A 127,215-nucleotide genomic window follows, 5' to 3' on the forward strand; every position below is an offset into this window, starting at 1 on the left:
GTCTAAGCCTGCGCTTGCGGCCCTCCATGGTTATGAACTTGCTCTGCCTTCTCCCTGCCCTGGAGCAAAGAAACCGCCGGTACCGTATCATTCCTGAAGCACCTCGTTTCACCTTCTGTTTCCTGATGCTAAACCCGTGCTCTTTGGCGTGATTGTTGTAGAATATGTATGCATCCCCTTGCGACCGAAAGGTCATAGCCATGACCTTCCAATGTGTCTCAAGCATCTTCTGCTGCCTTTGAGCCTCCTCAATATCGATCTCTCCCTCATCGTGATCACCGCTAGGACCATCTGACTCCTCCTACAACATTCATTTGAAAATATATATGTCAATTACTATTATTTAATTCATACTATTGATCGATGTACAACATCTATCAACTAACCTGGCTCAAGTTATCTGCAAATGATTCTTGCCAACTATGTTGCACATTGTCAACATCCACATCTTCCTGCAAATTTGTACACAAAGATATATAGTTAGCCATGCCATACTTTGCAAATTCAAAAATAAAATCAAAATATACGCCACTTACGTTTTCACTATTTGCGCCATGGTCATTATTATGAAAATCATCCGGAGGTAAGATATCATATGACGAGACGGAATAATTGTCGCTGTTGTCATCATCTTCGTTCAAATTATCGTGATCAGTCTTAGTCACCTTATCAGTATCATTCTCATCCCTCCCGAATGCGGATTCTTCGTCCATGTCAACACGCCTAACTCACAGAACTGCAAAACATTGTGTGTTAGGTTTAGTACACTGCATCATGCCCAAAGCAACACTAGTTCTGTAAATCATGCGGTAGTCCGTACAGGCGGCGCTGCGGCAAGAGGTTTTGATGAACCCTAAACAACGAAAAAAATATCGCGCTACAAAATATAGCGAGGCCCTTCTCCAAATGCTATGCAAGTTATTGCGCGCTAATAGCATGCTATATTTCAAAATAGCGTTTACAAAAAATAAAAAATACATTCCGAAATAAACAATTTCAGCAACTAAATTTCCCCAGGAGCGATACATGCACAACAGCCAAATCCAAGGCAGCTTGTCCCTGTACTACTATTGATGTTGTGCTTGACACACCAATGCCCACATTCAGAAAACAATAAACATAAGTAATTCTATACAGTTAGGGGCAACATTAGTATTCAAATTCAGAAAAATCTCTATATGTTCTCAGCCATAAGCAAGTAAAATTCATATTCAGAGAAGACTATATTTTAAACATGAGCCATAACCAACAGCTAGAATTTTACTTACATCCACTCTAAATTCATATTCAGAAAAGTACTCTATATTTTAGTGGAACTACAAACTTTAGACTGATCAAGCACAGTGCCACATCCCAACATCAACATCAAAGAAAGCAGCAGATGCACGAACTATCCCTGACTTTATCCATCATGCCCGCCCCATGCCCGCTAGGTTTGGATGACAAAACTTGGCCCGCGGTGTAGACGTTGCCGGCGTTCCACGACGGCCTTCAGGCGGCGACGTGCACGACGATCAACCGGTCGGATGCTTGGCAGGATCCGCGGCGGGGGGCGACAGTGCTGCGGAGGCGGCGTTGGACGTCGCCGGTGAGAGGCGGCCACGGACGACGTTGGGACGGCGAGGGCGGCGACGGAGGACGACGGTGAGAGGCGGCGACGGACGACGACGGTGAGAGGCGGCGACGGACGACGACGGTGAGAGGCGGCGACGGACGACGTTGGGATGGACGGTGAGAGGCGGCGACGGACGACGACGGTGAGAGGCGGCGACAGACGACGTTGGGACGGACGGTGAGAGGCGGCGACGGACGACGACGGTGAGAGGCGGCGACAGACGACGTTGGGACGGACGGTGAGAGGCGGCGACGGACGACGACGGTGAGAGGCGGCGACGGACGACGTTGGGATGGACGGTGAGAGGCGGCGACGGATGACGACGGTGAGAGGCGGCGACGGACGACGTTGGGACGGACGGTGAGAGGCGGCGACGGACGACGATGGTGCGAGGCGGCGACAGACGAAGTTGGGATGGCGAGGGCGGCGTCGGACGGGGTTCTGACGGCGGCGATCTGCGGCGGCGGCGATAGGCCAGTTGGAACTACCGTGATCGGGTGACCAGATGGGGCGGGCGAGAAGATTGGACCGGCGTGTAGATCGTGACATTTTTTTTTTTTGCCATGCGCGTGGTATACGTATCCTTCTACGTTTTGTTTGGGGGGTGTGTGTGTGTGTCTACCGAAGCAAGGCTCTTGAAGCTAGTACCTTCTTGAGGCAGTATTCGTCGGTGGCGCCTCCTCCGGCCAGGAGCCGCCTGGCCCCATCCATGACGCCGGTGAACACAGCATCGGCGAAGTGCTCGGTCTTGCGCGGCCGGCGCGGCGGCGGCTTGCAGGGAAGCATGTGGCGCATGGCGCTCCGGCGGACGCATACCTTCCCCAGGGGGGCCTGGAACACGTTGAGCAGCAGCGATATGAACCCCAGCAGCATCAGCTCCTCCTTCACCTTCAGGAGGGCCTCATACAGCGGCTTCTTTCGGCTCTTCTTCAGCCTCTGCGTGGAAATGAAATAATAGTCAGCTAGCTGGTGATGCATTGTACTTGCACATGGTGGACGCACGCACTCAGGCATCCACGTACCTTGCCTAGGCGGTGCAGCAAGCGTTCGAAGAGCAGGGAGATGATGACGATGATGGAGCAGACGGACGCGACGATCCATGTCGGCGTGAACTCGAGCGGCTTGGCTTTGCCTCGTCCGCCGGCCATGGCGCCCAATCGGCCCCAAAGGATAAGGTACTATCCCTGCAGCAACGTCAAGAACGGCTGGTGTTCATCCGAATGGTGTGGCAAACAAGCTTTTTCTTGGTCAATTTATATAGAGATGAATAAACTAACATACATGGAACATGGTCGTCAAACATTCAGAATGGTCTTACAAATTGACTTGGCATGTTTTTTAGGGTATATTATCCAAACTAATTCGCCTTCTCAAAAATCATAAAACAGGAGAAAGAAATATCCCGTCAACTTCCTTCCGCTTCCACTTGCTATATTTGTCCCATATATGATCACTCTATTTTTATTTATTTTTCAAGAACGTCCCATATGATCATTAATGAAGAGGCCGCCGGTTTTGAATTTCAGTTTCAAACAATATTTCAGCCATAGCAAGGCTAACTTCAATAGTTCAGTCAGTGATTTTGGTTTTCATTTCACACTTCAATTCGGTTTAAATACAATCAAGTGTTTGAAATTTCAAAACATTATTAAAAAAAAAGTTGTGTACTACTGTAATGAGTGAACTATTGTGTGCTGAACGTAGTATACCTACCGAGATGGCAGAATTTTCGTTGAAAGTGAACCAACACTGCTATCCATGAATGGGAAACTTGGAACTCAAATAATAGTCTGCTTTTGTGCCAAAAGAAGAAGAAAAAATGTCTACTTTGGGCTGTTTTATTACCTGAAAACAGTAGAACACGGTCAAAGTTTGGTAGGGGAACACGGTCAAGGGTCGTACGTTGAAAACATTTGCTGTCAAATTTTGGCAGGCTTCCATCTTCACAGTCTAATAGTACAATTATTATTTTAGCTGCTGCTTTTGTAGAAGTGCAGGTAGTATTATGTCAGCTTAATTTACTATTAGAATATGACCGAGATAAACACTACATTCACGAATGAATTACAAAATGCTTGCTTCAAATTGGATCTACATGCATGAACTAAACATGACTGAGATGGTTAGCTTCTTTGTGCTGAACCCGATCAACCGGCGCTCAAGTCATAAACTTGGCCTCGATGGTTGTGTATATTTTGAATTTATTTCAGATTTTCTGACAGCTTAAGATTCGTCGTTTTTGTGCATCGAAGAACGAATATGCTTCTAGAGAGTAGAGGTAAGATGTAAATGTGTGCATTCACATGACGGGGCACGTACGAGCCGGATCTGCCTCGTGGGTGTGGCTCCATTTGAGCACAGTGCGAACGTTTTCGAGTGAGTGCGCGTGTATGAAATGAAATCGAAGTGGCTGCATAGTGCCACGGTCAGCGTTGGAGAGCGTGGAAAGTCTGAGACATTTCGGTTGCATGCATCTCCTCGTCACGCGCCGGAGTGCCGCACCCGCGGTCGTTTCAAAATAGAAGGTGCATGCAGCTAAAATGATTGACGTGGTTGACCCATGAATGCAGCTAGAAATGACTGTGACGTGCCATAGGGGATAGGGCACACAGTGCAAGTGGTTGACTGATGGCAATACAAGTGACTCCGGACTTGGTATTTATCTACGACACCGCCGTGTGGAGAGCACTTTCGTTTATCTACGAGGTAAATACACTAGAAGTCATAGAACTTGCACGCAACGTTCAGTTTAGTGCATAAACTTGTAAAATACGTATTTCTGGTCATCTAACTTGTCATCTCATTCATATATAGTGCTTCCTACCGTATCCCTACGCATGCCAACGTGGCAGGGCCACCGTTAGTGGCTGAGGCTGGGTTTTTTTTGTAAGAAAGGACCCATACATTCTATTTATTTTTACACAAAAAATCCTCAAATAAAATGAAAGAAGCTGTAGCGCATGATGGGATTCAAACCGAGGAGCTAGCACGATCCGCCTAGCATAGAGAGCCACTAGACCAACTAACAGTTGACGCTAAAATGCACAGTAAAAGCTATTTAACACGTACTGCATCAATAAAAATAGAAATTAAAACAACAAAAGGGTTTGCTGAAAAGGGAAAGCCCCAGTTTGATACTATGGCATCGTGTACAAGTGCCAACCATCAGGCCACAACTACACTTAATAACATAAACAAATTTTATCTTGTGTGTTGTTTTTTTTTTGTAAGATAGATTTGATTTTAGTTTATCAGTGATAAATAGAGATAAAAAACGATAAAACTGCTATGTATGTATAGTATAAAATTTATGTATTCCAATGGCAGCAAGCTATGTTTAATTTTTTTACGCAAAGATAGATTTTTTTTGCACATAGTACCTAACTTTAAATGTATATTCCTGCAAAAAATAGTGCAGAATGAATGAACGCAAATTATTTTGGACAAACCAACAAAATTTTTGGTTGAATTTGATTTTGTAAAATTCTAAAGTCTGGATAAAGGAAATAAAATGTAGAATGAATATACGTAAATTATTTTGGACAAATCAACGGAATTTTTGTTTGAATTCGACTAATTCTAAATTTAAATATTTATATAAAAGGAAATATAGTGCACAGTGAATGTACATATGTTTTTTGGATAAATAAACTCAATTTATGCTTGAATTCGAATAAATGTAAATTTAAAAATCTAGATAAAAGAACATACAGTGCAGAATGGATGTACATAAATTCTTCAGGGCAAATCAAATATATTTTTGTTTGAATTTGAAAAAATTAAAAATTAAAATCTAGATAAAAGGAAATATAGTGTAGAATGAACGTACGTTAATTTTTTGGACAAATCAACTTTCTTTTTTGAAATGGAACAATTTTTATTTTAAAATCTTGATCAAAGAAAATATAGTGCATAATGAATGTACCTAAATTATTTTGGATAAATCAACGACATTGTGTTTTGAATTTGAATAATTTGAAAATTTAAAATCTAGATAAAGAAAAATATAGGTCAAAATGAATGCACATAATTTTTTGTGACAAATCATAAAAAAAATTCTTTGAATGTGAATATCTAGATAAAAGAAAATATTGTTCAGAATGAATGTTTACAAATTTCTTTCGGACTACGTCCTCGAGGCCGAGGTCTGAACTTTTTCATAATAGTAGTCCAAGTAACTTCGGTTTTAGTAATGGAAAAATTCGGAAAAATCAACGGGAATTTTGTCTGAATTGAATTCAAATAATTTTAAATTAATAATCTAGATAAGAGAAAATGTAGTTCGGAACGTGTACTTTTACACTTGGATATATATCTTAGTAGTCTCAAATAAACATGAAGTAACATTAGGTGGTTGGTTAGGACGCCCGCTTTAGTGCAACAGGTCGCCGGTTTGAAGTGGGGTTTCCGTTTTTTCCCGGTTTGATTTTTACTTTAATTCGTATGGTGTATGTTATATAAAGCAAATTGTATACATTTAATGTAAAACTTCAGCTGGTCGAGTGGCTGTCTGTCCTGGGCGAATCACAGCAGGTCGTGGGTTCAAATCCCACAAACGTTCCAATGTTTTCCATTTATTTTAGAATTTTTTACGTCAATAAATAAAATACAAGGGTGCTATCTAAAAAAGTGCATGCGGATTACCACCATCTCAGCCACTGACAGTGGGCCCTCCATGTGGCACTCATAGGGATACGACAGGATACCGTAGAAAGCACCGTATATGAACAAGAGGACAAGTTAGATGACCAGAAACACGTATTTTACAAGTTTATGCACTAAACTGAACGTTGCGTACAAGTTCTGGGATTTCTAGTGTATTTACCTCTTTATCTACTATACTTACTGAAGTGAATAACTTGAAGGCACATTTCCAACATAAAAAAGCAACGTGGTAACTAACTCGGTGTGACTGGGGTTGGTTGGTTGTGTAGTCCTTTTTTATTTTTTGCCGGCAGGTTGGTTGTGTAGTCAAGTTGACCACTAGTGCAAGCGTGCATTACCGGTCGAAAAAGGATTAAATCAGCACCGACTCTAGTCAACCATGCTATACCCTGTGTGGACATGAGGAAGCTTCAAGGAAGACACTTCAAACATATCAACCAACCAAGCGAGCCCTCCCTAAAGGTGGATGATGCGGCTGGTTTCTTCAGGGAATAGATTCAGTCTTGCCGTCGCCGGGGACAAACGGCTTGCCGCAACAAGACCTTCAGAGTTCAGATAGAAGCTGAAACTGTCTATGCTTGGAGGAAAGGGCTAGGATGAATGGACATGTAACTGATAGTCCAATTTAACACATGACAAAAAATAAATATAAAAATTTAAGATTAAATATGGGCCCAGATAAGGGGACTTGGTCAGATCGAAAAACTCTTTCGATCTACCAGCGGGGAATGAGCGAACCGTTTAGTTCGCTACAACACACTCCACTGCGCGAACACATCCTCTACTAGCCCACCAACGGCCAAACCTCTTCTACTGGGACGCCAGCAGTCAAAGCTCAAAAAAAAATCCATTGCAAAACGAAGGCAAATATATCGGTAAAACACCACACAATGATTTTTTTGTTTTCCTATATGTACTGTGGGAAAAATAAATAAAAATGACATGTGAATACGCATGAGAGAAGTTCCAGGTTCTTGATAAAAAACACCTACGTGTTAAAAAAATGTTTGACCGTGTTCAAGATTATGTATTTAAAAAGAAAATTCATCTTGAAACACACAAACAAATAAGTTGGCATGATAAAAATTCCTAAACTAACAATGCTATGTATGCCATTATTGTTAAGATAAAATTGCCGTGCTATAAACAAAATAATTTACAGTGGTATTAAGACTAAATTCACCATGGGTTGTTAAAACAATTCAATGATGTGAACATAAATAAATTGCCATCATTCAAAAATGGTAATTCACTAAAGGAATTTAAAATTGTATAGTAACAAATAATAAATTGTGAGGTATGACAAAAAAAACTAAAAAAGGCCATGGTACTAACAATTAAAAAATTTCATCATGCAAAACTAAAACTAAAAGTAAAATAATTTTCATGGTCAAATGTTATAATTTTCCATGGTACCTATAATAAATTACCATCATACAAAAAAAAATTGCCATAGTGATAGTTTTTTTTAAGGAATTTGCCATGGTAAAAAAAAATCCATGGTACAACAAATAAATTTTCTATCATGAAAAGTAAGGTAAAAAGGAATTTTACGTAGTACCAAACAAAAGATTGCTATGGGTACAATAAAAAAAAGTTCCATCATGAAAAAGTAAGTTTTTTTTGCCATGGGACAACAAACATAGTTTTGACATTTTTTTTATTTTACTTTTCATAAATTTCTAAAAATTTGTGGCTTTGCCAAAGATTTTGTGAAAATGTTTTCTCGCTATTTTGCCATGTTCAAGTAATAAGAAAAAGATAAGAAATTGCCATGTTTCTAGAATAATATCTCCATCTAAAATTGGAATTTGCAATCCACGGATGGCCAACACTTTTATGAATTTTGAGGAATTTGCCATGGTCCAAATATATTTTCCATGGTACCAAGCAAAAAATTACTTATGGGTACAACAAATATAGTTTTGACATTTATTTTTACTTTTTAACAAATTTCTAAAATTTTGACATGTGGTTTTGCCGAAGATTTTCCATGTCATCTTAAAAAAAATTGCCATGTTTTGTGTGAAATACGTTTCCTCGTTATTTTGCCATGTTCAAGTAATAAAAAAAGATAAGAAAATTGCCATGTTTTCAAGAATAACACCTCTGTCTAAAATTGCCATGGAAAATATAGGGATTTTGCAATCCACACATCACAAAAAGTTTTATGAATTTTGTTCTCTCAAAGACATGACAAGATTTGGAAAAGTTGTTTAACAGGATGTCCGTATAATTTAGGAAGTTGTCTGATGACTACCTTTCTCAGCTCTAATAAACTTGTTCCCCTAAAATCAATTTCTTTTTTGCCTATTTTACATTAAATAAACCTAGCTAATGGTCCAGGGCCGCAAGTCAGTGACACATGCATGCGACAGTGGATGAAGAGGTGCGGCCAGGGGTGGTGGCCTGGCGTGGTGGTAATGGCGACACAACAGCACGGGCCGCCGGCGGCGATACAACAATGATCCGGCGATCCGGTGGCGATGCCGTGGCATTCCGGTGGCGTTGGGGCGTTGGCGGCCTAGTGTTCAAACGACGGCGCAACAATGGCCTGACCTTCTGTCGATATATTTTTAGGCGTTTTCTTGCCTGCCATAATTATACGGGAAGACCATTTTCAGTAAGCGTGAGGTGGGTTGGGGGCAAGTGTACTAGATCCTGTAATTTTTGCCTTAATTTCTTGTAAAATACTGTTTTAAGGATAAAGAAGTATGTAAAATGGTGACAGCTTCCCCTCCCTTCTCCTCTGGAAAAATGGCAGCCCAGCACAAGAAAACACATGGCGGAAAACAATCCCGAACGCCTGCCAAGGCTACTGCACATACCCTTGTTCCGACAAAGAAAAAACAAATTGAAAAGAACCCAACCAAACAAAGGAATAGAAGAATAAAACGGAAAAAGGTTGCTTGGCCGGTCTAGTAACGACGTGGATGTGTCATGCTGACATCAGTCTAACATCATCATGTCTTTACGTATTTACTTCATATTTATGTTTTCTCTTTTTCATTGTTTATCTTTATAAATATTCTAAATATACATCTTACAAAAAAAATACACATTTTGTTCAAAATGTTAATCATGCATTTAAATTTTTAATTATGAGTAAAAAAATTGTAAGATTATTTTGCGGGATATGTAAAAAATGCCACATATAAAAAAAGTACTTGACATTTAAAATAAGTGTTTACGTCACGTAAAAATGTTCGTGTAATTCAGGAAAAATGATTTTGTGTTCAAGAATATGTACGTTACATTTACAAAAATGTTCACAAGTTCAGAAATGTGTTTGTTACATTTTAAAAATAACTGTGTGTGATATTAAATCATTTTTTCGTAATGTAAAAAACATTTGGAATCATTATAAAATGTACATGACATTTTAGAGAAAGATTACCATGATTCGAAAAAATGATCATAATATTTTCAAAAGTGTTTATTCAAAAATATTCACGTGCTTCCAAGAAATTTGCATCAAAAATTTAAATATTTTTGCACCATGTAATTAAAATATTTGCGCCATTTCAAAACAAATTATTACCATTACAAAAAATGTACAGCATGCCTTTGGAAAATGTTACCGTGTATAAAAAATGTTCGAAACATGTATTTCTAAAATAAATGTAGATCATGTATTTAAAAAATGTCCAAAGTGTATGAACAAATTCACAAATGCGTGAAAAATGTACATTGAGTACTGAGAAAAGTAGATGTGTTGAAAAGGATAAAAACCAATTAAAATCGACAAAAAAAATAAAGGAAAAATTACCAAAAGTATATGAAGAAAACTAAGAAAGAAACAAAAAAAAGTATAATGAAGAAAGAAAAAAACGAAGAAAAACAGTGAAAAAAGAAAAAAAGGAACTAATACAAATTAAAAAGAAAAATCAAAGAAAACCAGTAAAAACAAAGAAATAACAAAATAAAAATGAAGCGGAGTGAGCGAACCTATAACGACATACGAGCGGCAGCGAGCGACTACGCTAATGTGCAAGCCTGATTCGCTCGGCTCTAGGCGATTCACGACAGGCTGGAACAAGCGAAGTGTGGTGTTGTGACCGAGGCGAGGTGCTGTGACCGGCAGGGCGATATGCTACAACCAATGACAGAATGATGTTGCTGCAGCTACGGTGGTGCTGCGATGGGTTGCATCCGGCAAAAAAAAAGCTACAATCGGCAAACATTTCTCCTTGATGGCGAGGAGGAAGTAGTGACCATGGGCGAGACGACGATGCTGTGTGTGGCGAGCATCGACGGAGAGGCAGTAGGAGTGAGTGCTCGTGCGGGACGGCGAGTAGAGATGCACGACGCTAGTTGCACCCACCTTGAGCGAGAGCTGGTCTAGGCGCCTCGTTGATTTTCGTGTGCGTGTGCGGGTTGGTCCGATTAAGTTTCGGACTCGCTCTCGCCATGGCCGACCCTCGATGCTGCCGCTCCTCACGTTGTCGCCGCTCCTCACGTAAAGAAAAGTGGCTAACGCCACAAGTATGGAAGATATAAAAAAATGCTCGGGTGGTCTTTCCGGACAAACAATATTCTTTTATCCTTTTACATTGAAATAACAAAACGAAATCAAAATAATATAATTCAACCTCAGACCCTTTAAAATATAGTAGAGAGTTTGAAAATCAGCGATATGCTCGTATTGGTGATGTTATTATTGTTGCTGTAATCAGAAACACATTGCCCCAGATGCCTTTAGAAAGATTCAAAGTAAAAAAAAATTCACACACATGAGATTTAGCAAATCATCAAAAGTTAAAATTACGATTGGTCATTCCAATACGGTCCACGAAGACCCCTCACTATTGCTACCCTTTCCCCAGTTTGACCAGTGTTGACCTAGATTTTGTGCTAGGCCAGGGCATGGGCCCACCTGTCATTTGCTTCCCTCCCCTTTGGATGCACTCGCCGGATTGGTCGCAGCAGCGGCGCCGCCCACCCGCGGCCAACCACCACCGCAGCAAGTTGCCGGAGACCACCGCGCTACTCCGTGACCCATCGAGGATTTCGAGGAGACCCTCGCCCCTCGCCAGAACCGGCGATGGCGCCTCCGGCCTCCTCCGCCGCCGGCGGCGCTCCCTGGCTGACCACGACCTCTCTCCATGGACGCATTTCAATTCGCACACGCCAAGGACACAAGAACTACCGCCGCGTCCGCAGGGACGCGCTCGATGTCTCCCCGTTGGGCTGCTTCTTCGACGCCGATGATGATTTAGGTACTCCTATCTATTTCGTGCTGTACCAATTCCACTACTTTTATTCGGCGATTAACCCTACCCTGGAATTTCCAGCAGGCTAGAGATTCAGCCAGAGGCCGTGCTGGACCGCTCCCCCTGCGCGCGTACCAGTCTCAGATTGTCGCCAAGGGACTCAAGTCTGCACAGTGTGTTGCAGGTACGGTTCAGATTCATTAGTGCAGGAATTTCAACATGGTTTCTTGCTTGTCATGATCAGAGCTCCTCATTTGCATACAAGAAAGATCTGAGCGACGTGTCAGCAAGGTGGGAGAAGCCGGTGTGCGCGCCGCCGAAACTCTGATGGAAACCTTAACCGGTGTGCTCAGTGCAGCTCCTGTCCCGTGGTTGTAGCCCACTTCCTGCCAGGAACGCCATCCATCTCCGGTGACCAGCACATAGCTTCTGTCTGAGTTGTGACAGGTCAGCACAAACTAGAGTGAACAAAGCCGTTTTCTCTTGAACTGTTTCTTTCTTTGGCCTTAGTTTCATGCAAACTATAGCATACCAGCATGACCATGAAGTTATTAATAAGGAGGAAACCATGGCAACGATCGCATACCAGCATGGGAATAAAAAGAAAGTAAAAAAGAAAAAAAGCTCTCCACAAAATGCAGGAACATATATTATTGCCAGCAAAATAAACAACATATATGTGGTCTTGTAACTGGATGAAGGATGGTTACTAAGTTTTGTGGAACAGATGTCAATCAAAAGTTAACTGGCACCAAATACATATCCAACAACATACATGGTGAACTCTGTCACAGCAGAAAGCCACCAAATCAGACATGCATGAAAGTAAACTTATGTTGCAGTACAGGTAGAAACTTAAAATGAGAAGCTTATTGGAAGCACTTCACCGTCTTCACCATAGCCGTATCAGTCTGGTATGGCGTTGTCGCGAGCGGCAGCACATGGGGATTCACCAGTAGCATGTAAACATGCCAGAGAATGAAAAGACAGACCAGTTTCCGAAGCAACAGAAATGACGGCTATGTAAAACGCCAGATGCCAACCTGATACTCAGAGCAAAGTTAAGTCCTGTCCTCACCCCTGAGAAAGATTTACCCAAGCTTTCTAACATCTCCATATAGTCCAAATTAAAGCAACGTCTCCAACAGCCACCAGATTTCTAACATCTCCAGTAAACTTCAGAGCCCAACTGCACAAAAAGTTAAAAGAAACAGGAATAGCCTGAATATTCAGTTTCCACTAACCACACTCCGCAGATATTTAGAAACAGGGCATAGACAGAATCAAAATTCAGAGACACACTTTTCGGACTTCTCCTTGCCAGCTATAGAACACTTATCTAGCAGCTTCTAAATCTCTAATCACTTGAATAGATTTATTTACCTCCAGAATATTACTTCCAAACGTGACCCCAATTTTACTAGCCATGTCACCAAGAGAAACATCAGAAAATTTAGGATAGTTGGAATGTGTAAATTACCTGGGATGTCCTCCGGGTTCTTGCGCTTCACCCTATCAAAAACCTTGTCCATTGAGTTGCCTTCACCAACAGTCCTAGCCCTCTTTCTTCTATTCTCACCCACCACCATTCCTTCCATCCCCTGTTCAAAACTTTCCTTGTTCATCATAGTGCCCAGACAAGTTTTGCTAACAAAATCCACTAGCATATCAATTTTATCTGTATCTTCTTTCTCATCATCATCCTGTTGCAGATCATCACCATCAACTTGTACTGCACAATAGAAAATGTCACATAGATGCGTGAAGAGGGAGTATATATAACTCAACACCAATAATTAACCAAAGTACCAACAATTAAGTAAAATGAGATGCACAATACTTGGTTACCAGACTGTCCAGTAGAAATGGCATCGTGGGGCGCTGTCACTGGTAATGTCGTATCATTGGTTGGCACCGTAGGGCTCTCAGAATTGTCTGCAGGTTCACTTCCCATATCAACATCTTCTGCTGTCTTAACAAACAAGAGCTTCGGGCGTCTGGGGTGGTTTTTTGCTGCTTCCTTCCACTTCTGTCTTGTTTCATCATTGACTCCATCATGGAGGGTGACCTCCTTAATACGTCCCAGGGACTGGATCATGATGCTGCAAAAGCCATTTAGATCCTTACATAGCAGCTGGAGCGACTCGAGGAGCGGCAGAGCTCCCTCTTGGACTTCCAGTTCAGTCATGACTTCAACCACGATGCATAGTCGCCGCAGGCTTCCAAGTGCACCTCTTACAATGACAAGTTTGCCCAGTTGGGATGCAATCAGCCTTAGGTACGCCAAGCAGCGCACTCTGCTCAGGGCAGCAAGAATATCCCCACTCAGCTGATGATGAGGGGATGAAAGGCACAGGCTAGTGAGACCACCTAGCATGGTAACAAATGGAGGCAGGCTGCATATGTTGCCCCCTTGTACCTTGAGCGAGCTAAGATAGCAGGAGGAGGCTTGTTCTTTTTCTAGGGATAAGTTCACGAGCAAGTCTTGGCACCATCTGTCATTGAAACTCAGTGACAGTGAATGAGCTTTTTTATCGGTGCTTCTTTTGATGAACCCCTTGATGGCTTCTGAGAGATGAGTGTACTTGCTGCTGCTGCTGCTGCCGCTGGAAATGGGATCCATACTATTATTAGTGGACTGCTGGCACCATATTTTCACCTTTGTCAAGTGCTTCATATGCTCCATGAGCTGTGCAAATCCTTGGCTCTTGTTGTTGTCCACAACAAATCCTGCCACTGTTTCCAATTTGCTATTCTCTGAGCACCAAGTTTGTAGCTTAAGCATTTTCCGGCCACCTACACCTTGTTGGAGTTTGAACTTTCCAAATAGGTGAATCAGGCATGGCAGCTCCATGACTTGTGTGGGCAGAATCTCTATCCTGGTTCTTCTCACATCCAGCGTCTCCAAAAGTTGAAGCTTTTTTATCTCTTTGGGGAGCACTGTAACTGTAAGAGCGGCCCCGAGGCTTAGGTACCTAAGCAGCAACAGGTTGTTGCATATCTCCCTAAGGTGCTTGTCCTCCAAGTGGTTACCACATTCTTCCAGATCCAATACCCGCAGCAGTTCATATTTGGAAAAATACAAGACGGATTCATGTGCCTTGCCGAAGACTGTCAGAGACCGGACAAGAGATAGATCATTGGCTACTCTGGCACTTGCGTCATGGAGGGAGAGCCAACGGACTTTACTGGGTGGGGGTGGGGGAGCCAGCTGATCATATAACAAGGTAATGAAGTTGTCACACTTGGACATGTGCAGGATGAACTCCAGCATCATGCCGTGAGTACGGTATGTCTTCACCTGATCTTTGATGTTTTTGCTGCTGGCATCTGTACGCTGGATGATACTCCGGTTGACCAGCTCTCTGAAATTGGCGACAGCGGCATCCAGAGCATTACACATATAATCTCCTTGGATAAACCCTTCGGCGCACCATTTCCTTATTAAGTTTCCTCTCCTGACAGTACGACCAGTATGGTAGATACCTAGGTAGAGCAAGCATGTCTTGACATCATGTTTAACAAGGCTGGTGTAGCTATGGACAAGCGCACACTTCATTCTTGCCAACATCTCTTTTGTTTCCAGATGTACTCCAAGGTTGTGGCATAATGTTGCCCAGTTTTCACGTGTCGGATTACCTGTGCTTTGCAAGTACCGAGCTGTGGTGACAAGAGCAAGGGGTAAGCCATCACACTTCTTCAGTGCTTCTGAGCCAAGCTGATCCTCCTTATTGACTGGCGGATTGTCGTCTTGGAAAGCTTCCTTGAAAAACAGTAGTCTTGAATGTTCATCAGCAAGAGTTTTCATTGCATACACATGATCATGAGCTGCTGAGCTGCTGCAGGCATTTGCTACTGACTGAATGGCCGTCGTCACCAGAACTCTACCGCTCAGCCCCACAAAGATATCTTTTATATCATGCCAAAATTCCGTCTGCATGTCATCGATGACGATGAAGAACCTACCAGGAGGAGTACATGATCAGACAGAATTGACATGGAGAGATATCAAGTGGAAATTATAATTCAGAGTAAATTCCATTTTGTACCCGCGAAGATGACACTAGTGAGTTTAGCTAGGAAAATTGCTGAACTGTGCAAAAATATGAAAGATGTAGGCTGCTGTAGGTCGAGATCAAATCGTCAAACACAGATGGAGTTGAAAAAAATTACCAATATGGTTTGGAAACAAGTAGCTTAAATTATTTACCTCTTGCTTCCAAGGTATAGTCTGAGGACTGCACAGAGCTTGTTGAAGTTGCCTCCACCATTGGTGGGGATACCAAGTTGCTGGAGTATCTGCTTGAGAACATTTGTTGGGACCCCTTGCTTTGCTGCAGAGACCCAAGCCCGAGCTTCGTATTGGTTCTCCATTCTGTGGTACACACGCCTGGCAAGGAGAGTCTTGCCTATGCCATGGAAACCAACAATGGAGATCACCTTGAGCTGCTGTTGCTGCTGCTGGATCAGCTCAAGAAGCTCATCCTGGGGCGCATCCATGCCAACAGATCTGCCAGCTGAGAGAGTGTCATCTATCGCCATCTGTGTCGTCGTCTCACTTGCCACTGACGACGACGCTGCTGAACAAGAGGAGGTGCCAGCAGCTATGCTGGCGCTGTAATAAGTTTCTCTCAGCTTGGATGACTCCTGTGATATCTTCTTGATCTCACGGATTGCCTTGGCAAACTCCTTACGGACTGTCACCGTCTGCACCCGGTGAACAGCTTGGCGAAGCCATGTCGATGTCCCGGAGATGGTCACCCGGTGCATGAAGCGGTCGATGCAGTCCTCGACGGCATGCGCCAGGTCACGTATGATTTTGACCCAGGCCCTCTGCATGTGGTCTCTGCTGGGTCGGCTCCTCCAGCGGTGGTCGTCATCTTGCTGAATGGCGGCAGAGATCAACGCAAACTCATTTCTGATGTAGGTGATGTCGTGCTCCAGGTTCTGCCGAAGCTTGTGATTTGTAGCTAAGAATGCCAACAGCTTTGGCGCAATCCTACAGGCAAAAGCAGTGGCTGCCGCAGCCTCCATCTCCCTGGCCGGCCCCTTTCTCTCACTCTGGTTGGGAGATCAGATCATTGAGTTTCCTGGATATAGAAGAGGTCACAACAGCAGCCATGGCCGGTTCATGGGTAGCTAGAAGTGCCTGCCTCCATTCCACTCTTCCTTCATGGAGGAGTTAACTATTTGCACTACATATGATGCTACCAATATTTTTTTTTTCACATTGGTCCCCTTTGCACATGGCCATGGTTCAAAACATAACTTGGACCACTAGATTCTAGTATAATTTATTTATGAAATATACAGTAGTTAAATTTAGATGGTATGAATGTATTTCTACTGACAAATCTGTACACATATGATTTACAAGTACCAGATTAAAAAAAAGTTAAAGTTCAAGAAAACACATGGAAAAAGGTTCATTTTACAACCAAATACTACTCTCCGGGCTCACATTTCCCAAATGGGCCATCTCTGGTGGATGGAAAACGCCTTGTTTGTTAGTTACTTGTTTCTATTTTAATATGGATGACCTTATAGTAACATGGTAAAAATTTCCTACGACGATGAAAGCTAGTTGTGCTTCAAGATGTCTGATATATATACACAAACACACACAGCCCTACAATTAGGTGTTAGTAGCCACCAGTCTGCTCAAACCAAGGTGATAGCCGGTAGATGTTTCTATTTTAATGTGGATGAACTTGTAGTAACATGGGTGGAAATTTCCTACCATGATGAAAGCCAACTGTGCCTCAAGACGTGTGCTATATATATACACAGCGCTAGTATTTCAATTAGGCCGGTGTCAGTAGCCACCAGCCGGATGCTCAAACCAAGATGGTAGCAGGTAGATGTTTCTATTTTAATGTGGATGAACTTGTGGTAACATGGGTGGAAATTTCCTACCATGATGAAAGCTAGCTGTGCCTCAAGATGTGTGCTATATATTTATACACAGCGGTAGTATTTCGATTAGGCCGGTGTCAGTAGCCACCAGGCAGATGCTCAAACCAAGGTGATAGCAGGTAAGTATATGTTTCTATTTTAGTGTGGATGAACTTGCAGTAACATGGGTGAAAATTTCCTACTATGAGGAAGGACAGCTGTGGCTTGTAGATGCGTGCTGTATTAATGTATACACACAACCCTAGTATTTCAATTAGGTGCTCTAACCAAGGTGGTAACAGGTACATGTTTCTATTTCAATATGGGTGAACTTTGTAGGAACATGAGTGGAATTGGCGTTAGTAGCCACTTGCTGAGATGCTCAACTATATATTTTTTTCAAAAATAATTTTGTGTAGCACGTACAAATCAACCTCAGTGCCTCATCTAGAGCCTCTAAATCAACAACTACTGTTACTAACAAAAATCTGGAGATTTGCAACCATTCTTTGCGCCCCCTGTTGTCACAGCCATTCAATTGCCTTGAAATTGCGTCATTCAATGTATATGGTGTTCTTTAAATGTTGTATTTGTCCTTTTGGAGGTTTCAGAAACTCTGAGCTGACGCAACCCACTATCATAAATGTGTTTTTAGATTTTGAAACGTTCTGCTATCATAGTAGGCACTATCAACTTTTTAAACATCAGGTTCCTGTAAAAAAAAAATTTAAACAGCAGGCTTCCCATATATAATTAGTTGAACAATTAGCATGACTTAAGGCACAGGTGGACAGATGCACTTTTGGTTGATAAAAAAAATTTGAGCTCGTGAAGAAAGCAAAGCTCGTGAAGAAAGCATAATAGGCAGCTCCCCCCTGCAGTCCAGCTAGCTCAACGTCGTCTCCAGGACAGAGAGCTCCTCTAGCCAAATCAGGGACGCAAAGTGCTGGCTCAGTTTTTAGACACCAAACATCGATCAGAATAGCACGCCGGTGCCGTCGGACATGCAGAGAGAGCCAGCAGAATACACATAATCAATGGGGAGGTCGCCGTCCTGCAGCAGTGAGCCCCCCTTGAAGAAGGGCCCATGGACGGAGGAGGAGGACAGGCTGCTCGTGGACTACATCAAGTTGCATGGCACCGGCGGCAACTGGCGAACCATCCCCAAGCGCGCCGGCCTCAACCGCTGCGGCAAGAGCTGCCGCCTCCGTTGGACCAACTACCTCCACCCCGACATCAAGCGCGGACCCTTCACCGATGAGGAGGAGAAAACCACCATCCACCTCCACTCCATGCTCGGCAACAAGTACGTATATTGTTCTCTGTTGCTTCTGTTGTACTATGTATCTGTTGCTGCTGATGATTTGAGCTTTAAACAGGTGGTCGGCGATTGCAACCCATCTGCCAGGAAGGACAGGCAATTTTATCAAGAATTACTGGAACACAAACCTGCGCAAGAAGCTGCTCCACATGGGCATCGACCCCATCACGCACAACCCGCGCACCGACCTCAGCCAGCTTACAGGGCTCCCCAGTCTCCCCGCCACCGCCGCCGCCCCCAGTAATAGCCTCTCCAGCGTCAGCATGCCCCCCAGCACCTGGGACATGAATGCTGCCCAGGCCCACGCTGACGTGGCCAGCTTCGCCGGGGGCGGTCTCAGGATCAAGGACGAAGCTACCAGCTTCACCGGCAGTTACTCAGACATGAAACCTCCTATGATCAAGGATGAAGCCAGCAGCTTTACCGGCAGTCACTCGGAACTGAAACCTCCCAGGATCAAGTACGAAGCCACTAGTTTCACCGGTAGCCACTCGGACATGAAACCTCACAGGATCAAGGACGAAGCCGCCAGCTTCACTGGCAGACACTCGGACATGAAACCTCTCAGGATCAAGGACGAAGCCGCCAGCTTCACCGGCAGTTGCTCGGACAGGAAACCTCCCAGGATCCAGAACGAAGGCAGCTACTCGGGCGCTGGTGCTGGTTGGGACATGAACACTCTCTCCATGCGCCAGTCCAACGCCGCCAAGTTCCATCTCCTCCAGGGCCATTGTTGGGTGATCAGTGCTTCCTTGGGCGCCATGAGAGCTCTTGTTGGGAAGCTGGACATGCTGCTGCTAGATGATTCATCTTCTCAGAAATTCTTCTCCAAGAGGGTGATGGATGGGATGCGTCTCCTCAAAGATGATGTTGAAGAGATAAGCTCCTACCTTGATGAACTGTCAGAGGTGGATGACCATCCCCCAATAGCCATGTGCTGGATGAATGAGGTGCGTGACCTGTCTTACGACATGGAGGATTACATTGACAGCCTTTTATCTGTGCCACCTGACCATTTCAACAAAAACAAGAAGAAGAAAAACAAGAAGATGATGACCATAAAGAAGAGGCTCAAATGGTACAAACAGATCACATACGTCATGCAAGTGTCAGAACATGGTGTCAAGACCAGCAAACGCGTTCATGTTAGTGTTGTCCCTCGTCTTCCCAAGAAGCCCAAGATTGCGGAAACAATTTCAGATTTCAGGATCTATGTCCAGGAGGCTATTGAACGGTATGACAGATATAATCTCCATTGTTGCAGCAACTTGAGGAGACGTACATTCTTGTCCACTGGCCATATGCTTCCAATGCACTATGAAGAAACCAATGATCACGTTGTAATTGATGGCCGGATGAATGAGTTTATCGACTCACTGGTGGCAGATCAGCAGCAGCTCAAGGTGGTATCTGTCCTTGGATTTGGATGTCTGGGTAAAACTACACTTGCCAAAGTGTTGTACAACAGAATTGGGATGCAATTTGATTGCAGAGCTTTCATTCGAGTGTCCAAAAAGCCGGATATGCAGATACTTTTCTGCGACTTGTTCTCGCAACTCCACCAGAAGAAGCGGCCAATACATGCCAATTCTAATGAGCTTGGCATCAGCGACATTAATATCAGCAAACATCTGCAAGATAAAAGGCACTGCTAACCCAGTTCCCTTATGCTATTTATTCTAGTTTACTGTAAACACATCAAACTTCATTTCTACTATTAGCCTGACACAATATATCTGATATGCGTGAATTCCTGGCATGCAGGTACCTAATTATTATTGATGATTTGTGGGACGCATCAGCATGGGATATTATCAAATATGCTTTTCCAAATGGAAACCGTGGCAGCAGAATAATAATAACTACACAGATTGAAGATGTTGCATTAACATGTTGCTGTGATCACTCAGAACATGTTTTCATGATGAAACCTCTTGATGACGATCACTCAAGAAAGCTGTTCTTTAACAGACTTTTTGGTTCTGGAAGTGACTGCCCTGAAGAATTTAAACAAGTTTCAAATGAAATTGTTGATGTATGTGGTGGTTTGCCGCTAGCTATGATCAACATAGCTAGTCATTTGGCAAATCAACAGACAGCAGTATCACTGGATTTTCTGACATACATACGTGATTCGTTGAGGTCACAATCGTGGTCAAGTTCTACTTCGGAAAGAACAAGACAAGTACTGAACCTCAGCTACAATAATCTTCCTCATCATCTGAAGACATGTTTGTTGTATCTTCATATGTATCCAGAGGGCTCCATAGTCTGGAAGGATGATCTGGTGAAGCAATGGGTGGCTGAAGCCTTCATCAATACACGAAAAGGGAAAGAAAAAGATCAAAACTGGATGGAGAAAGCTGCAGGAATCTATTTCGATGAACTTATTGATAGAAGATTCATCCAACCTCTAAATATCAACTACAACAATAAGGTGTTGTCCTGTACTGTTCATGAAGTGGTACGTGATCTTCTTGCACACAAGTCTGCAGAAGAGAATTTCATTGTGGTAGTAGATTATAATCGAAAGAATATATCACTTTCTCATAAGGCCCGTCGGCTATCTCTCCTCTTTGCCACTGCAAGGTATGCCAAGACACCAGTAAACATCACAAAGCCGCAAGTTCGGTCACTTAATTTTGTTGGATTGTTCGAGTGCATGCCTTGTATTGGAGAGTTCAAGGTTCTCCGTGTTCTGAACCTTCAACTATCCGGTCATTGTGGCGACCATGACCCCATAGACCTCACTGGGATTTCAGAACTGTTTCAGTTGAGATATTTGAAGATTACAAGTGATGTGTGCATAAAACTACCAAACCAAATGCGAAAGCTGCAATGTTTGGAAACGCTGGATATTATAGATGCACCAAGAGTCACTGCTATCCCATGGGATATTATATATCTCCCACACTTGTTGCACCTAACCCTTCCTGTTGACACAAATCTGCTGGATTGGATTGGCAGCATGACTGACTCCATCATCAGTCTGTGGAGCCTTGGCAACCTGAACTACCTGCAAGATCTTTATCTTACCATTTCTTCTACACATCCTTCTGGCCATCCAGAGAAAAACATGGAAGCTCTGGGTTCTTTACTAGGAGGACATGGCAACCTGAAAATTATAGTAGTGTCTCATGGCCCATCGGTTAAAGATATTGTGGTTCCTGGTGCCTCAAAAGTAATCATTTCCTGGGATGAGTTGGAACCTCTCCCACTTCTCCAGAGATTTGAATGCTCACCGCACAGCTGCGTCATATTTTCCCGAATTCCTAAGTGGGTTAAAAAACTTGGTAACTTGTGCATTCTGAAGATTGCAGTGGTGGAACTGCAGATGAGTTGTGTTGATATTCTCAGAGGATTGCCTGCCCTTACTGCTCTGTCGCTGTATGTGCGGTGCGCGCCTGCTCAAAGGATCCTCTTTGACAAGATGGCCGGGTTCTCAGTTCTCAAGTACTTCAAGTTGAGGTTCACGAGTGGTATCCCATGGCTGAAATTTGAGGCGGATGCAATGCCTAATCTCTGGAAGCTGAAGCTGGGTTTCAATGCAATCCCCCGAATGGACCAACATCAACTAATCCGCATCGAGCATATGCCAGACCTTAAAGAGATCTCTGTAAAATTTGGGGGTATAGCTGCTCTTATAGAGTATGCCGTGAAGACGGTCATTAGTAATCATCTGAGAAATCCTAGAGTCCATGTGTGTTTGGTGACTTCTACTTCCTATGGTGATGAAAGCACAAAAGAGAAACCTCCCACCAACTCGGCGGTCGAGTCGCACATGGCCGCCGCAACGTCAACGGAGACTCCGACCAGCCAGGTCACCACCGCCTTCGCCCACTGCGACAGTGTCTCGACAGAGGGTGCTGCTGCTTCCGGGGACGCAGATGTGGAGACGCTCTGCCACCTCTCCAACAATCTCGCCACCGCCTTTCGCCCTCCAGAAGACTTCACCTTCCTCGTCGACATGCGTGCGTACCGCTCCGTGCTCTCCGTCCGGAGTCCCTTCCTTGATGCCATCTTCGCGCGTCGTGCCGCTGAAGGGGAGGGCAACCCGCTGGACCTCCGGGAGCTTCTGGGTGAGGAGGTGGAGGTCGGGTATGAGGCACTGCAGTTGGTGCTCGAGTACCTGTACACCGGCTGCATCCGCGACCTTCCCAAGTCGGCATGCGTTTGCGCAGACGTGGACGGCTGCGCCCATGTCGGCTGCCTCCCTGCCATCTCGTTCATGGCGCAGGTCATCTTTGCCGCATCCATCTTCCAGGTTGCCGTGCTCACCAACCACTTCCAGGTCCGCCTCTTCCTCCTCTTCTCTGTTGCAATGATTTCTTCATATCACTTGTTTATTATGCCTGCTGGCATGCATATTGGTCAGACATTTCAATGCTATATTTGAGAGGAATGGGAAAGAAACCTATCATATTATTTCAGCAAAAAATATTAATTTCAATGCTTTCACAAAATAGCGACAAGCATTACATTTGTGGTGAATATATGGTACTCGTTAAACTGGTGAAGTTTTGGATGGGTGCTAGGATATGTTGAGTTATTTGGAGATACCTACTACGGTGCAACAGCCACTTAGGTTCAAGAATCAACACTCATTCCTAACTCAGTTTGACATAGGTGTGGAAATTAATCGATTTATCTTTTTATGACTAGTTTTTTTTACTATAATTAATCGAGTTATCGGTGAGTGCTGGTATAAATGTGGTGTCTCTTTCAGTTTCAAAACTGTCCGCTTAAATGTCTTCAATATGCAAATGATGCAGTTGGCACTGCAAAGTGCTGTGTCATTTTTAATGATATATTTCAGGGATTCTTGTTTTGACTTTTCATGGTACATGCATCAACGATAGGCAGTTCATGACAAACATGATTTGATAATACTTTCCAAATCTAGGCTCCATGAATGACGACAGTCGATACATGTACAGCAAAAACCAAAGATATAAATACAGTGCTTTTCCCCTGTTACAATAGTATTGATCTAGTGTTTTCAATTAATAAAGTTTTGGATGTGCGTGTGAAGTGAAATATCAAAACTGACAATGATCCTACTAATAGGGCCTAACATTCCTAATTTTTATACACATATTAGCTCCATAACCTCTCATTTTCCAGTAAGATCAATGAACGTTCTCTTAAGGGGCTGTACTTAGATAGGAGACCCCTTGTTTTAGGTAAACAGTCATCAACCAATGCATCTGCACAAGCTAGAAATTTTGAGACGGGGCCTTAATGAAATTGTTGCCTTTTCAGATTCTTATCTGGGATTTGTATTTTGATAGTTTTGACTTTGCTGCAGATGACTTGTGTGTCTACCATTTGAGGATAATTCTTGTCGAGTCGCTACTTGTAACATTACAGTCGTATTGTTTCGTGTTTTAAGGAGACGGTACTAAGCTACCTTATGCCTTTCTTTTCCATGCAGCGGCTTCTCCTTGATGTCCTTGATGATGTTGAAGTGGATAACCTTCCATTGATCTTATCTGTTGCGAACTTATGCAATAAATCTTGCATGCATCTGCTCGAGAGATGCCTTGAGATGGTAGTCCGGTCAAATCTTGACATGATTACTCTTGAGAAAGCATTGCCTTCAGATATCATCGAGCAGATTACTGATTCACGGCTAAGTCTTGGACTAGTTTCACCCGAAGATAAGGGATTTCCTAACAAACATGTAAGAAGGATACTCAGAGCTCTTGATTCTGATGATGTGTGTTTAGTGAGGATGCTGCTCAAAGAAGGGCGGACTAATCTTGATGGTGCATTTGCATTGCACCATGCTGTAGAACATTGTGACTCGAAGGTCACAATGGAACTTCTGGATATCGGACTTGCAGATGTTAATCATAGAAATCCAAGAGGTTATACTGTTCTTCACGTTGCTGCCAGGCGAAGAGATCCTAAAATTCTTGTCTCTGTTTTAACCAAAGGTGCTCGGCATTCTGATCTTACATTTGATGGAAGAAAAGCAGTTCAAATCTCAAAGAGACTCACAAAACATGGGGATTACTTTGGGATTACAGAAGAAGGAAAACCGTCTCGTGAAGATAGGTTATGCATTAAGATACTGGAGCAAGCTGAAAGAAGGGATCCACAACTTGGAGAAGCATCGGTTTCTCTTGCAATAGCTGGTGACCGTCAACGTGGAAAGCTGTTGTACCTCGAAAATCGAGGTAACATTTATTTACAAATCGTCAAGTGTTCAAATTAGTGGTTGGTATGGTTTGCAGATGATGGTGTTTTGCATGTGGAGTGAAGTTCTCCATGTGCAATTACCCAATGTGTGCTACCTTTTTCTTCTCTTGGAAGTGGTGTTTTCACTCAATTATTTTCTTGCTATGTAGTTGCTTTGATGAGGATAATGTTTCCAACTGAGGCAAGAATAGCAATGGACATCGCTCAAGTGGATTGTACTTTGAAGTTAACCCTTGATTCTGGGGCAAAACCTCCTCCGGAGAAAGAACTGGCAACCATTGATCTAAATGAAACTCCTTTCCATATGAATGAAGAACACTTAGCTCGGATGAGTACCCTCTCCAAAACAGGTGAGACACAGATTGCCTTTGTATAACCACCGCGCTTCTACATTATTTATATTTTCAACCAAATAATAGTATTCACTTATTTAGACTATCTGCTGTAACATTCTGAATAAGAAAGCTTGCGTAGCTGAAGTGTGAAACCCAATAGTCTATGGATCTGGACTAACTGCAAGCTCAATGTTTTTTTTACCAGTTGAACTCTGTAAACGCTTCTTTCCGCGTTGTTCAAATGTGATAGACAAGATTATGGATGATGAACCTGAGCTGGCTCCTCTTCAAAGAGACGCATCCACCGAGAGGACTCGGAGGTTCGGTTACCTGCAGGACGCGGTTCAGAAGGCATTAAGCGAGGACAAGGCTAGTTTTGACAAATCTGGGTCATAGTTCCAAAACGGATGACTCGGAGGTTCGGTGACATGCAGGACGCGCTTCAGAAGGCATTAAGCGAGGACAAGGGTTCGTCTAGTTTTGACAAATCTGGGTCATAGTTCCAAAACGGATGACATGACAAAGCAGCCAGAAATGCATGCTACTAGAGTGTGACGTGCGCCTTGCCGCGCCGTTTTTCATTCATGAATTAACTCTACAGTTTTTTATTTTGGGTGCGGTCTATTAATTATGCATAATTGTCCACTGCCGGCCATGTTTAAACATCTCCACAAGAATATATGTGAAGGAAATCCAAAACAACTATTGAATGTAAACTTTATCTCAATATAATAGAGCTAAACTCTTGCACATTGCTTACCGGATGGAAAATTGAAAATGGAAGTAAATCAACAGTAACAAAAGGACTATGTTAGCTATATGCATGATTCATACAAGTTATCACGTAATGAAATCCCTAGACAAATCAAGCTGGCCGAGCCATCTGCCATTGGCCTTTTCATGCAATACAAAAGCCGGAGCATTTAAATTTCACACAGTACGCATTACACCTCTAGCAATTTGTTGGGTCTCCGTTGCTAGTCTCTCTTTGTTCAGTTCTCTTGTTTATTGACTACTTTTTCTTTACAGACTCTTTTTGTTTTGACAGTTTGCTATTATAATTACATTGTTTGCTTATGCTTAATTATTTAATGTTTCCATTAGTGAATACCAATATTAAATATGTGGAGACATTTAGTGTGCAATGTTTAAGTATAATTTTAGTAATTTGCTACAATAGAGAATGTTAAAGTTTTGAATTAATTTATACTAACTCATCTCATGAGTTCTTGTCAAGTTTTATGTGAATAAAGTTTTTAAGACACCAATTTTTTCCTCGTAAAAAGAAGCTTTTAAGGCCCAGGGAAGACTAGGATAGTACAAGCGGGCTATAATAGAGCAAGAATAATAGTCTTACTAAGCGGGCTATAAGGAATTCCACATCAGCAATATTCTGAGCTGGAGGAAAGTTAAGACAGGAGAGAGAAGGTAGCGAGCGCTTCGTCAAGCGCCCGGCTACACACAAGACGCGAGAAAGTTCCGCCTGCTTGCAGCCCGAAGCAAGCGCTAGCGCTGCCGTTTTCTGTTTCCAGCGTCCCACTGTCCAATGAACAGCGTTTTGCATGCATGCAAACATTGATTACTTTAACTATCCAGCAGTTCGTATAGAGCCAGTCTTATTGCACGAGATTTCTTTTATGAAGGCTACTGCTCACATGGAGCTCGTGTACAACCGGTAGGCGCTTCTATTAACCATGCTCTTAAGGATGCGGCCTACCGTGGGGGGCTCTCCGTGCCGTCTGATCTGCTCTGCTCGGGCAGCGCGCACCTAGCCGACCTACCCCGACGGTTCATTATGGGTGGACCGCAGGGTCGCATAGGGCCACAATCATCTGGCAGTTTCGGTCGCACCTGTGAATGTGATGACCCTATTGCGCGTTGCCGCGCGCGCTATGGGGAGGCTAGAAGCCTGTTGACGACTTCGGCCCCATGCGGGATGGTTCTGTCGCGTTGGGTGGGCGGGCGTGGCAAGTAAGTCGCGCGCAGGGCTGGCCTATCAGGACTGTGCGCCCCATGCCGGGCTGGTTCGCTCGCGCTGGTCGGGGCCTGTGTCACGCTCGCACCATCATCGTCGATCGGCTCACGCATCGGCAAGCCTGATGCCTATGTGCACCGGCTCGCACGGGATTGTTCGATCGCATTTATATGGTCCTGCGTCGCGCCCATGGAGTCGGCTCACGCATGGGATGAACCTGTAAGGCTGGCACATTGACTCTTTTTTTTTTTATTGTGAAGACAGTAGGAAAGGTTCCTACTGCATATATATTACCCAAAACAGGGAAGGCACAATTACATGGTGTATTACATACAGTGGGTGGTTGGGTCACCACCCAAGGCTATCGGGAGGCAGCAGGGCTCTATTGTATATTCTCTAGTAGTGTGGTAATAATATGCTCTTTGGAGGGTTTCACTCTATATCTAAGGTTGGAAAATTCCAACTTGAATCTCTGCTTCCAGGATGCCACAGAAGGCTTGATCTTCCTGAAGTGGTGGTTATTGCACTCCTTCCATAAACTCCAGGTCGACGTCAGGAAAATGTCCATCCACATCTTTCGGGGCTGCATGGTTTTTTGGTTTTTGATCATAGTAAGTCTGTCATTCTGCGTGGGCCAAGTGAAACCTAGAGATCTCCAGCACTCCTGACTGAAAGTGCAATGAAAAAAGAGGTGTTCCACCGATTCTTCAACATGTTGGCCACACAGGAGGCAATCAAAGTTGTTCCCAATGTTGTAGTGCCTCCTTTTGAGCATATTTCTGGTGTTGAGACGATCAACAAGCAGGAGCCATCCAAAGGTCTTGATCTTGGGAATGCACTTTGCCTTCCACAGCCAACCGAAAGCTTCATGGGCAATCACTTTCCTGAAGTAGAATTTGTAGTATGAGAATGTTCTGAAGTTGGTGTCTCCCCACACGCATTGCCAAGTGTCGTGCTCATCCACATGAGTGACCCCGACCACCTCAGTTTGAATGGAGCGTAGCTCATCGCGGGCTTGTATTGAGAGAGGCAGGTGAAAGGTTTCATGCAGGTCCGTGGATGTCAGAAGATCTTTGACCGAAATATCTTCAAAGGTGGCATAAGAGAAGGCTCTTGGATATGTTTCAGCATAGATGGTATGATTCCAATTATCTTTCCAGAACAATGCCGAAGAACCACGACCAATATTGATGCGTGTCACACCACGATATGTGGGCATTAGGTGGATTAAGTCTTTCCACCAGAAGGAACCACAAGAGTCATGTGCATGTGGAATGGTGTCATCATAGTAAGAATCCCAGATAAGTTGGACCCAGGGGATATCGTGCCTGTTGTAGAACTTGTGGAGAAACTTCAGGAGCAAGGCGTCGTTCTGCATCTTAAGGTCGATGACGCCCAGACCCCCATTCTTCTTGGGCCTGCATACCATATTCCAAGCAGCGAGGGAGTTGCTCTTAACACCATCGTCGGTTCTTTTTTGCCAGAGGCAGTGGCGTCTAATCTTGTCAAGTTGGGCGACAATTTTCGGTGGTAGACGAATGGTCCCCATAGCGAACATGATAAGAGAAGTGATCATCGAGTTCATGAGAGAGAGTTTCCCTGCATACGACATTAAAGACATAGCAGCCGTGATGTTTCTTTCCGCTTTGCAGACAAGTGGAGCCAAATCTTGAACCGAAGGTCGAGTGGTGCCTAAGGGGAGGCCAAGATACGTGAACGGCATGGAACCCACAGTACACCCTAGGAGGTCAGCCAACTCTTTGCATTTATCCGGCGGTGTGTTGATCGGTACTATAGTAGATTTATGAAAATTGATCTTGAGTCCGATGGACGTGGCAAAGTCTTGAAGGATCTCCTTAATCTTTGCAGCTTGACGGACGCATGCGGGCATGACGATGATCGTGTCGTCAGCGTACTGGATAACAGGATAGTCTCCATTGGTGTTGCGTGGGATGGGAAGTTCCAGGAGATTATTTCGAAGGGCATCATTAATTGCAGACTGGAGAAGATCAGCGGCAATGACAAAGATCAGGGGTGACAGAGGGTCACCTTGTCTAACACCACATTTGCACTGAAAGGATTTCCCCGGAGTACCATTGAGCAGAACAGAAGATTTACCAGAAGTGAAGATGCACTGGATCCACTGAAGCCATTTGTTATTGAAACCCACCTTTTTCATAATGTGCAGCATTGCAGAGTGCTGTATGGTGTCAAAGGCTTTGGCAAAATCTAATTTCAGCAGAATTATCTCCTTTTGTGATGATTGGCATTGGTGTATGTATTCGAAAGCCCACGCAAGACAGTCATGTATGGATCGACCCCATAAGAATCCGTACTGGTTGCGGTGTACAATTTGCAAAATGATTTTTTGGAGTCGATTGGCCAGCAGTTTGGTGATCAACTTGAGGCAGCAGTTTAACAAAGTGATCGGGCGAAAGTCATTGACCGACTCTTGTGAGGAATTCTTTGGGATCAGGGTAATATAACCATAGTTTAAGCATTCTAGGTTCAAATTTCCCCTATGAAACTCGTTGCACAAGTTGTAAAAATCGTGTTTGATGATTGGCCAACATGCTTTCAGGAAGGCGCCATTGAAGCCATCCGGGCCCGGTGCTCTGTCCGGGGGCATATCTTTGATCACAACATCAATCTCATCGTGTGTGAAAGGGGTAGTAAGGCTATGAAAATCAACTTGCTGTCTTAATAGAGATGAGAGATTGAACTTCATGTTTGGTTTGGAGCACGTACCCAGTCTTTGTTTAAAGGCATTAAACAGAATAGCTTCCTTGCCAGCTTTTAAGGTGGCAATGCAGTTCCTTCTGAATCGTTTAGTGGCTATCGACTGGAAGAACTTTGAGTTTTCGTCTCCGAACTTGATCCAACGGATTGTGCATCTCTTCTTCCAGTATTCTCGTTGATAGTTAAGTAGCCTGAGGAGGTGGTTTTTGAGGATGTTTCTGAAATTACGTTTAGGGACCGAGAGGGTGCGACGCTCTTCAATTCCATCAAGCTCGAGCAGGACCTTGTTAGAATTGTCAATGGCAATCTTGAGGCGAGTAATCTTTTTACTCTAGTGAGTTAAGGCATATCTAACAGCTTTCAGTTTTTGACAGAGGATAGATGCCGCATTGTTGTCCTTGCCAAATTTCATAGGCTTATTCCAAGCTTGTTCAACAACAGACAAAAAACCTGGGTGCGCAATCCAATAGGATTCAAATCTGAAAATTCTGCTCTTGGGGATATTGGATTGAATGACCACAGAACAGGGTATATGGTCAGATACAGGGTGGCCCAAGGGGTTTACCATAGTGTTTGGAAATGATGTAGTCCAATTGAGAGAGGTGAAGAACCAATCTAATTGTTCAAGCAGTGGATTAAGCTGCATGTTAGACCACGTGAATGCACGACCTTTAATAGGCAGTTCAACTAATTCTTGCTCGCGGATGAAATCGTTGAAGGTAAACATATCCTGTGTATTCCCCCCCCCCCCCCCCCCCGCGCGTAAATTTCAGTTGTCAGGTGATCGAATGTAATTGAAGTCGCCCAGAAGAAGCCAATCTTCAGACGAAGGGATGGAGAGGTCGAATAACCATTGAGTATATGCGTTACGTTGGTCCCCTTGGCACGGCCCGTAAATATTGATCAAAGTCCAGCTATGAGCATTTTGGGTGGACATGAAGTTGATGCCTAGCGCAAATTGTTTCTCAATAGTGACCGTACCAACAAAAAGAGCACTATTCTAGATCGTGACAAGACCCCCCGAAGCGCCAACAGATGGGATATACGCATAGCTATCAAAGCGTTTAGGGCAAAACGATTTGAGAGTACTAGCATCAAACGTCTCCATTTTAGTTTCTTGTAGACAGATAACCGCACATCCACTCGACTGGATAGCATTAGATAGCGCTAAATGTTTTTTGTCCGAATTAAGACCACGAATATTCCAACATAGAACATTCCACGATTGCAAAAGTACCATTTAAACGAGGAAATAAAGAAAGAAACCGAGCTTAGGCCGAGGAAGATGTCCCCGCCGGATCTTCAGTGAGTGCAGCAACAGTGAGCTCCTCCTCCGGAATGGCGCACAGATGAGTGCCAATAGCTTGCATAGTGGCGATTGCAGTAGGTGGGGGGATTTCCTCATTCAGCATCTGCATGGAGGGATTGACTGTCGAGTCCATGGTAGCAACAGAAGGTACAGCACGCGGTTTCACCTTGGATTTGGTGGCTTTAACTTCTGAGAGAGAGTTTGTACGGAAGCCATCATATTTATTGGAACGGTTGCTGCGACGAAGAGTAGAGGTGTCGACTGGCGTTGGCACTTTCCCTTTGCGTTTGCGAGCTGAAGATCCAACAGCTGTGAGAGGGGGTTCAGAGATTGCACCAGACGCAATCTGAAGCAAACCGGTCTGAGTTTCAGAATGATAAGCAGCCAACCCAGTCAAAGAGGAGCCATTGTCAATATCTGTCCCAATATTAAGAGTTTCAGAATTATCAGGAGGACAATCAGAAGCATCAGCAATTTCAGTGATCACAGCCCCAGAATTGTACCTCGGCCCACGAGGCTCCTGCATGTTGTGACCACTGCTGGACAGGGTATCTGCTTCAGGGTTATTCATGTTGTCAGAAATCTCCTCAATGATGACCGTAGAGCTTGTGACAGGAGCAGGCAAACTGTGCTGTGTGAATTGCAGTCCCGCGGGGCTAGCAGCCACCTGAACCTCAAGCTGTAGGACATCCTGCCTGAACCCAAATCCAGTAGCCCAAGGTCCCCTCGTAGCAAGCAGAGGGCGAATAGCATTGAAAAGGGCAGTGTTGAGCTGCTGTCGGGGTATGGGATTGGATAGAAGAACTTGTAGGAGAGAATCTCCTTGAGCAGATAAACCAAAACGCATACCTTGGTCATGGATTTCCACAGAAATAGTGATCATCTCAGCAACATTAGGAACCTCCTGATTGAGCAGAGCAGCAACAGTGTTCTCATGAGAAGCAGCAGGAAGAATGAACAAGTCTGACTCAGTGGAAGAGGTATCTTCAGAAGAAGTAACAACATCATGCCAGGCCTGCATAGGATTGTCAGTGACATTATTCTCAGGAACAACACCATGCATAACAGTCAGTCCCTGGGAAGCGAGCCAAGCTTGGTAGTTCATGAGATGAGGTGACATCGGAGGAGCAGGAGGTTCTGACCAAGCATCCCACCCATGGTTTGGAGCATCACCATTGGCATGAGCAGGTTGGTTAGGTGGAGCAGCATTTTGCACTAGCCAATTGTGAACTTGCTGCTGATAAAGCTGTTCAGCAGTAAGTTCAGGCCCGAACTGAGGATGAGGATTGCCATCAGGGGGCGGCGGCTCCTCATTAGCTGGCAACACTTCAGGGAGCAGGCCATTCTAGTCATTGCTTCTTAAGATTGTGACCTGCACCGTCCAACAGTCCCTAGCACCACCAAGCTGCCAAACAATGAAACTTTTGGGCACTAAGTTCAGACGAATCACACGTGCTTTGATCAGCATATACCTCCTATCTTGGTGTGGGTTGTACCACGAAACCAGAGAACCATAACCCCCTAGAGCCTTAGTGATGTAATAATCTGTTTGGTAATCGTATGGGAAACCAAAGAACATGAGCCAAATCTCTGGACCAAAGGAGGTCGTGCGTCTGTTGAGGACCTCATTATGAGGCACAAAGGTAATAAGCAGGTTGTCATCCTCTAGCTCTAGAGGAGTGTTAACAGTCGTGTCCCTCAAGAACGAGTTTGCAAATCCGAAAATCCCAATCCCAAGAGGATGATCACTAGATTCAGTTGTAAAGAGATGGGCTTCATGCAACAAACCTTCAATCTCAGTCCGAATGGCAGCTCGTCGCTGCAGAGGAACGTAGGCGCTCGCCTCCGCAATCACCAAGTAATCATGGTTCAGAGGCACAATCGGTCCAACCACCATCCCAGACCTTACTAAGCGGTCAGCAGGGCCAGGCTCCACAGCAAAACCAGGCGGCAGGAAGGGGACGGGGTTGAGGGGGTAGTTTGCCATGGCGGAGAACGGAGTGGGTGGAGGTGTCAATGGCGAGCGAGGCAGAGTGATGGCATTGGTGGCAGGGGAGGTGGGCTGCAGACTGGAGCGAGGCGTTTGGGCAATCGAGGTGGAAGGTGGAGCGTGAGGGGTAGAATCGGCAGGTCGAGTAGATTTGGGAATCCACTTCCATTTTGCTTTCAATCGTTGGAAACACTGCCGAGCCAGATGACCGTAAAAGCCACACGATTGGCATCTAACGGTGCGTCTCTTACACTGTTTGTTGGGAAGGGAGGCCAGAGCTGCGGAATTGATGTGGGGGTGATTTGATTTCTCTAGCTATCGCCAACATGGTCAAAAGATTGCGTCGATGAGATGGGGCAGTTAATTGCCTTGTGATCCGGCGTAGAGCATTTAAAACATATTAGGCGTGCATGACAGCTAGCTTTTTTGTGCCCCCATTGCAGACATTTAGAGCAAAGCGAGGCCCAATTAGTGTCTATCTCCAAAATGTCCTCCAAAGAGTAGTGGGCTTGGGCCAAATCGGCCTTGTGCTGATTGCTTAGCGTAGGAGGCCAGCAATTATGCGGGGGTGCATATTTGAACGCAGATGACAAAAAACACTGGGGCAACGTTGGATATTGAGCATGAAGAGAGCATTTGAAGCTACCCAGGTGAATAAAATCCGCATTATGATTGTCCACCAATTGCTCCTGATTGAGAAAATGCTGCATTAATTGAATATGGGAACCCAATTCCTGTGATGTAGCCGAATCTTTACTAGGCTGAATCACAGGATCCTCAACAGAATTCAAATGATGAACCATCGAATGGGAAGATGAAGCTTCGTTAGAATTCTTGTTCGAAAAATCCATCTTGTCAATTGGAGCAATATTGAACTTGCCAAGCACCTGAGCGGACCTGGAACCCGAGGCAGTGATCGGAGTGGTGGAGCGTAGACCGGTCTTGATCGCTACAGGGGACCGAGAAGAAATGCCCAAGATTTCCTGATCTGCATGCCAAGAAGAGGCAGAGGCAGGAGCTCTAGCATACCGGCCATTAAAGAGATGGAAGTGACAGACAAAATCTGGCCAAACTCGATCTTACAAACCATAGATGAAATGTCCAACCTTGTTGCTTGCAACAGAGAATCGGAAGGAACGATCCATGATCTTAGTAACGCTGAAACCCGAGTTTAAACCTCCTAGGCAACATTGCAAAGCAATACCAACAGACTCCACCGAGAGAGGAAAGGATGCTGAGGAGAACGTGACCACCAAAAAGAATTCCTTGGAGCCTTGAGAAGGAGAGAAATGAACCGTCGAACCAAACCTGTGCCTCACCTGATTTGCAAGGGCAAGGCCCGGGGCAAAGTCCCAATGCAGAAGACCATCCATGATTCCTAGAGCTAGAGATCTCCATTGTTGGTGGAGGTGAGGTGGGCTGGTGAGAGGTGGGAGGGGGAGGAGAGGAGCCATCCGTTCGATCCTTCCTGACACATTGACTCTTATACTAATAAAAGGGCTATTGCTTTTGTCCGTTTACGTTTTCCGTACCTAAAAATCGTTCGTAACACGTTTCCCGTACCTAAAAATTGTTTCATTCAGTGTTTCCGCCGATGCGGAAAAAACGACTCACTTGGTGTTACGTTACTAAGACCAGGGGCGGATCCACAATGGGGCATGGGTGTACAGATGTACACCCAAATTTTTTGGCAAAAAAAATGTAAGTAGGCATAGGCCCAGTTCACGTAATCAGGAGCAGCCCACTACTTCTCCACGCAGCCCACTACCTGGCCAGCCCACTACTTCTCCATGCAACCCACTACTTCTCAAAGATTCTATTAGGATGGAAATTTGTTTTTGAACACCCAATGTTGAATTCCTGGATCTGCCACTGACTAAGACCGACCTCTTATGGGCCGAACAGCTCAACGGCTGAACAGCCCGACCGCAACTAAGGAAAAATGTCTGAGCCAGGACCTTCTTCACCTTCCTCTAAAAAAGGACTCTTCTTCAACCCGTCCTCTGGACTCGAGGAATCCTCCTCCATGATGGCAACTCCTCCGCCCTCCTCCTCGCGCGAACCACCCGATTTGCCGAGACCATGCTAACACCTATGGCGATTGTGGACGGGCGCAACAGTGTCCTATGGGCGGGCACCGACGATGTTCTTCGCCTCGTGGACATGCTCCGCATCGATCCCGACGAGGACGTCTACATCTCCCTCCCCAGGGCTTCTATCGACGCTGTGAGGTCGCCGACATCACCGCTGGATGCGCCACATCTAGCTTTCTCCTACTGCTAGCCAATGGGCTGCTGCTCTCCTAGACAAACTACGGTGGCTGCCCATAGGGTGTTTGACGAAATTCCCATCAAGGATGGCATCACTTTTTCGACAGGCGGAATATATTAATATCGTGGATATATCAATTACACCCGGCCTATGCAACAACGCAATATCGTAAAGACAATACGGATGCACTCAATCAAAGACAAAAAAAAAAGATCCCGCTATGGTGATCAATTCCTTATAGCTACAGCACGAACCACCACCTAGACCACACCCGCAATCCAAATTCCTCAAAAGCTAGATGGCTCTGATTGAGGTTTCCATGACGAAGCAGTAAGGCTTTTAACCTGCATGTGTCACGAATGACAGGGACTCGCTGGTGGTCTGCTCGGCCATGCCATTGTGGCTGTACTTGGGTGAGCAAACCAAGGAACATCAGTGAGCTGTTGCACACGCATAAAGAGAGTCTGCAATGATATAGGTAGTTCGGGCCGCTACACCAGACGCGAGGTCGCCATCAAGATGTCAGCAAGCCTGACGGGGGCACCGCCCTCGCCGCCGAGCTCGAGCACTAGTTTGCCTCCGAGATCACCTTACTCCTCCGCCTCCGCTAGCACAACATCAGTCTCCCTATGTAAAATTGTTTTTAACTTTTCCTATCGTTCTCTTACCCTTTTTTTCACTTTCACTTCCACTTTCACCACTCCAGGGATTGTTCTCACAGATTAACTAGATAGATAGATAGATCAGCGCTGCTGACAATATTTAAAAAATGCATAAGGGAAATTGATGATATATGTAGGTATGCACGATCTTTATCTGTACTAATACTGAAAAAACAGATTAGTGCTATTGACAATTCACCCAGAACAAGTAGATGATATCCATCCAACTATCAGCTATTCAGAGAAAAGTAAAAGGTACTATTTGAGAAGAAGCACGGAAAATGGCATGCTCTACCCTCGTACTGCTTTGGGCTGCAAGTTGCAACTCTCTTTGTTTCTTCCCATTAGTATGTACTTGAAAAGTTAGTGATGTTAATAAGATATTATGCTGATCCTATCTTATTTTTTTTCTCAAATGATAAATGTCACATGTGTGTTACGCAGCACTCCAGCCTTGACGATTTTTACAACTAAAGTTGCGAGCCGAAGAGAAAAAACAACCCCCCCCCCCCTCTAAAAAAAAATTAAAACTTGCCATCCGAAAAGAAGTTGCCATTCTCGCGTCACTAAACTTGCCATAAAAAATGTTCGGAGTTGCCATGTGGTTGTACCACACTGTGACACTTATCATGGTCCTTTTTTTATGTAACTTTATGGTTACTACCGGACTATGGTACATAAAAAAAATTGCCAAAAAACTTTTGATCTATTCATCTTCAGTCATGGCGGTACAACGAACACCAGCAATAATAGAAATTATATTCAGATCCGTAGACCACCTAGCATCGACTACAAGAACTGATGTGAGCCGAAGGCGCGCCGCCGTCATCGCCCCTCCCTCGCCGGAGCCAGGCGAAACTTGTTGTAGTAGACAGTCGGAAAGTCGTCATGCCAAGGCCCCATAGGACCAGCGCAGCAGAACAGCAACCGCCGCCGATAAAGAGTAGCGTAGACCGGAAGGATTCAACCTGAAGACACATGAACGTAGACGTACTACGACCAGATCCGAGCAAATCCACCAAGACAGATCCGCCAGAGACATACCCCCACACGCGCACCGACGATGCTAGACACACCACCGGGACGGGGGCTAGGCGGGGAGAACTTTATTCCATCTTCAGAAAGCCGCCGCCGTCTTATCTTCTCGAGCAGAACACAAACCCTAACAAAACTTGAAGGAACATCTAAAAACAGATCCTCCCGCTGGCAGGGTCAGGAGACGAGTCGGACCGGCGACAGCGTTGATGGTAGGCAGAGGAATCCTAAACTTTTGTTAGGGAAGGAGGCGGCTGCGTGCCACACAGTACATAAAGTTGACCACGAGGATATCTATATTCCTACTGAATATAGTTACTTTTTTCCAAAGTATAAGTAATGGGGAAACTACCAAATTTATGTAATTTTGACCATATGATTGCTCTTTGAATCATACTATTCAACACAATTTACTCCAAATATATATTTTACACATAGTATGGTCAAATCTTAGCCGAAGTACAGTATATAGCACCAATATTAAGCACTCATAATTTTTGATGTCACACTCACAAGAATACATCCCGGTAGATTATGGAGTCACTAATTCACAAACTTTATTCTAGCACACAACATGCATAATAATGCTGGGACACAGCATTGCACCGATCGAGTTGCTACTACTGATGGAGCATCTCGTTGGCTATCATCTTGTATTTGTCCTTGTTCGCGCTGAAAACAGCGACGAGCTGCTCCCTCGTCGGCAGGCACTCCTTCACGGTTTCATTCTCGGTATACTCCTTTGCCCAGCGGCGCAGAGCAGGGAACTCGTCGTTCTCGCCCATCAAGCTCACCCCTGTCACCTCCTCGAACGCATAGATCCAGTGAGCCGGCCCGCAGGCGGCGACGTCGAGGTAGCCAATGGAGTCGCCGCCGAAGAACCTCTTCCCTTGGAGCTGCCCTTCCAGCAGCGCCAGGTTTTCCTTCATCTCCTTCACGTAGGCCTTCTGCTCCTCGCCAGCGTCCAGCCACATGGCTAGCCAGAACGGCCTCGCGCACTGCTTGCATGGCCATCAAGTGTATGTTGGATTGTTGGGTAAGTGCATGCTCACGCAAAGTTTTTTTAGAAAAGATGCTCACAAAAAGATGGCGGCTATAATTATGATGGCTATGTCCATCGTTTGATGTAGAGGCCGGGGGTTATCCTTAAAAAAAAAAGATTGCAGCTAGCTTGTATGGACAATAGGGGGATATAGGAGATCACCTTCTGTTCTAGGAACTGAGCCCAGAAACGGGCCATGGCACGGGCGTAGGGATCAGTCGGCAGGAGGGGCGGCCCGTCGAAGGCCTCGTCGACGTACTCCATGATGAGGAGGGACTCGCAGATGGCCCGGCCGCCGTGAAGAAGCACCGGCACCTTCTGGTGGATGGGGTTGTGCTTCAGCAGCAGCTCGCTCTTGCTTTGGAGATCTTCCAGGACCAGCTCGTAGGGCACCGAATGGGCTCCCCAATGTGCCGATGAGCTTAACCGGTTCAGCCATCTTTCCTTTGCTAGCTTACTGCAGGTTCTTGCTTGCTGATATCTTGGCTGGTTAAGCTACTATATAAGATGTGAGTACTTATAGGGATATGATGGAGAGGTCCTCTTGATCTGCACTGGAATTGCAATTCAGATGGTGGGTGCTACTGCTTCTTCTCCAAGAAAGATTGAATTGTCAATGGCCTTTAGTTTCTTTGTCAATGGTCGTATGAGACATGCTACTCCGTTGCTCCAATGGAAACAAATGGATTGATATGATATGATAGTGCAAAGATAATATGAGATGATAGTGACTTTGTTTGACATCTGTATCATTATATGTTTCTCAGCTAGTAATGCAATACTAGTCAAAGTTTCTTGATGGGCAAGCTGGATAAGTCCGATCATGGACTTGCCTATTGTTTTAATCTGGGCCATTTATTTATTTATTTAGGACAGTATAACCGAGCCTAAACCGAGCTCTCTCACGCACCCGATGATTTCGGCTGTCAGATTTCGCGTCTGAATCGGTTCTGACCGTCAGATCTCTGTTTCAGCGTCAGTTTACCGCGACGTGGGCTGCTATTCTGGGGACTTTTTTGGAGCCCTGGCGTTGATTGGGCTTTATTGGCCCATTTATTTGTCTAACCGATGACCTTTCAAAGAAAAAGCGGTATCAGCCGAGGCGACGCGAGCTACGAGATCCAAACCGAGGCGACGCGAGCGAGGGGATCCGGCGTGGGAGGGGCTGAAGCCGACACGACACACGCGAGGGATCCAGCTGACGCGAGCTTCGTTCGAGGGGATCCACTTCTCTGCATCCATTGATCCCCTCCTCTACCTCGGAAACAAGCCTCCCCCCTCTCGCCCCGGATTCCAATGGGCTGCGCTGGCATCGCCACCGACATCCCTGCAGGTTCTTTCTTCCCTCCCAACCTCCGGGCATATCGCCATCGCCTTATCGTCCTTGCGCTGCCGCAGATCTTCTTCCCTTGGTTCACTTGATTCCAAGGCGGCGAACCCTAGACGGCATGAGACAACAGTGAATCAGTGATGAAACCCTCCTCTTGTGGTGGTGTGAAGTGACGACATAAAGCAAGTCCCTATCCCTCTCAATTCCTCTCCTCTCGCGGGGTGAATATTTGTGTTCTGCCACCATGGTATTGTCTGTACGTCCCCTTGCCTGAAGATATCTTTTTACATAGCCACCTCAAGATTTAGTGTTGATTCCAGACAGATTGGTGTGCTGCATACTTAATCACCACGCTGTAGATGAATTATTATTTGTTTTTGTCATATATGTAGTTCATCTTGTCCAACTGCCAGGCCACCGTCGTGGTAGTGCCCATGTCTCTTCTCCAGTCAGTCACATCGTGCTATGATGCACACATCCTCAAGTCTGGGAAGCAACCCTGGTAAGCCAATTATTAGAAGCGCATTTTTTTAGTCCTATCACATGCGCAATCTGATCAATGGTTAATTTTCCATTATCACGTTTAAGAGTTTCTTGGTCAGCTCTGATAATTGGGATCTCTTGGATGCCACCAATGCACACAATAAATAAACATATTTGATGGTGCCTTCTTGAACAAATCAGCCTCCCCCCAGCAAAAGAAAAACGATCAGCCTCCCTAGATTTTTTTTTGAATTTTCAAAGGGGGGGGGGGGGGGGGGAAGTAATCCTCCCCACCTGAATTGTATTCATTTGTTGCCTATAGACTTTGCAGCCTAATACAAGATAGGGTTCAAGTGAACCAGAAGTACAAGGGGGCACAAGAGGAAGAAATAAAGTAAAAACAACACATGGCGAGGGGGGACACAACCCAACAAGGGGCACTACAGGTGCTCGAACTGCAGCGGCGAGCCGAGACTAAACCATGACACTGCACCGTCGACGCAATCGAAAACACCGGGCAACCAAGATTGCACGACGCCGCGACACCACCTGTGTCATGGGGTACATTCGAACGGTCATGCCGGGCCAAGACGACACCATGGCACCTATGTGGCACTGACGTAGTCAAAGGGCATCACCAAGCATAGAACACCACAGAGCACGCCCAAAACATCACAACAAGGGGCACCACAGTTGCTCGAGCTGCAGCGACGAGCCGAGACTAAACCACGACCCTGCACCGTCGACGCAATCGAAAAGCACCGGGCAACCAAGACTGCACAACGCCGCGACACCACCTGTGTCATGGGGTACATTCAAACGGTCACACCGGGTTGAGACGACGCCACGGCACCTGTGTGCCACCGGTGTAGTCGAAAGGCATCACCAAGCATAGAACTCCACAAAGCACACCCAAAACATCACAAGACCGGGGGATGAAGACAACGCCATCAAGATGGGAAGGACGGGGAGCGTCGCCGCTGTCTCGGCTAGCAGCAGCTGGCCGACCATGGATTTCTCCCAAACCCCGGTCACATCCTCCTCACGACGCGACGCAGGGCAACCACCAATAGCGCCGGGCAGCGCTGGGATGGACGGCCCCAGATCCAGGCGAATCCCACCTGCAGCGACGCTGGTAGGCACCCTTGACGCCGAGGGCACCAGTGAGGACCACTGGTGCGATGCCCCCTGCAGGTGAAGCCACGAGACAGCGACAACCCACCGGGGGATCTGGGAGGTGGAGGGCTCCCAAGATTCAGGAGCCACGACGCCACCTTCGTTTGGCGAGCGCACGGAGGAGCACAACGACAACAGAACGGGCGGCAGTGGAGGACGAAGGAGGAAGCCCGTGGCAGAGAACGGGACGGGGCGCAGGGGCAAAGACATCCAGATCGGACCCTGCCATGGTAGCCAACACGGCAGGGCACGAACGTGGAGGGGAAAACCACCGGTCTTGGGCGCTGCCGGAGCCAGCTCGCACTGCAGCATGGGGAGGCGGAGGTGGTCGATGCCAACGGTGGAGAGGGACGAGAGCCAGCCAGGGAGCCAGCCGGAGCCGATGCAGCCAAGCGGGAGGGCGTCGGGTCCGAATCCGGCCACGGACAGCCCCCCCGAGCAGGAGGAGGGCGGATGCCAGATCCGGCACGGGAGAGGGAGGGAGAGACCGGCTCGGGGCGCCCCCGCCATGGCCATGTCGGCGGAGCTTTCGGGTTGGATCTTGAAGGAGCAGGTGGGGGTGGTCGAGGCGGGAGGTACCTCGCCGTCACCGTCCGCCGCTAGGCTTCGCCCCGCGGCCTCCTCCGGCGACGGCGAGGGGAGGGAGTGGTGGAGAGGGCGGAGGGTAGGTGGCGGCGGCGGCCTCCAGAGTCGCCCGAGGAGAGCGACCCGGGAGGCAGAGCGAGTGGACCCCCAGCCTCCCTAGATGAAATCAATAAACTGGAGCACTCCAATCTATCTACTACTTAGCCCTCGAAACCAGCATGACTACTAGCCAACTACACTCAAATCATAGAGCTCTAAAATCTACTGTAACTATCTCACATGGTATTGTACTAAAAAAACAGAGTTTTTCAATTTTTCACTAAACTACTACTCAAATCATCCTATTGTTGCGAAGTATATATGATAGCTTACGATTGTTTGAAAAACTAAGACCATGGTCTAACGTAAATGTGAGATTTCATTTTGAATTAGTTGGTAGGCTTAATTCTTTTGTTCTGCTTCAGCTCACTCTTACATAATGCAATTCGTGTCAATTGGACGCAGCCGCTGAGCCCTAAATTGTTATTTTTTGTGACGATTATCGGTATGTATTTACACCAGCCAGAACATCTTATATGGGTGTCTTATCGTAATATTACTACCTGGCAAAGATTTCGTGTATCATATTTACATCAGCCAGAACATCTTGAATTTTACCAGGTCCTTTCCTACCTTTACCATTCAATTATTACAATTGTTGTGTGTATCATATTTGTTGTCAGGTGAGCCTTGAAACATACTCCCTTTGTATCAAAATATAAGCTGTTTTTTGGCACTGGAGTATATGTCTTACCAATCCCATCATGATTACGAATATATATGTTGTTTGCTGCTGGAGAAAAATAAATTTGCTGTCCATTGATTGACTGCATTACAGTAATAATTTCCAGCCGTCACATGAAACAAGGAAATATTTTCACGTGACTTCTTGTTTTGACAGACATAACAAGGAAACATCCACATCAACTTTGTTCTTGATATATTTTATATTGGTTTATAGCTCACTGATCATACCATTTTTTTATTTGTGATATAAGAATATTTGCCTTCTCAAACTTCCATTTTATTGGGATTGTATTATGCTCAATTAATTTGATAGAAGTATACCCAGAGTACGATAAACAAGGAAACAAAGCACACTCGCATAAATGAATTAGCTTTGCCAAGGATATAGGGCAAAACTTCCTCGTGTAGATCTTCTGCTTGTATTGCACTAAGGTCTTGGTTACCATTTGGAATTTTATTCCAGGATCCATGTTAATCCCATACATATTTCCAAGCTTGTAGGATGATTGGAATATTACCTCTGCAGGAGCCATACATGTTTAATTTTCTGCTGTTTATGTTTTGGTACCGATTAGTTGTAATTACTACAAACATTGTTGTGTATCAGTGAATAATATATGTTAGTGAACATTGTTGAGCCATACATGTTTATTTTTTATACCAAGCCATTTGTATCAGTGAACCTTAAGATTTCCCTGAATAATATATGTTTGTGTTTATGCAAATTTATTGTGTTTTATGTGACATTTATTTTATAAATTTTTGATAATTTTATCGTATAAATACATGGGCGCGACAACGCGCGCCGTCAATGATCTAGTAGTTATTAAAACTAGACCCAATCGGCTTTTTGTTGCCTCCTCCTCCTATTGTGATCTGATCTTACCAACCCAAAAGAACATGAACAACAGACTCAATCGATTTGGTTCACGTTGAAGACCGGCCAAGCATTGAACTGCTGAAATCCGTATCGAGCCAGACGGTATTGATGTAAACTGGTAATCAACACTCACACCAAAGACAAGATATTTCACTCGTACAAAATAAAGAAAGAAAGAAAAAAATTCCACTAGGAATGGAACTGGGGATGTGTGAACAGGTGACATACTGGGGCATATTACAATAGTGACTTTGTTTGACATCTCTATATATCGTCTTATGTTTATTATCAGCTAGCAATGTAAACGTAAGTTGAAGTTTGTTGAGGAATAAACACCAGGAACTCTAGTAAAACGCTAGACATGCTGGTGCGACCAAAAATGTCAGATCAGGTTTTTTTTTTGTTCAAAACATGGTCGTATCATGCTTAAATTTTCCATTAAAATTGATTGATTAAAAAATGGTGCACTGTACTAGACTTGTGATGTTGTGCAGTGCAGTCCAACGTGAGACAGGCATACAGCTCATTTGACGCCTGTTTCGAGTGAAGCGCGCTTACCCGTGACAAACACACATGCGATCCACTGCCACTCCCTCCCACACAAGAAAACAAAGGCCATAGTGGATTGAGCGTTCCCGTGTTTATATATCCACTCCCAACGATGCGTTCCAGGCATCCAGTACTGCGAGTCTGCGAATCAGTGGCAGACAGTGAGCAGCTAGCTAGGGGCCGGCCGGTAGCAGCCAGCTCGTCGAGCGAGCCACCGCCACCTTGAACCTTGCCGGGACATGGAGCCAGCGGCCGCGACGATGCTCCCTCGAGCACTACCCATTCTACTGCTGCTTGCGGCGGCCGTGACGGTGAGCGCGGAGAGGGCGCCGACGCTGGTGTTCATCCTGGCGGGACAGTCCAACATGGGGGGCCGGGGCGGCGCCACGGTGGGCAACCATTGGGACGGCGTGGTGCCGCCGGAGTGCGCGCCGTCCCCGCGCACGCTCCGCCTCTCGCCGACCCTCCGCTGGGAGGAGGCCCGCGAGCCGCTGCACGCCGGCGTGGACGTCGGCAACGTGGTGGGCGTGGGCCCCGGGATGCCGTTCGCGCACGCGCTGCTCCGCTCCCCGGCCTGCCCGCGCGGCGCCGTCGTGGGGCTCATCCCCTGCGCGCAGGGCGGCACGCCCATCGCCAACTGGTCCCGCGGCTCGGAAATGTACGACCGGATGGTGACCCGCGCCCGCGTCGCCGGCGCAGGGACCGGCAGGATCGCGGCCTTGCTGTGGTTCCAGGGGGAGGCCGACGCCATGCGGCGCGAGGACGCGCTGGCCTATGCCGGGAGGATGGAGGCGTTTGTCCGGGACGTTCGCCGGGACCTCGCCATGCCCAACCTCCTCGTCATCCAGGTCCGTCGCTACACCACATCCGTGCATGGGTTCCCTGCTCCGACTCCATTATTCTCCACCGTGAACCCTGTGAGTAAAAACATCCATGATCTTGTTGTAGATTGGGATCGCGACGGCGCAGAATCAGGGGAAGTGGCTGGACCTGGTGAGGAAGGAGCAGAGGGCGGTGCGGCTGCCGAACCTCAAGTACGTGGACGCCATGGGGCTCCCCATCGCCAGCGACATCACACACCTCACCACGCAGGCGCAGGTCCGGCTCGGCAAGATGCTCGCCGACGCCTACATCGCCACGCTCTGATGACTAGTAGTGTTCGTGGGAATACTATCGTTGATTACATGGAAGAGTTAATTTGGTGATGATTAGCTGTGGAGAACACCTGAATAAATCAGCTATACTACTCCTGAGTATGTAGGATACTTCATGCGCATTATGACCGCCTTGTTACGTGCATTGTAGGAAATGAAACAATCTCGTCGCCAGCACGATATTGCCGTTATGGGGAAGAAAACTCTTCACTTTGTTAAGTTTATAACTGCTTGGAAAGAAGACTTGTTGTTAGAGAAACACTTCCCGTCAACCGGAAGCGCTCGGCAAAAAAGAAGTAGGCTTTGCCTGAAGGGTTTGGGCCCAGTACCCTTAGCTGAGAACTACACTCGGCAAAATATCTGCCGAGTGGGAAATGGCTTTCACCAAGTTTTTCTGGTACTCAGGAAACTCCGAAATTCCAGTAGAACGTGTTGCAAATTACTGAACGCAACATAAGGCTTGTTTTTTTAGAGAGAGAGAGAGAAGCAACATGAGGCTTTTTGCAAAGGCCTAGCGAGCAGATCGGACACACAAAACAAAAACAGTTCAGGCATTGCGACAAGGCTCATGTTGCAAAGTGTTGAGCGCAACATGAGACTTGTTGCCAGGGCTCATAATGCAGATTGGGCAGGTGTCACGTAGAAAAAATTAAAAAATAATAATATTCAGGGATTGCAACAAGACTCATGTTGCAAAACACTGAGCACAATGCGAGACTTGTTGCGAATACTTGGCGAGCAAATCGGATGGCTGTAGGGAAGGAAAAAAAAGGAAAAAAAAATTGTCCAGAGATTGCAACAAGACTTGTCTTTCAAAGCGCTGAATGCAATACGATCCTTGCTGCAAAGGCTCAGAGGCTCACGTGGTTGTGCACAACTCCATCAAACGGCAGCCCAGGCGGTCGATCTTTTCATAGCATGGACATATTATCTAAAATAAGAGCATCTCCAATAGACGGTTCATACGTAAAAATAACCAATTTTTGGAGCTTCGAGAGCAAAAAACGCTGCTCCAACGGATGGTCCATCCGTGCTTTCAGGTCTAATTGTCTTTTCCCAGCACTGGCATTATTTTATTCATGGGTTATCCAGGCAATCCATGTTCCTCTTCATCGGAAGCATCAAGTTGTCCCGCATGAATCTCGGAGCAAGAAGGTTTTTTTTTCTTTTAGAAAGTCGGAGCAGGAGGTTGGGCAAGCAACATTTTGTAGCAATGTGTTTCAGAACGCCAACAGTATTATATAGCTATGCTACAATGGCTTTCAGAACGATTGGATCTCTGACATTAGACACACGATGGGATGAGTCATGAGTGTATTTAGTAAGTCACATGCCCAAAATTGACGGACGAAATTCCGCATGAAAACATGTGGCCGGTCAAAATGACCCAAGCACAATTATACTTAAATTGCAGAAAAAATGTGTCTTGTCTTTGTCACATGAAAAACAGGGCACTTCCGTTGCCTTGGCTGCTACTCGGCGAAGATGGCGTTGTTGAGCTGGAACGCCTTCGTGAAGAAGGACGGCCAACAGAGGTAGGTAGGGAGAATGCTGCTGACGGTGAAGGCCCCCATGAAGGCCCCCATGACGACACCCTGCTGCTGCAAGCACCTCTCTTCCCCGCGCGCCTCAAACCGCTGCTGTTCGGTTGCCATGGCCATGGCAACTAGTCCGCTACGACGATCATGTTGTCTACGTCGACGACCATCAGAGATGCAACGACGGGTGACGGCCGTTGCTGCAACCGCAGCCTTTGCGTGCTTCAACGGCCATGACCACGTGCACGGTGATCATGAGGTGCGACGGTGGAATGCGGGGCCACTGCGTGTGCTACCGTTGCTAGAATCGACCACCGCGGGGATGCTAGAACGGGCCACCATGGGTGCTGGAATCGGCTGCCGCAAATGTTGGGACCAGGCCCTGCAACTGTGGGCGCCGTATCCCGACGAAAGTTTGTGAGGCGCCGTATCCCGGCGAAAGTTTGCGAGGCAGCGACGTGCTGCATGGGATGCTACAACCGAGCACAACAAAGTGGGACCAGCACGCAAGAGTTGCAACCAGTGAGGCAAGTACTGTGGCCGTTGCCATTTATTACTGGAATCAGATAAAGTAGGGTTACAACCCCCACACAGTGGAGCTGCAACCAGCAGCGTCAAATACTACGACTGACGCCTATTTTTGCTGGAATTAGAGAAATCAGGGGTTGCGACCAGCGCGTGGACAAGCTGCAACCATCACCGCAAAATGTTTCAATCAGCAGCGGACAAAGCTATAGCTGGCTTCTGAAAAAAATTCAACCAAAGACGGGAATGTTAGAGGCGGGAAACAGCAAAAAGCTGCAACCAACGGCCTAGAAAGCTACAACCGGCTTATGAAAAGGCTTCAACAGAAGATGGCAAGCTGAAGATAGTGAGCGGCAACAACGGACCTGCATGGTGGTGCACGGGGTGCTGCGATGGGCACGTGGCGCGCTACGGCAGTGGCTGCTGTCTATACTGGAACCCAGCAGTGATGTTGCAACCAAGGTGTGGATGTAAGTCGAGCTGCAGGACCATCTGATGGGTGTGGCGAGTGCCGATCCAGGCCTGTGCTACGAGCGATGTGCAGACGGACGATGGGGATTTCTCTCTGTGCTCGTTGACCAACCTAGAGAAAAAAGACGATTCCGAAAAGGCATCCAATGGTGCGGCTTGGTTCAATCTGACGGCTGAGACTGGACAGGAGCTCACGCACTACCAAGTACATGTGTTTTCCTAGTTTAATGTGTGCCGCTTAGATGACTACTTCTATAATGCTTGCTGATCGCTAGCTGAACTTGTTCGAAAAAAATCAAGTTTGTCAGCTGAAGCATCTCTCAATTGGTCCCCGTTATGTACTTGTATTTCAATTAGGTGTCAGGAACCACCAGCCGGAAGCTCAAACCAAGATGGTATAGCAGGCAGTACATGTTTATATTTTAATGTGCATGACCTTGTAGGGATATGGCTGGAAATTTCCTAGTACTCCCTCCATCCCATAATATAAAAATGATTGTCAAGCTAACATAGTTTGAAAAACGTTTTTATATTATGATTATATTATGAGACTTGTTAGCTTGAAAAACGTTCTGATATTAAGGGATGGAGAGAGTACTAATGAACAAGTGTGGTAGTTCAGTTATCACTCTCAACTGTTATCATAAATTTGATGAATTGGGCGTTAGTATCCACTTGCGAGATGCTCAACTGTATTATTGCAGTGTGTTATTCTGAAAGGGAACTGTATTATCCACTTGCGTTTCTGTCGTGAGTGATAAGGTTGGCACCCCATGTGGTCAAGCTCTAGGTCCCCCACTGCCCAAGCATACATGGAAGCATGACCTAGTCTTTGCTCAAGCACATAAACAACTTTAGGGCCTAGAGGTTCTCAACTATTGTTATTGCTAACAAAGAAACATTTTACAGTCCGGGGTCGAGAAATAGCAAGCAATCGGTATCTACAAAGGTCCATACAAAACGCTGTGGCATTACCTGTGACGTTCCAAACTATCCCATCACCTTTGGTACTTAAGAAAAGCTGCTAACTGTTTTTTTTACCGGATAGTAACACATCATTGATGAGTGAATCAAGATTATTCGACGACGTCTCCTTGGACCGAATAGCCACCTCCCTCCACTCGGCCGCTCTCTTCTTCATCTCCCTACCCTTCTCCCCGCCCACTGCCTCCTTGATCCTCTTCATGACCACCTCCCGCCGCACGTCGTCACCGATCTCCATGCCCACCCCCCACTCGAGGCACTTGTACCGGCAGTTGGTTTGCTGCTCGGCGAAGAACGGCCAACACAGCATCGGCACACCACCGCAGAGGCCCTCGACCGTCGAGTTCCACCCGCTGTGCGTCAAGAACACACAAACGGCATCATGCCTCAGCACCGCCTCTTGGTCGCACCAGCTCGCCACGAGGCCTCTGTCTTTGGTGGCCTCCAAGAACTCAGGGGGCAGCACGGCGGCCTCACTCTTCACGATGTCCGGCCTGATGATCCAAAGGAAGTCCTGGCCGCTGTTGGCCAGCCCCCACGCGAACTCTACCAGCTCATGATTGCTCATGACGGTTACACTCCCAAAGTTCATGTACACCACAGAACGGGACTTCCTGCCATTGAGCCACGCAAGGCAGCTGTGGTCTTCATTCCAGAGGCTGGAGCTTACCTTGTGCAGGGGGTCCATGCAGGGGACGATTTGGTCGGTGAGGGAGTTGAGCGGACCGATGGTGTAGATGGCCGGTATGATGGCACGCATCGCGTCGAGTGCCGGCTGCTCGAGCTCATCCATGGTGTTGATGATGACCGCATCCGCGGCCTCGGCATGCTCCACATGGTGTAGCTTGAAGTTTAGCGCGATGTCATTGCGGTCTGTCGTGCGAAGGATGGTTGGGAAGTCTTTCAGCCGCATGTGCTTGCTCATCCCAGGCGCCCAGTCCACCGGCATGTCCATGAACCCGTTTGTCAGTTGCTCTTCATCTGCAAAAAAAAAGGTTATTGAGACTCAAGATTAAGACAATCAAATTTGCGGTGCAGGGATAGCTAGGAGGATACCTTTGAGGGGAATGATGCCATGGTCGATGAGAAGACGGATGTTGCGGTAGCCCATGTAGCCGCAGGCGCTGGCCGTCCAGAACAGCGCGGCCGGCAGGCCGAGCTCCCTCGCAGCGTCCACGGCGAAACTCATGAGGTTGTCTGCCACGACGCACGTGACCGGCGGCACCCCGGATGTGCTGTTGAGGCCAGCAAGTAGGTTCTGCAGGTGAGGGAGGCAGGTGGTCATGGTGGAATAGGCGAGGGACGCCGGGTCCTGCGTGGCGTCGGCGTGTGACGAGGGCAGGCCGTCCGGGATGGTGGCGAAGCCAAAGCCGGCGAGGCCCGCGGCGGCGCTCGGGCCGCGGGAGCGGATGAGGCGGCCGTGGTTGTACTCCGTGGCGACGAAGGTGATGTGGAAGCCCTTGCAGTGCAGGAGCTTGGCCAGCTTCATCATCGGCGTGATGTGTCCCTGGGTCGGGAACGGCAAGCACACCACGTGCGGCTTCTCGCCGGCCGGTCCAGCGGTGTCCATGACTCACCGGCCGGCTCCAATTGTTCGTGTATTGGATCTGAATCTCAACTAGCAGGCCAAGACTAGAGAGCCAGGAGACAGCTTATATGCACGGACGCCATTCCGTTTGGCTTGGGAATCTATTGGGTGGTTCGCTAGCTGTCTACATGTGATGTGGACAGCTTATATGCATGTGTTCTCCGCCACGAGAGCATGTTCGTGCCGCCGTGTGCCGTTCAGTTCATCGGTTTTTTTAAAACATCCTATCTGTTCCTCTTCCATCATCGGAGCACAACAAATACCAGAAATAATAAAAATTATATCCATATCCACATGCCACCTAGCGACGACTACCAGCACTGAAGCGAGCCGAAGGCACGCCGACGTCATCACCGCTCTCTCGCCGGAACCAGGCAAAACTTATTGTAGTAGACAGTCGAGAAGTAATTGTGCTAAAACCACATAGGACAAGCACACCGGAACAGCAACCGCCACTGACGAAGAGTAGCATAGATCGGAAGGATTCAACCTAAAGACACATGAACATAGACGAACGACGAACAGATCCAAGCAAATCCACCAAACACAGATCCGCTGGAGACACACCTCCACACGCCCACCGACAATGCTAGACGCACCACCAAGTGGGGGCTAGGCAAGGAGAAACTTATTCCATCTTCAGGGAGCCGCCGCCGTCTCGCCTTCCTGAGTAGGACACAAACCCTAACAAATCTCGAAGACACATCTAAAAATGGAGCCCAACCACTAGCAAGGGGCGGGATCCACCGCGCCCTCATGGCTCTAAGGCCACCGAAGACGAGACGGAACCGACAACGCCATTGGCGGAAAGTAGAAAAACCCTAATTGGGGAGGAGGCAGCTGGGTGAAGAGAGTGTCCCCGACTCACGTCCCTAACTAGGCTCAGTTGACTAGTTCAATTCATCAGTTCACCGAATGTATTTTGTCTGTGGGCACTCAGCATCTACAAAAGATTACTTAATTTTTTTACAAACAAGTTCATGTGGAGAATTATGGTTGGCAGTAGAGAGTGAAGGGGCCGACCCAGTTGAATTCAGGGCGGAAGTGAATTATAGTTGAAAAAATTAAGTAAACCTTTGTAGATTTTTCATAGGTCTAGCATTATTCGACAAAAAAACATTCGATAAAAGTGAAATAGGAACACTGACGCATCCAAGTCCAATATGTAAGGACATCTTTAGTCCATCTCTTAAATTTAGACCCTCGAGAGCGTCCTTATACATTAACTCTTATATTTGAGAAGTTAAAAAAATGTTTCCTAGCCAAACTCTTAAATTTAACTCCTCATAAAATTTACAAAACAAAGTTTGAAAGTAGTCCATTCGTACACACATTCGATTCAAACTACATATTGGATGACATGAAATTTAAACTACATTGCATAAGTTACTCAATTTGAAGAAATTAAAAATAAAAAAGAAACCTAATCGTCCTCCTTAATGAGCGTCCCACAATCCATGATGTTGTCGTAGTCGTCGCCGGACTCGGAGCCGCTGCCCACCAGACAACCCAACCTCGTCGGTAGCGTCACTGGACGGCCACCTTAACCCCTTCTTGTACATCTCAAGCTGCCGGCGCTCCTCGGCGAATGCATCCAGCGGAGCTCAGCCATGTACTCTTCATCAGTGTGCGCCATCTCGAGACGCTTAAAGGCCTCCCGACTCTCCTGCAACTTGCGGCGGGAGACTGTTGAGCGTAGAAGTCAATGGCCGCCGGACCTCGCCACTTGATAACCCATGTGTAGAGAATTTCTCGTAGACTTTTTAATAAGTAAGAGTGTCGAATCTAACAAGGAGTAGAATGAATCCATTGATGGAAACTAGCAAGAGTTGACTGTTGCAAAGAGTGTATGATTGAAAGTGCTAGTTATCGACTAGAGGGGGGGTGAATAGGCGATTTTTATGAATGTCTTCAAAACACGGGGGTTTTGAAGGCAAACAGTAGAAATGAACCTATTGATATGCAGCGGAAGGTAGACTACACTAGACAAGCCATAGTCAAGTAAGCAATGAGGCGAAAGCACGAAGACTATAATCAGCTAGGTAGTATGGATCAGGATGGAAGATAGTACGAAGCCAAACAACAACAATCTTCACACGGTGAAGTCAATCAGATCATGCAAGCAGGCAATGACTTCACGAAGACAAATTGTAAGTAAAGAGAGGTAAGAGATAGAACCAGTTGCGTGGTGAGGACAAAGATTTGTTGGACCAGTTCCAGTTGCTGTGACAACTGTATGTCTGGTTAGGGAGGCTGAGATTCAACTCAGAAGACCGCGTCTTCACCTTATTTCCCTTGAGCCAAGGACACTTAGTCCTCGCCCAATCACTCTGGTAAGTCTTCAAGGTAGACTTCCAAACCTTCACAGACTTCATTCACCGGCAATCCACAATGACTCTTGGATGCTCAGAACGCGACGCCTAACATTCACAGTCCTCAAGTGTAACAAGTGTTCAGATCACGCGGACAGAAAGACTTCAGTGATGCCTAACACTCTTTGGCTCTGGGTGTTTTGGGCTTTGTCCTCGCAAGGATCTCTCTCTCAAATGCTTCGGAGGTGGGTTGCTCTCAAACGACAAAAGTTGTGCACTAACTCTAAGCAGCCACCAATTTATGGTGTAGGGGTGGGCTATTTATAGCCAGGAGGCAACCCGACCTGATTTGTCCGAAATGACCCTGGGTCACTAAAGAACTGACACGTGTCCAACGGTCAGATTTCAAACACACGCGACAGCTTGACTTGGGCTACAAGTAAAGCTGACTCATCTAGCTCTGGATAAGGTTTGCTCTCATTGTCTTCGCTCAAAGACATAGGGTTTGCTTGAGCATCACATCAGTCACTCTGACTTTGTTTACTTGGACCCCACTTAACAGTACGTTGGTTCCTATGACTCAACAAAGAAGAAAAGGAAACTATGAAACAACTATGTCTTCGCATTCCATAGTCTTCATACGATGTCTTCTCATGTCATAGTCTTCAATGTGAATATCTTCACAGACCACCATTGTCTTCAATGTCTTCACACATTTTTAGGGGCCATCTCTGGTAGGTAAACCGAATCAATATGGGACTACTACCTCTGTTATCCTGCAATTCTCATAAACACATTAGTCCCTCAACCAAGTTTGTCGTCAATACTCCAAAACCAACTAGGGGTGACACTAGATGCACTTACAATCTCCCCCTTTTTGGTGATTGATAACAAACTGGTTGAAGTTTTCAACGGGGATAAAAGTATGTGAAAGTTTAAGGATTAAAGCATTGTCTTCATAAGTGGAAAAAGGCTCCCCCTGAAGATGTGCATATAAGTAGTTTGCTTATGAATGCAAATGCACATGACAGGTTTTACTTTGTGGAGATCCTCTTCAACTTATGAAGACAATTCATCATGCATATAAAGATATAACAAAGATAATGCCATGCATAATGAAAAATGGACGTCTGCGGAATGACTTCATGAGGAATTTATCATCGCATCACAGAGTAGCAGACGACCATCAAGTTTAAGTGTTACAACCCAAAGAACCAAATGTATCAAAAGACGAGAGTTGTAAACACTTGGCAAAATATAGCAACCACCCATAAGGACCCGCTTGAAGACTATCAACTCATATGCTTCTCCCCCTTTTGTCAGTAAGGACCTAAAAGGTTTGAAGACATAGAGTATCTACTCGTTCCCATCAGGAGTAGATGCAGGTGCAGGGTCGATGTTGGAGTTTGGTGGTGCAGTCGAGCCTGGTGCAGTGTCGAGACGCGGTGAAGATATGGTTGGTGAAGTGGCATCGTCTTCTTCATCGACGACTCTCGCAACAACAATTGCAGCCGAGGATGAATACTCAGAATCTTCTATGGAAGGAGTCCAACGCCAGCTTGCATTCTGGGGAGGCCTGGAATCAAATTTGAAGTCCTAAGTGAAGCGATCTTAGCGAAGATCATCTTCAGGACATAGCAGGGTGAGACTCTTCCAGGACCGCCGATCGGCTTCATGAGAAACGAACGAGTTCTTGGTGGCCAGGTTTCGAATGCGATTGACATCCACCAAGATGCTCTGCATCTGATGTTTGAGCCAGTCATGATGCTTATCCTGTTTCTAATGTAAGGCCACAAGAAGCTCTCGGTCATCGAGTACACGAGAACGCTTCCGAGGCCTTTGAGCAATTGTACTCTCAGTGTCTTCGTTGTTCGCACGATGAGGCACATGCATATTTCTAGCCAGAGGATAGAATCGAGTTGCAGCATTTGGAACAAGAATACCCTCCAATGGTTGCGAGAAGCTTTGGTGATCAGCATTATGAAGATATAGCGGCTCCTTGGCAGGCTCGGGGTAGATGGCTTCAACGGACAGATCAACCTCAGGCAAAAAGATAAGATGGTTGTGCGCTGAGGGCTGATAGTCAACAGAAGAGTGAAGCTTGATCAGGCGCATCACCCATGGAGCATAAAACTTCAAGCCAAACAGATCAATCCCAAATGCAGCAAGTTGTCTGATGAAGAAATCCTGGGAGTTGAATCTGATGCCATTGACAATATAGAATACCAAAGTCTTCATGGCTCCTTCAAGTTTGGCTTCAGCTGAGTGTCCCTTGATGGGCCATAGAGTATGCCTCGGTATATGATAAACTATGCGGGGCAAGTACTCAAGGTCTTTGACGAAGAATTCCTTGGGATATTCAGCATCTTGAGGCAATGGCTTCATCATACTGAGCATCTGACTCATATTGGGTCCAGGCCTCTGAAAGATACTTTGCAGTTCATTATTGTGAAGCTGACAACCAAGCTCATACAATTCACCTGGAGTGGGCAGGGAAATGGTGCACATCGCCTGACATCCACTCAAGGATTCATGTCTTCGGATCCCTGTTGTAGCCACGAATGTCAAGAGTGGCATAGAACTGCAGCAGGAGCTCTTCATTCCAGTGCTCTTTGTCAGTGATGAACTATAGAAGACCAACCTCCCTGAAGCAGTCAAGAGCTTCTTCCAGACAGGGCAGCCCAACAATGGCTTCACAATCAAGACGCATGTGTTGAAAGATTCGCTCTTGATTGTATAGGATGTAGGAGTAGTAGCTGCGATGTTGATAGATCCAGAATCGATCGGAAGTGATCTTTGGCTTCGAGTAAGGATTCTTGGCACTGTCAAAGAAAGTATTGTGTGCCTTGAAGCTGTTCGCGCTGAACGATCCTAGGGAGGTTGCAGCACCTGGAAGCCTTGGTAGCATGGGCTTTGGCTTCTGGACCCGAGGCCTCTGCTCCACATGGTAGTCATACTGTGGTCCTGGAGCAGTGGGAGGAACCATGATAGGCCATTTTACAGTGACCAGCTATCCATGATCGAAGGCCTGTTCAATGGTGTCAGGCCTTGGAGATGGAACAGTCGCTTCAGCATTCACGGTGGCTTCAGGTACCACATTATCTTCAGGCTCCACATTGTCTTCGGCCATGACTAATGGGGAACGCGACAGAAAACAAAAATTTTCCGACCTACGCACCAGCCCAGGACCACTATGGAGACTGCATACATGGTTTGATCTTTTTCGTTACCGACTCGTAGCGCAGCGGGAAGTAGAGTCGATGACGATCGGCGGTGCAGATCCCCGCAGCTAGGATTTACAACCTCCCAACCGCGAGGATGTATACCCTCATCTGCTCCTCAGACAGCCCTCCGGGAGACGGTCGAACAGCCCCCCGGACGGTGTCGCGGACAGCCCTTCGGGAGGACCTTCGAAACTCGAACGGTCACTCGGACAGCCCTTCGGGAGGACCTTCGAAACTCGGACGGTCACACGGACAGCCCTTCGGGAGGCACTCACGAACTAAGACCGAAACTACGATCTCTCTACAGAGTTGCACACATACGGTGTCATCTATCCGGCAGGGCTTCGCCGTCCAGAACTAGTTCCTGCCGGAACCCAGACAGCCTTACGGCTCTACGAAACTCTTTTCGTGGGAGGGAGAGAAGAAGCCAGATAATGCATGGCATGTGTATGAGAGCAAGGGATGAGTGTGGAGGGCTGCCCCTCCACCTCTATTTATAGGAAATCCCAAGGGGGTAGGGTAGTTTCACAAAAAACCCAAAATGCACATGAATGAAGTCCTTCCACAAGGACCTAGGAGTGAAACCAAGGAACAAGAGGGTCCCCAAGGGGGGATACCCCATGTGGCCGGCCACACCCCCATGAGGGGCCCAAAAAATGGCTCCTATCCATCCATGTCATCCCCAAGATCTTTTGGAGCAAAGCCCCAAAAGGTGGCTTTCCATAAAGTAACCATAAAGCTGATTTTCACTATTCACGACGACATTTTTCAGCGTCTGATCGAACTGAAAATATTTATGTGGGCTAAGAACATTTCCAGTACCCACTAAAATGATTTTCAACGCGTTCCGAAACAATTCCGGTTTTAGTGATTTTCATCTGCGAAACGCATCTGAAGTGGCTCCGGCAGCTCCGGAACATTTTCGGTTTTTATCTCGGAAAATTCCAAAAAGCTTCCAGAATGATTCTGGCATCCTCCAAGAATTATCAGGCATGTGCCGAAACCAATTTGACTTAATGGTGTATCCCGAAACAACTTTTCGGTATCATCGAAACTTATCCGATGACCTCTCTTTGCGGTACGATTCCGCTGTCCGAAACTTTTCGGTGTCCGAAACTTTTTCGGTGATTTTCTCTCAGACTCCCTGTCTAGTATTCAGCAGATAGATGACCCTTAAGCGTGTGACCCTATAGGTTCGGTGAAGTATAGACATGACCCGGAACCCCTTCCGATCAATGATCAACATCGGAGCCGTGGACACCCATATTGACCCCTATACCCACACGAATAAATATTCGAGTGAACCTCAAGTTGTCGTGTGCTATTCCTGTTGCTTCGCGATATGTTACAAATACCCGAGGTGAGACATGTTGGCATTCCCGTGGATCAAGAACTTGTCCACTATGCTAGTTACCTCGTTACCGGTATTGTTCTCTTTTCTCGTTATCGTGTTCCGGCATCCCCGTGATCAAATCACAAAGTGTCTGGCCAGACGATGATGGATACCGTAACACCGAGAGGGCCCAGAGATATCTCTCCATCGTCGGAGGAGCAAATCCCAATCTTGAGCTATCAAGTTACTTGACACACTTTTCCATGAACCCGTAAGCCGCCGTAATAGCCACCCATTTACGGATGACGTTTAACAAACCCCAAAGTTCATGAAGCAAGCATGAAGAAACTCGATACTCTCATGGTCTAAGGAATCATGCAAACGTTAACCATCTCTGTGTTATGTACCAATAAACTTGTGACGAATGAATCTCATAGCATAACATCAATCCGGGTCGATTCAACACAAATGTTCTCTTAACATTGTGCCCTCAAAGTTGCTGGCATAGACATGCCCATGACCAGGAAAACAGAATCATCATGCAACACTTGAGCTAGTCTTAGAGGCCAGACTAGGAATACTTCTTACCGTTTATTATTCCACACGTGCATTTGAGTCTTCCTCCGAGCCTCGTGGATATTGCAGACTCGAGAATCATTGCAGTTATAGCATGGAACATAAACATAATTATGAACTCGGAGATAAATAATATCATTTATTATTGCCTCTAGGGCATATCTCCTACAGACTCCCACTTGCACTAGAGTCAATGATCTAGCTTATGCTAATGCACTTCACACTTGTGGCACACCGGTGTAAATATGCTTCGCTTGTGATATAGCCTGATGTCCAACGGATCTGACGACTTCAGTTCCGTGTGTATCTTTGCATGTCTTCGCGTTTTCACAAAATTCATATTTTGTGTGGACTTGGCTTTGTATGTATGTGAATCACAGGTCAAACCTGGATTCCTCAGACTGAGTTATGGAGCAACTACCTGGAGTAGTGTCCCATTGTCAAAAGCCATCTTGGAACTATACTAAGTTCATGAATGAACTATATGATTCAACATCTTCTTTGTCGCTTCTAAAGCGTCAACATACTTAGCCCTTGTTATAGAATTCGCCACAGTAACTAGTTTGAACAAATTCCAACTAACTGTGCCACCACATTGTGTGTTACACAAAACCCTTAATTTAAATCGAAAATCGCATGGAGAAAAGATGAAGACTCTATCGATGTAACATTTTACAACGAACTCTTCATGATCTCTACTTGCGAGAAAACCATGACATCAATACTTACTCTAGTACTCTGTGACATCTTTCACTGTTGTCCCATGATCAGTAATTTGATCACTTTGGTGTCCATACTCGCAACACCTTGGGAGTATCGGACATATCTGGTTGTTTTACATACCATGGAATACATGATTAATCCAAACACAAAAGTGTGTGGAATCTGCATCATGTATTTTACTCATCAGTGTTTTGGGACACCGAGTCTTGCAAAAACTCCTTCCATGTGACTTTGGCAAGAATCACTCCTTGGCGGTTTAAATGCTAAAAGGTTTTAGCATCTTGTCAATATGTATTCATTGCTTAGCCCCATTAGGTAAATCTATCTCCATAGATCATCATGCCTAATATTGAGGCTATTTAGCCTAAGCACTTCATCGAAAAACTATTTTCAAATGAAGTCCTAATTTGTGTCAAGAAATTTATTTCCAATTACCAATGTGCCAAGCACATAAGGTTTTTAGAAATATTATTACGCTCCCACTTACTTTCTTGAATTACAAGCATCTTCGTTACCCATTGATGAAGTCAAAACCCCTTTGACCATTTCATCAAAACACAAAGATTCCAACTCCATTTTGCTCTCTTCTGTCCATTGCTGGAACTCTGAAGTTTGCATACCTACTAGCATCCTATGGATCGACAAATTACTTTGGATTGTATCATATACAAGTCCTAGCTTTCATTTCCATCAGATGGAAATCCTTTTATCATCCATGTTTCATATCTCATGATTGAAATATGTATTAATTGCTAGTTCAACCCGAACCGACTTTAAGCATCGCTACGATGAAAACAACCTCATCGTATTATTTCAACAAGTCGAGCTTTATGGATAAAACATTTTATTCATATCAGTTTTAAGTTCCATAAATATTCGTTAGACTCTAAGTCTTCCAAAAGGTGTATCAAGGTTTTAATCTTGAATCACTTATATGGAAACCAACTCGGGTTGTATTGGCATTTAGCCAATTCCGGAGTCAGGGCCCATCAACGCTTCCTTGTGTATCGTAGGTATAATGTTGTCTAACAACAATATCTCGTTTGCGCACCTGAGAGGTTTGCACGAGCCTTGCCTACGTGGTTCAGCTGCAAGTTCGACCGAAGTTCATACATTTTATTGTAGAGACTTCTGTATCAGTCGCAGTAGGAAACTCTGGAATTTCTTCCAAGGTCTCTTTCCTTTGATCTGATGAAGATACTGTTTATCTCGTCGAGTTGCACTATTCTCCCACTCACCTTTTAGAAAGAACCATTCTCTTTAAAAGCACACCGTTTCGCGGCAAAACTATTTGCCTCGGTATAGTGAGGGAGGAATACCCAACATTTTGGTATAACCTACAAAGTAGCACTTGCTGATTTGGAATAGGTTTGTAACCTTTTACACAAGCCCCATATTCCAAATGTTAAGAAAAGATATAACATGGTTGGGCGTACCATACCATGGCTTCATTTCAACAGACCCGATGTAGCTCTTTTCAGTGTAAAAGCCGCACTCTCTAAAGCATCACTTTAAAAGGGATAATGGCAAATTTACTTATGTCATCTTTGACCTTACCATGTCATAAATGGTTTGATTACATCTCCACGGACTTTCCACTTGCAGTGGTGTTCCGGGAGGTGCAAGTTTATGAAACCCCTTTCACAACTCATCAGACATTCGCTAAACATGTAACTCAAATATTCCTTTGTGCAATCAAATTGCAGAAACATAATTTTCTTGTTACAATAACTTCTACTTCATTTTTGAGAACCTTTCGAATGATTTCAAAAGATCCAGACTTACGTCTCATCAAGTAAATATCCATATATCTACTTGAGTCATTTCTGAAGATAAATAAATCCACCACTAACAACACTTATCGGACTACACACATCAAATGTATGATCTCTAATAAGTTTGTTGTTCGTTCCTTATGGCCTGTGAACGGTATTTTAGTCACTTCACTCTTCGGGGGAAAGTTGCAAGTGTCAGATGATTCAAAATCAAAAAGACTTCAAAATCCATCATAATGGAATTTTCCATGCGGGTTTCTCCAATGTGACCAAATGTAGTGCCACACTTGTGTGGTATTCTTTTAGTCTTGCGACATTTAGCGTCAGTGTTATGGATGTATCATATTACCCTCAATATTCATAACATACGTCCCATCGATGATGGAAGTATGACCCTTATGTTATTCATAATACTTAACAACAATTGTTGTTTTTATGAACAACTCTTTTGCAACAAACATTGTGCAATGGGCTAGAGTGTATGAAACTCTAAAATGAATTATGAAAGTAAACCCAGAGGTATTGTATTATTATCAATATTCATAACATACATCTCATTCATAATGAAAGTATGGCCCTTGTGTTATTCATAACATCGAACATAAAAAGTTCTCTTATGAACAACCTTCTTGCAAGATGCCTTATGCAATGGGATAGAGTTTGTAAAACTCTAAATGAATTATGAAAATAAATACAGACGGCAATACACCGATGGAAGGTATAGTAACATTTACTATGTTCCTTGTGTATACCTTAACCTCATTTCTAGCTGGTCTTTCAGGCCATAGTAGTTCTTACATCGAGTTGCAATAGAATGCAATCGAGCGGGCATTTTTGTGATGAACTCACAATACCCAAGAATTAGTGATTAACATGTTTAACCATAATTCGCAAGAACTATATCTTTGACCAGCCTTCTATACATCAAAAACTTGTATGACATTCATACATGAGCTGGATATTCCAGTCTTCTTTCCTTTTGCCTTTATACTTCTAGCAGTTTAACTTTTAGTATTTCTCCTACTCTCAGAAGAAGCACCCAACTTAAGAATGGCATTAGCCCCGGACTTCCTAGGCGTGTAAGTCATACTAACACCCTTTGGACACTTCCTTTCTCTTTAAGTTGTTGTTTTATTCACCTTTCATTATATGACAGGCGTTCTTCTGGATCCCTTTCCCAACAGTCAAATGCATAGTAAACACTTTTACTAATACTTGCAAACAAACATTGCTTTGTTTGTATCTGAAAATAATTTTCAGTTCCATGAATATCATATAACTATCCCAACTTTCGAAGTTTGGGTTTCATGGAAGCAAACATATTCTACTTGACCGTAACAGAATTCTAGCTTTTGGATCAAAGGACGAGAGTCACATGATCCATAGCATTAGCGGGAGGAGACGGAAAACATGCAATAGGACAAAGTCCTTCTCGGCACTTTTGAGGACAATCCTCATATTACGGTACCAATCATAAAGTTTTAACCAGATATTTAACAGCTATTCAATTTTAACAGGGAAGGTGGAAACGCATGCCATTATTCTACAACTATTTTGCATATAACACTTAGACAATGTTCACAATTAATTGCACTAAGAATTAAACATGTTAATTCAACAGTGCGCTCCCACTCAAATCAATATCTCTCAAAATTGATTGTGAGTGATACAAGACCCACATTTCAATTGTTCGCCATTGGTGTAACACCACTGATGACGAAAAATCTCAACCGGTAGGCCAACTTGCCAATCACATCTCTATGTGACTCTTGTTCATCTTTCGATGCGTGTGTTCCGAGCTCATGACGGTCATGCCTGAACGTCAAGACAACCAAGTGATCTCGCTGCGAGGTCTCAACTCACCCGCCTCACACTTCTCTAATCGTTCGTACCCGTGTGACACGGCGCACCCCGAAAAGATAGGTGCCGTGATGGTGCTACACTTGGGAGAACACTAACTACTTGGTATTTTAAGTGAGAGATCACCCTAATAAAATCGACTACCGCGCAATCAAGAAGGGTGCATCATAAGGGATAAACATCTCAGGCAATTCATAATAGCATGATATGGTATAGCCCTTTCTGACGGAGAAGTCTTTCATTTCTTCGTCTTCGGCATTCACGTCGGTGTTCACCTTCGCGAAGATTGCCACCACCTTGTCGATGCACCAGATAATATTGCTATATCTATAGCTAACAAAATAATGCATTACAACAAGGTTGACACGCAGGTCATTAATGTGCAATCATATGGCTCCAACCATCATGCCGAATCATGACACGCAGGTCATGTTAATCAAATTACATCATATAGTCATCTCATACATAATCGAATTAATATGAGCACTGCGATACCACATCATATGCACATCCTGCAAAACCAAGTTAGACGCCTCTAATCGGTTTATGCAAAATTTATTTTACGTGGCTTCTAAGGTTTTGACTTAAACCGCAGCGACCAACGTTTTATCATCAAGTATGATTATTCAAGTTGCTAGATTAACATCTCGGGGTGTATGAAACACGGGATAATTAAATCTCGAGCCCCATACTAAACTTCGTCATACGCATGACCCCCGTGCAGATCATATCTGCAATGCCCTTTCATCTGCGACTTTCATCATTCTTTTGACTACGGCAGAACCCAAAGAACTGGTAGCACTTCCATGATCAATCAGGATCACAGATTGCCAGAACTTTGTCAAATTCCACCATGCTATCTCGAGATTGAGCAAACGCAAATTCTAGGGAAGCAACAAGAACCTCGGGTAACAGATTTCATCTGTCACCCGCATAAATAATTTTCAGCAATAGATCTCATCTACTACCTAATTATATTATGCAATACCCTTACATCTCCATGTATTCTAGATCGAACCTGCATCTACGCATAGCATGGCTCTTGATGCCACTGATGGGGAACGCGACAGAAAACAAAAATTTTCCGACCTACGCACCAGCCCAGGACCACTATGGAGACTGCATACATGGTTTGATCTTTTTCGTTACCGACTCGTAGCGCAGCGGGAAGTAGAGTCGATGACGATCGGCGGTGCAGATCCCCGCAGCTAGGATTTACAACCTCCCAACCGCGAGGATGTATACCCTCATTTGCTCCTCAGACAGCCCTCCGGGAGACGGTCGAACAGCCCCCCGGACGGTGTCGCGGACAGCCCTTCGGGAGGACCTTCGAAACTCGAACGGTCACTCGGACAGCCCTTCGGGAGGACCTTCGAAACTCGGACGGTCACACGGACAGCCCTTCGGGAGGCACTCACGAACTAAGACCGAAACTACGATCTCTCTACAGAGTTGCACACATACGGTGTCATCTATCCGGCAGGGCTTCGCCGTCCAGAACTAGTTCCTGCCGGAACCCAGACAGCCTTACGGCTCTACGAAACTCTTTTCGTGGGAGGGAGAGAAGAAGCCAGATAATGCATGGCATGTGTATGAGAGCAAGGGATGAGTGTGGAGGGCTGCCCCTCCACCTCTATTTATAGGAAATCCCAAGGGGGTAGGGTAGTTTCACAAAAAAACCAAAATGCACATGAATGAAGTCCTTCCACAAGGACCTAGGAGTGAAACCAAGGAACAAGAGGGTCCCCAAGGGGGGATACCCCATGTGGCCGGCCACACCCCCATGAGGGGCCCAAAAAATGGCTCCTATCCATCCATGTCATCCCCAAGATCTTTTGGAGCAAAGCCCCAAAAGGTGGCTTTCCATAAAGTAACCATAAAGCTGATTTTCACTATTCACGACGACATTTTTCAGCGTCTGATCGAACTGAAAATATTTATGTGGGCTAAGAACATTTCCAGTACCCACTAAAATGATTTTCAACGCGTTCCGAAACAATTCCGGTTTTAGTGATTTTCATCTGCGAAACGCATCTGAAGTGGCTCCGGCAGCTCCGGAACATTTCCGGTTTTTATCTCAGAAAATTCCAAAAAGCTTCCAGAATGATTCTGGCATCCTCCAAGAATTATCAGGCATGTGTCGAAACTAATTTGACTTAATGGTGTATTCCAAAACAACTTTTCGGTATCATCGAAACTTATCCGATGACCTCTCTCTGCGGTACGATTCCGCTGTCCGAAACTTTTCGGTGTCCGAAACTTTTTCGGTGATTTTCTCTCAGACTCCCTGTCTAGTATTCAGCAGATAGATGACCCTTAAGCGTGTGACCCTATAGGTTCGGTGAAGTATAGACATGACCCGGAACCCCTTCCGATCAATGATCAACATCGGAGCCGTGGACACCCATATTGACCCCTATACCCACACGAATAAATATTCGAGTGAACCTCCAGTTGTCGTGTGCTATTCCTGTTGCTTCGCGATATGTTACAAATACCCGAGGTGAGACATGTTGGCATTCCCATGGATCAACAACTTGTCCACTATGATAGTTACCTCGTTACCGGTATTGTTCTCTTTTCTCGTTATCGTGTTCCGGCATCCCCGTGATCAAATCACAAAGTGTCTGGCCAGACGATGATGGATACCGTAACACCGAGAGGGCCCAGAGATATCTCTCCATCGTCGGAGGAGCAAATCCCAATCTTGAGCTATCAAGTTACTTGACACACTTTTCCATGAACCCGTAAGCCGCCGTAATAGCCACCCATTTACGGATGACGTTTAACAAACCCCAAAGTTCATGAAGCAAGCATGAAGAAACTTGATACTCTCATGGTCTAAGGAATCATGCAAACATTAACCATCTCTGTGTTATGTACCAATAAACTTGTGACGAATGAATCTCATAGCATAACATCAATCCGGGTCGATTCAACACAAATGTTCTCTTAACATTGTGCCCTCAAAGTTGCTGGCATAGACATGCCCATGACCAGGAAAACAGAATCATCATGCAACACTTGAGCTAGTCTTAGAGGCCAGACTAGGAATACTTCTTACCGTTTATTATTCCACACGTGCATTTGAGTCTTCCTCCGAGCCTCGTGGATATTGCAGACTCGAGAATCATTGCAGTTATAGCATGGAACATAAACATAATTATGAACTCGGAGATAAATAATATCATTTATTATTGCCTCTAGGGCATATCTCCTACAATGACAACGTCATTGGCGTCAGTAGCAGTGTTTGTGGCAGCCTCAGTGTGTTCAACCTCCGTGTCTTCAATGACAGGAGGGTCGGGCAACAGAAATGACTTCTCTTGTTGACTTCTTCAGTGACAGGGGGTGTGGCAACTCTTTCATCTTCTTCTCTTGTTTCTTGATTTTCATCGCCTGATGCAGCCGGAATGTCTTCAGCAGCTTTTGCTTCAGACTCAAAGACATTCGCAGAGGGGGTGGCTTCAGGAAACACTTGACGTGCTACTGAGCTTTGTTGCGCTTCCCCTTTCGGAATGCTTGACATGGTGACTTGTGGCCTAGGGCCTTTGCGAAGCCTGCAGAATGCGGGCGACGCCTTTGGTGAGGGAGTGGTCTGCACCATGTAGTTGTCGTCCTCAAGCACCGGAGTGGTGACTTGAGGTGGTGGAGTTCTGGGTGTCTCATCATGAGTGGGGTGTCTGGTTGTGGGCGATCGGCCCATGAATCATCCTGAGCAATTGGCATCAATGGACGACCAATGCTGATGAGTTCGTTGTTCGTAAGAACAGGCGATGATACCAATTGGTGCTCGAGTTGAGGAAGGACTTCATCATCTTCTACATTGTCTTCACGACCAATGTGTTCAGCTATGATGGGGTCAACAGCTGGAACTTCTTCATTTTCTGGAGCCTCTGAGAAAGCAGGCTCGTGGATCATAAGTTGACGCTCTTGTTTGGTGGAGGCTGGACGGGCAACAGAAATGGGCTCAACAACAAGGGGCTCAGAGGCCGCAGCATGATCTTTCTTTGAAGAGTTCTTCAATTTCTTCTTGGATGGGGCATCATCAGAAGCATCCTTGTGCTTGCGTTTCTTGGCTGCGGCTTCAGCTGCCCTTGTCTTCTTCAGTTCTGAAGCTGCTGAGGAGACCTTAGGCTTCGAGCCTGTCATGCTGGACGGGAAGACAATGTGAGGTGCTTCCTGCCTTGGTGTTTCAGTTTGGGCTTCAACAGGCTTCTTCTTTTGTTTGGCAGCCATCCTGGGGTCAATGCCAGGACGCCCGAAGTAGAGCCCCAATTGACGTACGAGGTGAGCACAACCCACCACCACATGCCTGGAGCCTGGGGCGCGCCCTGGTGTCTCTTGGGCACTTTGGGCCTCCGTTTGCGTTGATTCCAAGTCCCAAAAATCACATATATTCCAAAATAATTCTTCGTAAATTTTTATCGCGTTTGTACTTCGTTTGATATGGATTTTTTGCGAAACAAAAAACATGCAACAAACAGGAACTGGCACTCGGCACTGGATCAATAGGTTAGTCCAATAAATCATATAATATGTTACCAAAAGTATGTGTAAGTTGTATAATATTGGCATGAAACAATAAAAAATTATAGATACGACGAAGACATATCAATGACTAAGGAGTTAGTCACGAGGTGATGTATTACGGAATGAGTAAAGAGACTTGCCGATAACGAGATTGAAATAGGTATAGAGATACCGGCAATCGAATCTTGGGCAAGTAACATAACGATGGACAAAGGGAATTACGTATGTTGTCATAACGGTTCGACCGATAAAGATCTTCGTAGAATATGTAGGAGCCAATCCAGGTTTCGCTATTGGTTATTAATCGCAGAGGTGTCTTGGTCATGTCTACATAGTTCTTGAACCCTTAGGGTCCGCACGCTTAACGTTCGTTGACGATATAGTACTATATGAGTTATGTATGTTGGTGATCGAATGTTATTCGGAGTCCCAGATGAGATCACGGACATGACGAGGAGCTCTGGAATGGTCCGGAGGTAAAGATTGATATATAGGATGATATGGTTCGGCCAAGGGGGGCTTTAGGTCGGTGCAAAAGGAGTTTTGCGGAGGCCAGGGGGCCAAACGTCGGAGACCCTGGCATCTGGCCCTGGGCCAGACGCCGAGGCCCATGGCGTCTGGGCCAGATGCCAAGGATTGTGGCATTTGGTCCTGGAAGTCCGAGAAGGACACTTCCTTACGAGCAAAACCGACTTTGAGGAGGCTCTTTCTCCAAGTTACGACCCCCGGGCTCAACATATAAATAGAGGAGCACGGCTAGCACCAGGAACACATCAAGAATCACCAAGCTGTGTGCCGGCGACCCCGTGCCCTCTAGTTTATCCTCCGTCATAGTTTCCGTTGTGCTTGGCGAAGCCCTGCGGAATTGTTCTTCACCAACACCGTCTACACGCCGTCGTTCTGCCGGAACTCATCTACTACTTCGCCCGTCTTGCTGGATCAAGAAGGTGAGGACGTCATCGAGCTGAACATGTGCTGAACGCGGAGGTGCCGTACGTTCGGTAATTGATCGGGACGGATCGTGAAGGTGTACAACTACATCAACCGCGTTGATAAACGCTTCCTTTTTGCGATCTTCAAGGGTATGAAGATGCTCTCCCCTTTCGTAGCTATGCATCTCTCTGGATAGATCTAGCGTGTGCGTAGAATTTTTTTTGTTTTCCATGCAACATTTCCCAACAACATTGCCATGTATGCAAGCTATAAGCCCACAATTGTACTTGCTCTTATGAATGTAAGATGTGGCCCCATTTCTTTTAATCAATTTTATTACTTAATTGCTGACACAAATGAAAATTTAATGTGAAATTCTGTAGCTGAAATATATCAACAGATTGTCATATTTTTGGAGGGATCCTCAGGACCTTTCTATCGCCTACACGAACCGACGTATCGTACCGGGGTCATTGACCCGAAATTCTTTGGAACGTGATCCATGTTCCCAATCAGCGTCCCGAAGAACTATACTCGTTGTCGTACCTGAAAGTGCTAGTTATCGACTAGAGGGGGGTGAATAGGCGATTTTTATGAAAGTCTTCAAAACATGAGAGTTTCAAAGACAAACAAAAGAAATGAACCTATTGATATGCAGCAGAAGGTAGACTACACTAAGCAAGCCATAGTCAAGTATTCAATGAAGTGAAAGCACGAAGACTAATAGCACCTAGGTAGTCAAGATCAGGATGGAAGATAGTATGAAGCCAAACAATGAGAGTAGTCACACAGTGAAGTCAAACAGGTAGTGCAAGTAGGCAATGACTTCACGAAGACAAACTGTAAGTAAAGAAAGGGAGAGGATAGAACCAGTCACTTGATGAGGACAAGGATCTGTTGGACTAGTTCCAGTTGTTGTGACAACTGTACGTCTGGTTAGGGAGGCTGAGATTTAACTCAGAAGACCACGTCTTCACCTTATTCCCCTTGAGCTAAGGACACCCAGTCCTCGCCCAATCACTCTGGTAAGTCTTCAAGTAGACTTCCAAACCTTCACAAACTTCGTTCACCGGCCATCCACAATGACTCTTGGATGCTCAGAACGAGACGCCTAACCGGCTGGAGGATTCACAATCCTCAAGTGTAACAAGTCTTCAGGTGACGCGGACAGAAAGACTTCAGTGATGCCTAACACTCTTTGGCTCTAGGTGTTTGGGCTTTGTCCTCGCAAGGATTTATCTCTCTCAGAAGCTTCGGAGGTGGGTTGCTCTCAAACGACAAAAGTCGTGTACTAACTCTGAGCAGCCACCAATTTATGGTGTAGGGGGCGGGCTATTTATAGCCACTAGGCAACCTGACCTGATTTGTCCGAAATGACCATGGGTCACTAAGGAACTGACACGTGTTCCAACGGTCAGATTTCAAACACACGCGGCAACTTGACTTGGGCTACAAGTAAAGTTGACTCATCCAGCTCTGGATAAGATTCGCTCTCATTGTCTTCGCTCGAAGACATAGGATTTGGTTGAGCATCACTTCCGTCACTCTGACTTTGTTCACTTGGACCCTACTTAACAGTACGGTGGTTCCTATGACTCAACAAAGAAGAAAAGGAGACAACGGAACAACTAAGTCTTCGCGCTCCATAGTCTTCACGCGATGTCTTCTCATGTCATAGTCTTCAATGTGAATATCTTCACATACCACCATTATCTTCAATGTCTTCATACATTTTTAGGGGTCATCTATGGTAGGTAAACCGAATGAATGAGGGACTACTACCTGTGTTATCCTGCATTTCTCACAAACACATTAGTCCCTCAACCAGGTTTGTCGTCAATACTCCAAAACCAACTAGGGGTGGCACTAGATGCACTTACAATCTCCCCCATTTTAGTGATTGATGACAAACTGGTTGAAGTTTTCAACGGGGATAAAAGTATGTGAAATTGTAAAGGATAAAGGTATTGTCTTCATAAGTAGAAAAAGGCTCCCCCTGAAGATGTGCATATAAGTAATTTTCTTTTGGAATGCAAATGCACATGGCAGGTTGTATTTGTGGAGATCCTCTTCAACTTATGAAGACAATTCATCATGCATGATTTGATATAACGAAGATAATGACATGCATAATGAAAAATGGACGTCTGCAATATGACTAAGTGTGGGATTTATCATCGCACATGCGGAATTTATCATCGCACCGCAGAATAGCAGAAAACGTAGCAGACGGCCAACAAGTTTAAGTGTTACAACTCAAAGAACCAAATGTATCAAAAGCGAGAGTTGTAAACACTAGGCAAAATATAAAGCAACCGCCCATATGGACCCGCTTGAAGACTATCAACTCATATGCTTCTCCCCCTTTTGTCAGTAAGGACCAAAAAGGCTTGAAGACATAGAGTCTCTACTCGTTCCCAAAAGGAGTAGGTGAAGCTGCAGGGTCGGCGTCGGGGTTTGGCGGTGCAGAAGAACTAGGTGCAGTGTCGATACGCACCGAAGTAGGAGGTGGTGAGGTAGCATCATCTTGGTCATCTATGACTCTGGCATTCACCATTGCAGCTGATGAGGAATAATCAGAGTCTTCAAGAGAGGGAGTTCGACGCAACACAGCATTCCTTGGAGGAGTGGAGTCAAACTTGAATCTTTCAGTGAAGCCATCGTCTTGAAGATCTGCTTCAGCACTCAGCAATGTCAAACTCTTCCATGACCTCCGACAGGTTTCATGTGTGACAAAGGTATTCTTGGTGGCAAGGTTGCGAATGCGATTGACATCCACCAAGAGGCTTTGCATCTGTCGCTTCAGCCAGTAGTGATGCTTATCCTGTTTCTGATGCAGGGCAACGAGAAGCTCTCGGTCATTGAGAACACGAGATCGCTTTCGGGGCCTTTGAGCAATAGTGCTTTCAGTGGCTTCAGTTTGAGCACGGTGAGGTAAGCATGTATTGCCAGCCAAAGGATAAACACGAGTGACTGCCTGGACTCCTTCAATGGGCTGGGTGAAGCTTTGGTGATCAGCATTGTGAAGATAAATGGGCTTCTTGGCAGGCTCTGGGTATATGGCTTCAACTGACATATGAACCTTTGGCAAAAAGATCAGATGGTTGTGAGCAGAAGGCTGATAGTTGACAGCTGAATGAAGCTTGATAAGGCGCATAACCCATGGAGCGTAGAACTTCAGTCCAAAGAGATCAGAGCCTGATGCAGCCAATTGCCTTATAAAAAAGTCTTGAGCATTGAAGCTGATGCCATTGAAGATATAAAAGATCAATGTCTTCATTGCTCCTTCAAGCTTCGATGCAGAAGAATGTCCTTTGACAGGCCATAGAGTTCGCCTGATGATATGATAGATAGTGCGGGGCAGATACTCTAGGTCTTCAACAAAGAACTCTCTTGGGTATTCAGTGTCGCATGGCAGAGGCTTCATCATGCTCAGCATTTGGCTCATGTTGGGCTCTGGCTTCTGAAAGATGCTCTCCAATGCATTGCGGTGAAGCTGACAACCAGGTTCATATAGTTCACCGGGAGTGGGCAGACCAGTGAGCTCAATAATGTCAAGAGCTTTAGCTTTATGGTGTACGTTGTCTGTCATCCACTCAAGGACCCATGTCTTTGGATCCCTGTTGTAGCTGCGAATGTGGAGGGTGGCATAGAATTGCAGTAGAAGCTCTTCATTCCAATGCTCCTTATCAGTCACAAAGTTCAGCAATCCAGCATCACGGAAGCAGTCAAGGGCTTCTTCTAGGCAGGGCAGTCCAGCAATGGCTTCACAATCAAGACGCATATGAGGGAAGATGCGCCCTTGATCATAGAGAACACACGAGTAGTAGTTGCACTGCTGATAGCTCCAGAACCGATCAGATGAAATCCTTGGCTTGGAATAGGGGTTCTTGGCACTATAAAAGAAAGTGTTGTGCACAATGAAGCCATTTGCATTGAAGGACCCTGGTGAAGTGGCAGTACCTGGAAACCTGAGCAGTCTTGGCTTAGGCTTCTGGACCTGAGGCCTGTGCTCGACGTGATAATCAAATTACGGACCAGCAGCAGGTGGAGGAATCAGAATGGGCCATCTGACAGTGACCAGCTGACCATAATTGTATGCTTGCTCGATAGTGTGTGGCCTAGGAGGCGGTACAGGAGCAGTGGCATTGGCATTAACGTCAGGCTGCAGATTAGTTTCAGGTGCAGCATTGGCTTCAGGTGCAACTACTTCTGGCACCACATCAACTTCAGGCACCATAGTAGCTTCAGCCATGACAATGTCATTGGCTTCAGTTGAGTTGTTTGTGGCCGCCTCAGTATTGTTAACCTCCACTTGAGTAGTTGGAGGGTCGGACACGTTCTCCTCGAGAACAACTTCAGGGTTGGACGAGAGTGTAGCAACACGTTCTTCTTCCAATCTTGGTTCTTCTTGGTGCAGCCGGAATATCTTCAGCCGCTTTGGCTTCAGACTCGGGATGTTTTCAGTAGGAGAGGCTTCAGGAAATACATGGGGTGATACTGATTGGCGCTCTTCTCCTTCTGGAACACTCGACAGAGTGACTTGTGGCCTTGGTCCTTTACGAAGCCTGCGAAACGCTGGCGACGCTTGTGGAGATGGAGTTGGTTAGGCCACAAAGTCTTCATCTTCAAGTACCGGAGTGGTGACTTGAGTTGGGGGAGTAGCTAGTGTGTCTTCTTCACGGGGGGATTCTTGAGGCTGATCAGCCCATGAGTCATCCTGAGCAATTGGCGTGAAAGGACGACCAATGCTGATGAGTTCGTTGTTAGTGAGAACAGGCGATGATACCACATTGTGCTCGATCTGAGGAAGGACTTCATCATCTTCTAGATTGTCATGGTGACCAATGTCTTCAGCTGCGGTGGGGTCAACAGCTGGAATGTCTTCAGCTTCAGGAGCCTCTGGGGAAGCAGGCTCATGGATTATCATACGACGTTCTTGTTGTGCAGATGCAGGACGAGCAACAGAAATTAGCTCGACGACAAGGGGCTCTGTGGGAGCAGCCCGGTCTTTCTTCTTGGTTTTATGCTTCTTGGTGGGTGGAGCGTCGTCAGTCGTGTTCTTGGTCTTGCGCTTTCTGGCTTTGGCTTCAGCTGCCCTTGTTTTCTGGAGCTCTGAAGCCAATGTGGGGACCTTAGGCTTCACGCCTGCCATACTGGCGAGGAAGACAATGCGAGGTTCTTCCCGCCTGGATGGTTCAGCTTGGTCCACAGTGGGCTTCTTCTGCTTGGCAGCCATCTTGGGGTCGATGCCAAGATGCCCAAGTGCCTTGCGCTTCTCAGCTTCATTGTAAGCTTGAACACAATTTGCAACAGAAGCTTCATTCGCTCTCGAGAACCTTTGGCTTCTTCACGTTTCTTGTGAAACGCTTCCTTGAGCTCATGCATCATAGTTTTGATGTTTTGGACGTCTGTCACGCTGAGTTTGGCCACATGCTTCTTGAACTGAGCCTTTTCATAATCATCGTGTACTTCAGCTAAACAATTCTCTGAGCTAGAGCCAGCTCAGGAGCAATGGCTCCATGAAAGGAGACGCTGAGGCCAACTGGGAGTTGCAGATCATCAAAGCTGAGATTGGGGGTGTCAAACCATTCATCAATGAAATTGTTTAACACTTCCACATCAAAGAGAGGCAAATCATTGAAGATTTCCGCCTCTTGCTTGCTCTTTATCAGCAGCTCAAGAGCATCATCAGTAAGATCGTCGTCACTCGACAGATCAATGGCGTCGTTCTCATTTCTTAGAATAGCAGCAGGGGTCAGTGCTTGACCAGTGGTGTGCATGGGCTTCTTCTTCGTCTTCTCAGACTTGGAGATGCGTGAGAGATCTTCAGACTGCACACTTGGTGCAGGAGGAGCAGTGGCCAGAGGCTTCGCTCGTGAAGCTCTTGGTGCAGTGGAAGGCTTCGAAGCCTTGGGTTTCTTCAGCTTCTTTGGCTTTGGTGGTGCAGGCGCTTCGTCAGAATCTGCGTCATCTGCGGAGTGATCCACGACAGCCCCTTGAACCATAATGTGAGTGATGAGACTTTCTAGGTTGTAGAAGGGCCCAACAAGATTGGGTTCAGCTTCGCGTGTGCCATCAGCACGAGGAGCAGAGGGACCTGGGTTGAAGTCTAATCCCCGCGACTTCTTGTTTTCTTTGGCTGAGTTCTTGGCGAACTGGAAGTTGTGCTTGAACAGATTGTCCTCATGACACCAGAGCAACGAAGATGGGTCGACATCAGCAGGCTGCGGTCCATGGACCATGCAAGGGTAGAGCCTTGTTCAATGGCTTCAGCTCTGGACCTGGGTGGAAGATTTCTGTACAAGATGTCTCCCCAGGGTCGCTTGATGGCATTCTTTTCAGCATATTCCTGGGTCACGAACCTGTACTTGTACCATTGTTCTGCCCAATATCTTCGAATCCATTGGATTCGCGTTTTGCGCTGATTGTAGTCCTCTTCTGGATCTGTCTTGTATAGCTCATAGAGGTCTGGTGGGAAATCCTTCGATATGAAGTTCAGACTGACTGGCTTCAACACCGTCAAAGGCTTCCGTCTGCTGGTCAGACAGGAACTGGCTTCGGGAGAGTTGATATGATGCTGTAAGAATTCTGCAAATGAATTCAGACTATGAGAACCAAGGGATTCTCCCACGGACATGTACCTGTGATAGCATTAGAGATGTGAGGGAAGGGGAAGAGGTCATATGCATTCTCAGAAGATTTTGAAAATAAATCAGTTTAGAAGACATTGACCTCATAGCGCGAAGACATTCACTTATATGTTGAGAGTTGGTTCCAGATTTGTGAATCCAAGAATAAGTACAAGTGAGGAATCTAACTACGTGTGAAGCATAAGTGAATATACTTGGCATCATATAAGATGTAGAACATGATAGATCCAAATTTGTGGAGGCAGAAACCACTTTTGGTAGAAAGGATGAATCTTTCGGATCAAAAAGATGGTAAAAGAGAGAGTTTTAATTTACCACACGATGAACTGCTTTGACGGATTAGAAGATGAGGCCGAGCAGTTCGATCTTCCGTGCCCTAACTTGGCGACGGAGGACACCTACGGTGGCGGCGGAGATGACGATGTCCGCGGCCGGCGTGAAGACGGCGTCAGAGAGGTTGCGGCAGCTAAGCGCTTCGTCAGCGGCGTCGTCGAGAGCTAGCGGTGGCGCTAGGGTTTGTCGAGGTGGAGAGGTGGAAGAAAGATTTTGACCGCGATTGGATGTGCATTTATAGGGAAAGGGACGGCACAACGCAATTACGCAGGTGCCCCTGGCGGTTCACGTCTGAGGGACACGTGGCGAACATGCAACACATTGGGAGTTGTTCCATGTTCCCATGCACGCCTGGACTGTCGGGTGGTCGTTCCGGCTTCTCCGGGTTTCAGGCAATAAGAATTGAGCAATAAAATAGATTTAATGTTTGTCTCTGTATCTTCTGCTGACAAGGATGCAGAGAAGACATTTGACAGCTTCAACAGAATGCATATGATTTGGATAGATAGAGTTTGAGATAGGAAGCATAGAGAGGTTAGGGTCCGATCACATTCACTTAGTTCAAAAGATTTAAACGAGAATACATCGCTATAAGTGAATGCTGTAGAGGACAGAACACTAATATATGTATATATCAGAATAAGACCAAATCAACATTGTGAAGATAAACATGAAGTCATGTTAGTATTGAAGACAAATCAAATGCGAAGACATAGCAAATGTAACGCCATGAGAAAAACACTTCAAAATGAAGAATTTGGTGGTGGTGTTACCCACCGTATAGGAAGTATTAGACCCAGACACGGCACACAATTATCGTGGCGCTCCGAAGTCGAATTCCGCATTAATGTATTCACACTCAGAGTGTAAGTCTTCATTGATTGAAGACATACATTACTTCGTGTGTTGCACATCTAAGTCATCAACATGCAAAAGTGTTAGGATGTGTGCCTGATCACAAGACATTTGAGGATTCCAAGATATTTAGCTCACACCACAACTTACAAAACCTTTTCTCATCCAAGGGCTTTGTGAAGATATCTGCCAATTGCTCTTCAGTGTTGACGTGTATGATATCAATATCTTCCTTCATGACATGATCTCTGAGAAAGTGATGACGAATTTCAATGTGCTTTGTCTTCGAGTGCTGAACTGGGTTGTTGGCAATCTTGATGGCGCTTTCGTTGTCGCAGTAGAGTGGTACTTGTTTCAGATGGATGCCATAGTCCTTGAGTGTTTGCTTCCTGCGCGCAGCAAGATCCAGCAGCAATGTATTCAGATTCAGCAGTGGAGAGTGATACACAGTTCTGCTTCTTTGAAGACCAACAGACAAGTGATCGTCCCAGAAAGTGACATGTGCCTGATGTAGACTTGCGATCCACCTTGTCACCAGCATAATCAGCATCCGAGAATCCAACTAGATCAAACTCTGAGCCCTTTGGATACCATAATCCTAGTGTTGGGGTGTAAGCCAAATATCGAAGAATTCGCTTCACAACTAAGTGATGCGATTCCTTTGGTGCCGCTTAGAATCGAGCACACATGCAAACACTAAGCATGATATCTAGCCTAGATGCACATAAGTAAAGTAAAGAACCAATCATGGAGCGGTATACCTTTTGATCGAACTCTTTACCATTGGCGTCAAGACCCAGATGACTCTTGGTTGGCATTGGCATCGTATAACCTTTCCAGTCTTGCATTCCAAACTTCTTCAGGAAATCTTTGAGATATTTCTCTTGAGATATGAAGATGCCATTGCTTTGCTGACGAATTTGAAGACCAAGGAAGAACTTCAGCTCACCCATCATGGACATATAATATTTCTCTTGCATCATGTGTCCAAACTCATCACTGTATTTCTGGTTGGTGCAGCCGAAGATAATGTCATCCACATATATTTGGCACACAAACAGTTCACCATCATATATCTTCGTGAAGAGTGTGGGATCCAGGGAACCAGGTTTGAAGCCTTTGCTCTTCAGGAAGTCTTTGAGTGTGTCATACCAAGCGCGAGGGGCTTGTTTGAGGCCATACAGTGCCTTGTTTAGCTTGTACAGCATATCAGGATGTTTTGGATCTTCAAAGCCAGGAGGTTGTGCAACATACACTTCTTCAATCTTTCCATTGAGAAATGCACTCTTCACATCCATTTGATACAGCAGGATGTTGTGATGATTTGCATAGGCTAGTAGTATGCGAATAGATTCAAGCCTAGCCACAGGAGCAAATGTTTCATCGAAGTCGATCCCTTCAACTTGAGTGTATCCTTGAGCAACGAGACGAGCCTTGTTTCTGACAACTTGACCATGCTCATCTTGCTTGTTGCGATATATCCATTTTGTGCCTATTAGGTTGTGCTCGCGAGGGTCAGGACGCTTGACAAGTTCCCAGACATTGTTCAGCTTGAACTGTTGAAGCTCTTCTTGCATAGCTTGAATCCATTCAGGTTCCATGAAGGCTTCAGCAACTTTCTTGGGTTCAGATATTGAGACAAATGCAAAGTGCCCACAGAAATTTGCTAGTTGTGTTGCTCTTGAACGAGTGAGTGGACCAGGCGCATTGATGCTATTAATTATCTTCTCAATCTGTACTTCATTTGCAACATGAGGATGAACCGGACGAAGATTTTGCTCTTGCTGATCATTGTCATCGTTAGGAGGATTGTCTTCGGGCTGAGCATTGTCTTCAGGTTGATTAGGTGAAGAAATGATAAGTTCCTCTTCAGGCTGTGCTTCACTTGGTATGATTTCTCCAGTTCCCATGAGCTTGATGGATTAACTAGGTGGAACTTCATCTAGCACATTTGGCAGGTGCTCTCTTTGCGAGCCGTTAGTCTCATCGAACCGCACATCCACAGTTTCAACCACTTTATAGTGAAAGAGGTTGAAGACTCTGTAGGAGTGCGAATCCTTTCCGTAACCAAGCATAAAACCTTCATGTGCTTTCGGTGCAAATTTTGAAGTGTGATGTAGATCCTTGATCCAGCACCTAGCACCAAATACTTTGAAGTAACTGACATTTGGCTTCTTGCCAGTGAGGAGTTCATAGCATGTTTTCTTCAGAAGCTTGTGAAGATAAACACGGTTGATGACATGGCATGCAGTATCAATAGCTTCAGGCCAGAACTTTCTTGGAGTCTTGTATTCATCGAGCATCGTCCGAGCCATCTCAATGAGTGTTCTGTTCTTGCGCTCCACGATGCCATTCTGCTGAGGTGTGTACGGAGCAGAGAACTCATGAGTGATTCCCAATGTATCCAAGTAAAGGTTGAGGCTGGTGTTCTTGAACTCAGTGCCGTTGTCACTTCTGATATGCTTGATCTTGACGCCATAGTTGTTCATGGCACGGTTGGCGAAGCGTCTGAAGACATCCTGCACTTCAGTCTTGTAGAGAATTATGTGCACCCACGTATATCTTGAATTATCATCAACAATTATGAAGCCATAGAGACAAGCAGTAGTAGTGAGAGTAGAGTAGTGAGTAGGGCCAAATAAGTCCATGTGTAGCATCTCGAAGGGTTGAGATGTCGTCATGATTGTCTTCGAGGGATGCTTGGCCCTTGTCATCTTTCCAGCTTCGCAGGCACCGCACAAGTGATCCTTCTTGAACTTGACGCCCTCGATGCCTATGACATGCTTCTTCTTTGCGAGAGTGTGCAAGTTCCTCATGCCAGCATGCCCTAGCCTTCGATGCCAGAGCAGCACTCTGAAGCTTTTGCTAGAAGACATACGGCAAGCTGTGGTCCTGCTGAGAAATCTACCATGTACAGATCATCTTTCCGGTACCCTTCAAAGACTAGAGACTTGTCAGATTCCATTAGTACAAGGCAACGATATTTTCCAAATATCACAATCATGTTCAAGTCACAAAGCATTGAGACAGACATTAAGTTGAAACCAAGGGATTCAACAAGCATCACTTTATCCATGTGCTGATCCTTTGAGATTGCAACTCTACCTAGACCCAATACCTTGCTTTTACCAGTGTCAGCAAATGTGATGTGACTCTTGTCAGATGGACGTAAGGTTGAGTCCATGAGAAGACTTCGATCACCAGTCATATGATTAGTGCATCCGCTGTCCATAATCCATTCTGAAGCATGAGGTGTCATACCCTACAGTACAGTTAGGGGGATAGGCTTCACCAAGAGTATTGTGAAGCATAAACATTTGACGCACAAGAGGATTATCAAAGCTCAGATCAAGATTAGGACTGATAGGATGATTGGCAAGCGATTCAGGAACAAAATACATAGTGAGACCATTTGGGCATTTGATCTTGCGCCCTACAAGATGTTTTAGGTCCCCAGCAATAGCATCAGACGCCTTTGATTTCCGGCTGGAGACCTTTCCCTGCAAAAGAAAGTTAATTCTTCTTAACCACCCACATCTTCAGGGGTGGCTTAGAAGCAATGAGTCTAAGTGCAGCATCTGAGAACTTCGGCTTTGAAGCCCTAGCAAATAGCCTTGCAGGAGGTGAATAGTACTCATATGAATAAGCAGAAAAGTTCTTAGTTTTATGAACATAGCGGTTTGAAGAAACACGCTCATATTCATAAGTCTGAGTATGATTTCCCTGCAAAACATTGGCGTTAGGGTGACTCAGGTGAGTCCTCTGTCTGTATGAAGCCTTTGGACCATATGAAGCCTTTGGTCTGGGATTTGTCTTCTTCCCAGGCGGTGTCATGATGACATTCACAGGAAGATTCTCAAGACAACTTTTGGGAACCCAGATCTTCTTCATAGGTGGCCCATTCCTGCAGTTAGTACCAATATACCTGGCAAACACTTCACCATTCTGATTCTTAAACAGTTTATAGTTTGCATCAAAGGATTCATCAATGATAATAGGGTTAGCACAAGTGAAGCCAGATAAGGTGGATGGATCCACTGAAGGTCCCTTTGCAGCAACCCATGTGGTTTTGGGGTACTGCTCAGGCTTCCAGTAGGAGCCATCAACATTCATTTTCCTCTCGAACCCAACACCCTCTTTCCTAGGGTTTCGGTTCAGAATCTGCTTTTTGAGGACATCGCACAGTGTCTGATGCCCTTTGAGACTTTTGTACATCCCTGTTTCAAGCAATGTCTTCAACCTAGCATTTTCATCAGCAATAGTAGTGGTATCCTCAGCAGAGGGGTCAGTTACCACATCAACAGTTGAAGATATTGCAACAGTAGCAGCAGTAGAACATTCAGCAACAGAAGTAGCGTTATCACGCTCAAGGCATTTTAGACATGGTGGTTCAAATCCTTCCTGAGCGGGACTGATCTGTTGAGCGCGAAGTGACTCATTCTCTTTTTGAAGATCTTCATGAGCCGCTCTCAATTTCTCAAGCTCTTGCTTCCTTTGAAGATAATCATAGGAAAGCTTTTCATGAGTGGTTGAGAGCGTTTCATGACGACTTTCAAGTTCCTGGTACTTAACATGAAGATTTTTATGTCTTCAATTAAGGACTGAGAACGGGTCATTTCCGCGTCCAACAGGTCATCGCTTTTGTCTAACAGTTTTTGAGTATGTTCCATAGCTTTCTGTTGTTCAGTTGCAATTTTAGCAAGTGTTTTGTAGCTGGGTTTGGATTCACAATCAGAGTCATCTTCACTTGATGTTTGAAAGTAAGCATCGCGTGATTTTACCTTGGCACCACGTGCCATGAAGCAGTAGGTGGGAGCAGAGTCGTCCTTGTCATTAGCATCAGCGTTGGTGACGGGGCCATTGTCTTCAGTGTTGAAGATGGACTTGGCAACGTAGGCTGTAGCTAGAGCCAGACTTGCAACGCCAGGGTCGGACTCCTCCTCAGACTCCACCTCCGCCTCCTCAGAAGCAGACTCCTCCTCTGAATCCATCTCCTTGCCAACAAAAGCACGAGCCTTGCCAGATGAGCTCTTCTTATGAGATGAAGACTTGGATGAGGACTTGGAAGAAGACTTTGAGGATTTCTTCTTCTTCTTCTTGTCATCAGAATCATATTCCTTGCTCTTCTTCTTCTTCTTGTTCTCATTGTCCCACTGTGGACACTCAGAGATGTAGTGTCCAGGTTTCTTGCACTTGTGACATGTTCTCTTCTTGTAGTCATGAGTGGAAGCTTCATCATTTCTTGAGCTGGATCGTGAAGACTTTCTGAAGCCCTTCTTCTTTGTGAACTTCTGGAACTTCTTCACAAGCATAGCAAGCTCCTTTCCAATGTCTTCAGGATCACCAGAACTGCAGTCGGATTCTTCTTCAGATGAGGAAACAGCTTTTGCCTTCAAAGCACGAGTTCGACCATAGTTGGGACCATAGATATCTCTTTTCTCAGATAGCTGGAACTCATGTGTGTTGAGCCTCTCAAGTATGTCTGACGGATCGATTGTCTTGAAGTCAGGGCGTTCTTGTATCATCAGGGCAAGGGTGTCGAACGAGCTGTCAAGTGATCTCAGCAGTGTCTTGACGATTTCATGCTTGGTGATCTCAGTGGCGCCGAGAGCACGAAGCTCATTTGTGATGTCAGTGAGGCGATCAAACGTGAGCTGGACATTCTCATTGTCGTTTCTCTTGAAGCGGTTGAAGAGGTTGCGAAGAACACTGATCCTTTGATCTCTCTGGGTTGAGACGCCTTCGTTGACCTTGGAGAGCCAGTCCCAGACTAGCTTCGACGTTTCCAGAGCACTCACACGGCCATACTGTCCTTTGGTCAGATGACCACAGATGATGTTCTTGGCAGTAGAATCCAGTTGAATGAACTTCTTGACATCAGCAGGGGTGACACCTTCACCAGTCTTGGGAACACCATTCTTGACGACATACCAGAGGTCGACATCAATGGCTTCAAGATGCATGCGCATCTTATTCTTCCAGTAGGGATATTCAGTTCCATCGAAGACGGGGCAAGCAGCGGAGACTTTGATTATCCCTGCAGTCGACATAGCTAAAACTCCAGGTGGTTAAACCGAATCACACAGAACAAGGGAGTACCTTGCTCTGATACCAATTGAAAGTGCTAGTTATCGACTAGAGGGGGGTGAATAGGCGATTTTTATGAAAGTCTTCAAAACATGAGAGTTTCGAAGACAAACAATAGAAATGAACCTATTGATATGCAGCGGAAGGTAGACTACACTAAGCAAGCCATAGTCAAGTATTCAATGAAGTGAAAGCACGAAGACTAATAGCAGCTAGGTAGTAAAGATCAGGATGGAAGATAGTATGAAGCCAAACAACGATAGTAGTCACACAGTGAAGTCAAACAGGTAGTGCAAGCAGGCAATGACTTCACGAAGACAAACTGTAAGTAAAGAGAGGGAGAGGATAGAACCAGTCACTTGGTGAGGACAAGGATTTGTTGGACCAGTTCCAGTTGCTGTGACAACTGTACGTCTGGTTAGGGAGGCTGAGATTTAACTCAGAAGACCCGTCTTCACCTTATTCCCCTTGAGCTAAGGACACCCAGTCCTCGCCCAATCACTCTGGTAAGTCTTCAAGGTAGACTTCCAAACCTTCACAGACTTCGTTCACCGGCGATCCACAATGACTCTTGGATGCTCAGAACGCGACGCCTAAACCGGCTGGAGGATTCACAGTCCTCAAGTGTAACAAGTCTTCAGGTCACGCGGACAGAAAGACTTCAGTGATGCCTAACACTCTTTGGCTCTGGGTGTTTGGGCTTTGTCCTCGCAAGGATTTCTCTCTCTCAAAAGCTTCGGAGGTGGGTTGCTCTCAAACGACAAAAGCCGTGCACTAACTCTGAGCAGCCACCAATTTATGGTGTAGGGGGTGGGCTATTTATAGCCACTAGGCAACCCGACCTGATTTGTCCGAAATGACCCTGGGTCACTAAGGAACTGACACGTGTTCCAACGGTCAGATTTCAAACACACGCGGCAACTTGACTTGGGCTACAAGTAAAGCTGACTCATCCAGCTCTGGATAAGATTCGCTCGAAGACATAGGATTTGGTTGAGCATCACTTCCGTCACTCTGACTTTGTTCACTGGGACCCCACTTAACAGTACGGTGGTTCCTATAACTCAACAAAGAAGAAAAGGAGACAACGGAACAACTAAGTCTTTGCGCTTCATAGTCTTCACGCGATGTCTTCTCATGTCATAGTCTTCAATGTGAATATCTTCACATACCACCATTATCTTCAATGTCTTCATACACTTTTAGGGGTCATCTCCGGTAGGTAAACCGAATCAATGAGGGACTACTACCTGTGTTATCCTACAATTCTCACAAACACATTAGTCCCTCAACCAGGTTTGTCATCAATATTCCAAAACCAACTAGGGGTGGCACTAGATGCACTTACTGTACCTTGTTCTGGAGGGGTGGCGACCCTCGACCCGCGACCCCGTTCCTCGACCCGATCAACCCAAATTTCTGGCAACCATGGATTGGCCGGCAGGAGAGGCGGTTCGTCGAAGGCATCGTCGATGTACTCAATGATGATTAGGGACTCGCGGATGGCCCGGCCACTGTGGACCAGAACGGGCACCTTCTGGTTCTGGTGGATGGGGTTGTGCTTCAGCAGCAGCTCGCTGTTGCTCTGGAGATCTTCCAGGACCAGCTCGTAGGGCACCCCTTTGAGTTGTAGGGCGGCAGCGGCGCGGTGGACGAATGGGCTCCATAATGTGCGGATGAGCTTAACCGGTTCAGCCATCTTTGCTTTGCTTGCTTGTAGATTCTGGCTTATCTTTTTTTCGTTTGCTTGCTTGTTGATATCTTGCCAACCTAAACGAACTAAGACGCCCGTACTTAGTGGATTCAGAATTCAGAATTCATCTCCAAGAAAGGTTGAATTCTTTTCTTGTTTCTTTGTTAAGCTATCTTTTCATCTTAGTTATAAAACTCACTTGATAATCATTTGTTATTTTTCACTAGAAACGGAGAACATTATCTTAATTAACTAAAAAGTATATACATGAGCAGCAAGAAAGAAAGCGTGAGGTGGATATGTTTGGTATTTTTAATTCCAAGAGAATCATCGTGCATCCTCCTCGATTAAAAAATGGTCGATTGGCCTGTTTTCGCTGCCTTGACAGTGTTTTAATAGTGTATACCACCGGTGTAACGCACGGGCAATTACCTAGTTGTTATTTAAGCAAGAGAGTTGCAAGAATGTTTATGCAAAAAAGCAAAAGTAACATAACTGACTGCCTTTGAAGCCAGGTTCATAAGGTAGTATTTCACACTAAATTAAAAGATACATGTGGTTTGTTTGGGATGATTAATGAGATACTACTGAAAAAGGCAGCAGTAACATAACTGATTGCCTTTGACGCTAGGGGCATAAGGTAGTATTCACACTATATTAAAAGATACATGTGGTTTGCCAACTTGGGATGATCAATGAGATTCTACAGAAATATATAGATTAGTGAGACATGGCCGCGATGAGAATGTATGGCCAGTACAGCCCTATCACAAACAACCCGACTAGGCCCATTAGGAGTGTTAGGCCTGCATGTGCCAGCCTCCACCAACTTGCCTGACTTGCAAACATCCTCGCCATCACCGCTTTACCGTCGCTGTAAAACATTTGCACCGCAACGATGAACAAAAAGAGTTCGACCAGCACGAGTGGAAGCACCATGGTCATGCTAGAATACATGGCCTTGGTTTGCTCGACCGGAGCCAGGATGGAATACACCCCGAAAGCGAAGGCGGCGGCGAGGCTCCTAGCTGAACTAGCCAGAAAGTTTACGGACATGAGTAAGGGCCACATGCGGTCTTTCACGTTGGGGCCCACCCCTGCATACATGAGAAAGAGGATGGACAGCACGGAGCAGATGAATGCCAATGTGTTGGCAATGACAAACGAGTCGAAGGAGTAGTGCCCCGAAAGCGTCGGGGTGCCGCCCTTGTGGTTGTCATCTGCTCGGTAGCCACCAGGCACGGCAAAGGCTGCGGCGAACGTCACCGTCGTGATCAGCACTGAGACAAGACCGATGATCTGCGTTTCAGTGGCGATGTTCTGTGATCTGTTTATTTCTTCTAAAGCAGACTTGATGATTTCTCTCCGTTCTATCCCCGAGAATGCTATCCGTGCGGAAACACCAGTCGACATGTGGGCACCTTTCAACAAGATACGTATCCTTTGCCGTGGGTCCTGGAAGAACAAATAAGTAATATGAAGCAAAAAAAAAGTCAATCCATTAATAACGATCGAGATAGTAGGCGGGCGTGCATGCATGGGACAAGAAAAATTGCTTAATTACCCCGTAGAAGGCCGACCCTGCGCTGTGTGCCCTGAGGGTTGCAGTCATGAACGCAATCTCTAGTGGTGTTTTTCTCTTGTTGTTCCTTACATCTAGCTTGACCTGTGGTATTGACACCAGATTACAGACTGCCCCTATATTCCCTGCCAGAACAGCAAGGTGCAGCGCAGTGTTCCCGTCTTTGTCTTGCATGTTCATGACCGACGACGCAAACGACTTGCCCTGCCATCCGCAAGCCAACTTGATGACGCGGATGCTCCTCTCCTCCTCGGCCGCGACATGGAGGAATGTCCTGCCTTCGCCGTCGCGTAGCTTGGCGCAGTAAGGGCCGCTCTCTTCTAGCAAGGCGGAAACTGAATTCTTATCACCCTCGAACGCAGCTAAATGTATGGGAAATGACCCATTATTGTCTGGCATATACGCTGCAGCTGGGCCAGCCTTGAGTAGCAATCCCATCGGTCCCCGCCATGTGGCGGCCAAGTGAAGGGGCGTGCTTCCTGTGGATCGGTCCGCTTGTGTCACAAGGTGATTGTTCCTTTCCAATAGCATTTTCATTACCTGATGAGTTGCCTCTGCAAAGTTTAGCTACCAAAGTCAGCGAGCGGGATATAAAATGAAGGGAAGACTAGTACTGCTCCACCATCACGACGACGCGCACCCAAGCGTCGTTGTGGATGTCACCCAAAGCTATGAGCTATCAACACGTGAGAGAACAAGCGAGGGACACTGATTTTTGCGTTGCCTAAAACGTTGTAGCTTTTCTGTCTTTTATTCTCCTTTTGTTCTGTTATTAGAAAACCAAAAACATGACGTACCTCTTGCTCCACTATTGAATGTGCCACTCCATGATCCGAGCTAGTGCTAGGCAGCCTACAAATATGTTGGGTACCAAGATGAACCGTAGTAGCTCCAGATCCGTGGAGTCCGTGGCCTCAGCTTGGTCTTGGGTAACCCCATATCGGCGGCTGCGAGACGCCGGCCCTGGCTGCATGGTGGCTGCTGCGCAGCAGGATCAATCCCCCGCCGTCTGCGCACAATAACAGGAGGCGATTTGTATGCAGTGACCGGAGGCAATGATGAAGGTTGTGAAGTACTGGTGGCATCGAGAATTGCCTGCGATGATATTGTCTGACCATACCGGAGTTTCATCCTCCTTGGTATGATGGCCGGTCGGTGATTTGCTGTCACAGCGAAGGATGGTTGAGGAAAAGGCGTCATGTGGTGCTGTTGTCTGATGCAGATTTGCCATCGATAGCCATCTGGGAGGAAGGTTCAAGACTGCCTGAGCGTCCCAGTTGGGGATTTTGGCGATGCTTGGGACCTTCCTCCCCTGTCAATTGCTTTGTGGGGCAAGCAACTCTTGTTGCAGCTCGGTAGCCTGCTTGTGCGGGCATGGTCATGGTTTGCATGGAATATGTCATGACCGTGTGCATGTGTAGCTGTTGGGATCGTGGAAAGTGTAGGCGACAACAATAGGAGGACTTCGAATTGATGGTGCTTTTCATGCACCTAGTTTCGAGCTCTGGGTGAAAACCCTAGGTTTCACCCTAGTTGGTCATACCTGGCAAAGTTCCCTATGCATTGTAACCTTGTTGAAGGTTTTCCTTGGAGTTTGTTCATACTTGATCTTCAAGGTGAAAACCTATGACCTTTCCTTCATTGGTTGGCTCCGGTGATGGCGGCGCTCGCTCGTCGCCCTTCATGAAGGCGTTGATGTTGAAGAATCTTACTCGTAGTGATTCTGTTCTCAATTGTGGTTGGTGTCGATGGTCATTGCTACATTTTGGTCGTTGTTTTGTTCGCTTCAGGATTCTTTTAGCTCCACATAGGCAAGCTTTGGTCTTGTATGACTTTACTTTGCCATCGTCGTCCTTTGTGTGCGCGTCAATGTTATTTATGTGCATCCTCAGAGGTTGTGTGTATGCTCATTTTGTTTGCACCCTCTTGATGCTTCATTATGAGTCAATAAAAAGCACCCTTTGTCAAAAAGGTACTGCAGCAACCATGGTAACACGCCTACTGTTATGTGTATTGTTATATGTGCACTATTTTTTTGTCATGTACTACAGAAGTTGTTTGTGGGTGTGGCAGCAAATATGTGCCAAATGTGTTGGATCTGACGACTGAGAAATGCTCAAACATAGGACATCGTAGCCTTCTAACTTTGCAAGAGGCAAGTCAGAGGATTTCCTTCCGCGGGACGGGATTGCACTCGGAGATATCTTGTTTGATGGGTAATTTGAAGTGAGGCACGCTAGATTTCTGATGAGGATACGACGTTAGTGATAGTTTCAGAAAGTTCGAGGTGGTGAGGCTATCATCATATATTTGTCATTTATTTCGTGTTGGGTGATGAGTTCAATTTATGTGAGAATTATGTTAATAATTTTGTGGCTACATGATAGGTTTTGTGGAATTTTACTGCACTCGAGCACTACTTTTTGTCGTTATTCCTCAGGTAACACCTTTGGGAGCAAAAAAAGTCTTATGGAAGGAATTCCAGAAAATTATGGTGGAATCACGTTATTTTATGTGATAATCAACTACCATAAAAGAATAAAGCAAAGGGTCCAAAGGAGGAGCACCTACGGTGGCTCCTGAGCCAAAGATAGCCTATCATACGAGTGTGCCTTCTCGTATGGGTGGTCGTATGGTGTGCCAGGGGAGCCACCTCGTCAGGCAAGCCAGGGGACCCACCTGTCAGGTTGACCAGGTCAACGGTCAACGTTGACTGCTGATGTCATGCTGACGTCATGCTGATGCATTAATTAAATTTCGAATTAAATTAATTTATTAAATTCTAAAAATGATTTAAATCTTTAAAATTTAATATAAGATAAACCATAGCTCGGATGGAAAAACTTTGTACATGAAAGTTGCTCAGAACGACGAGACGAATCTAAATACGTAGTCCGTTTGTCAGCCACACGTTCCTAGCATAGAGAACATGGAACTTTCCCCCTCCGGTCCGTATGTCCGAAAACGCGAAACATCGGGAATACTTTCCCGGATGTTCCCCCCCTTCGCCGGTACCACCTACTGCCGCGTTAGGACACACCTAGCACCGCTCATTGTCATGTCACGCATCGTCATGCTTATGTTTGCATTGTATTTACTGTTTCTCCCCCCCCCCCTCTTCTCTCCAGTAGACTACGAGACCGACGCTGCTGGTGCCCAGTTCGACTACGGAGTTGACGACCCCTCCTACTTGCCAGAGCAACCAGGCAAGCCCCCCCTTGATCACCAGATATCGCCTATTCTTCTCTATACTGCTTGCATTAGAGTAGTGTAGCATGTTACTGCTTTCCGTTAATCCTATCCTGATGCATAGCCTGTCCTTGCTACTACTGTTGTTACCATTACCTACAATCCTACATGCTTAGTATAGGATGCTAGTTTTCCATCAGTGGCCCTACATTCTTGTCCGTCTGCTGTGCTATACTATCGGGCCGTGATCACTTGGGCGGTGATCACGGGTATATACTTATATAATCTATACATGACACCTGTGGTGACTAAAGTTGGGTCGGCTCGTAGGAGTACCCGCAAGTGGATCTTTGTGGCGGAGCGACAGGGCAGGTTGAGACCACCTAGGCGAGAGGTGGGCCTGGCCCTGGACGGCGTCCGCGGTTACTTCGACATAACACACTTAACGAGTTCTTGGTATTTGATCTGAGTCTAGCCATTTGGTCCATACGCACTAACCAGCTACGCGGGAACAGTTATGGGCAGTCGACGTCGTGGTATCAGCCGAAGCTCTTTTTGACGTCAGCGACGGAGCGGCGCGCGCCGGATTGGACTGGAACGCCACTAGGCTAGGTCTGCTTCCGGCCGCCCTCGCAACGTGCAGGTGTGCAATGGGCAATGGGCCCAGACCCCTGCGCGCATAGGATTTAGACCGGCGTGTTGACCTTTCTGTTGAGCCTAGGTGGGGCTGCGACGTGTTGATCTTCCGAGGCCGGGCATGACCCAGAAAAGTGTGTCCGGCCAAATGGGATCGAGCGTGTTGGGTTATGTGGTGCACCCCTGCAGGGAAGTTTATCTATTCGAATAGCCGTGTCCCTCGGTAAAAGGACGACCCGGAGTTGTACCTTGACCTTATGATAACTAGAACCGGATACTGAATAAAATACACCCTTCCAAGTGCCAGATACAACCCGGTGGTCGCTCTCTAACAGGGCGACGAGGAGGGGATCGCCGGGTAGGAATATGCTATGCGTTGCTACTTGGAGGACTTCAATCTACTCTCTTCTACATGCTGCAAGATGGAGATGGCCAGAAGCGTAGTCTTCGACAGGATTAGCTATCCCCCTCTTATTCTAGCATTCTGCAGTTCAGTCCACTGATATGGCCCTTTACACATATACCCATGCATATGTAGTGTAGCTCCTTGCTTGCGAGTACTTTGGATGAGTACTCACGGTTGCTTCTCTCCCTCTATTTCCCCTTTCCTTTCTATCTGGTTGTCGCAACCAGATGCTGGAGTCCAGGAGCCAGATGCCACCGTCGACGACGACACCTACGGCACTGGAGGTGCCTACTACTACGTGCAGCCCGCTGACGACGACCAGGAGTAGTTAGGAGGATCGCAGGCAGGAGGCCTGCGCCTCGTTCGATATGTATCCCAGTTTGTGCTAGCCTTCTTAAGGCAAACTTGTTTAACTTATGTCTATACTCAGATATTGTTGCTTCAGCTGACTCGTCTGTGATCGAGCACTTGTATTCGAGCCCTCGAGGCCCCTGGCTTGTATTATGATGCTTGTATGACTTATTTATGTTTTAGAGTTGTGTTGTGATATCTTCCCGTGAGTCCCTGATCTTGATCGTACACATTTGCGTGCATGATTAGTGTATGGTCAAATCGGGGACGTCACAGTCTTCTTCGACGTGAGCTGCGGTGCATCACCCTCGGCGTTGGATGTACACGGTGACGTGTTCGTGTGCGAACAATAGGTTTTGTAATTAACAATGTATGTGTTTTCAATACTGTCGACATATTTTTAATTTACACTGAACCTTTTATTATGTGATATTTAAAAAATGTCCATGCATATAACAAAAATGTTCATAGTATATAATATAATAATGTTCACTGTACATTTATACAATAATGTTCAATGTGTATTTATACAGTAATCTTCAGTGTGTTTTTACAAAAAATATCACATTATATTAAAAAACTCATTATATATTAAAAACTTCATTATATATTTTAAAAATAATCATAATATAATTAAAAAGATCATTGTATATTAAAAAATGTTCAATGTATATATGAAATGTGTTCATCGTATATTATACAATAATTTTCAGTGTGTACACATAGGCCTTCCCCGAAACCCCACAGTCACTAATCTAGTGGTAATCTTTCTAGTTTTAGAGCCCGGAGTTAAAGTTTATACCTTCTCACAATAGCTAAAGTCAGTCGAGTCGATTTTGAAGGAGAAGGATAAAGAAGGAGGCAGGAGGGAAGGAAAGAGAAGGAAGGGGCCCGCCGGAGGGCAACCCCATTATCTATCTTAGGGTTTAGGGTGGGGCGCTGGTGGGGCTTCCCTGGATAAAAAAAAACTGGACGCGAGCGGGGATAGAGGGATGGCTGGGGGCAGCAGCAAGACCGGTTGTGGGGGCGGGGCGGTCATCGGAGTGCCGCCGGCCGTGGACGGCGGGGACCGGCGGCTAGGCCAGTGGTAGCTGGTAGCGGGAGGAAGGAGATTGTTTCCAGGAGGAAGAAGGTTAGAGGGAGGTGCGGGAGGTTGAAGAAAGGTGCGGGCTGTTGATTTCGCATCCGATAGTTGAAAAAATCGACTAACCCGAAACTTTTTTTTTCAGCTGACTGACATATAGCCACGCCCATACTTTCTTACGAGTTTTGAGAGGTAGTCCGTAGTCTATGCTTGTCCCTATGTCAAACTAGGCATAATTGGCTAACTGTAGGACAAGTGTACGGTCACGTGAACTATGGTTTTGACTAAAGAATTTAAAAAAACTGTACACGAAACCCTGAAAATTTACAGCATGCATATGGTAATGTGTGACATATGTGCAAAATTTTGAGGACCAATACATTAAAAGGATGAGAAAGAGGAGTCAAGTGACAAATTAACTTGCACCAATTTTAAAAAACAAATTGTTCTACTTGTACAACGGGTAAAAATAAGGAAATCAATTTGTACAAACTGAACATTGCTACACAAAATAATAGTAATGCACATGTTTACATAAGTTTTTCATGATTTTTAGGCAAAATACTTTTTCAAGATACTATTATTTTTGGTCTTTTGCTCTAGCACACTGAAATTTTGTCCCTTTGCACAGCACCACTACACAAAAAAAGGATAAAAAACACAACTAAATACTTGTACATCACAAATTTCACAATTAAAAGAAGAAACCCAACAGCTTGTCACATGTGAAGTGAGGCGTGTATGCATATTAGAAGCTACTCTACAAGTAGCTACCAAATAATTAGACACTTGAAATCAAAACAGCTAGTACTAAAAAACTTGCAAAGCAAACGTACTATATGGGAGAAGAAAATTAATTGAAGATATATACCTTTGGCCTGCCTCCCCAGAATAGCTGCGTGGAAGGCATTTTGGCCGTCTGGTCCAGAGTAAGACAGCTCTTGGTCTCCCTCAAAGAGCTGCCTTGCAATGTCCCCGAGACCCAGCAAGAGGGCCAAGTATAAGGGCGAGGCGCCGTCGGCCAGCGGAACACGCGCTAGCTGCGAGTCCGCCGACAGTAGCACGCCCACCATGTCCTTGTCTTCCAAGCGGATCGCTTCGTGCAGCACCGTCTCTCCCTTGCCGTTCTGCGCCCTCAGGATCTCCTTCAGCCCAGTCTCATCACCATCACCGGGTCGAGCAAGACCCAAGAGATGGGTGACCATCCTAGCATGCCCCAGCCGGGCGGCGCAGTGTAGCGGGGTGTCGCCGTTGCGGTTGCGGTTGCGGGTGCCGAGGAGGTGCTTCGCCTTGCCGACGATCATCGTCGCACACTCCAAGAAACGTGCATCGCCTCCGCCCGCGACCACATGCAGGATGGAGTCTCCCGTAGCAGTGGCCGCATCTGCATCTACTGCCATGGCAGCAGCAGCAGCAGCGCGTCCTGCTTGTCCGTCGACAGCATCCTCCGCCTCATTCTTGACGTGGAGGACGACTTCTTCCTCGTGCTGCTGGAGAAGGCGCTTTATCTGCTCCACATCACCTTGCCCTGCGGCCATGAGCAGCTCGTTTGACATGCTCTGCACATTGGAGGCTGGATCCATTCTTTTCTCGGTGTCAATTCAAATTAATTTTGCCTCTCCTCCATCCGGCGCGTGCGTGTCCCTATATATACAAGCATATGGAGAGATAGATGAATAGATATACTTGGGTTCCTCAAAGGGTCAAGGTATCTGTACGCTTGCATTGCATTCCATGCATGAGAGAAGCGATTCTTCCCCAGGCTTAACGCAAAGCTGCATCCATCTGCTAGCTGTGTGAATCGGTTCGCAGCGACAGGGTGTCAAACAAAGAAAGAAAGGCAAAAAGAGGTGCTGCGGTTTGTTTTTGTATAGTGTAAGCTTGCAGGGCTTAGTTCGACATATACTGTATAAAAGTTTCGGGTCGAAGAATATTTTAAGGCCTCTACTAAAAATAATAACACTATCATCATGTTACTTTGTGGTGTGGGTTGTTTTTTATATGACCATATCGTGCCATGTTATGATCACTTAACTGTCAGGTCTCTCTGCATAGATATCCAAAACAACATGGTGTGGCGTCTCTCCTCCAAGGAAAGGCGGTTAGGGTTTCTGCCTTCCGTCGACGGCGCCGCCGATCTACCACGTCTACTGTGGCCTTAGGGCCATGGGTGCGTGGTGGATCCCGGCCATTGTCGGCCAAGCACATGAATCTACAATGTATGGTAATCATTTTCTTAATTTATGTTGTCCAACTCCAGCATGCCCCTCACCTGTGGTATCCACTCCTAGAAAGAGTGAGAAAAATTAGTTATCGGTTTTTTGAAATAACATACCACAAAACGAACCAAAACAAACCACCGTTGCAGAATATTCCTTTCATGATAGGCCACCACTGATGGGCACAAAGTGACCATTAGTAGAAGTGTTACCAATGACGAGCGGAAAAATGGACCATTGGTGCTTACTCAAACGCACGGTCTTATTTCAGGAGAGAAAATTACCACAAATGGGCCTATATAAAGGCCCATCGGTGACACCATCCTACACCTGACGGACTTAACCACTGACGGGCATGAATTATGGCACGTCGATGGTATTTTGTACACATCTAACAAGCTAACCTATCAGCCAGTCGGCACAGATCTAAGCCCATTTTAGCGTATAAATCTATCTCTACCCTAGTACTTCTCTCCCTTCTCCTGATTACTCCACTCTTTCTCCTCCATGCACCGGCAACCCTCTCCACTCCTCTCTAAGTGCAGCCAACCCCTTCCACTTCTCCTCTAAGAACCTCCCCGTGCTCCATTCCCCCGCTCCATCTCGTCGTCTCAGTGCGGGTCTGCCATATCCTGGCTCCAATTGTTGTTCACTATTGACGAAACCCTCTTCCAGTTACGCGCAGGCTGCCCGTCAATCCGACATAAGTGGTGCTGGCATTATGAATGACAAGTAGCTGCTATGTAACCTTGCCATTGGTGTGGCCATTTGGCAGTGATCCTCAAAAGCGATTGTGAGCAAGCCAGACAAAGCTGCCTACAATATGTCCACTAGTGCCAGTTATTATTGCTATACACAGGTACAGAAGCGGTTAGAAATATAAAACCGTCTGCACAAGGCATTGGAGGCGGTTTCTATTTTGAAACCGCCTCTAATTTCTCACAAGCACAAGGGTTTTTGGGGGTGCATCCTTTGCCTTCTATTTTCCATCCCATTCCCCTCCTCATCCCCATTCCACGCGCAAATCCTAGCCAAACCCTAGCACCACTGAAAAACTCGCCGAGCAGGCGCTCTTGTACACTTGTACGTCGGTGACCGACTTTGACTTACTACTCCGGTTGGTAGATGGCCCATCTGTGGCGAAGCAGTGGCAGATATGCCTATTTGTAGTGCGGTGGCACATCCAGCCACACACGCAGCACGGTGGCAGATCCCCTATTCCGTGGCGGTGCAGTGAACGTTGTGGACCTAGTGCACCACTGAATAGGGGTGGCGCAGTGGCAGATCGACTCATTCTACAGTTGTACGCTGGTTGTTTTGGACCCAGTCCTCCTCCGAACAGGGCATTGTGGTGGCAGATTGAGCCATTTCGTGGCAGTGCAGTGGTATACCTGCCCATCCAAGGCGGGTGGCGGCTGCTAGGACAGGAATGGCAACGCCGCCGACCAGCACCGAGGCCTCCCCAGGCAGACGTTCGGCATGGAGAGCTGCCAACTGCTATTGGCCTCCATGCGTGACAGGTTATTTACTATTAGCTATTGTAGCGACAAAAACGCTCTTATATTATGAGACAGAGGGAGTATTAGCTATTGTGTGTTTATAGAGTTTGGTAGGTGAGTTGCTTCTTATGGCAATCTGTTTAGTATTTCGAGTTTAGTCTAACTTGTAAGCCATGCTGGCAGGGCACGAGACCACAACTTCTTGCCTTCACAATCGCCGCATGGCGCGTTGGGCCCTCAGCCTCAGATGGACATCTTTTGCAACATCTTGGCCCATACTTCTGGCTGCCCAGCTCTCCCTTCTAAGCATTGGTGATAGGACGCCTATTTAGCGCCTTTGGTTTCCAAATGTCACTAAAATGCTCGCGGAATGTTGCCCAATAGTTCCCACTCGCTAGCTTGCATGCTCATTCGCTTAGCCTCTTGTCTCGCACATTTGGTTTGGCTTATATTGGCTCGCTCGCCTACTTTAAAAATAATTAATACCACATGCCTAAAAAAACCAGCTATTGGTTTCTTGATTTTTTTAAATAATATTCATGAATTTTAAAATAAGTTCAGTAATTTTTAAAAATGTCAATGGAGAAAAATCTGCATGGTTAAAAAAATGTTCGCAAATTATAGAACCATTATCTGATTGAAAAATGTTGTAAAATTTTCAAAATAAAATTAAAATAAAACAAAACAAAGAGGAAGAAAATTGAACAGAAAAAGTAAAAAACAAAAGAAAACCAAAAAGAAGCAAAACAAAAAATAGGGGAAAAAGAAACCATGCAGAACTTTCTAGAATCTACACAAAATCGGGTCGGGGGTCAACCTTTACCCTCTTACATGGGCCAGTCCACTTCCTAAAATGTGCCAATATACGAATTGAACACTGTTTTTCCAAACCTATTTGGCACCTTAAGCGCGGCTCAGTTTACAGTCTCGTTGCCTAGCCCATCAGGGTTCAAGTCCTGGTGCTCATATTTATTCTAGATTTATTTTAGTATTTTTGGTGATGCGGGTTCAGTGGGAGGAGACGTTCCCGTCGACTACGAGGCGCCTACGGTGACTTCGTATAATCTCAAGATGATATGCCGGTTTGGTCTATCGGAGGTGCTCATAGAAGTAGGGTGTGCGTTTGTGCGTTTATTGGGGTGAGTATTTGTCCATATGTACGAGTGCTTATGTTTATACCGTGTTAAAAAAATACAAGGAAAACTTCCGTAAAAAAGAAAGATAGTGCAAGGCAAACTCCCGTGTCAAGCTCTTGCTTGGGATTGTTGGGTCTGACCCAAGTAGCGCAAGCTGCTGCCGTTCGCTTGTGTGTCGTTCGCTAGATGTCATTGTTTTTCTTTCTATGTTTTGAGAAAAAAGAAACATAAACTTTAAAAATGTTCAGAAATATAAGAAGAATTCATGAAATTAAAAACTGTTCGTGAATTTAAAGTATGTTAGCGCCAAAGCAGCTACAGGGTCAAGAGTACACCCCTCGTCCCAGGTCAACTGGGACACGTTGTCCCATCATTCACAGCTTTTGCCATTGCCGGGGCACGTTGAGCATGCCGTTGGTCACATCGTTCGTAGCTGTGAATGATGTGACTAATAAGACGGCATGTTCCAACAGCACTGATGGACGCTGCGACCAAAGGAAGATGTGCTGCGAGGGCTGTCAGACAGTGCTCAGCCTAGAACGAATCTCCGTGCGAAGACCCAATGGCTAAGAGGCCGACTGAGACTTTGTTAAATCTCGGTCGACCGAGTTTTAGCAATTTACAAACAATTTTTCAGACTTTTGGGGGGGAAATTGTCAAGAAAAATGAAAAGTATAGCGAAAAGGTGAAAAAAATATAAAAAAGAGAAAAATCAAACAGAAAAACATTCACGAACCTTCTGGAAGGTTCCCTAATCGGAATCTCGCTTGCACATATCCGGCCCACCTGTAGTTCGCTCGATCTTTGTGTGATGCGCATAGAAAGGCAAATAAGGATTACTTACGGAGATAACTTTGTCAAATGGAAAAACAACCGAGTATCCGCATCAGCTGCTTAACCACACCCCAGCTTTACAAGGAGTTGTGCACTTCTCAGGGCACTAAGAAGAGGGTGGTACTAAATACTGTCATGTGCAAGGTAATGGCGGAGAAGATTCCCACGAGGGTCACTATTTACATTTTATATAACCAAACAGAAAAAGCAAAAAGAAATAAAACCGAACCAATTTACCGTTTTGAATTTCGGTTTTTTTTTGTATATAGTGGAAACCCGAACGATCAATCGAATAAACCAAAGTACAATATATATTTATATTTCTTTAGCAAACAACCATATAAGTACTCGATCACTTGAGCACGTGAGCTAGTCTCACTTGCATTGTCCAACATTCACACGTTTAGGCCCAATCTTATATTGACCTCCCATCTACTCTTCACCACGTTAGTAAGCAAGGCGGTACTTGCATATCATACACATATAGGAGACGAGGCCACATGTTTGATCTGTGGTTTTGCTGAAGATACATGGCGACATTAACTTATGGATTTAGGATAGCTCGGTGTGTTTGGGTTCTTGTGGACGAGAGTATATGATCAACTTAGAGAGTGCAAGGAACCTAATGCAAAGCTGGCCTTTTGACTTGCAAGATAGTTTATCCGGAGAGGACTATGTGAAGATGATGGTGACACTATGGGCGATATGGAAGGCCCGTAGAGATGTCATTCATGAGAGTATTTGTTAGTCGCCCTTTGCGACATGTGGTTTCATTAAAAGAATTATTCAAGTCCTAAAGGCGGACGACGTAAGAGATGTTGCCAGAGCATCTCAAACGCCAACTCGAAAAGCTTTGTGGATTCCTTCCCTTGCAAGAGTTGTGATGGGAAATGTAGATGGAGCTATATCTGAAGGGAAGAGGAGAAGCGCAACTGCTGCTATATTCTGGTCTGAGGAAGGAAAGTTCCTAGGGTCTTCGGCAATAGTAATCAATGGAGTCATAGAACCATCTACCATCGGCAATAGTAATCAATGAAGGAAAGTTCCTATACTATATTCCGAAACCATACCAAAATAATTTGGTATATAGCGAAACGAACCATACCAAAATAATAACCAAAGTTTTTGTATATACTGTATATAACCAAAGTTAACAAATTTATGACCGAAAACACATACTTTTTTGTACAAACAGTACGTGTTTTCAAATCCGCGTCAACTTTGGTTATTATGATATATGCCGAAAACATACCAAAATAATTTGGTATATATGGAAACCGAACTGCATCTTAATGGCATACCGTATTAACCAAAGTATGAATACCGTACTAACTGAAAAATCATATAAAGCGAATCAACCAAATGCACAGAGTTTCGCGAGGCCAGTCGTCGTCGCCGCTGGGACGCCGGTGATGCACGGTTCTCCAACTACGACTTCTACAAAACACCCTCAATGACTCCAACTCGGAATTCGGCTAGACAGTGTAATAACTAGGAATCCCATCTATTTAGTCTGTCAACATTTTGGCCAGTAAATATATGTACAAAGCATCGAATTTTTTCTCCAGTATATATGAGCTAAATTTCCAATGTTGTTTGAGTTTTGATCTAATTTAATTATGTGCTTTAATCTTAAATATTTGACTACTATTCCATTATGTTTAATCGAGAAAAATAGCATATAAAACATGATAGTTATAGTATAGATGATAATCGAATCAAGTAACAAATTGACGAAATTATTCAAGCAATTTGGAACAAAAAATATAAGTATCATATCCATGTATTTTGCCACTGCTGGTAGACCGACAATGACTAAGATAAGGGACAAGAACACGTACGATGCGGTGGAACAAGAGCTGGCATGTTAGCCGCCATGTCCTCTGGGAGGTCGTTGATGTCGGGCAAGTCGTCAATGAGATTGGAGAACCGGTTGTTGAAACTGCATTTGCCTCCCTAAGTGTTTTGGTGTTGATGACATTTCCCTAAAAAATGTTAATTTTGTATTTAAAAACTGTTAATTAAGTATTTGAAGAATGTTAAAAAATTATAGAATTTTTTTGACCATGTACTCAAAAGATGTTAATTATGTATTTGAAAAAATTTAATCAAGCATTTGAAAAATATTAAAAGCATATTAGGAAAATGTATTAGATATATAAATAATGTGTATTGAAAACAGTGAAAACCCGAGAGAAAACAAAAGAAAAACAGATGAAAACAAGAAAGGAAGAAACAAAATCAAAGAAAAATGAAGAAAAGAACAAAAAAGGCATAAAAACCGAGAAAGAAACCAACAAAGACAAAGAAGAACAAAGAAAATAAAAATGAAAGAAAAAACCCCAGTAAAAACAGAGAAAGAAACGAAGAAAAATCGGTGAAAACGAGAAAAACCTAAAACAAGAAAAGAAAAAGAGGCCAATGGAAACCCGCCTTTTCCCCTTCAAGTAGTGTGTGCCCTATCTAACACAAACTCGGCGATGGATTAGTGGACACCAATGCTACGAATGAACTAGGAGACTAGGAGATTCGGGGATCGAACAGCTATAAGCGAGACATAGCTGTCGCACATTTTTTTTCTCTATGCCATTTCTTTTAAGTGCGCTAATGGCCTGGCTCTCACACATTTTTTTCTCTATGACATTTCTTTTAAGTGCGCTAATGGCATGTCCTGTTACTGTAGTTTTTCTCTATGCCATTTCTTTAAGTGCGCTAATGACCCGGCTCTCGAACATTTTTTTTCTCTATGCCATTTCTTTTAAGTGCGCTAATGGCCTGGCCTGTTACTGTAGTTTTTCTTTATGCCATTTCTTTAAGTGCGCTAATGACCCGGCTCTCGAACATTTTTTTCTCTATGCCATTTCTTTTAAGTGCGCTAATGGCCTGGCCTGTTACTGTAGTTTTTCTTTATGCCATTTCTTTAAGTGCCCTAATGACCCGGCTCTCGAACATTTTTTTCTCTATGCCATTTCTTTTAAGTGCGCTAATGGCCTGGCCTGTTACTGTAGTTTTTCTTTATGCCATTTCTTTAAGTGCGCTAATGACCCGGCTCTCGAACATTTTTTTCTCTATGCCATTTCTTTTAAGTGCGCTAATGCCCGGCCCGTTACTGTAGATACTCGACATGAGAGAAGCTACCGTCTCGCTGTAAGCAAGACATATCTCTCGTGGCCACAATAATGTTGATGTCATACTTAGATGTGATATAGTTTTGTCATATCTGGATGAGCCCTAGACGAGTTCTTCTACACCTACGTAAATTGCTTACGTAATTAGTGTTACGAAATTCAGGGGGATTAGTAGTTGATTAGGGGAAAGGGGAGTTAGTACGTAAGATTTCGTAAGACTTATTCGCAAGTGCAGCATTTTCGGCCCTAGACACACCCATATAGCACCAATATTAAGCACTCATGATTTTTGATGTCACACACATACATAAGAATACATCCCGGTAGATTATGGAGTCACGATTCCACAAACTTTATTCTAGCACACAACATGGATAATTATACTGGCACACTGCATTGCACCGATCGAGTTGCTACTACTGATGGAGCATCCCGTTTGCTATCATCTTGTATTTGTCCTTCATCGCGCTGAAGAGGGCGACGAGCTGCACCCTCGCCGGCAGGCACTCCTTCACGCTTTCATTCTCAGTATACTCCTTTCCCCAGCGGCGCAGAGCAGGGAACTCGTTCTCGCCCATCAAGCTCACCCCGGTCACCTCCTCGAACGCGTAGATCCAGTGAGCCGACCCGCAGGCCACGACGTCGAGGCAATGGAGTCGCCGCCGAAGAACTTTTTCCCCTGAAGCTGCCCTTCCAGCAGCGCCAGGTTCTCCTTCATCTCCTTCACGAACCCCTTCTGCTCCTCGCGGGCGTCCAGCCACATGGCCAGCCAGAACGGCCTCGAGCACTGCTTGCATGACCATTAAAGTGTAGGGTAAGTTCATGGCTGCATGGGCACGAAAAGACGGTCGCTAGCTTGTATGGAAAGTAGGAGGATATAGGAGATGATCACCTTCTGTTCCAGGAACTGCGCCCAGAAACAGGCGGTGGCGCGGTCGTAGGGATCAGTCGGCAGGAGGGGCGGTCTGTCGAAGGCCTCGTCGATATACTCCATGATGACGAGGGATTCGCAGATGGCTCGGTCGCCGTGAAGAACCACCGGCACCTTCTGGTGGATGGGGTTGTGCTTCAGCAGCAGCTCGCTCTTGCTCTGGAGATCTTCCAGGATCAGCTCGTAGGGCACCCCTTTGAGCCGCAGGGCGGCAGCGGCGCGGTGGACGAATGGGCTCGCCAATGTGCCGATTAGCTTAACCGGTTCAGCCATCTTTCCTTTGCTAGCTTACTGCAGGTTCTTGCTTGCTGATATCTTGGCTGGTTAAGCTACTATCTAAGATGCGAGTACTTATAGGCATATGATCTTGCTGATATCTTGCCCTCTTGATCTGCACTGGATTTATAATTCAAATGGTGGGTGCTACTGATTCTTCTCCAAGAAATATTGAATTTTTTTTTAGTTTCTTTTAGTCAATGGCCTTTAGTTTCTTTGTCAAAGGTCGTATGAGACATGCTACTCCGTTGCTTCAATATAAACAAATGGATTCATATGATATGATAGTGCAAAGATAATATGAGATGATAGTGACTTTGTTTGACATCTGTATCATTAGATGTTTATCAGCTAGTAATGCAATACTAGTCAAAGTTTCTTGATGGGCAAGCTGGATAAGTCAGATCATGGACTTGCCTATTGTTTTAATCGGGGCCATAGTTATTAAAACTAGACCCGATCGGCTCTTTGTTGTCTCCTCCTCCTATTGTGATCTGATCTTACCAACCCAAAAGAACCTGAACAACAGACTCAAGCGATTTGGTTCACGTTGAAGACCGGACAAGCATTGAACTGGTTAAATCCGTATCGAGCCGGACGGTATTGATTAACTGGTAATCAACACTCACACCAAAGACAAGATATTTCACTTGTGCAGAATAAACAAATAAAGAAAAAGTTTGCACCAGGAATGGAACTGGGGATGTGTGAACAGGTGATATGCTGGGGTATATTTCAATAGTGACTTTGTTTGACATCTCTGTATATCATCTTATGTATATTATCAGCTAGCAATGTAAACGTAAGTTGAAGTTTGTTGAGGGGCACTCTGGAATAGACAGACCATGGGCTTGCATGTTGCTTTAACGGGGATGGGAATGTGGAAAATCCATTTTGGCTCAAGGGAGCACATGTTCCTGCGTGCCACAAATGGATTTTACAAATGTCCAAAAAATTGAAAAAAATTATATGTGTTCATTGTCACACTCAAATGGTACATGCAAATTTTTATGGGAAAAACTTAAGCATTTTGACATGTGCAAAAGAAACAAGTCGAATGCCAAATGTTACCCCCAAACGTTACACTTAATTATTATTTTCACCGACGAGCCATTGCTACCCCATAAGGCGTGAAAACTTTCAAGCACACTTGCTACACTAATATGAACATCTACAAAAAACAGAATTTTTAAAATTTATTTTGATTTTACTGTTCATTAGGGAGCATATGCTCCCAAAAGCCAAAAATCCGTGTCAAAGTGCAAAATCTGCATCATGGGAATGCCTATTCACTGCTAGTAAGGGTCATGTAGTAACTAAGTATGAAAATACCCTTTGGCTCTCAGGTGTAGGTGCTAGTAAGGGGCACGCATTGGAGGTATGACAAAGAGAAAATAAAACCAAGGAAGAGGCAACTCAACAAAGAGGAGAGATATAACCAGTTGGAGAGGACACAAACATGGTTGCAGTGGCGGCAACCTCCACAGACCAACGTAGCCCATGTCATGCATTCCATAAGGGTGTTGGCGAGCTGCAATTTCAGGTGGATGCCTCTTCCCCTGGACTTCTCACTGTCAATACCGTCCGCCGAGCATCTTCCCCAGCTTCATCTCCATCCCGCACTGCATTGGGTGTGCCATCGAGGTGGTCTATCGCATTGTCTTCCTTTGTGCCATGGAATGGTGACCCAATGATCGTGGCGAGAAGCTGGGGCAGCGTGAGGAGGAGAATATCAGCTGAGCGAAGAGAGGTATGGCTGCTAGGGACGGGAGGCAACATGGGGCTGGAGGCGTGTGGAGCGGAGGTGACTTCAACAACGTGGGATGGTGAAGGGGATGGCGGTGTGGACTTCGATGGCCTTTGGACTCGGTAGATCAAGTCGGGGGGGGGGGGGGGGGGGGGGGGGGAGGGGCAAACGCGGTGGCGCATGGGGGGGGGGGGAGGGGCAAACGCGGTGGCGCATGGCGGTCGCCATAGGGCTCGACGATGAGTGCGGCAGCAAAGTGGGAGGAGGTATGTGGCTGAGGAGAGAGAAGCGTTGGGTTGTCGGGCACATCCAGAGATATTTCGTTCGCCCACAACACCGTCATCTCCAATAAACAGTAAAAGTAAGTGCAAACACATGTCAACCGGTGAAACGAAATACGTGGCAACGTGTGAGGATCCCATGCCCGAGCACTACAGACGCACGGGGTTGCCGATAGCTTAGCCATCTTGTATTATGTATATATTGCTAGCAAATACACACATTATCTATAATCGAACCAAATTATCAAACAAACCTTACCACATACAACCATCAAGTATTCAACATCTCTCTTCAAATTTCCTATGGGACAACATAATCACCAAAAGTCCAAAACGAAACAAATTTTCCTACATATTCACCATCACATCATATACTCCCTACCAATCATCTATGATCATGTACTAACTACAAAAAGATAATCCTAAAACAAATAAAGCATCTACTCATCGTCACCCCGCACGCTCCGCCTCTCGCCGACCCTCCGCTGGGAGGAGGCCCGCGAGCCGCTGCACGCCGGTGTGGACGTGGGCAACATGGTGGGCGTGGGCCCGGGGATGCCGTTCGTGCACGCGCTGCTCCGGGCGCCGGCCTGCCCCAGGGGCGCCGTCGTGGGCCTCGTCCCCTGTGCGCAGGGCGGCACGCCCATCGCCAACTGGACCCACGGCTCGGATATGTACGATCGGATGGTGACCCGCGCCTGCGTCGCCGGCGCAGGGGCCGGCAGGATCGCCGCCTTGCTGTGGTTCCAGGGGGAGGCCGACGCCATGCGGTGCGAGGACGCGCTGGCCTATGCCTGGAGGATGGAGGCGTTCGTCCGGGACGTCCGCCAGGACCTCGCCATGCCCAACCTCCTCGTCATCCAAGTCCGTCGCTACACTACATCCATGCATGGGTCCCCTGCTCTGACTCCATTATTCTCCATTTTGAACCCTGTGAGTAAAAACATCCATGATCTTGTTGTAGGTTGGGATCGCGACGGCGCAGAATCAGGGGAAGTGGCTGGATCTGGTGAGGAAGGAGCAGAGGGCGGTGCGGGTGCCGAACCTCAAGTACGTGGATGCCATGGGTCTCCCCCTTGCTAGCGACGTCACACACCTCACCACCCAGGCGCAGGTCCGGCTCGGCAAGATGCTCGCCGACGCGTACATCGCCACGCTCTGATGGCTAGTAGTGTTCGTGGGAATACTATCGTTGATTCCATGGAAGAGTTAATTTGGTGATGATTAGTGGAGAACACCTGAATAAATCAGCTATACTACTCTTGAGTATGTAGGATACTTCATGCGCATTACTACCGCCTTGTTATGCGCATTGTCGGAAATGAAACAATCTCATCGCCAGTAAGATATTGCCGTTATGGGGAAGGAAAACTCTTCGCTTTGTTAAGTTTATAACTGCTTGGAAAGAAGACTTGCTGTTACAGAAACACTTCCCGTCAACCGGAAGCAGTCGGCAAAAAAAGTGAGCTTTGCCTGGAGGGTTTGGGCCCAGTACCCTTAGCCGAGAAATACACTCGGCAAAGTTTCTACCGAGTGGGAAATGGCTTTCGCAGAGTTTTTCTGGTACTCAGGAAACTCCGAAATTCCAGTAGGACGTGTTGCAAAGCACTGAACGCAACACGAGGCTTGTTTTTTTAGAGAGAGAGAAGCAACATGAGGCTTTTTGCAAAGGCCTAGCGAGCTGATCGGACACACAAAAGAAAAACAGTTCAGGCATTGCGACAAGGCTCATGTTGCAAAGTGTTGAGCGCAACATGAGACTTGTTGCCAGGGCTCATCATGCAGATTGGGCAGCTGTCGCGTAGAAAAAAAACAAAAAATAATAATATTCAGGGATTGCAACAAGACTCATGTTGCAAAACACTGAGCACAATGAGAGACTTGTTGCGAATACTTGGCGAGCAAATCGGATGGCTGTAGGGCAGAAATAAAAAACTGTTCAGAGATTGCAACAAGACTTGTCTTTCAAAGCGCCGAGTGCAATATGATACTTGCTGCAAAGGCTTAGAGGCGCACCACGTCAAAAAAAGGCTTAGAGGTTCACGTGAAGGGGTCAGACGGTTGTCCATGACTCCATCGAGTGGCAGCCGAGGTGGTCGATCTTTTAGGATTATCATCTGGTCAACACCTAGGATGGCCCTTGTTATACAATGGACGGATTATCTAAAAATAACATGCTATTATTACTATTTTTGCATGGAAATTGAGAGCTTTATTCAACACAAAGTGGTCCTGTCAGCTAAAATAACATTCTATTATAAAGGTCGCCCATCCGTGCTTTCAGGTCTAATTGTTTTTCCCAGCACTGGTACTATTTTATTCCCGTGTTATCCAGGCAATCCCATGTTCCTCTCCATCAGAAGCATCAAGTTGATCTCGCAGGAATCTCGGAGCAAGAAGGTTTTTTTGTTTTGTTTTGAGAAAGTCGGAGCAGGAAGTTGGGCAAGCAACATTTTGTAGCAGTGTGTTTCAGAACGCCAACACTATTATATAGCTGTGCTACAATGGCTTTCAGAATGGTAGGATCTCTGACATTAGACACACGATGGGATGAATCATGAGTGTGTTTCCTAAGTGACACGCCCAGACTTCACGGACGAAATTCGGCATGAAAACATGTGGCCGGTCAAAATGACCCAAGCACAAATGTACTTAAATTGCAGGGAAAATGTATCTTGTCTTCATCACATGAAAAATAGGGCACTTATTTTGCCTTGGCATGTACTTGGCGAAGATTGCGTCGTTGAGCTGGAACGCCTTGGTGAAGAAGGACAGCCGGCAGAGGTAGGTAGGGAGAATGCTGCTTGCGGTGGAGGCCCCCATGACGATACCCTGCTGCTGCAAGCACCTCTCTTCCCTGCACGCCTGAAACCGCTGCTGCTCGGTTGCCATGGCCACGGCAACTAGTCCCCTACGACGATCATCCTGTCTACGTCGACAATCATCAGATGCTACGACGGGCGATGACCAGTGCTGCAACCGCAGCCCTCGCGTGCTTCAACAGCCATAGACCACGGTGATCACGAGCTGCGACGGTGGAACGCGGGGCCACCGCGCGTGCTATCGTTGCTGGAATCTACCACCGTGGAGATTTGTGTGGTTATTCGTGTGGGTATTGCACATCTAAGTCCTATGTCATTGATGTTACGCCAAGATTCGTGTTGGTATTTTCTTTTTTTTTCTTTCCCTTTCATTTTTATGCTTGATTGTGGATGTGCCCTATAACACTGCTTGAAAGAGTTGGAACTTCTTATTTCTAACTTGCAATTATAGAACTAATTTTTTCTAATTGGTTTCTTGTTTAAATTTTGAAAATTCTCTCAATACAATGAAAAAAATCCAAAAGGGTTTCTACTTAATGATGAAATTAAAATGGATAAACAGAAACATGGGGGTTTCCCTCTGTGTGTGTTGACCAATGTAGAGAAAAAAGACGAATCGGAAAAGGCATCCAATGGTGTGGCTTGGTTCAATCTGACGGCTGAGACCGGACAGGAGCTAACGCACTACCAGGTACTCCCTCCATCCCAAAATTCTTGTTTTAGATTTGTCTAAATACGGATGTATCAAGTCACATTTTAGTATTAGATACATCCATATCTAGACAAATTTAAGACAAAAATTTTGGGACAGAGGAAGTACATGTGTTTTCCTAGTTTAATGTGTGCGCCGTGTAGAGTACTTCTATAATGCATGTTGATGGCTAGCTAAACTTATTCTAAAAAAAATTAAGTTTGTCAGCTGAAGCATCTCTCAATTGGTTCCTGTTATGTACTTGTATTTCAATTAGGTGTCATTAACCACCAGCCGGAAGCTCAAACCAAGATAGAAATTAAGTTTGTCAGCTGAAGCAGTACATGTTTCTATTTTAATGTGCGTGAACTTGTAGAGACATGGCTGGAAGCTTGAAAAACATTCTAATATTACGGGACTTGTTAGCTTGAAAAACGTTCTTATATTAGGAGACACAGAGAGTACCAACGGACAAATGTGTTACTTCAGTTATCACTCTCAATTGCTCTTATCATATATTTGTTGAATTGGGCGTTTGTATCCACTTACGAGATGCTCAACTGTATTATTGCAGTGTTTTATTTTGAAAGGGAACGGAAGAATTTGTACCCAAGCATAGTGCCGGATCTAGTGGGAGTGCCGTGGTTACATACATGTCATTTCTATCTCTCTTTTTTATTTTGCGGGAGATACATGGCGTTTATGTCGTGAGTGAGAAGGTTGGCACCCCATGTGGGGTCAAGCTCTAGCTCCGCCACTGCCCAAGCATACATGGGAGCATGACCTAGTCAGGGCCGGCTCTATATTTTGCGGGGCCCTAGGGCGAAGTTGAAAAATAGGCCCCTACACTGATAATATATGTACACATCTATAGATATATAGGCGCAAAATATTAAAGTTTACATCTAACCACACATTCTTATTTAGAGACGTCTATAAGTAACTGATAAGCGCTTAAGTTATGTCATATCATGGCAGAAGGAATAAAAGAGTAGCAAAATATAAAAAATACTTTTCGCTGCTAGTTTGATTACCTCAAATAAGAACCAAGTACTTGAGTTCATCGACAATAATACATCAGTTTTTCACAAAAAAAACTTCTTCGAGCATTTCGGGATGCAAAATCATTGATGAGAGTATCAAGATCAATTCTGTCCAAGATATCCTTCTCAATACAACAGGTAGCCAAGCCATTCAATCTCTCTTGTAACATAGTTGACCTCAAACAATTTTTCAGTAGTTTCAGTTTAGAGAAACTTCTTTCAGCCGAGGCTATAGTCACCGGTATAGTCAAGAGGATCCGATAAGCAACTGACACATTTGGATAGCAACCGACAGCTGTAACAAATTGAAGAATCTCAGGTGCTGACATCAAATCATCTGGCAAAGTTACCTTCAACACTTTTAACTCAGAGAAAAAATCATCAAGGTCAACATCATGTGACTTTTCATGAGTAAAAGTTTGTGCAAAAATAGTGCAAGATTTTCGTAGATTACTATCGTCCAATGACTTCAACTTATTTGAGTTGAATAAGAAACCAAACACCTTTTCAAATGCCTTCAGCTGCTCAAATCGACTATTCAATGAAGCAATTGCAGTGTCAACAATGACAAGAAAGTAAGTAACTCTGAAGGATTCAATAGCTGACAGTTGTGGATCTTCATCTACATCATTGATTTCATCAAAATGCCTCTTCCTTTTACTTTGATGTTTTGTACGAAATTTTGGCTCTATGCCCATATTCGCTGCAATGAGTTTGGCACTCTCAATACTAGAATAGAAGCCTTCATCTCTATACTTCTCAAAATATGAAATGACCCCTTCAATGTGTTTGAGAGTAGCATCGATGCACACAATTTTTTCCTGTAACTTTTTGCTCACCATATTGACAGAAAATAAAATATCATGCCAAATAACCATACCAACCAAAGTCTCAAATTTCCCAAGTGCACTGAACAAAGATTGAGCATGACTTACTGCAGCTGGATCATCAGTAGAAGACTTCTCTAGTTCCTTCAAAGCTGATCTTACTTGCCGAGTTTGGTACCTTATAGGTTGCACACTCTTTATTCTACTCTCCCAACGAGTATTAGATAAAGGTTTGAGAGTCAGATTTGGAACATTATCAAGCAAAATCTTCCACCTTTTAGTAGAGCGTGCAAACAATACGTATATACGTTGTATAATACCAAAAAATGAAATAGCTTGTTCGCAAGATTTCGCCATGTCGCAAAGAGTGAGATTCAAACTATGACATGCACATGGCATGTATAATGCTTTGGGGTTAACTTTAAGCAATCGAGTCTGAACACCTTGATTTTTTCCCTTCATGTTGGAGCCATTGTCATAACCTTGCCCTCTCACATCGGCGACATTCAAATCAAAAGAATCCAATGTATCCATCAGTACATTAAAAAGACCCAATCCTGATGTGTTATCAACCTTTAAGAACTCTAGGAAAAACTCCTCCACTCTCGGAATGTTACTTGACATATTGACTGTTGGAAATATGCCCTAGAGGCAATAATAAATTGGTTATTATTATATTTCCTTGTTCATGATAATCGTTTATTATCCATGCTAGAATTGTATTGATAGGAAACTCAGATACATGTGTGGATACATAGACAACACCATGTCCCTAGTAAGCCTCTAGTTGACTAGCTCGTTGATCAATAGATGGTTATAGTTTCCTGACCATGGACATTGGATGTCGTTGATAACGGGATCACATCGTTAGGAGAATGATGTGATGGACAAGACCCAATCCTAAGCCTAGCACAAGATCGTGTAGTTCGTTTGCTAAGAGCTTTTCTAATGTCAAGTATCATTTCCTTAGACCATGAGATTGTGCAACTCCCGGATACCGTAGGAATGCTTTGGGTGTACCAAACGTCACAACGTAACTGGGTGGCTATAAAGGTGCACTACAGGTATCTCTGAAAGTGTCTGTTGGGTTGGCACGAATCGAGACTGGGATTTGTCACTCCGTGTAAACGGAGAGGTATCTCTGGGCCCACTCGGTAGGACATCATCATAATGTGCACAATGTGACCAAGGAGTTGATCACGGGATGATGTGTTACGGAACGAGTAAAGAGACTTGCCGGTAACGAGATTGAACAAGGTATCGGGATACCGACGATCGAATCTCGGGCAAGTAACATACCGATTGACAAAGGGAATTGTATACGGGATTGATTGAATCCTCGACATCGTGGTTCATCCGATGAGATCATCGAGGAGCATGTGGGAGCCAACATGGGTATCCAGATCCCGCTGTTGGTTATTGACCGGAGAGTCGTCTCGGTCATGTCTGCGTGTCTCCCGAACCCGTAGGGCCTACACACTTAAGGTTCGGTGACGCTAGGGTTGTAGAGATATTAGTATGCGGTAACCCGAAAGTTGTTCGGAGTCCCGGATGAGATCCCGGACGTCACGAGGAGTTCCGGAATGGTCCGTAGGTAAAGATTTATATATGGGAAGTCTTATTTTGGTCGCCGGAAAAGTTTCGCGCATTATCGGTATTGTACCGGGAGTGCCGAAAGGGGTCCGGGGGTCCACCAGCCCCGGGGGGCCACATGGGCTGTAGGGGTGTGCGCCTTGGCCTATATGGGCCAAGGGCACCAGCCCCAAGAGGCCCATGCGCCAAGAGATAAGGGAAAGGGAGAGTCCTAAAGGGGGAAGGCACCTCCGAGGTGCCTTGGGGAGGACGGACTCCTCCCTGGCCGCACCCTTCCTTGGAGGAAGGGCCAAGGCTGCACCCCCCCCCCCCCTCTCCCTTGGCCCTATATATAGTGGGGGGAGGGAGGGCAGCAATATCTAAGCCCTGGCGCCTCCCTCTCCCTCCCGTGACACATCTCCCTCCTCCCGCAGCGCTTGGCGAAGCCCTGTTGGAATCCCGCTACTTCCACCACCACGCCGTCGTGCTGCTGGATCTCCATCAACCTCTCCTACCCCCTTGCTGGATCAAGAAGGAGGAGACGTCGCTGCTCCGTACGTGTGTTGAACGCGGAGGTGCCGTCCGTTCGGCGCTAGGATCATCGGTGATTTGGACCACGACAAGTACGACTCCATCAACCCCGTTCTCTTGAACGCTTCCGCTCGCGATCTACAAGGGTATGTAGATGCACTCCTTCCCTCTCGTTGCTAGTAAACTCCATAGATTGATCTTGGTGATGCGTAGAAAATTTTGAATTTCTGCTACGTTCCTCAACAGTGGCATCATGAGCTAGGTCTATGCGTAGTTTCTATGCACGAGTAGAACACAAAGTAGTTGTGGGCGTAGATGTTGCCAATTCTTCTTGCCGCTACTAGTCTTATCTTGTTTCGGCGGCATTGTGGGATGAAGCGGCCCGGACCGACCTTACACGTACGCTTACGTGAGACAGGTTCCACCGATTGACATGCACTAGTTGCATAAGGTGGCTAGCGGCTGTCTGTCTCTCCCACTTTAGTCGGAACGGATTCGATGAAAAGGGTCCTTATGAAGGGTAAATATAAATTGGCATATCACGTTGTGGTTTTACGTAGGTAAGAAACGTTCTTGCTAGAAACCTATACAAGCCACGTAAAAACTTGCAACAACAATTAGAGGACGTCTAACTTGTTTTTGCAGGGTATGCTATGTGATGTGATATGGCCAAAAGGATGTGATGAATGATATATGTGATGTATGAGATTGATCATGTTCTTGTAATAGCAATCACGACTTGCATGTCGATGAGTATGACAACCGGCAGGAGCCATAGGAGTTGTCTTAATTTATTGTATGACCTGCGTGTCAATGAATAACGCCATGTAATTACTTTACTTTATTGCTAACCGTTAGCCATAGTAGTATAAGTAATAGTTGGCGAGACAACTTCATGAAGACACGATGATGGAGATCATGATGATGGAGATCATGGTGTCATGCCGGTGACGAAGGTGATCATGCCGCGCCTCGAAGATGGAGATCAAAAGGCCCAAGATGATATTGGCCATATCACGTCACTTTATGATTTGCATGTGATGTTTATCATGTTTACATCTTATTTGCTTAGAACGATGGTAGCATAAATAAGATGATCCCTCACTAAAATTTCAAGAGACGTGTTCCCCCTAACTGTGCACCGTTGCGAAGGTTCGTTGTTTCGAAGCACCACGTGATGATCGGGTGTGATAGATTCTAACGTTCGAATACAACGGGTGTTGACGAGCCTAGCATGTACAGACATGGCCTCGGAACACATGCGAAACACTTAGGTTGACTTGACGAGCCTAGCATGTACAGACATGGCCTCGGAACACAAGAGACCGAAAGGTCGAACATGAGTCGTATAGCAGATACGATCAACATGGAGATGTTCACCGATGATGACTAGTCCATCTCACGTGATGATCGGACACGGCCTAGTTTGACTCGGATCATGTATCACTCAGATGACTAGAGGGATGTCTATCTGAGTGGGAGTTCATTAAATGATCAGATGAACTTCATTATCATGAACATAGTCAAAAGGACTTTGCAAATTATGTCATAGCTTGCGCTTTAGTTCTACTGTTTAAGATATGTTCCTAGAGAAAATTTAGTTGAAAGTTGATAGTAGCAATTATGCGGACTGGGTCCGTGAACTGAGGATTGTCCTCATTGCTGCACAAAAGGCTTATGTCCTTAATGCACCGCTCGGTGTGCTGAACCTCAGCGTCGTCTGTAGATGTTGCGAAACATCTGACATACACGTTTTGATGACTACGTGATAGTTCGGTGCGTAATGCTAACGGTTTAAAATTGTGGCGACAAAGACGTTTTGAAACGTCGCAGAACATATGAGATGTTCCGAAGACTGAAATTGGGATTTCAGACTAGTGCCCACGTCAGGAGGTATGAGACCTCTGACAAGTTTCTTAAACCTGCAAACTAAGGGAGAAAAGCTCAATCGTTGAGCATGTGCTCAGATTGTCTGAGTACTACAATCACTTGAATCGAGTGGGAGTTAATCTTCCAGATGAGATAGTGATGGTTCTCCATAGTCACTGCCACCAAGCTATTAGAGCTTCGTGATGAACTATAACATATCAGGGATAGATATGATGATCCTTGAGCAACTCGCGATGTTTGACACCGCGAAAGTAGAAATCAAGTAGGAGCATCAATTGTTGATGGTTAGTAAAACCACTAGTTTCAAGAAGGGCAAGGGAAGAAGGGATACTTCATGAAACAGCAAATCATTTGCTGCTCTAGCGAAGAATCCCAAGGTTAAACCCAAACCCGAGACTAAGTGCTTCTGTAATGAGGGGAACGGTCACTGAAGCAGTACTACCCTAGATACTTGGTAGATGAGAAGGCAGGCAAGGTCGACAGTAGTATATTGGATATACATTATATGAATGTGTACTTTACTAGTACTCCTAGCAACACCAGGGTATTAGATACCGGTTCGGTTGGTAAGTGTTAGTAACTCGAAATAAAAGCTGCGGAATAAATGGAGACTAGCTAAAGGTGAGATGACGATGTGTGTTGGAAGTGTTTCCAAGGTTGATGTGATCAAGCATCGCATGCTCCCTCTACCATCCAGATTGGTGTTTGCGTTGAGCATAAATATGATTGGATTATGTTTATCGCAATACGGTTATTCATTTAAGGAGAATAATGGTTACTCTGTTTATTTCAATAATACCTTCAATGGTCTTGCACCTAAAATGAATCTCGATCGCAGTGATACACATGTTCGTGCCAAAAGATATAAAATAGTAATGATAGTACCACATACTTGTGGCACTGCCATTTGAGTCATATTGGTATAGAACGCATGAAGAAGCTCCATGTAGATGGATCTTTGGACTCAGTCGTTTTTGAAAAGATTGAGACATGCGAACCATGTCTATTGGTATATATGCATGAAGAAACTCCATGCAGATGGATCGTTTGGACTCACTTGATTTTGAATCACTTGAGACATGCAAATCATACCACATGGGCAAGATGACTGAAAGGCCTCGTTTTCAGTAAGATGGAACAAGAGAGCAACTTATTGGAAGTAATACATTTTGATGTATGCAGTCCAATGAGTGCTGAGGCATGCAGTGGATATCGTTATGTTCTTACTTCACAGATGATTTGAGTAGATGCTGAGTGTATTTACTTGATGAAACACAAGTCTGAATTATTGAAAGGTTCAAGTAATTTCAGAGTGAAGTTGAAGATCGTCGTGACAATAGGATAAAATGTCTGTGATATGATCATAGAGATGAGTATCTGAGTTACGAGTTTGGCACACAATTAAGACATTGTGGAAAGTATTTCACAATTAATACCGCCTGGAACACCACAGTGTGATGGTGTGTCCGAACATCATAACTGCACCCTATTGGATATGGTGCATGCCATGATGTCTCTTATCGAGTTACCACTATCGTTTATGGGTTAGGCATTAGAGATAACCGCATTCACTTTAAAAGGGGCACCACGCAATTCCGTTGAGACGACACCGTTTAGAGAAACCTAAGTTGTCGTTTCTTAAAAGTTTGGGGCTGCGATGCTTATGTGAAAAAGTTTCAAGCTGATAAGCTCGAACCCAAAGCGGATAAATGCATCTTCATAGAAAACCCAAAACAGTTGGGTATACCTCCTATTTCAGATCTGGAAGCAAAAGTAATTGCTTCTAGAAACGAGTCCTTTCTCGAGGAAAAGTTTCTCTCGAAAGAATTGAGTGGGAGGATGGTGGAGACTTGATGAGGTTATTGAACCATAACTTCAACTAGTGTGTAGCAAGGCACAGGAAGTTGTTCCTGTGGCACCTACACCAATTGAAGTGGAAGCTTATGATAGTGATCATGAAACTTCGGATCAAGTCACTACCAAACCTCGTAGGACGACGAGGATGCGTACTACTTCAGAGTAATGCGTGATCCTGTCTTGGAAGTCATGTTGCTAGACAACAATGAACCTACGAGCTATGGAGAAGCGATGGTGGGCCCATATTCCGACAAATGGTTAGAAGCCACAAAATCCGAGATAGGATCCATGTATCAGAACAAAGCATGGACTTTGGTGAACTTGCCCGATGATCGGCAAGCCATTGAGATAAATGGACCTTTAAGAAGAAGACGGACGTGGACGGTAAGGTTACCGTCTATGAAGCTCGACTTGTGGCAAAGAGTGTTTTCACAAGTTCAAGGAGTTGACTACGATGAGATTTTCTCATCCGTAGCGATGCTTAAGTCCGTCGGATTCATGTTAGCATTAGCTGCATTTATGAAATCTGGCAGATGGATGTCAAAACAAGTTTCCTTACCAGTTTTTGTAAGGAAAGGTTGTATGTGATACAATCAGAAAGGTTTTGTCGATCCTAAGGATGCTTAAAGGTATGCTAGCTCCAGTGATCCTTCCATGGATTAGAGCAAGCATCTCGGAGTCAGAATATACACTTTGATGGAGTGATCAAAGGTTTTGGGTTATACAAAGTTTGTTAGAAACTTGTATTTACAATAAAGTGAGTGGGAGCGCTACAACATTTCTGATAAGTATATGTGAATGACATATTGTTGATCCGAAATGATGTAAAATTTCTGGAAAGCATAAAGGGTTGTTTGAAAGGATTTTTTCAAAGGAAGACCTGGATAAAGCTGCTTACGTATTGGGCATCAAGATCTATAGAGATAGATCAAGACGCCTGATGATACTTTCAAAGAACGCACACCTTGACATGATTTTGAAAGAGTTCAAAATAGATCAGCAAAGAAGGAGTTCTTGGCTGTGTTACGAGGTGTGAGTATTGAGTAAGACTCAAGACCTGACCACAGCAGAAGAGAGAGAAAGGACGAAGGTCGTCCCCTATGCTTTAGACGTGGGCTCTACAGTATGCTATGATGTGTACCGCACATGAAGTGAGCCTTGCCATGAGTTGGTCAAGGGGTACAATAGTGATCCGGGAATGGATCACATGACAGCGGTCGAACTTATCCTTAGTATCTAGTGGACTAAGGATTTTCTCGATTATGGAGGTGAAAAGGAGTTCGTCGTAAAGAGTTACGTCGATGCGAACTTTGACACTAATCCGGATGACTCTGAGTAGTAAACCGGATTCGTATAGTAGAGCAGTTATTTGAAATGGCTCCAAGTAGCGCGTGGTAGCATCCACAAGATGACATAGACATTCGTAAAGCACACACGGATCTGAAAGGTTCAGACCCGTTGACTAATAACCTCTCTCACAAGCATAACATGATCAAATCAGAACTCATTGAGTGTTAATCACATGGTGATGTGAACTAGATTGTTGACTCTAGTAAACTCTTTGGATGTTGGTCACCTGGTGATGTGACCTGTGAGTGTTAATCACATGGTGATGTGAACTAGATTATTGACTCTAGTGCAAGTGGGAGACTGTTGGAAATATGCCCTAGAGGTAATAATAAATTGGTTATTATTATATTTCCTTGTTCATGATAATCGTTTATTATCCATGCTAGAATTGTATTGATAGGAAACTCAGATACATGTGTGGATACATAGACAACACCATGTCCCTAGTAAGCCTCTAGTTGACTAGCTCGTTGATCAATAGATGGTTACAGTTTCCTGACCATGGACATTGGATGTCGTTTATAACGGGATCACATCGTTAGGAGAATGATGTGATAGACAAGACCCAATCCTAAGCCTAGCACAAGATCGTGTAGTTCGTTTGCTAAGAGCTTTTCTAATGTCAAGTATCATTTCCTTAGACCATGAGATTGTGCAACTCTCGGATACCGTAGGAATGCTTTGGGTGTACCAAACGTCACAACGTAACTGGGTGGCTATAAAGGTGCACTACAGGTATCTCCGAAAGTGTCTGTTGGGTTGGCACGAATCGAGACTGGGATTTGTCACTCCGTGTAAACGGAGAGGTATCTCTGGGCCCACTCGGTAGGACATCATCATAATGTGCACAATGTAACCAAGGAGTTGATCACGGGATGACGTGTTATGGAACGAGTAAAGAGACTTGCCGGTAACGAGATTGAACAAGGTATCGGGATACCGGCGATCAAATCTCGGGCAAGTAACATACCGATTGACAAAGGGAATTGTATACGGGATTGATTGAATCCTCGACATCGTGGTTCATCCGATGAGATCATCGAGGAGCATGTGGGAGCCAACATGGGTATCCAGATCCCGCTGTTGGTTATTGACCGGAGAGTCGTCTCGGTCATGTCTGCGTGTCTCCCGAACCCGTAGGGTCTACACACTTAAGGTTCAGTGACGCTAGGGTTGTAGAGATATTAGTATGAGGTAACCTGAAAGTTGTTCGGAGTCCCGGATGAGATCCCGGACGTCACGAGGAGTTCCGGAATGGTCCGTAGGTAAAGATTTATATATGGAAGTCTTATTTTGGTCGCCGAAAAAGTTTCGTGCATTATCGGTATTGTACCGGGAGTGCCGAAAGGGGTCCGGGCATCCACCAAGGGGGTCCACCACCCCCGGGGGGCCACATGGGCTGTAGGGGTGTGCGCCTTGGCCTATATGGGCCAAGGGCACCAGCCCCAAGAGGCCCATGCGCCAAGAGATAAGGGAAAGGGAGAGTCCTAAAGGGGGAAGGCACCTCTGAGGTGCCTTGGGGAGGATGGACTCCTCCCTGGCCGCACCCTTCCTTGGAGGAAGGGCCAAGGCTGCGCCCCCCCCCCCTCTCCCTTGGCCCTATATATAGTGGGGGGAGGGAGGGCAGCAATATCTAAGCCCTGGCGCCTCCCTCTCCCTCCCGTGACACATCTCCCTCCTCCCGCAGCGCTTGGCGAAGCCCTGTTGGAATCCCGCTACTTCCACCACCACGCCGTCGTGCTGCTGGATCTCCATCAACCTCTCCTCCCCCTTGCTGGATCAAGAAGGAGGAGACGTCGCTGCTCCGTACGTGTGTTGAACGCGGAGGTGCCGTCCGTTCGGCGCTAGGATCATCGGTGATTTGGATCACGACGAGTACGACTCCATCAACCCCGTTCTCTTGAACGCTTCCGCTCGCGATCTACAAGGGTATGTAGATGCACTCCTTCCCTCTCGTTGCTAGTAAACTCCATAGATTGATCTTGGTGATGCGTAGAAAATTTTAAATTTCTGCTACGTTCCCCAACAGTGGCATCATGAGCTAGGTCTATGCGTAGTTTCTATGCACGAGTAGAACACAAAGTAGTTGTGGGCGTAGATGTTGCCAATTCTTCTTGCCGCTACTAGTCTTATCTTGTTTCGGCGGCATTGTGGGAAGCGGCCCGGACCGACCTTACACGTACGCTTACGTGAGACATTGACACAACGCACAATTAGCGTCATTTGCTCTTCATGGCTCACATCCAGGGTACAGTCCAATATAACAGAGAAATACTTGGCATCCTTGATGGTGCGTAAGATAACCTTTTTCACGGCGTCAGCAAGGAGAGAAATCAACTCATTCTGAATAGTGTGGCCAAGATAATGATGATGTATTTCATTACTTTGAATGCGCCTAATATGTTCTTGCATCACATGATCGAATTCAGCAATCATTTCAACCGTGCCCAAAAAATTACCATTATTATCTTCATACAACTTCCCCTTTGTTCCTCGAAATGCCAAATTACGTTTTGCAAGAAACTTCACTGCAGAAATTATTCTTAGGAAAACTTGTCTCCACCGCTCCTTTTCCTTTGCAATCTCCCGCTGCATGTCATCATCAATTGTTTGATTTTTGCTTAACCTCAACCTTAGATCATTCCATGTGTTCATGTTTGTTAAATGCTCAACACTGCTCTCATGTTCTTGGAGTCTTCCACTGAGATGCTTCCAGTCCCTTAACCCATCAGACGCTAGCAAAGACCTGCTCTGGTTTGATTTGAACAACTTGCAGGCAAAACAAAAAACTTTGTCCAACTCTTTAGAGTAAACCAACCACTTTCTGTCCATAACCTCTTTATTAGCTAATTTTCTGGAATAGTAAGCATATGAAAAACGTCTACCTTCGACATCATCAGGGCAGGCAGGGAACTCCAAGCCCAATTCTCTCACCGGCCCCTTTTCAATTGAAATGTCCCTTTTCCGATTATCAAGATTATCCCATGTCCTAGGATCATATATAGATAAAAGAGAATCATCTTGTTCATCACCATTCCGAGCATCAGGTGAAGGCTGCGAATTTTCCTCTCCTGTGTTGTCCTCATTAACATCAGCATCAATATCTGCATTTAAATACAACAATATGTTGTTACTTACTTACTCACTTCTACAAAAATCGACGCTAGTTAGTTACTTACTGTCATCCAAGGAATGTTCATTGACTTCAGGATCATCATTTGAATTATGATCATCATCTTGTCCCGGTTCAGATTCTTGCCTTTGATTATCAACACTAGTTACCACACGAAAGAACCTATTTAAAGAACCTCTTTGTTTTTCAATGAGTTGATTCTCTCGTTTTTTTTTTGTTTTCTTTTCTCAGCACCGGACTTTTGTCCTGGTGGCATTGTAACACCTAAGATTTTAAAGAATAATCAGATCTAAGAGGACTAGGGCACTAGGCAAATATGTATGTACGCAGTGTTCAGAACTTCAGATTACCTTGACTCCTTGTCTCCTTGAGCAAAGCAGAGCAGGGTGAATGGGCGATTAGGGAGACGGATTCACGGCCTGGGCGATCTCCACTGCAGGATCTCGGGGGTCAGGGCCGGAGGCGCAACCGCGCAGCGACACAGGCAGGCGGCCGAGGCGAGGCGTCGAAGTCGAACAGACAAGCGAACCAGGAGGCGAGACGTCCGCGTGCCTGGTCGATCGATACTTTGCCTTTTCCTCTCCCGATCAGGGGCCTTTTCCGCTGGGCCCTTTAGCACAAACCTTTTTTTCAGCCCGTATAAAAGCAGTGATGCCCCCCCCCCCCCCCCCCCCCCAAACATGGGCCCTTGGGCGTCGCCCATGTTCGCCTAGGGCCAGAGCCGGCCCTGGACCTAGTCTTTTGCTCACGCACATAATCAACTTTAAGGCCACGCCTAGAGGTTCTAAATCAACTATTGTTATTGCTAACAAAGAAACATTTTACAGTCCGGGATCGAGAAATAGCAGGCAATCGGTATCTACAAAGGTCCGTACAAAACGCTGTGGGCATTACCTGTGACGTTCCAAACTATCCCATCACCTTTGGTACGTAAGAATAAGTGCTAACTGTTTTTTTACCGGATAGTAACACATCATTGATTAGTGAGTCAAGATTATTCAACGATGTCACCTTGGATCTAATAGCCACCTCCCTCCACTCCGCTGCTCTCTTCTTCATCTCCCTACCCTTCTCCCCACCCACCGCCTCCTTGATCCTCTCGTTGACCACCTCCCGCCGCACGTCGTCACCGATCTCCATGCCCACCCCCCACTCGAGGCACTTGTACCGGCAGTTGATCTGCTGCTCGGCGAAGAACGGCCAACACAGCATCGGCACACCACCGCAGAGGCCCTCGACCGTCGAGTTCCACCCGCTGTGCGTCAGGAACACACAAACGGCATCATGCCTCAGCACCACCGCTTGGTCGCACCAGCTCGCCATGAGGCCTCTCTCTTTGGTGGCCTCAAAGAACTCAGGGGGCAGCACGGCGGCCTCGCTCTTCACGATGTCCGGCCTGATGATCTAGTGGAAGTCCTGGCCGCTGTTGGCCAGCCCCCACGCGAACTCTACCAGCTCGTGATTGCTCATGACGGTTACACTCCCGGAGTTCATGTACACCACGGAATGGGACTTCCTGCCGTCGAGCCACTGCAGGCAGCTGTGGTCTTCATTCCAGAGGCTGGAGCTTACCTTGTGCTGGGGGTCCATGCAGGGGACGATTTGGTCGGTGAGGGAGTTGAGCGGACCGATGGTGTAGATGGCCGGTATGATGGCACGCATCACGTCGAGCGCCGGCTGCTCGAGCTCGTCCATGGTGTTGATGATGACTGCATCCGCGGCCTCGGCACGCTCCACATGGTGTAGCTTGAAGTTTAGCGCGATGTCGTCGCGGTCTGTCGTGCGGAGAATTGTTGGGAAGTCTTTCAGCCGCATGTACTTGCTCATCCCAGGCGCCCAGTCCACCGGCATGTCCATGAACCCGTCTGTCAGTTGCTCTTCATCTGCAAAAAAAAAGTTATTGAGACTCAAGATTCAGACAGTCAAATTTGCACTGCAAGGATAGATAGGAGGATACCTTTGAGGGGAATGATGCCCTGGTCGATGAGGAGACGGAAGTTGCGGTAGCCCATGTAGCCGCTGGCGCTGGCCGTCCAGAGCAGCGCGGCCGGCACGCCGAGCTCCCTTGCGGCGTCCATGCCGAAACTCATGAGGTTATCTGCCACGACGCACGTGACCGGTGGCACCCCGGATGTGCTGTTGAGGCCAGCAAGTAGGTTCTTGAAGTGGGGGAGGCAGGTGGTCATGGTGGAGTAGGCGAGGGACGCCGGGTCCCCTGTGTGGCGTCGGCGTCGGCATGTGACAGGGGCAGGCCGTCCGGGATGGTGGCCAAGCCGAAGCCGGGGAGGCCCGCGGCGGCGCTCGTGCCGCGGGAGCGGATGAGGCGGCGGCGGTTGTACTCGGTGGCGACGAAGGTGACGTGGAAGCCCTTGCAGTGGAGGAGCTTGGCGAGCTTCATCATCGGCGTGATGTGTCCCTGGGTCGGGAACGGCAGGCACACGGCATGCGGCTTCTCGCCGGCCGGCTCCAATTGTTCGTGTATTGGATCTGAATCTCAACTAGCAGGCCAAGACTAGAGAGCCAGGAGACAGCTTATATGCACGGACGCCATTCCGTTTGGCTTGGGAATCTATTGGGTGGTTCGCTAGCTGTCTACATGTGATGTGGACAGCTTATATGCATGTGTTCTCCGCCACGAGAGCATGTTCGTGCCGCCGTGTGCCGTTCAGTTCATCAGTTTTTTTAAAACATCCTATCTGTTCCTCTTCTATCATGGGAGCACAACAAATACCAGAAATAATAAAAATTAGGGAAAGTGTTAAAATCAGCCGGATGATCTATCCCAAGCGTAAGCCGCGTCTAACGTTTGACATGTGTCCAGGTGGGCCTCGCGCTTCACAGCTTCCACCCTTCGTGCTTATCCCAATTCTCAACCGAGAAGCACTCACCACACGTCTCTTCTCTCCCCGTACACCACGCGTTGACTGCAAACCACTCACAAACTGTCTATTGAATCTCGCCGGCGCTACAAGGCCCTGGATGCGCCGCTCGCGGCAGCGCTCACCGGCGCTACAACCGGAGAATCTCGCCGGGGGGAGTGCTGCAACCAGCCGTCGCAGCCACCATGGGTCTGTTGCAATCCTGTCTCAAATCGACGGCTGATGTCGCCGAAGTTGCAATCGCACAGCTCGCCGGTGTTGCAGCCGTGGCCGGCGCCAACGGAGGAAACGGCCGCATCGTCGGGACCGTCAGCCACGGTTGGTGTTGCCGAGCGTGTTGATGCAGCGCCGCCGGTGTTGCGGAGAGGAGCGCTGCAACCCGTGGATCTCGTCAGCGGCGGTGGATGGTTCCATGGAGCGCGCGTGTCGCGTCCTCGTAGCTCTCGGTGGGCGACGGAGCTGCAGTGCAACTCGCCAGTGGGCGGGAGGTAGCTTCAGTGCAACATGCATCGTGCTGCCCGCCGGTGGCGGAGCTCAGTGCAGCGGGCGTGGCGCTGCATGCCGGCCGGTGGAGCTGCAGTGCAACATGCCGGTGGACATCGGAACTGCAGTGCAACGGGCTGCCGCTGGGGCTGCAATGGAGCTCGGTCGGAGTTTCAACGGAGCTTCGCCGGAGTCGTCGGAGCTCTGCCGGGGCCGCAATGGAGCTCGGCCGGAGTTGTAATGGAGCTTCGCCGGAGCGTCGATGCTGCGTTGGAGCTCCGTCGATGCTGCTATGGAGCTCGGCCGGAGTTGCAATGGAGCTTCGCCGGAGTGTCGATGCTGCGTTGGAGCTCGTTCCGGTTCCAATGAAGCTCACCGGACGTCGTCGGTACTGTGTTGGAGGCTTGGAGCTATGCGCCGGGCTGCAATGGTGCTGTGCTGAAAACTCAGTGCTGCCTACTATGATCCAACGACTCCAACACGCTAATCGGACGGCTAAACAGGCGGATGATTTCTTGATTTCTCTAAGAAATCATCCGGCTGATTTGTAGCAGCCGCCTAAAAATTATATCCAGATCTACAGGCCACCTAGCGACGACTACCAGCACTGAAGCGAGTCAAAGGCGCGCAGCCGTCATCGCCCCTCACTCACCGGAGCCGGGCAAAACTTATTATAGTAGACAGTCGAGAAGTCATCGTGCTAAGACCACATAGGACCAGCACACCGGAACAGCAACCGCCGCCGACGAAGAGTAGCTAGCGTAGATCGGAAGGATCCAACCTGAAGACACATGAACATAGACAAACGACGAACATATCCGAGCAAATCCGCCGGAGACATGTCCCACGCCCACCGGCAATGCTAGACGCACCACCGGAGTGGGGGCTAGGCGGGGAGAAGCTTATTTCATCTTCAGGGAGCCGCCGCCATCTCACCTTCCTGAGCAGGACACAAACCCTAACAAATCTCGAAGACACATTTAAAAACAAAGCCCAACCACCAGGAAGGGGCGGGAACCACCGCGCCCTCATGGCCCTAAGGCCACTGGCGCCGTCGAGGCGCCGCTGGCGGAAGGCAGAAAAATCCTAATTGGGGAGGAGACAGCTGGGTGAAGAGAGTGTCCCCGACTCACGTCCCTAACTAGGCTTAGTTGACTAGTTCAATTCATCAGTTCACCGAATGTATTTTGTCTGTGGGCACTCAGCATCTACAAAAGATTACATAATTTTTTTACAAACAAGTTCATGTGGAGAATTATGGTTGGTAATAGAGAGTGAAGGGGCCGACCCAGTTGAATTCAGGGCGGAAATGAATTATAGTTGAAAAAGTTAAGTAAACCTTTGTAGATTTTTCATAGGTCTAGCATTATTCGACAAAAAAACATTCGATAAAAGTGAAATAGGAACACTGACGCATCCAAGTCCAATATGTAAGGACATCTTTAGTCCATCTCTTAAATTTAGACCCTCGAGAGCGTCCTTATACATTAACTCCTATATTTGAGAAGTTAAAAAAATGTTTCCTAGCCAAACTCTTAAATTTATATCCTCATAAAAATTTACAAATTCGATTCAAACAAAGTTTGAAAGTAGTCCATTCGTACACACATTCGATTCGAACTACATATTGGATGACATGAAATTTAAACTACATTGCATAAGCTACTCAATTTGAAGAAACTAAAAAGAAAAAAGAAACCTAATCGTTCTCCTTAATGAGCGTCCCGCAATCCATGATGTTGTCGTAGTCGTCGCCGGACTCGAAGCCGCTACCCACTAGGCAACCCAACCTCGTCGGTAGCGCCACTGGACGGCCAGACTCGTCCTTAACCCCATTCTTGTACATCTCAAGCCGCCGGCGCTCCTCGGCGAATGCATCCGGCGGAGCTCAGCCATGTACTCTTCATCAGTGTGCGCCATCTCAAGACACTTAAAGGCCTCCCAACTCTCCTGCAACTTGCGACGGGAGACTGTCGGGTGTAGATGTCAATGGCCGCCGGACCTCGCCGCTTGATAACCCACGTGTAGGGAATTCATCGTAGACTTTTTAATAAGTAAAAGTGTGTAATCTAACAAGGTGTAGAATGAATCCATTGATGGAAACTAGCAAGATTTGACTGCTGCAAAGAGTGTATGATGGTTTGTTTGAAAGCAAAAGTAATTGCAGGAACACGTGAAGTAACAAAAGTGCAACGGTGCATAAAGTAGTGGACAAATTCTTAATTGCTAAGGACAAGCTGGTTGTTTGACTTATATAAGGATCAAGGCGTTCTCGAGGATACAAGGGAGTTTCACCAAGTTTTATTGAGTTATCGTTCATTGTTTTTGTGCAGTGGAACCTATAATAATGTGTTGTTCTTACTTTAACAAACAACTTACTTATGATTATACCCTCTATGCAAGCATCCACAAATACTCCCTCCGATCCTTTTTACTCTACATATAAGATTTGTCTTAGTCAAACTTTGTAAATAGGAGCAGCCGCCGTGCAGACAGAGAGTAGAGATGGACACATGGTGGTTTTTGGTTCGTCCTTGGATGTCTAGACGCCCGTGAAACACCGACAGGTTTGCTTCTGGTTTGCGAGGAAATGCACAAGCGGATGCGTCCACATTTGAGGGTCCGTGTTGAAGATGCCCTTAGCATCATAATTAAGATGATAGAAACAAATCAAGCTCTAAGACTCGTACAAAAAATTACAAAGATATACATGATGGAGATAGCTGCAGTGGACAAATATGACTGAAACAAAATCACTTGCAAACAGCATCGATGGTCAATCGAAGTATGTAGGAATATATATATATATTGTCGCCATGGATGCATGGCCGGATGGAATGGATCTACCAGAAGTTGTTTGATCCCTGCCACCAAACGTAAAAACTTGGCTGGGGATGAAGATGCCCCTAGCGATGACTCTCTTCTGTGACAACACTGGAGCTATTGCCCTTGCCAAGGAGCCCAGGTTTCACAAGAAGACCAGGCACATCAAGCGTCGCTTCAACTCCATTAGTGAAAATGTTCAAAATGGAGACATAGATATTTGTAAAGTACATACGGATTTGAATGTCGCAGATCCGTTGACTAAACCTCTTCCACGGGCAAAACATGATCAACACCAGAACTCTATGGGTGTACGATTCATCACAATGTAACTAGATTATTGACTCTAGTGCAAGTGGGAGACTGTTGGAAATATGCCCTAGAGGCAATAATAAAAATGGTTATTATTATATTTCCTAATTCATGATAATTGTCTATTGTTCATGCTATAATTGTGTTATCCGGAAATCGTAATACATGTGTGAACACATAGACCATACCATGTCCCTAGTGAGCCTCTAGTTGACTAGCTCGTTGATCAATAGATGGTTACGGTTTCCTGACCATGGACATTGGATGTCATTGATAACGGGATCACATCATTAGGAGAATGATGTGATGGACAAGACCCAATCCTAAGCATAGCACTAGATCGTGTAGTTCGTTTGCTGAGGCTTTTCTAATGTCAAGTATCATTTCCTTAGACCATGAGATCGTGCAACTCCCGGATACCGTAGGAATGCTTTGGGTGTGCCAAACGTCACAACGTAACTGGGTGGCTATAAAGGTGCACTACAGGTATCTCCGAAAGTGTCTGTTGGGTTGGCTCGGATCGAGACTGGGATTTGTCACTCTGTATGACGGAGAGGTATCTCTGGGCCCACTCAGTATTGCATCATCATAATGAGCTCAATGTGACTAAGTAGTTAGTCACGGGATCATGCATTACGGAACGAGTAAAGTGACTTTCCAGTAACGAGATTGAACGAGGTATTGGGATACCGACGATCGAATCTCGGGCAAGTAACGTACCGATTGACAAAGGGAATTATATGAGGGATTACTTGAATCCTCGATATCGTGGTTCATTCGATGAGATCATCGAGGAGCATGTGGGAGCCAACATGGGTATCCAGATCCCGCTGTTGGTTATTGACCGGAGAGTCATCTCGGTCATGTCTGCGTGTCTCCCGAACCCGTAGGGTCTACACACTTAAGGTTCGGTAACGCTAGGGTTGTAGAGATATTAGTATGCGGTAACCCGAAAGTTGTTCGGAGTCCCGGATGAGATCCCGGACATCACGAGGAGTTCCGGAATGGTCCAGAGGTAAAGATTTGTATATAGGAAGTCCAGTTTCTGCCACCGGGAAAGTTTCGGGGGTCACCGGTATTGTACCGGGACCACCGGAAGGGTCCCGGGGGTCCACCGGGTGGGGCCACCTATCCCGGAGGGCCCCATTGGGCTGAAGTGGGAAGGGAACCAGCCCCTGGTGGGCTGGTGCGCCCCCATGGGCCTCCCCTGCGCCTAGGGTTGGAAACCCTGGGGGTTGGGGCGCCCCACCTGACTTGGGGGGCAAGTCCCCCCCTTGGCCGCCCCCCCCCCCTTGAGATGGGATCTCCAGGGTCCGGCGCCCCCCAGGGCCCCTATATAAAGGAGGGGGGAGGGAGGGCTGCGCACCCAAGCCCCTGGCGCCTCCCTCTCCCCCCGTAACACCTCTCCCTCTCGCTGAGCTTGGCGAAGCCCTGCCGAGATCCCCGCTGCTTCCAACACCACGCCGTCGTGCTGCTGGATCTCCATCAACCTCTCCTTTCCCCTTGCTGGATCAAGAAGGAGGAGACGTCTCTCCCAACCGTACGTGTGTTGAACGCGGAGGTGCCGTCCGTTCGGCGCTAGGATCATCGGTGATTTGGATCACGACGAGTACGACTCCATCAACCCCGTTCTCTTGAACGCTTCCGCTCGCGATCTACAAGGGTATGTAGATGCACTCCTCTCTCTCGTTGCTAGATGACTCCATAGATTGATCTTGGTGATGCGTAGAAAATTTTAAATTTCTGCTACGATCCCCAACAGAATCTAACAAGGTGTAGAATGAATCCATTGATGGAAACTAGCAAGATTTGACTGCTGCAAAGAGTGTATGATGGTTTGTTTGAAAGCAAAAGTAATTGCATGAACACATGGAGTAACAAAAGTGCAACGGTGCATAAAGTAGTGGACAAATTCTTAATTGCTAAGGACAAGCTGGTTGTTTGACTTATATAAGGATCAAGGCGTTCTCGAGGATACAAGGGAGTTTCACCAAGTTTTATTGAGTTATCGTTCATTGTTTTGATAATTTTTGTGCAGTGGAACCTATAATAATGTGTTGTTCTTACTTTAACAAACAACTTACTTATGATTATACCCTCTATGCAAGCATCCACAAATACTCCCTCCGATCCTTTTTACTCTACACATAAGATTTGTCTTAGTCAAACTTTGAAAATAGGAGCAGCCGCCGTGCAGACAGAGAGTAGAGATGGACACATGGTGGTTTTTGGTTCGTCCTTGGATGTCTAGACGCCCGTGAAACACCGACAGGTTTGCTTCTGGTTTGCGAGGAAATGCACAAGCGGATGCGTCCACATTTGAGGGTCCCTGTTGAAGATGCCCTTAGCATCATAATTAAGATGATAGAAACAAATCAAGCTCTAAGACTTGTACAAAAAATTACAAAGATATACATGATGGAGATAGCTCCAGTGGACAAATATGACTGAAACAAAATCACTTGCAAACAGCATCGATGGTCAATCGAAGTA

General features: G+C 45.8%; 8 protein-coding genes and 2 pseudogenes across 8 annotated transcripts in view; 3 read left to right on the forward strand and 7 right to left on the reverse strand.

The window, feature by feature from the left end:
- LOC123168528 (MLO-like protein 1) overlaps window positions 1-2,766 on the reverse strand; it is a 41,842-nt gene extending 39,076 nt beyond the window's left edge. Inside the window, exons 1-2 of the mRNA XM_044586410.1 lie at window positions 2,638-2,766; window positions 2,264-2,551 (exon numbers count right to left, since the gene is read on the reverse strand). Of these exons, the coding sequence (XP_044442345.1) occupies window positions 2,264-2,551; window positions 2,638-2,763 (414 nt within the window). The 5' untranslated portion in view covers window positions 2,764-2,766. The remainder of the gene's footprint in view (window positions 1-2,263; window positions 2,552-2,637) is intronic.
- Window positions 2,767-11,870: 9,104 nt separating this feature from the next.
- On the reverse strand, window positions 11,871-16,764 carry LOC123171593 (disease resistance protein RGA4-like). The gene is made up of 4 exons (XM_044589045.1): window positions 15,704-16,764; window positions 13,342-15,455; window positions 12,974-13,225; window positions 11,871-12,682 (listed from the first exon to the last, which is right to left on the reverse strand). The coding sequence occupies exons 1-4, from the start codon at window positions 16,525-16,527 to the stop codon at window positions 12,672-12,674; spliced, it is 3,201 nt and encodes a 1,066-aa protein (XP_044444980.1). The 5' UTR covers window positions 16,528-16,764; the 3' UTR covers window positions 11,871-12,671.
- A 1,538-nt stretch (window positions 16,765-18,302) lies between these two features.
- LOC123168421 (uncharacterized) lies at window positions 18,303-25,913 on the forward strand. Its single transcript, XM_044586296.1, has 6 exons — window positions 18,303-18,694; window positions 18,768-20,354; window positions 20,474-23,000; window positions 24,144-24,891; window positions 25,063-25,263; window positions 25,454-25,913. Exons 1-6 carry the CDS (start codon window positions 18,426-18,428, stop codon window positions 25,642-25,644), a joined length of 5,523 nt encoding a protein of 1,840 aa, XP_044442231.1. The 5' UTR covers window positions 18,303-18,425; the 3' UTR covers window positions 25,645-25,913.
- An 11,911-nt stretch (window positions 25,914-37,824) lies between these two features.
- LOC123166261 (probable glutathione S-transferase) lies at window positions 37,825-83,219 on the reverse strand. Its single transcript, XM_044584033.1, has 3 exons — window positions 83,121-83,219; window positions 38,434-38,652; window positions 37,825-38,227 (listed from the first exon to the last, which is right to left on the reverse strand). Exons 1-3 carry the CDS (start codon window positions 83,214-83,216, stop codon window positions 37,850-37,852), a joined length of 693 nt encoding a protein of 230 aa, XP_044439968.1. The 5' UTR covers window positions 83,217-83,219; the 3' UTR covers window positions 37,825-37,849.
- On the forward strand, window positions 44,208-45,429 carry LOC123166260 (probable carbohydrate esterase At4g34215). Its single transcript, XM_044584032.1, has 2 exons — window positions 44,208-44,908; window positions 45,009-45,429. The coding sequence occupies exons 1-2, from the start codon at window positions 44,300-44,302 to the stop codon at window positions 45,204-45,206; spliced, it is 807 nt and encodes a 268-aa protein (XP_044439967.1). The 5' UTR covers window positions 44,208-44,299; the 3' UTR covers window positions 45,207-45,429.
- On the reverse strand, window positions 48,617-50,338 carry LOC123166259 (7-deoxyloganetin glucosyltransferase). The gene is made up of 2 exons (XM_044584031.1): window positions 49,789-50,338; window positions 48,617-49,713 (listed from the first exon to the last, which is right to left on the reverse strand). Exons 1-2 carry the CDS (start codon window positions 50,300-50,302, stop codon window positions 48,773-48,775), a joined length of 1,455 nt encoding a protein of 484 aa, XP_044439966.1. The 5' UTR covers window positions 50,303-50,338; the 3' UTR covers window positions 48,617-48,772.
- A 559-nt stretch (window positions 83,220-83,778) lies between the features above and the next one.
- LOC123169442 (protein ACCELERATED CELL DEATH 6-like) lies at window positions 83,779-92,061 on the reverse strand. Its single transcript, XM_044587315.1, has 3 exons — window positions 91,330-92,061; window positions 84,775-85,346; window positions 83,779-84,665 (listed from the first exon to the last, which is right to left on the reverse strand). Exons 1-3 carry the CDS (start codon window positions 92,039-92,041, stop codon window positions 83,931-83,933), a joined length of 2,019 nt encoding a protein of 672 aa, XP_044443250.1. The 5' UTR covers window positions 92,042-92,061; the 3' UTR covers window positions 83,779-83,930.
- A 7,629-nt stretch (window positions 92,062-99,690) lies between these two features.
- LOC123170383 (probable glutathione S-transferase) lies at window positions 99,691-100,502 on the reverse strand (annotated as a pseudogene).
- Window positions 100,503-102,258: 1,756 nt separating this feature from the next.
- On the forward strand, window positions 102,259-103,671 carry LOC123170586 (probable carbohydrate esterase At4g34215). Its single transcript, XM_044588436.1, has 3 exons — window positions 102,259-102,350; window positions 102,947-103,373; window positions 103,474-103,671. The coding sequence occupies exons 1-3, from the start codon at window positions 102,259-102,261 to the stop codon at window positions 103,669-103,671; spliced, it is 717 nt and encodes a 238-aa protein (XP_044444371.1).
- Window positions 103,672-105,161: 1,490 nt separating this feature from the next.
- LOC123170587 (7-deoxyloganetin glucosyltransferase-like) lies at window positions 105,162-120,641 on the reverse strand (annotated as a pseudogene).
- Between the last annotated feature and the right edge of the window lie 6,574 nt (window positions 120,642-127,215).

Source organism: Triticum aestivum, chromosome 7D (assembly GCF_018294505.1).
Source record: "Triticum aestivum cultivar Chinese Spring chromosome 7D, IWGSC CS RefSeq v2.1, whole genome shotgun sequence".
NCBI lineage: Eukaryota > Viridiplantae > Streptophyta > Magnoliopsida > Poales > Poaceae > Triticum > Triticum aestivum.

Bases quoted from the DNA above. Each gene is read 5' to 3' on its own strand.
- LOC123171593 (XM_044589045.1), bottom strand. From the start codon at position 16,527: ATGGAGGCTGCGGCAGCCACTGCTTTTGCCTGTAGGATTGCGCCAAAG. The intron at 15,456-15,703 runs GTAAATAATTTA...TCCTCCTGGTAG, and splicing joins CTATACCTTGGAAGCAAGAG to GTTCTTCATCGTCATCGATG. The intron at 13,226-13,341 runs GTAACCAAGTAT...TCTATTGTGCAG, and splicing joins CATTTCTACTGGACAGTCTG to TACAAGTTGATGGTGATGAT.
- LOC123168421 (XM_044586296.1), top strand. From the start codon at position 18,426: ATGGGGAGGTCGCCGTCCTGCAGCAGTGAGCCCCCCTTGAAGAAGGGC. The intron at 24,892-25,062 runs GTAACATTTATT...CTTGCTATGTAG, and splicing joins GTTGTACCTCGAAAATCGAG to TTGCTTTGATGAGGATAATG. The intron at 25,264-25,453 runs GTGAGACACAGA...TTTTTTTACCAG, and splicing joins GAGTACCCTCTCCAAAACAG to TTGAACTCTGTAAACGCTTC.
- LOC123166260 (XM_044584032.1), top strand. From the start codon at position 44,300: ATGGAGCCAGCGGCCGCGACGATGCTCCCTCGAGCACTACCCATTCTA. The intron at 44,909-45,008 runs GTCCGTCGCTAC...ATCTTGTTGTAG, and splicing joins CCAACCTCCTCGTCATCCAG to ATTGGGATCGCGACGGCGCA.
- LOC123166259 (XM_044584031.1), bottom strand. From the start codon at position 50,302: ATGGACACCGCTGGACCGGCCGGCGAGAAGCCGCACGTGGTGTGCTTG. The intron at 49,714-49,788 runs GTATCCTCCTAG...TTTTTTTTGCAG, and splicing joins TGGCATCATTCCCCTCAAAG to ATGAAGAGCAACTGACAAAC.
- LOC123166261 (XM_044584033.1), bottom strand. From the start codon at position 83,216: ATGGCTGAACCGGTTAAGCTCATCCGCACATTATGGAGCCCATTCGTC. The intron at 38,653-83,120 runs GTCCTGGAAGAT...GTGCCCTACGAG, and splicing joins AAGGGGTGCCCTACGAGCTG to CTGGTCCTGGAAGATCTCCA. The intron at 38,228-38,433 runs GTGATCTCCTAT...CCATGCAAGCAG, and splicing joins CTCAGTTCCTAGAACAGAAG to TGCGCGAGGCCGTTCTGGCT.
- LOC123169442 (XM_044587315.1), bottom strand. From the start codon at position 92,041: ATGGATCCAGCCTCCAATGTGCAGAGCATGTCAAACGAGCTGCTCATG. The intron at 85,347-91,329 runs GTATATATCTTC...TAAACTTTGCAG, and splicing joins TCTGGGGAGGCAGGCCAAAG to AGGCAACTCATCAGGTAATG. The intron at 84,666-84,774 runs GTAATTAAGCAA...TTGTTCTTCCAG, and splicing joins CAGGGTCGGCCTTCTACGGG to GACCCACGGCAAAGGATACG.
- LOC123170586 (XM_044588436.1), top strand. From the start codon at position 102,259: ATGGGGCTGGAGGCGTGTGGAGCGGAGGTGACTTCAACAACGTGGGAT. The intron at 102,351-102,946 runs GTAGATCAAGTC...AAACAAATAAAG, and splicing joins TTCGATGGCCTTTGGACTCG to CATCTACTCATCGTCACCCC. The intron at 103,374-103,473 runs GTCCGTCGCTAC...ATCTTGTTGTAG, and splicing joins CCAACCTCCTCGTCATCCAA to GTTGGGATCGCGACGGCGCA.